Source organism: Ischnura elegans, chromosome 1 (genome assembly GCF_921293095.1).
Source record: "Ischnura elegans chromosome 1, ioIscEleg1.1, whole genome shotgun sequence".
Lineage (NCBI taxonomy): Eukaryota > Metazoa > Arthropoda > Insecta > Odonata > Coenagrionidae > Ischnura > Ischnura elegans.
Genome location: NC_060246.1, coordinates 90,046,597 through 90,178,954, shown reverse-complemented (window position 1 = coordinate 90,178,954; position 132,358 = coordinate 90,046,597). Strand labels below are relative to the sequence as shown.

Genomic DNA, 132,358 nt, shown 5'->3' with positions numbered 1-132,358 from the left:
ATGACGAGTTGGCATTAAAAGACTAATTCTTTTTTTAACGTAGTTTTTCTCATAAAATTTCCGAGTGATGGCATCTACCGTCGCCGCAAAAGAGAGAGAGAGAGTGCAGAATGATGAATTACAAGCATTTAAAAGGTGTACAAAAGGAAATGAGAGTATTCACTGACGCCCATTGGGAAATATAATCCCACGAGGGTGAGGGAGCATTCCAAGCGGGAGAGGTCTGAAGTGGTACTAAACGTTTAGCAAATGAGTGATGTAAAGTGTTTTGTTTCTTTTACGAAATAAAGTTTGTTTTGCTTCGAATAGACGAGAAAATCCATCAAAGGATGCCGATGGCTGCATTTAAATGGATATTTATAACGCTTAATTTGTTATTTGGCCCAATACTGGTGCAACTAATCTGTCTAAACGAAATTATGAATTTAATTCAGTAATATACCTAATTTTTTTTAACACCAAAGCCGTTTAAAATATAAGTACTCTGAATTAAAATTGAGGATATTTGGCAATTCTTGTCATCACGGGACTATTAAAACTAAAATCAAAAGTTTTAAGGGATAAAATATACTGAATAAATTACAATAACAGAATACAGTGAATAGAAATAAATGACCCCTCCTTATGAAATATAAATATTTTAGGTTATGCTGGTCACTTTTATGCCTCTTTTGGATGTGTATTCAAGCACAGTTGATAGGGAAATATTTGAGATTGAATTCGCTAAAAAATAAACGTTTAAACAATCTTCTTCTTCTTCTTCCTTCCAGGATTAGGCTACTAAGCCTGTTCCGGCTCCACATCACCATCTTTTCCTTAGTCTTCCTATACTTCTCTTGCCAAATGGTTGATATTCCATTGTTTGCTTTGGAATTCTTTCATTTGGCATTCGAAGTTAATGTTCCTTACATCTATGTTTGTAGTCTTTTAGTTTGTCAGTGACTGCTTGGACACCCAGTTCATCTCTTATTTGAGTGTTTCTTATTTTATCTAATATTGTGCAGCCTTTTACTGATCTTAAAAATTTCATTTCAGACGATTCTATCTGCCTTAATTCCTTCTTTTTTGGTACCCAACATTCTGATCCGTAGAGTACAGTAGGGACTGCCATCACTTTGTAAAATTTTATTTGTGTTTCTTTTCTTGTTTTGTTCTTTAGAGTTCTTCTAACAGTGCCACATATTCTCTGGAAAATGTTAACCTTATTTATAATATCTTTTTCCTCGTCATATGTTATGTCGCATCCTAAGTACTGGAAGTGCGACACTTGCTCCAGGACTTGATCCTCAATAACAATTTTTGTTCGTATCGGGTTGCTTCCTAAAAATGCCATAGTCTTTGTTTTGGTTTTTGAAATTCTCAGGTTGTATAGCTTGCTCAACTCGTGTAGTCTGTGTACTGCCATCTGGAGTTTGTCTTCTTTATCTTGTATTATAACCTGATCGTCAGCAAACAGCATTGTATTTAAGTATTAAGATGGTCCTATTTCTATGCCTGGTGATACATTATTCTCTTTCCACATTCTTAGAACGTCATCTATATATAGATTAAACAAGGTCGGGGATAGGCTGCAACCCTGTCTAACTCCTCGGTTAGTGATAATTTCTTGGGTGATCTGTTTCCCTGTGTCAATTACAATTCTGGTGTCTCTGTATAGACTTTGGGAAGCTTTTATCAGATGTCTAGGAAACCCTCTTTTCTGCATAACTGACCATAAAATTTCTCTATTTACACGATCGAATGCTTTTTCAAAATCTATGAATGCCAGATGCGTTTCCAGATTGAACTCTCTTCGTTTTTGAATGATTTGTTTTAAAGTAAAAACATCGTGAATGCAAGATCTTCCCTTCCTAAATCCAGCCTGTTCTTCTAATAAAATGGTATCAGAGATAGCTTGTAGTCTAGTATTTATTATTCTACTGTAAATTTTATATGCAGTATTTAGTAGTCTTATACCTCTGTAATTCTCTGGATTATTTCTTCTTCCTTTTTTAAACAATGAAACAACCTTGGCCACATTCCAATCCTTTGGGATTTCAAGCTTTTTCCAACACATGTTGTATAGATGGAGGATTCTTATTTGTAGGGATGTACGTCCATATTTTATCAGCTCTGATTCAATTCCATCTATGCTAGCAGCTTTCCTATTTTTTGTCTTATTCAGAGCATACTCTAGTTCTTTCAAGTCAATAGGGTCTACTCCTATTGTTTCCTCTGGAGTGTTGATCGTATCATCTAATGTTGGATAGTGTTCTATCCATTCTTCCTTCGCTATAACATTTAGTTGAGCAGTATTTTTATCTGCTTTGTTGAGCTGTTTCATCAGTTTATATGCTATTTCTTGCCCACCATGAATATCATCCTCTACTCCACTTATAAATCTATCCCATGATATCATATGTGCATTCTTCATTATTGCTTTCGTGCGGTTTCTGACCCTGTGATATTTATCTTTCGTTTCCTCTGTTTTTCTCTTTAAGTATTCTCTGTACGCTTTGTTTTTATTTTCGATGGCCTGTGCTATCTCTTCGTTCCAGATTTTTTAACCTCTTTTCCGTTTCTTTTTATTTCTGGTGCCCAAAACTTCATTAGCTATTTGTAAAATAGCTTTCTTAAGATTTTCCCATTCCTTATTGATGTCATGTTCTGGTTTTATCTGTTCGAGCAGTTGTGTAACCATGTGTTGGTACAGTTTTCGAATACTACTCTCCTTCAAAAGGTATGTTTTGAAGATTTTCTTTACTTGACATTGTTTCTTTTCCGTATTTTGCTTTTTCCACCTTGCCCATAGTTGTCTTTTTGCCTTAACAAGGAAATGTATATATTTCGGTGCATATATTAGCTCCTCTATATACATGTGTATCTGTTATCCTTGAGGCTAATTTTCGATTTACAATTATGTAATCAATTAGGGATCGGTGACCCCTGGCTGACTAGGTGAATTTATTGATATCTTTTTTCTTGAAAAATGTGTTTGTTACTTTTAATTCGTTGAAAGTTATAAATTCTCTTAATTTACTTCCATTTTGGTTCAGATGGTCTTCTCCATGTACTCTAATCAATTGTGGAATTGGCTCTTTCCCAATTCTAGCATTAAGATCACCAGCTATTATTAAGTAGTCCCTGTTATTTAACTTTCCTATTTCTTTTTGCAGTTGCTCATAGAAAATCTCCGTTTCTTCCTTTTTCCCATCTTCAGGTGCAATATCAGAGTAAAATATTCCGAGAAATACGAACAATCAATGATAGAAACCAAAATTTGGTTTGGGAATTGAGGATAGGGATCCTCATTTACAATTTTGTGTATTCGTAAATATTGAAAAATCACATCCTACATCTCGGCCCCCTGATTCGTGATAATATCCAGACGTGTATCTTTTCAATATTGACGCTTATAATAGATTACAAATCAGGGACCCTTCACAATAGTACACAGCATTTGGTGACGCTCTGAAATTCCACCCCTCTCCCAATCTTTGAGTCAGAAAACATTCGGTACTCGCTCCACAAGCGGAACATTCCCAATTGTGAAGGAGATACAGATTCTAGGCTTACAATCAAAAGCTATAATGTCCTACCCGAGTGAGCCCAAAAAATGTTGCATCTTTCCGTATCGAAAATGACCTCAAGAATATCACTCCGTTTCAAAGCATGGGAACTTTGATTTCTTTCTCAACTCATACAAGAAAAGAGAGAAAAATTACTTAGTTCTCATAAAATATCAGAGGTCTATACAACAGTGCTATTCAGAAAGCACTATTTTCATATTCGAAAAATGCATATATTCCCATTGAAAATGCATACTATCAGCCATTTTAGAGGTTTGACTTCAGCTCGGCTTCAAATGATCTATCTTATAACATATGGCGACAAGCATTTTGTTGTTTTAAGTTTAGTAGAAATATTATGGCCAAAATTGAAAGGATAATGGACTTTTATGGGCCGTATATCCCAAGTTGATTTTCAGTTACTTATCTTTAGATGGAAAGTTTAAGTTTCTTACTCACACACTTGTTGTTATATGCATGAAAATAATGCAATCACTTGTAAATAAATAAGCCAAAGAACTTGATGGTGGAAAATCCTCCCCGTGGAGATATTTGAAATAATTTCGGCCTTGAGGAGATATTGAGCAATGATAATATTTAGCCAATATGCACAGTAATTTTGAAGTTATCCACGAAAGCGTGATTTTCAAGCATTTTATATTTGTTCTTTGTCTGCGAAAAAATGGGAGAATAAGGATTTTTAAAGGTAAAATTCAAATATAGAGATATATAATGGTTTTGTAGTTATTAATTTTGCATTAATTTTAAAAATAAATTTGGATGTTTTAAAACAATATCTCACTAAAAAAGAGCTGTGTCACACGTGACTAAAATATATGGTGATTATATGCGCAACACTTGGGCATGAGCGGAAAATATTTCAGCTAAATTGCGGTAGTAGAATATAGTTGAAAATTTTAAAAACGAACTGAAGCACCACCACATTTTGCACAAAAAATGGAGTCGCCAAGGCATGCAGTGTATTAGCCACTCATTATGCTAGGCATATTCCTCCACAAAACATTGCTAAAAAATATGCTGTTGAATACACGAGAAAAAGGTATTTTTTCCTTAGCTAGAAAAATTGTTTCAGGCTAACTGGGTTAGAATTTGTGTTCTGTATTGTGAATAAAAACATGTGTGAAGGAATATTCAAGTTAATAATAATAATAATAGCAAAGCAAATAGCAGAGATAATAGATTACCGTTCTCAATGATATGATATGCAATTTGATTATGTGCACCTGGAACTATTTAGGTGGAATAATAAAATGCGAAATTACTGAATGCTTTTAGTATGGATTTCGTTTTGCAATTTCCCGCCCATTCTCCTAAAATTGGCCAGCATGATTCCTATGCTTCATTCGTAGTTTAGCTAGGCAAAAGAATGCGATAAAAATTTAATGGGATGCAATTCAACGGAACGTTTTGATTAATGGTGCCCACAGTAAATTATATCAAAACATAATTCATCCAATTTTTACACTTAGCCAGTGAAAAAGAATGAGGCGCAATCGCAAAAGTTTCTCCTTGAGAAGACACGAAGATATTATTAGTATGGAAGAAAACAAAAAAGAAGATATTTTTTGTCTCACTGTAAACGATCATGGCAAGAATAGATTTTTTTATCAAGCTCACACGCCCTGTTTTATTTTTCGAATCTTGCCTTCCAATTGGACCACTCAAATTGGTGTTTTGCTCATTTTGGACTAGATAAACAAGAAGAAAATATCATGCTCAGTCATCTGTTGACGTACCATCTCAAGGGCCTGGCCTACCTCTAAAAAAATAAAGAGTGAAAAAGTAACAATTTAAAGTTTTACTTCACTCGGAAAGCATGCCATATCAGTTCACTTCCTAGTTTCAGACGAAATTCGTGCGGGAGAATAGATTTCGGCCTGAGCACGAGGATGAAGTTTTTTCATTTCTCCGCAAGTTTCACCTACTTTTCACAATGGAGAAAACTCCGCACGAATATCCTATCCTCAATATTTTTCTTCTCTTTCGGTGCACACCATCTCTTTCTCTGTCGTCTCCTGGGCCTAGAGGAGGATTCAGCCCAGAAAAATGATAAATTGTTTTAATCATACATTTTTCTTTAATTTAATTGAATAGAATACGTCGAAAGAGTAACGTCATATTTTCACAAAAGAAACTCGTACTTAAATGAACGTTGACATCCTCGTAATTGGAAAACCTGACACACAATTATCTAACATACATGCTTCTTAGATATCTTATCCTAATTTTAATAGAGTAAGTGCCTATATTGGATTGGATTAAACTTGAAAAATCTTTGAGTGAAAAATGTCAGAATAAGTTTCAAAAGGTAGAAACTAAGAATATCAGTATAAGCTATTCAGACAGCATTAACTTTCGCTGATGTGGTAAAAAAAGATGTTGAGTTACTTTGCTATATTCTTCAGATAATAGCTATACGAGGGTAGCCTTTTATGTGCCGGGAATGAAGACAAATATAACAGGTACAATAACGAAATTTTTTACTTGTTTTTTAAAGTACTCTCCGCGACAGTAAATGCACTTTTGCATTCGATGGAACCAGTCGTTATAGCACTTATTCCATTCCGAAGTAAGGGTAGTCGAAATGACTGTTTTTTTAGGTGTCTGAAAGCGCTTTCTTCGTAGCATATTCTTTATTCTAGGGAATGTTAATGAATCATTGGGTCTCAAGTCCGGGCTGTATGGAGGGTGACCGAGAACATTGACGTTTTGCTTTTCCAAAAACGGCTTTGTGACTCAAGCGGTGTGTGAGCTTGCATTGCCGTGATGGAGCGTAATCGATCGTTACCATTAAGCATTAACTGTTAATTGATTTTCAAGAGCAATCGTAGTTAAATTCCTTGATTTTGCTACGAACAATGCGACCATTTTCTTGGAAACTGGGCAATGAATCATCACCACTTACGGTATTGTGAACGTGCTTTGATACTCCTGAATCGTTGCAGAGTTTTCGACACCATTTGACACTGGCTGCTTTCTGTTCTTCTGTGATGAGGTGCGGTATCCAGCGAGAAACCAAGTTTTAACACCTATTTCTTCGTATAAGATCTTTTGAACTGAGGACCATAAGATGTCCAATAATGCCTGAATCTCAAAGTATGTAACATGACAATATTCTATAACATTGTTACTTACAGCATCCACGTTTTCTTGAGTGACGGCGGTTTTTGGCTGCCCTTCACGCGGTTCCTCAATGATAGAGCAAACTCGCTGAAACTCTGCATACCAGCGATAAACAATCGTCTTTGATGGTGCTTTTTCACCGAAAACATTAATAAATTCTGCGACGCATTGAAGCTGGGTGAGGCTTCGTTGAAAAACAAAGTAGGTAGTCGAAAGAGAGAAAATTATCGTGCGGTACAGTGCACGACTTTGTTCCACCTCGTACCGAGACCTGGGAACTTTGTAATGCCACCGTCTTAATAGCATCGGACCGATCTTCGTAAAACTTTGCGCGGGCATTAGCCAACTCAAAAAGTCGTTCTTAAACATCATTTATAGTTGATAGGTATAAGGAACGTCCTATTCCCGACAATTACCATCGTAATTATTTTTATATAATGAATGGCAAAGTAAAATGTTGTAAAAGCTATGATCAGAGTAATAAAGCTCCTAATTTGTTCTGTTTCACTTACATATTAATAATTATTTATCTCGATATTTTTAGATGATCTCAGTTTTTGGTTGTAGCTCTTAATAACCGAGTAACTTGATTGTAATATGAAGCTGCTACAGCCGTTTTCCCATAAACTTTTTCACTCGCTAATATCACGTTTTACTCATACTTAGCCATCGCTAACCAAGGGCATATTTTCGCAATGAGCAAAAATTTCACGTCTGTAGCGGCCTCATCGGAATTCAAAATGCTAATTACGAAGGCATTAATCAAAACACTAAAACCCTCCATCCTCATGGTGGATATTACTTTTTGCCAGGGAAAGCAGTAACATCTTTAACGAGGAAGAGGAAAAGGTGGGTCCATAGTTTTGGTTTGTTATTATATTTCCGCATCCTTTCGCTCAAAGAAAAATCTTTCTGGCAGAGACAACACTCTTTCCCGTACCTTCCTGCCTCCCTTGCTTCCTTTCTTCTTACCTACTCTGGTCTTTTACGACCTTACATTCCCCCGTTATGAGTCGTCTCCCGTCCCTTAGCTTTACTCTCCCATCTTCTCCATTCCCTTTTCATTCCCTTTCATCCCTACATCTTCTCCCTCCTCTCCCTACGCATATTCTTTCATCTCCTCCTCATCTTCCCGCTCGCTCGTAAATCCATTTACGATCCTCTGCCCAAATCATCGCCTTGGGAATGAAAGACGTTTGCCTTTAACTCGTACATTATTCTTGTCATTCATTTTGCTCTCCTTCTCCCGCTATCTCCTTGAATAAGGCGGAGGAGATTTTCATTGTGAAAGATATTTTCAGGAGGTATCAGTAAGGAATTTTTTTCATTTTCCCGCATGTTGCCGTTGACCTACTGAGCATCCCAACCAGATTCTCTTTCTCGCAGAGGTTGGGGATTACCAGTAAAAACCTTATCCTCATGTGAGGACACTTATGGTGTTGAATACATGTACAGAACGCTTTCGTGTACACTTGTTAGAAAAGGTTTTACTTGAGGTCATCGTCCATATGCACTGTAAAAATCAGTGTAAAACTGGGCAGTTGAGAGGACTGATGAATTATTCCCTTATGATTGCAGTGAAAGGGCAGTTTGCCAATTCGCATCATGCTCTTACTGAATACAGAATAATAGCAAGGTATAAGGCAAAGGAGAATCATTTTCAGTGCGAAATTCTAAATATCCATTGAAGGTGACATAATGTGTCATTTGTGAAAGAAAGACACTGTGAGGCAAATAATGGGGACCTTTGATAAAAGAAGGACGTATTTGGACTTCAAACGGCTCCACATGTACCAGTGACTATGCCAAAAATAAAATGCCAAAATCTAGCCCTGTCAATATGCGAAATTGACAGTATAAAATTTTGTGAAAAATAAGGTTTCAAGTGTCAGAAATCTAATCTCAAACCCATGACAACTTTAATTGAGCCTGATCAATAATAATTCCATGAAGTTTTTCTTTATATCTTGTCAAAATGCTCTGCGGGCTCTCCTTTCTTAAAACCGTGATCCCTCAGTTACACTTTGACTTGTGTTTTTGACGATGTTGTGTTTTTTGCATTATTATTAATTAGATAAATATGAACTTTGAATTTTTAACCACAATGTTGCCCTAACCAACATCAAATAGCGTGATAGGGATTCCTTACCCTATATCGCGAGTAGGTCAAGAGGTAATCGATGCAATATCCTTGCCTCCACAACGGGATAAATGGTTAGAATAAATCAAGATGACTATTTGCCGCAAAGATAGCGGGCGGTGGTGCTCATTATTATGCAATAATTTCTAGCAACGTTGCATCCGCCATGATCCTAGGGGTATTAGGGAGGTTGCTTTTTCACGTTATGACGTCCGCGCGCGAAAGAAATCACCAAGTCCTCTGTTTGAGTTTAATCACTTCCATGCAATATAAACCTGATGGGGCGGATTATTTTCCAGAATTTCCCGCGACCACTTTTATTTCCCAGCCCAACTTCCCAATGCTCTTGTGGCGTCAGCTTTCAAAAGCATTTCCGACTGAAGATAAGGAACTTCAAGCGGTTTGCCATAGCTCCGAGTGGTGGCTCGTTGGACGTGAATATATACTTTTGCAGCCCACTGTGCCTGTACCATACTGAGATACCTTCTTTGATACAATTTTACATAAATAAAACACCTATATATTCACATCGAAGACGATACAACGCGTTTGTCCCGTTTGAGTGTATTTTCCTCCTGTGTGTTTCTGTATTTAGTGATAGTGACTCGCTAGTGTACTTCTATTTTGTGATACTCGTATCATTTTTGACTTTATTGTGCAAAATATGAATGAGATACTTATGATTTCAAATTTTCTCACTTCCTTGAATGATTCTGGTAAAATGAATAGGAAAAAAATTATATATGCGGCGGAATACTAGTGAAGAATTTATTTGTCTAATATCTACCTTTATTTATCAAAAAGTCGCACGGAATATAAAATTCACTGTAATGGACACATATCGTTGAATAGAATGGTGAGTCATACAAACGAGAGGATGATTTAGAGTAGCGAGAAGCTTTGCGTTTCTTCTCTGGAAAGCATGGGATTTGATCGACCCGAGGCGAGAATATTCCTTTGTACGCCATTGGTGACAGCGCTCATTTCCACGCGTCGAAGGCAGAGAAATGAATTCCGAGTAAAACCAACAGAGATAGTGGAGAGGGAGACGGCTAATAAAAGACAGGAGGAGTGAAAATGATAAAAAGAGAGGAGAAGCCGGAGAGCTTAATTGTATATGGATTTGTGAGTTTGAAAGAGAAGCCATTGGTATTCATGCATTGTGTTCGTAATTTCCACAGGAAAAATAAATAGAAACTGGAAACATATTCAAATTCAATATTACGGCGTGTTATTGGAAGAATTAAATTAAACAAACACAATCACAAAGGGAAAGACATAGGGACGTTTGTAATGCAATTTTATTCATCACGAAAGGGAAATTTGTCACCAACTCTGCGAAATACGTGCAAGCATTAGCAATAAAGAATACTCAGACAGAGGGCATATATTCTTCAAAGTTGTAATACACTTTGTCGGCCAGTATCACTTCCAACTGTGTTCAGGCAACGGATTTAAGAATTTTGAATGGATGAAAATTGAATACATTCAAAACAAAATGATATTCGGATTCAAATTAAATATTCACGAATTCTGAAAGTAACGGCACAGGTATCACCTCCTTGCATGAGACCAAGGAAATCATAAATATGCATCCACGTCCATTGTACCGTAAATCAATGTAATTCCCTACAGAAATTCCCTACTGCATTTTTGCTATGCAAATGTTACGCAATGCGTTTTTGTTTCAATTTTTTCAAAACATTTTCAAAAGCGTTTCAAATTTCAAAAACGCAGTCCTGCTGCTCACCTTGACTAAGAAGAGCTAAAAATAAAATGGTTTCCCTGTTCATAATTTCCCGTGGGACATTGCAAAAAAAACGATTCGTCCCTCTATCACACATACGATGAATATGAAATTTATATATTCATGCATAGTAAGCAAAAATTCAATGCTAGCGTATGCGTATGATAGTGTGCATTAAAAGGATTGAAATTTCATATCCTTTCTATGAATATTTCTCTTATTCCGCTATCCATTGCTTCCACCACGTAAACTGAACCTGAGATAAAATAAGATTCAATGTTTTCCGGCGTGTATTATGTGATTAAACTTCTCTCGGGAATCCCACCGGGTAAAAAAAAAAACATTTCTGCCGACGTTTTCGACTCGGGCCTCATCTTCAGGGCTGCTGAATGCCTTTATGTTTGCTTTAGGGCTTGCTTTGTCACATTGCTAAAATTAATGAATTGAATCTGATATGTCATTCCCAATGGTTCAAAATTGCGTATTTTTATCGTATAACATGATTGTAACATGGATATAACATGATGTGAATGTATTACATAATATAGGAGTAAATGTAAGGAAAAATATGGAGAAAGGGAGTTTTTGAGGATTTTTAAAGCCAGGTAAGAAAATGAAGGAGCTGCTGGAGTGATGAACACCATTAAAAAAGGATGCTCTAACCGACAGGAGGGTAAGGTTGGGAGGAGAGTTGCGTTGTGGACCAAAGAATAGCTTACCGTATGTAATTAATGTCGCAGCGGGCAGAGTAAAAAAATGAACGATCTAGAGGAAGGATGGGAATAGGTTTGTGTAATATTTCTAACCCTGCCGCGTGAATGGCGGTGAAATATACAAGAATTGCGATAAGAAAAAAATCCACTGGACCGGGAATAGAACCACGGACCTTTGGCTTTCCGGGCCAATGCGCGGGCTTGATAACCCTTGGATGGATCCTTGATGGACCGCGAGGGCCTAACACCTAGGACCATGAGCCTCGGTATAATTGCCATGGGAATTAAAGAACCTGGATAGCGTTTGCGCATTGGCCTAGAAAGCCAAAGATCCGTGGTTCGAATCCCGGTCCAGGGGAATTTTTTCTCATGGCAATTCTTGGGAATAGGTTGATGGTCTCCATATAAGAGCGAGTAAAAGTATGGAAAACTAGCATGGGCAAAGAGGATATGGACTGAAGGATTGCTATACTGTCAAGGTGGGTAGGGAAAACCATTTAATGAGATAAAGAGGAGGAGGTTAGTGTAAATGGACCATGTTTTGGTGGAAGAGAAACTGCCGTTGAACGAAATGGAACCTTCCATTTCATTGACCTTGGTGGAGCAATGTGGTAGGGCGTTGGGTATACTCATAATTGGTAGGCTAAAGACACGCTTTTTGGACGAGAAACGATTTATTTAAGCTCAAAACAGTTCATTTAAAGTATAAAGAGACATAACATCCAGATAAGGTCGGTCAGACTTAATTATGTCGTAAATCATCGGTCCCTCTCAAAGGTCAAAACATAGGTAAATGTCACTTAAGGAATTTTCACTTACGCCCTGTGCGAAACTTCCATTAAGGAAGAGAGATTTGCCTTGATCGGGATTTGATTCACGTAATTTATGCCAGGTAGATACACTTCATCTATTTGTACTGAGAAGACTTGGTAAAAGGCAAATTTCATACCTGGAATTATCAAAGATTACTGGTTCTCGCGGATGACTCCACTGGCTGGCACGCAATAATTTCCTTGAAAAATATTTGGCGTTCACTAAACACTATTCTACCACCATAGTTTTCCATTTCTAAACTGTAAGTAAAAATGTCATTGATTTGTGGAAAAAACATCCACGTAGGAGCACTTTCGCCTACCTTGTGTTCGGGTCAAGGTAACGCTTGGTCTGACGAGTCTTTTCTTACAAATCCAACACCATTAATTGCACTGCTAGTGGCGAGACAAAAGGAAAATTGAAAAAAAATCTCAAGCTTTAAACTCAGCAAGTGTCAAAAACTCCTTCATCAATGCAGTATAATTTAATATTTCACCTTTCATCACCGGCTATCACCGTTTCCTTTAATACCCTCGTGATGAATGGCTTAATTTGATACGACGCCACTGGGATGGTGCCTGGTTTTTTCCTCGTTGGCGTCCGATGCAAAAAGGAATATCCCGAACGTGCTACGCACGGAGTGCGATGAAAATCCAATTCTCTTTGCGGGAAGAGGTTGACGCTCCCGCCGGTGTTTAATTAAGGCGAAGGGAGAATGAGATTGATGCGTGGCGAATGATTGCCGGACCTCTTGAAGCCGGAGGAGGAGCGCACCTCAGCTCCGTATTTTAATGTTCGCGGTTCCTTTCATCTTTTCTTTCATCCTGACCCTGACGGATTCCCGATCCCTTTTTTGAAATTTCTGTTTCGCTCTTTTCATGCAAAGGTTGAGTTGAGACAACTACGGGCAATGCACTTATCGCACGAGTTTTTTATTACGAAATCAACCTCAATGCTGCTTCAACCACTGTTACCGACGTTAATGTTAATGGCGCGATATAGACTCAGTAGTGGCTGCCAAGGTAAATATCCACGAGAAGGATAAATGGACGGATTTGACTACCTCTCCTTTTAGGCCGCGGTGAGAGAGCCCTAAATCTCTTTGGTGATATGTGGTGTACTCGATTTTTAAATATTCTATTATTTTGATACATCTATGAAAATAATGCAAAAACTGGTAGTACACCTCCCGAAAATAATTCTAATTTTTATGCTTCGGTATAAGAATATGCCTGGACCAAATCATCTCTACAAAGGACATTTCAAATGTAGTCTCTCTCGAGCTCTTTTGTGCAAGGGATTAGAAGAGATGAGGAAACTGCGAACAATTCACGTTTCTCACACGTCTTTGATTGCGAAATCAACCGCAACACCTCTTCAACCACCGCTACCTTCGTTTACGCAATGTTGATGGCGCGATCCAGACCCAGGAGTGGCCACCGAGATAATTATCCAAGAGCAGGAAAAATGGATGGATTTGACTACCTCTCTTTCTCGAGCGCGGTGAGAGTCCTCTACCAAAACCCTTCGCTATCTCGCCCACACATCTCATCGCAAGTCTCTTTATGTCGGCCCATTGAGAGATTTCCATACATATTGCGCACGAGAGGAAGGTCAAAAGGGAGGGAAACTAATTTTGCGGGCTCGGAAAAAGACATAGAAGTGCTTCCCTGGAGATTAGGTAAATAAATGCCAGGGCACTCATCCGCCGTCGTTTACATGCTGAGACAAAGTAGTGCAAAGTAGGCAGCAGGTGAGGATTCCGCTAACCGAAAGACCGGGGGGTAAGGACACAAGATGAAACACCAAGGAAACTCAAATTGGGCCAACCATGTATTACGCGCACATAAAATTGATATTGCATTTGAAATATCCTTCCTGTAGATGATTTGATTCAGGGATATTGTATAAAGGAAACACAGAAAAGACAATTATTTTCTGGTAATATTTATGAATTTAAAAAAAGTTTTCACAAGTACCTAAAAATTTATATAATTTGATGTATATGAACACTTCAAAGTACATCACATATTAGAAATATGAGAGGCATTTCCTGTATCGCAATTACTACAGAAAATCAGTCGGAGAAACCTACGGGATATACTCCCTGAAACATAAAATAATGGATAAATAAATTCCACAGTAATACCGTGGCTCTGGAATTCGAGTGTAATCATAGTCCTCTAGATTGCCCGGTAGAAACTTCAAAGTAGAGTCATCGCTGCCCTCCTTTGTTAAGAATCATGAATGGCCGTCAGTGCTGATAGGTGTACTGGTGTGCATAGACGAGAAGGCGTGGGAAGCTTGTTTATCTTAAAATTTCCTTTCGATAAGTTAGGAGAATTTGACAGGTGCTCGGTACCAAATTGCTCCAAAAATAATATGAATGGTTTTCGGCTTTTTGTTTTCCCCTATTTCGGGAGAGGAGAGTTGAGTGGATGCAAGTTTACCAGAGGAAAGGGGATGAAAGAATACGGGATGCCGGTCCTTAAGTAAGGATAACAAATTAAAGAGCTTTATGTTTAGCAGCAACTATATCGAATATATATTTTCGAGGTAAGTTTTAAGTCCATTTCACCATGAAAGCAAACAAATATTAGTATAATTATTGCATTTTAAAATTTTTACTTTTTTAATTCTGTTACTTATTCCATACTTTTAACCTTCGCTTCTTATTTTATCTAAACTGTTAAGGACAAGTGTATTTCAATGTTGCCATTAATACTGCGAGTTTTTCATATTTTTAAGATTGTTTGTTGTCATGGTTTTTAAACTTTGATAATCTCTTTACATATTTCTGTAAGTTGTTTTATGATGCAAGAAGTAAGTTATATCCTAATGATTGACCTGAGTTAAGAACCTCGAAATGTGTCCACCTCTCGCTGAATGATCATAACGAACTGGGAATATTTCGTGGTATGGACATAAAAGATGCTTTTTATAATTATAAACGGAGATGTGTTTATGATTTACAGGTACATACAAAGCTCTATGAGTAAAATTAGAAGTACAGGGCACATTGAGTATGGGGTTCTGTAGCATTAATTACAAAGAATGGTACTATGTCTTGGTTTCTATTACGAAAGCTTACTTACAGGTAATGACAAGCATTTAATTGCACGTAACGAAAGCATTTTCCATGGTTTTGCATAGGTATTTGGAGGGCTCGAGCAGGTATATTATGATGGTATATTATGTTGTTTTGTGGTTGGAAATAGTCATGTAAGCATCAATCACTTACAGTCTCTTTTTGAATTCGATACATTTTTTTTTCACGTTATATTTATGAACATGGAATGTTAGTATTAATATGGTATTCGTGGTCACATTGAACTTCTGTAGTACCTCGTGATTTCATTGTTGAGAACACCCACACCTGGTTGGGTTTTTATAGCATGACATAACTTTCATTTTAAATTATGCAACTATTGATCTTTCCTCGCTTCCAGACTCATCACATATCGCATCATATTCAGCTGCATTGATGATTTTTTCAGGGTATCTGTGGTTGGTCGGAGAGCACTAGTAAATAATAATTGCTGCATTCTGTTTTTTTGTGCGTGTACGTTCTTCACTCTGTTATCACATACCCTTCTATCATTATAAATGTGAAATAATCACTTGTGTCTTGATGTGTTTGAAATACCATTGGTAGTTAATTATCCTGTGTCATATTGTGCGAGTGTGTTCCAGTACTGCAGTGTTACAGGCCCAGTTTTACTAACATGCATCCTCTCTTTCATTCTCGAATTGATCCTCCATGTAGGAATGAGATGTGAGCAATATTTATGATTGAGTTACAAATGAAATGAGCCTCAGTATTATTTTGAGGCATATGTGATTTCACATTCAATGTAAAAATTGAGCATACCTAGTTTTTTTTCATTCTCACCATTGCGATGGCTTAAAATTCTCTATAAATTTATGAATGCAGTAAAAATATACATACTATGTTTTCTCTTCTTTCATAAAATCATAGTGAATTTTTAAATATCGCACTTCACTTTTTTAAAGGCTCATCATGCATATGATATATGCCTCATACTTACAGGCATGCATATGATATATGCGTCCTCCATCCAATTCATCATGCATATTTGTGGTTTGGGAAAATTTATGGAATAATCTCATGTGTTCCTGAATGGCTCCAAAAATATGTAGGCTGTTATTGAAAATGTTGAGAATGAACACATACATACTTTTCTTAATTGCAATTAAGTTCTAACTAAATTATTACCTACTTTTATTAGTTGCAGTCACCTTTAGAGTCTATATTATTCTGTGCGGAGCAGTAACTGGAAATTTATAGAATGTTATTTTACTCCATCAGAAGTTACCATCGTGTTTTCTGTACTTATGTGACTTTGGATTTTGTTTACTTTGAAACCGACTCATCATGTTGATGCTGAATATCTTGATATAGGATGGGACATGTTGCAAAGAGAATTCTTACTCTGGTTAAAGATTATTTTTTCTCATAATATCAATTTGTTGACAAAAGTGTTTAATACACGAAGTTTCTCGTATTTTAGCTTCATAATTCAGTGAAAGTCCATTGAGAGTCCATTTTGTCATAATGAAAAGTAGTTGATCTCTCATATCTTATGTCTCTCCTCAGTGGTTGGTAATAATGTGATTTATGTGTTTCATATCTTCCTTACTCATTCCCTTGCTAACACGTAGTGATATGGGATGCTGGAAAATATTTTCTTGAACTGCACTCGGATACTCCAATCCGTCTCGTAGTTTTTAGCGGTTGGGATGCTTTCCTTCACTCCTTTCCTGTGGTAGCTTCGTGAAAATCCGTCTAAAGATTGGCCATATGATGTTCAATAGGTTCTCATATGTTCTGTTTTGTTAGTTTCAATTAGTGCAATTTTTTTCTAACGTAAAATCCTAATCTGAGGCATTCAAGACTATCGGTATATTAAGCAATTAGTTGATGACGCACTAGAATTCTCTGTTCAAAATCAATGGACCCGAGGATATTTCTTGCATTATTAGACGTGTCATGATGCAAAAAAGTATATCAAGGCAAAAGGTATGAGGGTGAGGAGATATAATGTAAATCACTTGCTGATTTAGCTCTTGATTAGTCGTACAGTCAGGTAACAGTAATTTATATCCGGAGCATAGCAATGGAACAAATAATAAGAGACACAAATAATACTTATATGGTTTGGAATTAAATACCAAAACGTTTATGCAAATATTTTTAATGTAACTCTTGCAGATATTTCTCCAAATTACCAATAAGGAACTCCCTCTACTCATCTTACGTGTACGTAATTGAGTCGCAGAACTTTTTACCAAAATAGCCGTCTATTTACCGAGCGAATCCATGTCTATGATGTAGGTGACTTCCTGATTTTGGCAATAATAACGTATATTAGTAAACAGGGATTCCTAAAAAAATTACCGAAGTACAGAAGTAGAAGAATGTATGGCACAATGGTTTAAATATCATTTAAATGATATAAATATCATTTAAACCATCGTGTCATACATGGAAAATAGTTTTGTACCTGTAGCCTATTGCCGTAAACTTATAATTAAATGGTGTAGGCAGTAAAGTGGACGATATAAATATTTAATGAAAACCAGAAGCAGTCAGTGATATAAATAATTGAATACAAAGTAGGCCACGCTGAATGGCAGACAGGATTCCTCTGATACCTAGAAAGAAGTGAAAAGTATATAAAGTATATATCTTACGAAATTTTACGTCCTCTGGAAGTGCAGGGAGGAGGGGATGTGCAATAGGTTAGAAAAATAGGTGAGAAAAGTTAGAATGTGGCAGACATAAGGAAAAACATCCTCTGGGCAAAGAAATGGAATTCCGACCAATAGTGGACAGTTCTACTAGCTAGAACTACTATTCTAGTGGAACGGATGCTAAATCCAACCAGCCCCGCCGTCATTTCACCGATTCAGTCATGGAAAAAATGAAGGGAAAATTGAACACATGGAATGGCCAACATAGTGCCTTATGTCAGCGAAGAAAAGGAATCTCGGCACATTGATGCCGGAGAATTTATGGAACCTCTCCCACCGTCCTTCCACCGTCTCAGCAAGGAAGGGACAATTCCCTTGATAATATACATATTATTCTACACTCCATACAGGTGAATAGCTCTGATTAATTGAAACTTGACGTCAAAAATCGTAAAGATTACCTCACCATTGCTTCCGGGTTCAAGTAGGCTCTCCGCCGAATGCTATGTATTTGCCTTAGACAGAAGAACGCCCTGAAGTTTCATGGAAGGACAACTCAATGTTTATTTAAATAATGAAATATGTCGAGGGCCACTGGGATGCATGGGGTAGGTGAAGTGCGTAATATCAGGCTTACCTTAGTTAAAGCGGCGCAGCAACGTCCTTGAGGGGTTGACATCGCCAAAATGACTGACTTGGCAACACCAAACAAGAAAACAGCGCCATCTCCAGCAGTTCGCAGTTTTTCAAGGCTAGGACGATTACCTTCACTGCCTTCCATTGGCAGCTACGTGCTGCTCCGTCTGAGAATCGATCATCTACTGTTCCTTCGGCATTCAAAAGTGTCCTATTTTGCTAGTTTTAATAAGTGAATTGTTTTACCAACTTTAAAAACCTCAAAGGAAAATAATATCACATTAAATAATGTCACTTGGACGGTGTGAAGCTGGTTCTACTGCAGTGAACATAAAGTCTCACAGTATGGATCACATCGCTGCCGTATCGGCAAAAGGTCACAAAATATGGAGGGGAAAGAAAAGGGGGAGGTTAAGGGCTGTAGGAGGCGGAGTTCTGACCTTGGTTGTCAGCTGTTGAATTGAAAGGACAACGCTGGGTCCGTTGAATCTTGGGGCTTACCCGCAACGAGTTCGAGTACCAAAAGATTTCTTGCGCACGGAAAGGCGACGGAAAGCGACCTCAGTCTTCATGCCTAGCACCAGACATGTATGCTGAGAGTCGACAACGTGAGGAGTGGATTCATATGCCAAACCTTTTAAAAGGACTTCGAAAAAACCATTTAGGTTTAGTTGTGGCACACACTTCAGAGAAATAGCCAGTGGAACCCAAATTGGATATATCGATTGGTTTTAAATAATTTCTGCGATTGCCGAATCATCAAACTGCGATTGTGAACATTGATTACGCAGCTAATGTAAGATTTTCAGGGTAAATATTCATTTAGAGAGGGGAAATCCTCCTGATCCTCATATACTATAATTTAGTCATTTATGTGGCACGTTACTTTTTTAAAGCTATCAACTTGTAATTTACAGGGGATGTAGATAAGAACTGGGTTAACATTTACCTGAATTTCAAACATAAATTATTTTAGGTGAGAAAATACTTGTAAGGTAAAAAATACTGAAGGTAAAATTTTTAAACCTTAGCTTGGCAGCTTAAGTTTCAAACATAATCGTATAAAGAGATTTCATCTCAAGAGTTTCCTAAATCTCAAATATGAAATTTTACCACAGTATTATGTCAGTTTGAAAATTTTTATGATCAGCAATATTGTGGAAAATTGAGAATGTCATTAAATGTGAACACATTGACAATCAATGTGGATTTTACCGACGGTCATGCCAATCGTTGGGTAGTCATGGCTTTTAAACCTTTATCTTTGAATATAGATGTCATATTTACGTAGATGTTTAAGTAAGTAGTATTATGATGTATGGAATGAGTTAAATCCCAATAATTGACCTGAATTATAGACCTCAAAATGTGCCGACCATGAACTGAATGGATCACGACGAACTGTAACTATTCCATAGTGTGGAAATAAAAATTTCTTTTTGTATTCATTAACCAAGCTTTATAGGATATACTGGGTTTAAGTATTTCAACATTCATCCAAGATTTTTCTTTTACGACCGCAATTTATTCTCTGACAGTCCTGAGAAATTCACACCACCACATCGGTCCCTCGCACCCAATTCCGCTCGACTCCCTGATGCCTAATTGGTTGCCAGCGGCACTCGTTTCGCCCTCGTTGACCACAGACAATCGCCCGCACACGGCTCCTTCAGAATCCACTTGATGTCGCCGCCAGAATCCGTCTGGTCAGTCTTGTAGTTGGCCCCGGGCCTATTTCCCCGCAAAACACCCTCAGACTCGCTCCCATGCCGAGCCTATCTCCGAATCTACGGTCCCGGACGGGCAGTTCTAATGACCTCCTTTCCACCGGCCCTTGAGTGGCCCCCTTGGGCGATGGGCCTCCGACCGCACGCCCAACGCACTCCACGCCCTCGCAGAAGAATGAATACTCGGGGTGGAGGAATTGAGCGGCGGTAGGGGGGGGGGGGGGGGGAGAGGAGTATGAATCGAGAAGTAGCTCACCCGGAATCAATTATCGAGTTGGCAGCTTAGCAACGGTAAGTGCGCGACGCGACATCCTCCATCGGCATCCTCTAAAATGCGTAATACTAAATACAGGAGCAGAGTTAGGACACTTCTCTTTCGCTCAGCCGATTGTATTTTTTTTCGTTGCGTGTTGCATGATTAATACTTCAATCGTCTTGAATTTTCATCGTATGCCCAGTAAACCTTTGTCAATAAGAGAATTTGTCTCGATTATGAAAATTTTATATTTGAGAAAATGCTTAAAAGCCAAAATTTAAAAATTAAGATTTCGGAAAGTGTTGGAAAAGTCTTTTCTATATAACCTGAAAATTGGAAGCGTACAATGGCGATTCACCAAGTTCCTTAAAGCTGTTCATGGTGTAAGGTTGAATATTTTTATAAACCCGTCAACTTAACTCTCAAATACTACCAACTGGACTACATAAAAATGAAAATGTACAGAAAGAATAAAAGTTCTTAGGCATTGTTATTGCAATCCTCTGATTTGTAAAATGAATATTGATGGATATTATCGCAGATGAAATTAACACGAAAGTGATCATATTTTTGGAATCGGATTTTAGTGATCGAATATTCTCAATCTGAGTGAAAATGATAAAAGCGTGCTTAGGGGGAATGAAAATAAGGAGGTAGAGGTAAGGAGTTTCTGAACAGACAGAGTGTGTTTAATATCGGGGAGAAGTTTGCGAGAAGGGAAAAGGACAAAAGTCACGAGAGAAAATGAGAGGAGAATTCCTGGAACAGTGTTTTGAAGTGGAGACAGGGAGTGGGAAGAAGAGCATCTTTGAGTCGCCAGGAAATAAAAGTGGAGAATGAGTGTTTGACGGCGAATATAAATGAGGGATGGAATTTAAAAGTCGGACAAAAGGGAGGTGAAAAAGAGGCTGGGGCAAATGGACACAAAGTTTTAGGCAAGTGCGGAAGGAGAAGTAAGGAAATATAAAAAAGAGACTAGGAAGAACAAGCGATGCTTTGTACAAGTGCCCTGAAAATGTTTGAAATGGGACTCAATGGGAGAAAGGAAGGACGAGAAAAAACAGTAGAATGATCTACGTGGGGATGAATGTGATGGAAATGTCCTTTGATGAAAAAAAGGAGTGTAGCGTATGTACTCACAAAAAAAAGAGACCAAGAATGAAAGAAAAAAGGAAATGTTTAGATTTCCTGGATGTTTACATCTCAGGTAGTTCCTAATCCCGGAATAAATGTTTTTGTCTTAATTGAACCAAAATCTCTGGTCCTCTGGTAAAAAAATTAAAGATAAAGATTTGAAGAAAAACATGCCGATACCACTTTATTTTTATTGTTGGCAACCGGTTATGGTTGGGTTACGACGGATAATTATCATCAGACACAATTTTTAACATGTGAACAGGTTAAAATTAACAGATTAATAATTGTGATAATTATGAATTGTGATTAAGAATTGTTATGAAGGTGATTTTAAAGTTAAATCCGGTTCGTCTTCTTTAAAATACAAGTAGTAAGTACTGGTAAAGGTTTTTTTCGATAATTATTGATGAAATACCACCAAGTAAAATTAATAGTCGTAATAAGTAGGGAAATATGTTAAAAAATGCATTGAATAGTGCATTACAGCGAGTTTATGCAATAAATTGAATATCAGTCATTTGATTGAAACAAATTCAAAAAGAACATTTACATATTATAATGGATTTAATTATTACAAAGTTGTAACATTTGTTTTGAAAAATATTTTTTTAACCAATTTATTTAAAAAAATCTTCCACGTCTTTAATGCCCTTTGGGAAATTTTGAAAAATAAATTTGAATAAACTTGGTGATTGCAGAAAACCACACCTCGATTTGTCATTTTATGAAGATGTGCGTAGTATGACATTCATTCTATAGCCTGAAATTCTTTTCCCAGTAACTGGGCAATAAAAATATAATATTGCTTATTGCCGAAAAACACTAAGTAAAGCTTCATAATCGATCAGATGCTTCGTCAGTTGTCTTAAATAAAATGTTAGGAGATATAGAAATTTACTGATTTAAGTACGGAAGAGAAACTATGTAGTATTAAAATCACATTTTACTATTTCACCATCCAAAAATGTCCTAATATGTTGGAAAAATGTATTTGAGATGGTAAATAAATAAAAATATCTATAAGACATGCACCAAAATACTCCTTAGTTCTTCCTAAAAATATTGTTTTAAATTACTGTTCCTAACCAAACTATGGACCTACGGTTCATAAAAATAGATAAAGATACCTCGAGGTAGAGTCCACAGAAATATTATGGGCATTTTAATTTTGTTAAAATTCACGCCTATTCTGGAGAAGACAATCCAAATCAGAATTTAAGAAGACAAGGATAAATGATAGAAGTCACATTTCACAGTATAATACGAGAAATTACAAACTAAAATGCCAGTAAAATGACACTGAAAATACCTTGGATAGAAGTACTTTCAAATTCATAATGGGGACGCTTATTTTTACACTTAATATATATATTTATTGTAGATAATTTCAATTTACATTCAAAAAGATAGAGATTGAATATAATTTTTTTTTAAATAATTTGAATGAAGTTCTCCTCCATTCACGTGATATCTGATACACAAATTTTTACCATTACCACAGTCCTCTACCTTCAGGTCATACTACGGATTTGGTCATAGAATATAATACATTTGGTTTGGTCAAGATGCAGAAAATATTCTCTCTCATTCCAGGAAAATGGACGTGTCCCTCCACGTAAGAAGTAAACATATTTCTCTTTACACTACCACAATCAAAAGATGTGATATCAATGCCTTAACCGTTATAAGTGTCGGGGCAAAGGGTATATTTGTCGCACAAATTATCACTCACCTTCACAGAAGGATATACCCAATGCTTCAGCCAATGAATTCTTTCTCTGTTTGTAGAACTCGTATTTACCTCTCCCTTCAAAAGATAGTTTTGTGATACCATCACATGTGCAAGGAGTGTCCATCTGCTCTTAAGCCAACATGTAGTATGGCCAGTATATAAGGTTAAACGTGGCGAAAAACAGAGGGAATCCTAGCCTGGACCACTCGTCGATTTTTCTTGCCAACATTTTGGAGTAGATGGGCACTTCCCGATACGGCGAGAGCTGCGGGAGGTGTGCTTCGTAGCATGGGACCATGCCGACCACTTCGACCATGCCAGCGGCACAGGCCACGGAAGGGTCCGACCCGACGCGCCGCATCTGCAAGGATTTCAAATTCAATGTGGAATGGGAAAGATATCTCAAAAGTTATAAGTAAAAGATAAAGACAATGATCAGAATATAAATTTAAGGATGTACGAAATTGACGATAGGCAATTGTTATGCAAAGAGTTTTTTTTATAGTCCATGCCAGTAATGCAACTATAGGGGGGATATGGGGATAAATCAGAAAATTATATAGTAATGTTTTCCCTCAGAATTACGAGTGAAATCCAAGTTTTAAGTGCCAAAATGGTGTAAAATGTATCTCCAGGTATGTCAGTATTCAAAACTCTTCCCGTTAACTGGGGGGAGAAGGGCTCGCCCCCCAAACCCCTCCATCTCCCCAAGGCATATTCCTCGTAAAGCCAGTGGTCCATGCATTGTATTGAGTAGTTTTAAGTATATCAGAAGACTAAGGAGAGAGAATAGCCCTTGTATGGTTTTTAAGATAGCTGAAATTAACGGTGGGGTCTTGTTATCTTTTCTGAAAACAGTTTTCTTTATAATTTACACCTTGCCTTGAATAGTGAAACATATTTTAGGATTACAGAAGAAAAGGAGTAATGCAAATAGTGACTACTTAGTACTATAAGAGGCGCCCTTCGTAGCCGTATCTACTAAAAGAATAGCACATTCGTTACGAAAAGGGAAAGATGTCTGGAATTAACATTAAAGCGATAATCAGCCTCGGTAATATTCACCTCACTCTTTGAAACTCATCTTAAACTCGCATGATTGTAGCTCTAACTTTAAATTCACCACTTAATATTAACAATATTCTCTGGTCGAAAAGTAAGAAGAAAATATCACATTTTAAAATTTATGAACACGATATTTAACATTGATTATAGATATAAGCCGTCATGATAAATATATAAACGGTATTAATAGTGTCATTAGGTTGTTATACGACGCCACGGTAATCCATTCAGAAGTATCCATTATCATTAAAAATTCTGCAAACTGTCATAAAAATCTAGCATCAATGAGAATTTTTAGAAAAAATTGGCACAAAAGTTGATCAATGCGGGAAAAATCTTGCTTTGAATAGTTGAAAAGCTTTTAGCAGTGACGCAGATAATATTGCAAAACGCTTTTATTCGCAACACGATTAGTTTTAGATTGTTTTCAAACCGTAAAAATGAGCACTTCCCGAGGCTTGCATAGTCCCTAGATTGCATGAAGGGATTTCGGATAATCCACCACTAATTTTTAGCACTTAGCTTTTCAAACCATAATTTCCACGAGAAACTCTTAGTGTTTCTTTTATCTTTTTAATTTCGGCGAGGAGGGGAGGCGTTGTATGTGCCCGTGCAGAATATTTTTTAGGGACGACTTCAACAAGTGTTTGCTTAGATGTCTGCATTTAAACCAAAAATTCATCCATTGCAAGTAGAAATTATACATAAAAGCATGCGGAAATACAAAGCTACTGTTTTTAAATCATTATGATAAGCAAATTCCATGTAGCCAAGTCTGAGACAAATGAATTCAGAGTTTATAGGATAAATCATACATTTACTGAAGGCAAGATAATATTCGGGAATTCACAGTACTGAATCAAATGCGATATTCGTATCTGAATACTTCACGGTTGGTATTTATGGGAGGTGGAGGTACCTTGGTGGAGGATGGCGGTGCATCCCCATTGACCGATGCGGGGGTGACGAGGCCTCCGGCGCCGGGTGCTGCCGCCGCCGTGGCCGCCGCAACCGCCTTGTAGTGCACATCAGGTAGTCTCCTCCACATGTAGTTGACTATGGTAAACTCAAGCAGGGCGCAGAAGACAAAAGCTGCGAATAAGTTGAAAGAAAAAAAATAAAGGTAACTTGATCGTTACAGTGAAGCAAACCAATTTATGGAATTTAATGAGGAGGATTAAACAAATGCACACAGTATGACTTTCATTGCACAAAATTAATTTCATCGTAAAATTAATTTTACAGCAAGGATGAAATTCACCGTGACAAAATGATATGGCTTGGGCAGAGTTGGAGCCTTGAACTTTCGAATTCCGATCAAATATGCATCCAGTTACACCACCGTGACGCTAAGAATTCTAGAGTTGGCGTTTGGACAAGAGTTTGGCCCGTCAATTCTACAATGTAGAATAAGAGACGGAAATCGTATTTACCAAGCCTCTATCGGAGAGAAATACCCTACTTTGTCTGTAAAATTTTCTCAGCATTTAAGTTGGTCCGAAGGCTTCCGCGGTGCGGTGGTGATGTAGGCTACATATTCCCGGTTTCACCGCGTCGTAGTTGTGTTGGAGACAACAGTTTCTCCTGCATTTCCTTTCTCAGTATTTCCTGCAAGTGCTCTAGACACCGTGTGAACCCGGGAAAAGTTTATGGGTGTCAGGTGCTGGGAGAAACCAGTAGTACAGTCCTACCTCAATCGTCTATTAAGGGCTGGCGTTTTCCAAAGTATGCATGTGTCAATTGACTTTTCCTCCGCAAATTTATTGAATAATTTCTCATCCGCGCGAGTGAATGCGTGAAAACTTATTTTCACATTCAGTTATCCCTCCACCAATAAGCTTTATTTGTCAATTGAAAGGGTAGACCTACAATCACACCAGCTATTTATTGAAATCTCTCTATTTCAACAACTGATACGATTAATCACAATTATTGAAATATCATTCTATCTTTTTATTCTTTCATCCCAAAATTCATCTTAAGCATTTCTTAACATTTTATAGTCCGATAATTTTCAATTTGGACGCACTTAAAGAGGCACGAGTAGTTAGGCACGTAAAGAGTTGCTTGGTATATGAATATAAAAATCATAACAAATTTATTTTGGTTGATATTTTCATCATTACTTTCATTTTCATGTTACGTGAAGCATCCTAAAGTGATGTAAAAAACCTTATTTTCTACCCGGAATTTTATATTATTTGGTTTCTCCGAAATCATATTAATTAATAATATTAATATTGCATGTTTCGAAGATCGATTTGGTATAGATAAATTCAAAATACGATATTGATTTAAAGCTATTCGTATTTAATAATGTCGTCAAGTACCCTCGGCTTCTACAAATATATCTCTAAAACCAAGCTACAGTCAAATCATAGAGAATACCCGAAGCATAGGAATCTGAGTCAATGAATTTTCTGATTGAAATTCTTGCAAAATGAAGAAAGGAACCCTGAAATCGGAGAAAAATTTCGGAGGCTCGACCTGGTATGACGGGTCAACATATACAAATATATGAAAGCAGGGCTCCATTCCACCGAGAAGACAATGGAATCGCGCACGTTAAAAATCGTCAGAAAAAATAATTCCCGCGCTCAGCATTGATTGAAAGTTCTCATCGAGGCGAAACGACAGCGAGACACTGCATGTGCTTGTTAGGTAGACACGGGAATGGAATGGGTAAGGCAGAAATTTTCGATAGCTGTATTTCATTGCTTTGGTTCCTTACGTAAGTTTCAATCACACATCCACCGCATATGGAGAGAACGCGGGGGAAAGTTTCGATTACGTTGTTCACGGGCCGAGTGAAAGGGATCAAGCGTGGGATGCGTTGCCTAGCAACAACCCACTTGATTACTTTCTTCCGAAAATTCCGATACCTTCGATACGCGGGTTTTCATTTCCACAGTGACTGATAGCTCTAATAGTTGAAGATGCAATATCCAAGCCCAGCCTTGAAAATCATCTTTCGGATTACTTTGGCCGCAGCTGTGGTTAAGCACGCATGTGAGCCTCCTTAAGTTTCGGATCCAAGCAAATATTGGAATTTATCATTAGTTCAACGTCATGCTATGCATAGTTACCTCATATAACTGATATTTTAAAGGTAAATCAATGCGTGCTTAACGATTTGAGAAGTAGGTAATTTAAACCACCAGAAATTGATCGAAAATATCGAACCCAACTGATAATTGTAATGGTGATGGTGAAGTAAGATAAAAACGTGCGAAAACCTGTTTTCATGAAACTAAGTGAATTTGCGGCATATAATTTGTTGCACATTAATGTATGTGGAAAACTAAATAGAGATTAATTTATCGGAAAATTTAACCAATATTATCAGTACCACTGGTGTAGTATATTCCTACTGACCTGAGCATGTTCCCATCCAGACATCAATAGCTTTAATGTAGCTGACTTGGGGTAGTCCACTTTGTATCCCTAGGGAGACATAAAAAAGTAAATATAAAAATACAATTGTGTAAACAGATTCCATTCATGTTTGAGTGAGTAAGAATAAAATGATATTAATTGAATTAAATCTGCAATTACTTCGAAATTGGTAATAAAAGATTCCATTGCTGTTTCATTGCCATAACATTTGGGATACTTTAGCACAGACATTAGTTCACTGAAGTTTAGTAGATGGATGTCACGCAGATTAAGTTTATTTCCAACAAAGTTTTAAGATCGCAAAAAAACTGCTCTCAAAGTGGTACGTTACTATTTACTCCATTTAAAATTTCTTAGAAGAGCTCATATTAATGAGTGTCTATCAATATTATCTAGCAATCATATTTTAATAGGCACAATAAAAGGCATAAAAAGGCACGATAATGGACACAAATGTCATATTAAATGAAACATATAATCATTCTACAACGATTTTTCAAAATTATTGAATGATTCCACATTCGGAAGGCCGAATAAGAAATCAATATAGTATAGCATACGTCGCACTATAGCCGAGACAAATCAAATATTCTTCATTCTATTATATATTAGGTAAATAAATTGATTTAAGGCACAATATATTTAAAATGCACAATTATAAGAGGCGTATAATAAAAGCTTCCTTCGTACCCGAAGATTGGGAAGAAACTGCCAGAAGTGTCGTAACGCCTAAGGTGGTGCGTCCGGGAACTGAATCGACGTCCATCCAGAAGGAAACCCAAGAGATAACCACGATTAACAGGGTCGGGAGGTAACTCTGCACCAGGTGGAATCCTACGGATCTGCTCAGATAAAACTCTGCCACCAAGCAACTGTAGTTTCCTACAATGACAAATGATGATATAACATGAAATTGTAAAATAAGAGTTACATATATACATTTTTATATTGCACAAGAAAAGATAGGTGTCAGAAAAACCTTAGGATCACTCATTGATAATAGTACCAATATACTCAGAGAGACACATCTCACTCACACACACCGATCATACGAGTTATGGACTCGGTCTCCCGTTCATTTATGTATTCGAATTTACAGTACACTGAAAAAATAATATATTCTGATTTATCATAATGTTTCAGGTATTTATCAGTCCCCTGTGACTATTAATTTTATGTACGGTTGACTTTCAAAGTTGATATTGAACAGAAAATAAATATCTTCGGTTTAGGGCAATGACCAAGCACCTTGCGTCATGTTCATAATTAATTGAACCAACACGTATATATGAGGGACACATTCAATTAATTATTCCAATTATCTTGGCAAAAATTTCACGATCTGTCGAAGATACTCATTAATATTCGCAATAATTAATCTGAGCACCCAGCGGTAGCAGCTGAAATAAATATTGCAATGCATATGGCTGCAGCGATGGACACTACATCCTTACAGGTATGATTAGAACGCGTGAGTTGTACCAAGAGTATTGTTTATAATGCAAAAAAACGACCGTGCTATAATATTAGCTATAAATGTACGAACATGCGACTCTGTATGTTTCGATAGGCACAGCGACAAAAAGATTCAAAGATCGATTACAGAGTGCTTGGGTCACAAAAATAAGTCCATTATTGTTTTAAATCAAACGCCTCAATTACGATTTCTCACCGCAACCTGGAAAGGGCACACAACGTTTTAGTGCGGAATAAATGAAGGCTTTAATGTATTCTTTGAAATTATAGCTTTAAATTTTCGTCAAAAGTTTGATTTTTCAATGAACTGCAAGAGAAAGGAACATTCACCTCAGCATTTATTATGGAATGGTATAATTATTTCGAATGCCAAAATTCGTTCATTTACGTGCAAAATAAATGCAGTAATATGACGCTATGGATTTGAAATTAAAGGGAAAAGCTTCTTAAAATTTTTAGCATTAATAAATTTATAATTTAAATTGCATTATTTTAAGAATGTATGAACAAAATTGCACCTAAGTTTATCAAAGATTTTATTTTCCAAATTTAATTTTCACTACGAATTTTAGTCTGCGTTCCTCAACATTGAAATTAAATTAATTTGGAGTCATTTGAGTACTTTTTGTCGCAGGTTTTGAATAGCCACATTTATTAGTTTTAAAAATGAATTAATTAAACTTAAGCTTAAAAAACGTAGTTTTGATGTGCTTAATTTTTATTTTTTTAATTTCGGACTACCAATGCATCATAAAATTCGCAAATTGAAAGGAAATAACGAAATACTATACAATAACTCTGAATAAACATACTGGCTAGCATTTTAGTTCAACTGATCAATAATGTCACATTGAAAAGAAGAATACAGAAATTCTTAATATTAAAGTCTTAATTATCTTGTTGGGCCATATTATTATCAGGTAAACCTGGAGACTGATACGACCAAATTTACATTTATTACCATGATAAACTCGCAGTTTATAAGATTAAAAACAGTCTGAATGGTAGGTCTTCATAAATAGCACAACATTAAACATGCTTAAAAGCAACGAGTTGGATCGGTAACACCACATCATAGACCCTTGGGGATAAAACTGATTACTTGAAGAGTACAAAAAACTGTTTCAAATGCAAATATATGAATACTAGGGATTTATGGCAAGGACCTTCTGTGGAAAGTTGCTGATGCAGAATGGCTTACCGATTTGAAATGATTCCTGACAGTCAGAGGCTACTATGTCCACAATTTCAAACTGTGGCATTCTGAGTCCCTTTCCCATGATCACTGGATTAGAGTTTTTCCATTCCAGCCGTAGCTCCTCAGTTGTCTTAGAAACTGAAATAAAAACGAAGAAAAAATAAGTCATGCTCTGCTGTATCGTGAACACAACGAAACATTACAAGGGATAGGAAATTTTTTCCCTATTTCTTGTTAATCTTATATAGGAAAGTCTTGATAGTGAACAAATCCATTGCAGCCAAAAATCTCCGAAAGGCAATTGGTCACAAATTGTGATTTAAGCTGATTGCTTTGCCATTTCAAATTGCTTTTAACAACCGCTACTCCAAGCTTTTATTCTTTTCCATCCCTATGACGTAGTACTTGGAGATTACCCATGCAAAAATGGAACACTCTGCGTGGCACTAAAATACTATGAAAGGTTAATTATTTGTTAGTTAGGTAAAGGTTGATGATGAAAGTTCACCTCATTAAAATCAACAAGGGTTATTTAAAATTCAAAGAACTCCTGCTCTAAATATTTAAGGGCCTTTTGCTGACAAGATAACAGGTGAATGTTACAGCATTAAATTTTAAATTTAATCGGGTCTTATACCCTCGTGCGTTTCTAAAAGGTTCAAGAGTTTTTGGATCAAGTGTCTCATGCTATTACTGGATCATTAGAATAAGCAATGTTGCCATACATTCCACATCAAAATTAACTACAACGTTATATCGGGCTGATTTAAAATTTAGCTGCGCAAAAAAGTTTTAAAAATCATTGCACTTACAGCTGGCTACTTCCATTGTGCAAATCTGGCTGTCCAAAGGAAATTTTGCCAGGTCCATCATGCAGGAAAATGTGAGCTTCAATCTGAAAAAAGAGATAAATTAGGCATTGAAGGAATATTATAAGGTGCATGCACATCTCCATAGAATAAATGCTTCATATACTGCTAGTTCACAATAAGAACTTGGTTAGAACGTACTAAAAACAAAAAAATATTTCATTGAACATCTGTCAAGCTCTGAACAAAATCAAAAGACAAGTTAAAATATGATGTCTGACTATACGTAAAAGTTCCCGCAAAGACCATAGAGAATATCCTATCTATTTTCCTTTTGCCTAAAAAGTACAAAAAATGGCAAATCAAAAAAGGCCTAACATTAAAAAGCCCTCTATTCTTAAAGGCCTCTTTGAACCCAAGGTTCAATTTGAAAACTCTACCAGATTTATTAGCCAATTATACCTACCGTGTTTTTTAGAAAGAAGAAAAAAATACAGATTAGTTCATGAAAAAACATATATTTTATGTTCTTTGGAATGGATTTTATAAAATAAAATGACCCTTCCACGGACTTTCCCATGACAAAGATGAGGAAAAACTTTATGCCCCTAACCTTTAAAGAACAAAGGAATTTTGGAGAAAAGCAAATTTGAGCGAAGAGAATTAAACAAAACGGCAAATGTAGCTACTAAGTTCTACTTATTGTTTGGTATTTGCAATATCTTTTGCTTTTTTCAATATGTTGAAGATTTTCTTCAGGAAGACTGTTTAAAAGAACGTATTTGAAGTTATTTCATCAATTTGAATGAAATAAGATATTGCACAAAGAATGTGCACAGTTAATTATGAGGAATTTTGGACCCTAGGAAAAGAGGACATAACATATATAGACCTTAAAGCTACAATAGGTCCCCGATCTCGTATATCCCTAAAGTCTGCAATGGAAAACTTAATTTAGGCAGCAAAATATCTAGAAGGTTTTGAAAATATTCAAAAGGATTTTAATTTTAAAATTTAATAACCAAAGTCACTATATTCTGAAAGAAAACGATATTTAGGAACGCAAACCTAGTCAATTATTTATTAAAATTAGACCAAAGATTCACGTAATAAAGCAATTTAAATAAGTTTAACTGATAGGCAACTCTGAAAAAATACTGCTGTCAAAAACATGTTTCCATTTTTCACTTCATATCCCATAATGTCTTATATTTTAGATATATGTGCGCATATGTTGCTAAAAGGCAAATAAACTGACAGTTTAGACGGTAGGATTTCTAGCAAAATTGGTTGTGGTCTTTTACAGTCTGTTCTGTCTGGACTGTTCCATTATTTGAAATTAACAAATTGGATCCAAGCATTGGGAGGATAGGGCAAAAAAATCATAATTTCTCCATTCTAATCTTTTTCATGGTTTTTACATTCCACGCATCGAAGCGTAACTCAAGAAACACAATGTTAACAGAAAAGTCCTCATTACGTATGAAATGTTTTCCTTATTTTACCCTCGTATCCAAGATTAGGTAAAAATGGGTATGTTGGCAACCAGGACGATCAAAAAATGAAGTGAGGTTATTATACTCTAGTTTTTATTTAAAAAAACAACTACCTCGATGTGATACGGCGTATAAATAATTGACAAATCCACTTAGGTTAAGCCAATGAAAGTAAGTAGCTGTTAGCTGTCTCACCTGAGCATGTACAATATTCCGCCGTCCGGATTTATTCTCACCAGGACATTGGGCACGGTAACGTACTGGAACTCGGCGTGCTTGGCATTCGGGAAGTACACCTCCGGCTTCCAGATTGCTTTGACCAAATTGGGGTCGTTCAAGTCCAGGGCCTCCGTGATCTCGGCGTGTTTAAGCCTCTCGTCCTGCCACTTCTGCCTCAGGTACAAGTCCACCTCATAATCCTGAGAACAATGAAATTGAAAAATTCTCTCTCCTAATTTCACCATGCCTCTAGCAAGGCTAATTCTCTTAAATACCTCAATAAATTTAGAAAGACCATGAAGTCAATAACTTGATATGATTATATCATATAAAAATCAAAAAATAAATGGGAGTAGCTTAATGGAGTCATTCTTTTTCGTATCATGTACTACGTGAGCCACAAACAGCAAGGAAATGGTAAGAATTGATTAAGCTGTTATGTTATGACATCAATTTTAAACAATATAGCAAAGCGAACCATGACAAAAATTCTTTATCCGTTAATACCGTGACGAAATTAACTTTGCAGAACTGGCCGATAAGTCCGCTACTCATTTCCACGCTATTTAATGCCTCTGAAGTCACAATTAGGCATAAATACATTTTCGTAGATTCAGCGATAGTAACTCGAAATCGGAGAAAATGTATTTCAATTACTCTCCATCATTTAAAGCGAAAAACGATTGATAAATAATGAGTGCAAGTGCTCCATTGTAATAGCATACGGAGAATTCGTTGCCAAAGAAGCATGGTGTTTATGAAAACGTATTAAATAATAAACTGAAACAGATGACACCAAAAAGCCACAACTTCCTTAAAAGAAATCGGAAAAAATGAGGTATTTAGAGGAATTTAAAGCTAACATAAATATTGAAATTTAGACTGTTAGTATCTAAATTTACCTCCAAATCACCTCCCTGGGCCATTCCAGAATGCAGATGGAAGAAAACAACATTGAGTCTTAACGTAGTCTTAATTCACTCATCAAGAGTAACTAAATTCACTTTTGACAGACGGATACACATCATATTGCATAATTTTCCTCCCTATAGCAACAAATATAAGATTCATGTAAAACATGTAACATTATTCACATTTATGTTTTTAAACTTTTTTCTCATTACAAATGGCATGGCAATATTATGATACAGTATTGTTTGCTTTCATACAAATATCAGCTCGAGGATATTTTATCAACACTCTAAAACATTAATATATATTACTACATGGCTGAAACACACAGTATTTTTAGAAATCTATGCTATTAACTTATAATCAGACCTAAAATTCAGGTATTAAAATTTAAATATAAAATGACTTCAGCACAATATCTACTAATCGATGTGATATACAGGCATTCAGTCAATCTATAACGTTTTGAAACCTGGATATTTAGCGTTACATAATAATTAAAAGGATGCAATGATATTTAAGATGCATAGCTTTTACCCTAAAATTACCTAAACGGATATTTAACAACTACTTGCATCATTTGAATGAATTGCAAGTCGTATGCTAAGATGGTATTCAGCAAGAGTGGAACCAAAATTGAGCGAATGCTATATAAAGCCAATACTAATGAAATAATGCTGATAATTTGAAGTCTGGATATTGTCTTGAATCTCAAGTAAATATCTCTAGAAAATTCTCTACTGTTTGAGTTGTTCAGACGTATAAATTTTTTCCGGAGGCCTTTTGTATGAATTGTATAATAACTATAGCCAATTTGAGAGTACCAAATGACAAGGAGTTGGAATATTTTCTTCTTCAAATTGATCCTTAAAATAAAAAATGAACAAGAATCTTGAGAATTCATTAAGAGTAACTCTAAGAAATGCGCGTATATCAATATAACAAAGTTGGGAGGGAGAAAAAAATAAAGGTTACAAACTCATTTATCATGACTAAAAAAATGAAGAAAATGTTGAGACTTCCCCTATAAATTCAGCTAACGATGAGATGTCGAATATTATATGCGAACACATTCTTGATGCATGTTAAAAAAATGTGAAGGATATAGAATGTAAAATAATTATCCTATTATAAACGTAGATTTATGTACACAGTTGAATAATCATGGATGTATTATGATCGCATATAGTGATCGCATCTTTTGCGAAGATGAACAAGAAAAATAAAGCATTTATCATGACTCAAATTACGATAAACGGTTGAAGGTCTGAGACAATTTAATTTTACATAAAGATAAATTGGAATTTAATAAAATTTGCAATTCTACAATTTTTGCATAGCGAGAGTGCGTTAGTGGCTGTGTTTTATTTTTACTTTATTATTAATAAAAAGAAATTTATCATTATTGACATAATTTTTCTGTACTTAGGACGTTTAGCCTCACAAGCCATTGCTAATTCGCACATACTACTATTTGCAGGTATAGTGAAGGAAACCTAACAACGGTTTTTTTTAAATTTATTTTCGGGGATAGATATGACATTGGTTCACCATTCATACTTACCATTTTTACGGGACTGATAGACCCAAAGCTGCGAATATACAGTTCACAGATGACAGTGGTGGCATTATCTGCAATAGAAAAAAAATATCAATCTCCGAGCAACTACGAGACATACTATGGGGCTATGAGATTTTTTTGCCATAAATAAATGCAATAATTTTTTACCAAGTCACTGAGTAATGACCACTGCAGATTATTTTAACATTATTAATTTCGTGAAGACGGTTTTAATTCCGCTACTGAAAAAGAAGAAAGCTGTGAAATGCGGAGATTATGGGACTATCAGCCTGATATCGCATGCGGCGAAAATGGTACTGAGGATATTGAACAGACGAATGGAGGCGAGGGCAAACAAATGTTTGGGTGAAAATCAGTTTGGTTTAAGAAAAGGGAAGTAAACTCGTGATGTAATAGCAATAATGAGGTCCCTCGTGGAGAGGAAACTAGAATATGACCAGGGCGTATATGCCAGATTCATGGATTTTGAAAAAGCGTTTGATAGGGTGAACTGGGTAAAGTTAAAGTAAATTAATGTAAAGTTAATGAATATACTCAAGAGAATACGTGCAAATTGGAAGGATAGACGACTGGTTCGTAATCTTTATATGGCCCAGACTGCGCAAGTGAGGGTAGCGGACGGAGAATCTGGGTGGGCAAGCATTGGCCGAGGTGTGAGGCAAGGCTGTCCTTTATCGCCGCTGATTTTTAAAGTATACTCTGAGGAGATGGTAAGAGAAGCGTGGGACGAGATGGAAGCTGGAGTGAAAGTGGGAGGAATGATGTTTAAGTTCGCGGATGATCAGCCGCTGATTAGCCAGTCAGCGAGGGGACTGCAGGCTCTAGTGGATGCGTTAGACGAGCGGTTCGAGGAGTATGGGATGAGGATTAATCACGAAGACTAAGGTAATGCGGTTTTGTAAAGCATCGCGAGCGAGGAATGTGAGACTCAAGATAAAAGTAGGTGGGGAAAAACTTGAGGTGGTAGAGCAATTCAACTATTTGGGCAGCAAATTAGAGGAAAACGCACACAGAAGAAAGGACATCAGAAAGCGAATTGCACTAGCAAAGGAGGCGTTCATGAACAGGAAGGAATTTCTGAGAGGACCGTTATATTATAGTTTGATGAAAAGGTCAGTGAAGAGTTTGATCTGGAGTGCAGCTCTCTACGGAGCGGAAACGTGGACACTGGGAAAAGAAGACGAGAGAAGATGGGAGGCATTCGAGATGTGGGTATGGAGAAGAATAGAGAAGGTGAAATGGACGGAGAGGAAAACGAACAACGAAGGATATGGTTGGCGAGGAGAGGCAGCTTTTAGATGAGTTAAGGAGGAGACAGAAGGTATGGATGGGAGGAGTACTTAGCGGGGAGGGGATGTTGAAAACTGTGTTAGAGGGTTGAATTTAGGGAAACGACGGAGGGGAAGGAAGTGACTAGGATTTTTAGATGGACTGAAAGGAAGTGCGCCTTACAGTGAATTGAAGAAGGCAGTGCTGAGAGGAAAGGGAGGCTCCCAGATCACTTCTTTATTACTCTATGGAAACCTACCTCAATCGATAGAATATAATAATAATAATAAATAATCTTTTCCAAAAATAATGATTTTGAAAGCGAAAATTGTGGTTATTAATTTCAAACAACTAATTAAAAACATAATTCCAAAGTTTAGGAAAAAACAACTAAGTAAAAAAAATATGCACCGTGAGCGAGTTAAAGACAATCTGACCGTATAGCTTCCAGGTTTGCGTCGCGTGCCTCTTCGGAAAAATGGGTGCTTTTAACCATTGTTCTAAATTGGCATTTTGGAAAATCTCAGTGGTATACTTCGCATGGGTATCTTGCTGTTTTCTGTACCCAAGGCCGTTCCGCTGTTATAAATTGAGTTAGCGCACGGAAGACCAAAACTCATGAATATAAATTTGCATATCATTAATCAATAACAAATAAATATATATAATATTTATAGAGTCTTTCGTAATAATCCACCAAATAGAATTGCTTGCTGATTACTGTAACTATGACGTTACTCTTATGCTTTTCCTTGACTATTAACCTCTTATAGTCAAATAAAGGCCAAATTATTATTTTAAGTGGATGTATATATCATATTTTAATGCGCAAGTATAGAGTCATGTGAAAAGAAAGTTTTTATCTTTATATGGAATACAATAGTTGAACCAGACTGGCGATCCAGACCATCTTTCCTTATCTCAGGTTCAACACTTTTTGTCGAACATAACCTTTGCGAGTGGGGTGGAGGAGTGAAATTGCTTGAAGTTGGTCATAACATAGCTTCTAGGCATTCATAGTTCGAACCCTGGCCAATATGACCTTATTTGGAATCATTCATGTTTGCCTTTCGCATGCAAAGAGGCTTTTAATCCCTTGTATTGCAGTGACGTTCCAAATACCAAATTCAATTCAAGCAATTAGCCAATACTGCGCGTCAGTTCGTCAAAATCATATAATTTATCCTAGAACATAATTGCCTGCTCACTCAAGTGGCAAAACCTAACTTTTCCTTACGAAATAAGGTATAAAAAAACAACATTCTCTAAACATTTATCTGAAGAAGGTACAACCAAGTTAGCTAGGCGGTTAAGTAATTCATCAAAAGATTCTCAGCATCGAAAATAAACCTGCTCACTTTGACTGGACATTCCTGATCCAAAGGCAAAGGTCTCTAGCAAAAACGCCTTTGAGTTAAGGACAGAGGTTTATGAATTTATTGTGGCATGGCCGAGGGCTGGGGAGCAGGAAGTGGCGACGAAGCCCTCTGGAAATCCTGGGTTATATGTTTCCCTTTTGCTGGTCATTTTTCTTTGGTCCCCACCGAAACTGCCACAGCGGACTTTGAATATTTCAATGGCATTCCAGATAAGGTGGATTTTGGAAATATTTTCCCAGCAAGGATCTCTTCTCTGGCGACGCAAATGTCATGGCTAAGTGAAAGGTCGGAGAAATTTAAATTAAATATTATTTCTGACTATGAACAGCAAGTGATGTTTGCCGAAATGAATCGATAAAACGTTTAATTTCTACAATTTAATATGGACTCAATCTGGTCAAATAATGAAATTTGTGACATTAATTAAAACTCATGCCCATTATGTGTTCCAAATGAAACATAGGCCAAAAAATTGGACTAGAATTCTATAAACAAGAGTATTCCGATTCAAATGCATAATCGTACCTGAAAAATGGCTTAATTAATAGCACACCTAGGTCAAAAGCATTGTGTTCATTGTTTTGGTGATTGGTGGGATGATAAAACTTCGGAATATGGGTGCAAAAGAGATCAATAAAGTATAATGGCCAAAAAAGAACGGATAAGTGCTAGGCAAGGTGGGTTAGGAGAGGCAACTTTGGGGGCAGGGGGTGACGAGGGTAGGGGGCGAAGGGAGAAAGAGGGTGGAGTGGGAGGTTTTCGGGCGAAGGGGATATGTTGGAGGGAATGAAAGAGAATCGGGAAAATGGAGAGAGGAGTGGTTAGGGAAGGAATGATTAGAAACGCAATAATGCTCGCAGTAGGTGGGAGAAAGAGTGTTAATTCAATGATAACACTATGCAACAAATTTGCATGCCATAAAACTTTAACGACAATTTTCTTCATGCGTTTTGACGTCCTTAATAAAAATATGGTACTCAAAACATTGCATCCCCTCAGTTTTTGCTAAAAAGTACATTCAATACAATGTCATGCATTAGTATCAAAATACATCTTGGTAGCTGTAAGTGCACAACGGGGTGAACACCAGAATATCGAGGAAATGGAACAATGATACCAGAAAATTTAGCATGTTCGGAAGGAGGACATTGGGACGGGACAGATGGTCTGGGTGGAGACCTATGAAGATGAAGATAGATGTTATAAACAGTGTTATAGGGAAGAACGTTGGGCAGGCAGGGATTGTGAGGAGGAGAAGAAGATTTGGGCGAAAAGGAAAGGGCCTAGGCATTTTCAGGACTGAAGTCGGAGGTTCAATGTGGGCGTGGGGACAGGTCGGGTGAAGTTGCAACATATTTTACGTTTTCTTACTTTTACCGGTAGAAAATCTCGAATTATGTGATAAAAAATGAAACGTGAAATGTAGAAAACCATATTTTGCTAAAGATTTTGAAGAAAGATTTTTCCAAAAAACTCACCGTACCCGAAAATACCTTATCACTTTCTCACACAATGAATCAAAACTACGATTGGTATGGTTAGCTCACCCCAAACTAATTCAAGGGTGTGTCAATTTTACATATTTAGGGTGGGGGAAGCCAGTTTATTTCACCTCACGCTTCTGGGATCATGCAGGAGACGTACTTAATCCAAAAATTCCTCAAAACTGTCTCACATAGAGAGAGGTTAGAGCTCATCCCGGACTACCTCATGGGCGGGACAATTTCACATATTCAGGATACGGAAAGCCTGTATATTTCTTCCCACGCTTCTAGGATTTTGTGCTTGGGGTATATGATGGCTTCAACCGGAATTAGAACGCGCACCTTCAAGTAGCAGGGCTCTCTGTCCACTAGGCCGCTATGGTCCCCAATTGCGACTTATACAAAACACTTGTTCTGTCACTTCTAATCTGACCTCGCTGACGCTTCTAACCACTCCATCATTCCCTCTCCAATTCATATTCTCTCTAAAAAAGAGCCTTTTGTTTTCCTCCGAGAACCACTCTACCTCCCAAAATAACAATGGACTGCAAGGTTTGAAAAAAAAATACCGCGTGGATGGCTGCGTTTTGCGAAAAAAATTGATTCACGCGAGAGTTGGTAAAAATCGTGAGAATAACAAAGTGGAGTATCTCCATGTATATTTTACACCTTCGTAAAGTTCATCAGGAATTTACCAAGCGTGAAACTTTTTTTTTGGTTGTGTTCGTAATGAGTGTCATTTCGAAAAAAAAATTATTGAGAAACAAAATAATTGCGGTGTAAATGTACCAAACATGACGACTCCAGTCGTTAATATTCCTTTTGAGCTAAAATCCCCTAAAGCCACATATTTTTTTTACCGTTATTAAAGCCATGAGTAATGTGTCAATGTACTTAGAAGATTTTCACACTTATACAACACATTTCGTAATTGCTTGCTGGCTACGCTCAAATATATGTGCATATGAGGATAGAAATCATTATCACTGGTCAACTATTCAAGAACCGAATTGGCGCAGATTTCCACTGAATTCTTCTACACGCTTATATTTTCACTCCTATGTATTCTTATCTTCATCGCTCTTTATTCTCTTCCTCTTCTTCATATTTATCAATAGATTATATTATTATTTTTATGAAAATCAAACTATTAGAGAACTGAAGACAAAGTTAAAAAAGTATCCAATGGAGAGAATGTAGAACTGACGCATTACAATTGCTCAGATGTGTATTATTGTGTCAAAATCTTTAAAGGTGATTTTATTTGAGGATAATATTTAAATGATATTTGCATCTAACGGTGGCTATATATTATATGTTGCCTCAGGGTAAACATATAATGAGTGCATTGAAAGGGTTAGGATTATCATGGAACCTGCTGATAAGCAAAATGCTTAGCAGGGGCTATACAATTAAAACAATTCCTATACAATGTATTTAAAATCATGTAAACAAATGTGGATTTTTTTGCAATTATGTTAAAATCTGTCATGAATGTTATCATGAAATGTATTATTCAAACAAATATCCTTGTAATAAACTTGTTATTATACTTGTTAAAAATTATTATTATTTCCACGATCCAGGTGTTATAAATGTTTTCCATACTTCCGTGCATGAATTTCTTTCTTTTATTGGAACCTTCTCTTTATGAAGTACACGTCTACGTCTAGGCGACTTCACTGATAATTTCTTTCTTGCTACATCCATCGTTCTATATTTTGCTTCAGAAATTTCATGTTTCGAACTCCAATTTTCTAATTTTTTATTTCATCATTTTAACTTTAGCGTTGAATTTTTCTCTTCTCATGTATTGTAATATCTTACTTATATTTGTGTCGATTTTCATGTGGTGCCTACTGATCATTCAACAATAATTTATCGGAATTTGCTTGAAATGGCTTTGGCTCTACTAGGATTGGAAAAAAAACATAGCTTATACTTTAATATCTCTATTACTTACTTTATTATATCCGTTATATTATCTAAAAGTTACCAGGGAATTTATCGCAACATTAGGTTACAGACAACAGAGTTATGATTACCACTTGAGGTGTTTAGGAAATTTAGGAAAATGGATTGAATATTAGTTAGTTACTTCGGTCATTTGCGTTAAGATTTCGGAGACTAAATCAAAACCTATCAACGAGTCAAACTGTCATCAGAATAACAGACTAAGTACTTCGAGGACCATCTTACTCTGAAAGCCCATGTCTCTCAGGAAGCGAAATTTCCGTCAAAATGATCCACGGAAGCGTTTTCAGCTCCTAATAACAACATCAAATTCTAGCAATAGCCATCTACACATAATCTAATCTCAAACTAATTACGAAGGGATTACCTTGAGACGAAAACTAACAATTCTATTGAGACTGTCATCCGTGCAAGAAAATGCATAACCTTGCTCCTTCAATGCCTTATTACTTTTCTCCATGAAGTGATGCGATAAAGAACCCCATTTAATCGTACATAACATCACCTTGCATCTCAATGTACATACCACTACACTCCATTCAGCAGATGAGTTTGTCAAAATCCAGATAGCTTAACATTTGATCCGAGAGTATTTAAAAAGTTCATTATTTGGGTTGCTTGCTAGGAAGACACATTTTTAGTTTATCTTCTTGGGGTCCAGGGCTCGAGTCCCTAAATACAAGGCGTGGAGTTTCCATAGGGAACATGATTTGATTTTGATGATAAGGGAACCTTTAAAAGTGCCAAGGTTCTTTCTATTTATACCTGAATACCCAACCCTAAGAGCGCAAAAGACCGCAGTTTACCGTAGCCTAGTTCAAATATCATTCCAGAAAGTAAATTTCCTTTTTGCCTCAAAGTGTTTTGTTATTAATTAAAGTATTACTTCTGTTCATATACATTCTCTAAGATTGACTCAAATTTGTGGGATTAATTACTTCCTAGCTTCCGCACATGTTCTCTCAAGTATTAAGTACTAAATAAAGTCGCTATGCTCGTATTTAAACTTCTCTACTACTTTCTTAAAACTTTTCTTAACAAGATGAAATAAATTAAATATACAGGAAACAAACTATTAATTTTGGAGGTAGCCAGACAACTCCTTTTTCCCAAAAAAATTCTGAATCACTACTATTTTTGTGCATCACACAATTTAATGAATTTGCATTCCCCGCTTTTTAATAGTTGAGTCCTTCGCTCTGATGCATGGGATTAATTGATAATTCTTTCATGGTTGTCCACCAGTTCTCTCATAGGCAATAAGCGGGAACCGTAGTTGTCATCTCCACTTGCGAAAGCGAACAATGACTTTAACACCTTCTTGGGGCATAACATCCTCATCTCATCTTCCTCTCCTATCCTCTTCTCGTCCAGCTCGATATGCAAACTGTCATCACCGCCATTCACTGCCAATAAAATTTTATGGGATGACGCGCCCCTTTTGCGGGAATCACCCGTGGAGAACCTCTCCGAGCCTAACCGCCAGAATGGAAAATGACTCTGAACACTACTAGGGCCATCTCTTGCCACGCACACCTCGTTAATGCCTCCATCACAACTGCTTTTCAATCCCTTCTCCTCCCTAACCCCTCCCCCTCCTTCGCGACCACCGGCGCCGAGTGTCGTAAAATACGCAGCTCGTGCCGTTACATTATGATCCTTCGCACGCCTTTGTGTTCCACACGAAATGGCTTCTGCAGTCTTCGAGACAACACGTGTCAAATATTGCCTGATGCGGAATTTTGTTTCCAGCTCGAGGTAATTTCTTCTGTCCCTATCATTCTATTTCCTTGCGTTCATCAGTTATAGAACAAGAATGAAACCACCACATGTCTTTTGAGAAGCTGTTGATGACATAGAAATGAGGTTGTCACTCGCGCTTGGTCATTACACGATGTTTTTGCATCTAGTGGTACCAATAATGTGAGATGGTGAAAAGATGATTTCAAGCAACGATGACCCGACCTCAGAAAGGGAAAAAGAACAATGACGCAATAAAGAGGCATGTGGAAGCACATTCAAAAATATTATCTGTATGTATCATCATTAGTTTCTGGAGCCGCATTACTGAGTCGATCGAGGCTTTAGAATATTTCAAAAGGCAATAGAAATGAGTCGAGAGGGAGAAGATTCACTGATTTGAGTAAAACGTTGTCACCGAAAAATATTTGATTTTGGTGCGGTTCACACTGGAGTTTGAATGCTTCAGAAAACTAAAAGCCTAATAAACAGTAAAAATCGTAATTGATATAACATACACTGAATAATCGCAAATATAACGCATGGAACTTCGTGAAAGATCGTTCTTCGCCTTTGTTTAATTAAAAACCAATAGGGAGAAGTAGGTTTCCATCCAGATGGGTGTTATTTGTGTGTTCGGGATGGATTTTACCAGGGAATATCTTATTACTTCATTAGTGGTTGAGTTCTTGGTTGCAAGCCGAAATTAATATGGAACAATTTCAGCACAATCCCCCAGGAATGGGTGGTTATGTCAAAACATTACCTTCCAATGGCATATCATCTGCGAATTTACTGCCTATTATATTCAAGAATTATGTTTTGGAGTGGAGTGGAAAAGCTTCTGACACAGTGCATGTATTTTGATATGTTTGCTAAGATATATTTTATGCAAGAAAATTATAGTCTGTTGCTGGGGATTAAAGTCATTTTTGGCAGAAAATAACCAAATCCCAGATGTAGATTATATTTGTGAATCAGCTTAATAGTGCTCAAATGCTGATTACTGTTGGAAAGTAATGACTGAACGATTTTAATTGATTATACGATATTATTTTCAGAAAAGAAAAACATTTTTTTTCTTAAATTCGCAAAAAATTATCAAGAAGCAAAGAATAATTCGCCTGTTGCAAACATTACTTAACAAAAATTATAATTTTTAGGATGAAAGGAAAGAATTGTCACACCATTTGTCTGTGTTTACGATGCTGTTTTTGAGAGAAAAATAAGGAAAAAGATTCCGAGTTCCAGAAACATCAATCACCATTCCAAATTATTAGCATGTTTATTAACACAAGCGCGTCTAACGCCCTACGTTAACAAACACGAAGAAAGAGGACAGCGCTAAGAATTAGGTTAGACGTCCTGGATTTAAAGAAACCAGAAGGTTACATTTTCACGATCCAGTGAGGAAGAATAAAATTCTCTCCAACGGGCGTTTAGAGTTCAGATTAAAGGAACTTCACGGCAATGCTATTCCGTACCCTAATGTGCATAAAAGCCTCGTTTAGGGAAAAAGAGGAAGCTAAGGGAACATTCAAATAGCGTCCAATACGTGATTTAATTACGTTTTGGAATCAATTTAATAGTGTTGGCCAGAAATCGTTCTCCTAACCAAGGCGTACCCAAATTATTGATCGATAAAAGTAAGTGTCGATCTTTTTTCAGATCGAAGGGAACATTTTTGGAAAATCTAAACTTTTAACTCGTCCCCATTACAATTCTACGGACGTACCACCACATGTAATCCTCATTGATTTAACGGTCTACCGCATTCAGTAATACTTGACCGTACGGATGACCCTGAATTGAACTTTTAAATGTGTTCACCCAAAAGCTCACAGTTTGCAGAGTGCTAAAATGGCTTTGTATCGTGCAAAAATCTTCTTCTTGTCCCAGCTGGTCTGAGAATGAACGCGGCGGTAAGTGTGTCGTTGCTTCCTTCTTGTCGCAACGCATGAGCAGAGTTGTGTAGAATGAATTTGACCATTGTCGCATCACGGTTATCATTGGATGAAGAATTGGATTCAAAGAACAAAAATTAATTTGTTAAGTGGTCATTCATTACTGGTAGGCGCATTCAAGTGGATGAGAGGGCTAATAAAATAAATTGCTAATTTTTTTCATACATTCCATTCACTTTCCGTGTTAAATATTTAATAGATAACAATGGACTTCTGCGTACTGTAAAATATTTGAATGGAATTTGATGACTGAAAGAAATACTGCTTCAAATCGTGTTAATTAGCATTACTACTATAGAAACATCCCCATATTTCTATAAAATGCTGTTAGAAAATCTTCATGCCAACTTATTGTGCAACTAAAATGTAAACAACTAATTCACACACACACAAGTTCCAAATATAAAAATGATTTGAAGCACCAGAAATAAGGAAAGAAGTGACTATCGCGCGGGTAAGATTATAATAGAGTGCCGACGTTTTGGGTACCGACTCGCTACCCATTCTCACGGCTACTGATAGAAAATTCGAAGTGACCGTTGAAGCCCAGTCGGTACCCGAAACGTCGGCGCTCTATTATAATCTTACCCGCGCGGTATCCCGAGAAGATTTTTCAAAAGTTGTTCGCCGGGAAAGTGTTAAATCATATATAAGTGACTATCATTCATTGCAAAAATATTACTAGAATGAACTGCAGAAATAAGAAATAAACGATCAATGGTACTTCTGGATAAGTATCGAAAGAAAATGCCAGTCTAAAAAGTCGGTAAATGAAATCAAAGAAGAAACTATAGTCATTTAATGCAGGCGAAAGCGGTTGGTACTTGTAACCATGGGCGAATTCAGGATTTTTTTCACGGGGTGGGGGACACAAGAGTCTGACAGATATTCCCATATTTGAGATTAAAAACAAAATGCAACAATTACCGTAGAAAATATTCTCTTTATTTTGATATAAAAGTATTTAACATTAATTTAAATAATTCTGGCTCCGTAATAGACAAAATAAAATGAACGTAACGATAACCGTATTAAATATGTTGTCTATTTTTTAAGCGTCACGTGCCCCCTTCTCCCCTCCTTCCCTAAATCCACCAATGCTTATCATTATTTTGATTTGTGTTTTTACTAGATGGGTTCCCAAAAGCCATCTCTCTGGCAACACTGGAATATCATGATGAGCTACACCACTACAGAGTAGATCACTCTAGAGGAAATTAAATTTTACAGCCAATTTTCCACCGATTCTGATTTTACTTCGCGACCGATTTAAATACATTTTTACTATCTTCAGTATTATCATACAAAATGCACTGAAATTGGTCATGAAAGTATTTGTGGAGATTTGCCATACATTTTCTAATGACTGATATGTTAGAATTCTACTATATGAATCTGAAACAACTGTCCATAGATCTTTTAACGCTAATCCCAACCTATTGATGCCTTCGAAAAGTTAAGAATTACCCAAAAACCACGCTTTTATGGCAGCAATGTTTGAAAAATTTAATAGATTTCCTAGGTCTTTGTGGTATTTGGAATTTTTATTTATTTGAGGTAGATACCTTTTGGTAAATGTACAAACCTCGCAACAAAGAATGGCAATACATATTCTTCAAGATATTTACAACGTGTCAAGTAACAGCAATCATAAAGAGGTATTTTAGTCGTGGGCGCATGCTATTTCATCCTTGTTATTGTTCGAGAAACCTTTTATGATAGCCAGAAGAATGATAAGCCACCTTATTTCAGCCTTAGCACCATAAAGCGCCTCCCGTGGGAATTAACCGTCTGTACCGCGAAAAGATATCCAAGGAGACAGTTTCTCGCAATGATCTCCGCGATAGGACTGTCGTTTTCCATAAATTCTCAAAGGAATTCCGGAAGAAACTCCAAATTCTCCTTGACAGGCATTCTCCTCCCCAAGAGATATTTCAAATTAAAAGCTGGATCTCCCACCCTCGTCTCCTTTTATCCAAGCGAGGGAATGTATGCTTATATTTCGCCTTTTCCCTGCTCAATCTTACCAAATGATGTAACTATTCATCATCTTCAACAACTATCACTCCAAAGAAATATTTGCAGCAGTAAAGGGTCTCCAGTTTCCTTTTATTTTGAAATGTCAGCCAGCTCCTTTACAGCCGAAGGTTTCCTTCCTTTTTTTTCGACCTTAACTTAAAAATTATCCAACTCAGACCTTTTCCTTGATTTTTTCTTTTAATCCTCTAAATAATTTTTCAGGAAACTAGTAGCTCTTTGAAAACATGCCACTCATTTCTTATGGCTGCAAAAAGACAGAAATAAACGTAAGACTATGCATGTATGCTGGTTTCGCATTTCTCACGGTTTAAATAATGTCTAGTCGTTCTTTTAACGAAATTAGTGTTTCATTGTGTCTATGATATGTAAAAACCAATTGCAATGAATGAGTGCATAGAATTATAGCTATTTTAGCATAATTAGCATTTTAGAGCATTGCAAGACAAAGTGGTACTATGGAAATCCAATAAATGCTACAATGGAGGGACTGGAATAAGAAATGAAATGGTTTTCGAGAAAAAGATAGTTAGAAGGATTTGGGGCCATAATGAAGGAATACAAGCTGTTCACGGAGGTAAAAATAGGATGTAAAAGTGAATCATTGTGGGAAGTATTACCAAAATAGAAGTCTGACGTCAATAAATAAGATTTTTTGCGGGAGTATGTCATATAAGTAATGGGCTAGGTAGCCAAGTGAAGTGTGTCATACTTTTCAGTTGTGAGTAATGAAAAAAGCTAAAGCTGGAGCTAAAAGTTGTAGCTAATCACACAAATTATTATGGTTTTTATCAGCAGAAGCAGAGGAATGAACAGAACAAAATTCTAGACTTAGAAAGTTATGCGTGTATAATTTTACCTTGCATGTTCCACCTCTATTCCTAAAACGCAGTGCTTCTTCCCTCTAATGTGGCAAAAGAACGTTAAACAAAGCATCTCTACCGTCTTCAACATTCTTAGCTTCGCCCCTCCCCTGTTACTACATTCAATGTAATCTGCAGCCAATTGGAAGCCTCACCGTCTCCACCAATCCTCCTCCTGTCCTCCTACTTCATGCCCAGAGGGTCGTAATCCGCCCTTAGTTATCCCAAATTGAACGACATGTTCTCTTCTAGACTGAGAAGAGATAAGAGGGAAACATTCCCATGATTTCGAGAGAGAGAGAAACCAACCTCCCAAGCACGCTCAATGATATTCGACCCCCGGGCTATCTATTAATAGTACACTATCCGGCTCACCTGCCTTCCAAACATGGGTTCTCAATCTTTGAATTTCGACATCTCATCGCTACATGACTTTCGAATCAAAGATGATGACCTAGCATGAGATTGAGGTATACAAGTATTCTAATCGCGTTTAGTTACTATATAACTATGTAATCCATTATGAATTGCATACGACATTATTCCAAACGTTAATAGTTACTACTGTGTCGCTGAAGGAGAATGATGTAGATCAATGGAGACCCAGAAAGTAATCATAATTCATGAGAGGATTGGTAAAATGTTTATGAAAATTATCAACGTCAACTTCACATTAGCATCAACTGCATTTTATTCTACAGTTACTTCAGTTTTGACTCTTTGAGGAATTAGACCACCAGCTTCACCAATTGTCTTGCTATAGGCAATTAGAAGAGAGGACTGCACTTTAGTTTTTACTGCTGAGGTCATTTTCGGTATTTAGAAGCAGATCGGTTAAAAAACCGGAGTCATCTTCAGCCTGCTCTAAACGCTAGCGTATCACAGCACACCAAATGAACGGAGAGCTGAACTTGAAGTTTCCTTGCTCACTATCCAAGAAAGAACCAGGATCCTTCAGGAAATGCATCGCTACTGTCATGGCCGGTGCTCTATGCAAGATCTAGAGATCGAAAACTAAGACTTTAGTAACATCACTTATCGGATTGCCTAAAGCTAAGGTCTTCCTTATCATTCGCCCCCGAGTACAGGAATCCTATACCAACCTTTGGTTCAATACCGTGAATGAAACATAAACATCGTTCAGTTAAGACTGCTTTCATTCCTTCTGATAATAAAACTGCTTCTGGTGATATAACTGCTTCTATTCTTGATAATAGAACTGCTTTCATTCCCTCAATATTTATCAGATAATTTTGAGCCACAAATGTATTATCCACTTCCTCAAGTAAGTTCCATATCTTCTGTGCTGGTAACATCAGCTATCACAACTGATTTAAAGTATGGGTTCAGCTGGTATTTCGGGAATACTTCAAAAGGAGTCCCAAAACAACATGAAAAATAACATTAAAGTACGAAATACTTTGATTTTTTTATGATTAATCAGCGTGACACTCATCGATGATAACCATAATTACTACGAAATAAAACTACGGATAATTAATTACCGAAAAAAAAACTTTAATTCACTTTACGTTCATCACCTGCCTAACTTTGTAAACTTTTGGGTAACTTCTCAGTTGGGCTCGACACAGTAGGCACAATGACATAATGCAAATCATCTTAATAATGTCGCGCCCCTCAAAACATCAAGTTCTGGCATCTTTATTTTGCTTAGCAGACATTTCATCTGAGCAACCCCACGCGTTTCTAACACATCCCACGCGAGATAAGAGAAATAATTCCTTACTCTAGCGCCGACACGAAGAATCTCAATTTGTTTTCCAGTTCTTTCGAACTTATGTTTTTTTTCAGACGCGAGTCAAACGCTTTACAGTGCTCGTTCTTTTCTTGATTTGATTTTTCTCTTATTCTTAACCCACCTCCCCCTACCCAATCTACCGATTCGCTCCGCATTTGTTATCGTTTCGAGAAACAAAGAAGCCTTCCCCTCTCCTTCCTTTTCCCCAAAATACAATTCGCCACCCCCAACCAAGGCGCCGCAGGCTTTAAGGAGAGCGAAAAAATCAATACCCATCGCGAAAGGATTAGCTTGTCCAACCTCACTCAACTTCCCAGTCTCAATCGTTCTCTCGATTCTCTACGCCTGTCTCAAGCAAGGCTGAAAACAACGCCTCGCTTCTTGATTGATGGGCCCTGTTGAGGGAGGTATTGGGTGACGACCTTATTTAGACAGTAGTTAATAATAATCCAAGCGTTCCAAAAGAGCGGCATTGTTAGATTTCAGATGTGGTGCACATTGTTTACATTGTATTTGAGATGGCATTTACCTCCGATAAATACAAGATGAACGGTGATCATTCTACCCCGATTTCATACCAAAAACCTTATCCTCCATTATTCACAAAAGCATAAAAAGATGGCCTAAAGTAAAAGAATTTAACGATATAATCATAGCGTTACCTCGAACCAATCTGTCAATTAACAGATGATGGTTACGCAAAATATTATATCCTTAAATATTCTCAAAAGCGAGATAAACTCTTCTCATACAATTACCATTGAAATCGTAGTGAGGGACTAATTAATGGTGTTCTTGTTTACCTAGTAATTATTATAGTATTAGCTGATAATAGTGCGCTTTTAAATTGTATTACAGGCATTACAATACCTAACTCAAAGCAATGACCTATATTACAACGAACTAAATACAAATTTGGGACGGCTACTCAATTGAAAATGAATTGAGAGCGACTGAAGTCAAATTTCAGGGAAATTATATTTCAGTAGGTCCAGTAGTATATATTGCAGGTAAATGTGAGGCGTAATAATGATTAATTTACTCGTGGAACTACTCATTTTGAATTTGATACTCGAATAAATGATAACGCATTAGTGACTTTTATTGAGAATTCCAAATACGAATCAACACGCGACGCCTAATAAAACAGCCAAATGATACCTTTCTTCCAATTGCGATGGAAATAAAGTAGGAATGTGTGATGTTGCGGAAACCTAATGATATCGAGTTCGTTATGATAAAACTCTTCGAAATGTTCACTAGTACGTTTTTGGAGTTAATCAACCGTTATTTCAACCATAAATTTTTGCATGAATACCATACGATAAAAAACATCTTAATCAAGGCAATTATTATCAGAATGCGATGTTTAGTGATGCGAGTGGCATATTTAAGAACTAAGGTGGACTTGACTGTGGATATTTCGATGCCGACACCAGGGCCGAAGGCCTTGGAGTTGCTCCATCAGGCTGGGGTTTTGCCTTCTAGGGAAACAACCACTTTGCCTCGGGTAACTGGGGTGATCCAGGCACTGGATAGCAGTAAACTGAGCATTACGCCATGTCAGTTAACGCGGTACCGCTCATGGAAATTTGATGATGAAATGATTTTGTCGTTATTTTTTCAGGATGATCCCACGTATTTGTCCTTCTACAGAGGATAAAGTAGTGCATTAGAGCAATAATATGTTTCTTTAATGAAAAAAAAACTGAAGGGGAATCTTGTTGAAGTTTAAATTCTAAGCCTTTAATTTAGTTACTTTGAAAAATAAGTAATAATTCTTAGAATTTAATCATCGAAACATTTTCCTTTTAAAAGAATAAGATGCAGTACTGCACCTTTGTACCAAATAAATTTTGGATGCTTAACTATGGAAGAAGGCACTAAAACTTCACGATGTATCCTAACTTCGGCGTTGTGTGACTTTCGTTCTAATTGTTGTAATCGTAAAATTCATATTCAAATAATTGATAATATGCACTACTCACAACGGCTACTAAATTTTCAAGTAGCGTTCAGCAAATTCGAGCTGAAAATGTTACTTTTTTTTTACGTATATTTGACGTGAAAGGACCTTGACGTAAAGTAAATTAGAGAGTTAACTTTTTTGGGCATCAGAAAATGGGCTCTTTAATATTTGGCACCGCAAAATAAGATAAAATGTGGCAAAACGAGGAATCTCAAACAGTCACTCCAACTCCACCACTACACCGTCATCACGAGCAGATATACGCTCAGGGCTGACCCTGCATCCGCGAGTGGTCGAAAATCGTTCAAATGCACGAAACCCGCGAGGACCCAATCAACCGACGACGTGGATCAACACCAATCATTACACACATCCTCTCCTCCCGACCTCACACAAATTTCCCCACAATCATTGAACGCTTTTGTGGCCGCAAAACTTCATTATCGGGGGATCGGGTTGGTATGGTGACTAGAGTGTTGGCTTCCCACCCCGTGGGCTCGGGTTCAAATCCCGGCGGTGGCAGAGAATTTTCGGAGACCGTCCGATCCCTGCTTGAGTTATGTGTGGAGAACATTTCTAGCGCAACACTCCGTCCGTCGGATGGGACGTAAAGCCGTGGTCCCTTTGGCGCCTTTCGTTAAGAGCAGGCTAATGCCGACGCCGGGTTTCTCTCCACCCTTCCTTACCTACCCTTCCCTCATGGCGCAAATGACCTAAGCTGTCGGTCGTCTCCTCCAAATACCATACCATAACTTCATTATCCCGCACCACAGCCATTTAAGCCATAAGGGGTATAAAAGGACACCCGTAGACAAATGCACCACGCACGTATACCGACACCGAAAACCCGAATGCATCGAACGAGGTGGTCGTGGGTGGGCGTGTCCGTCCTATCTATTATTCATCAGGCGACGCTTGGGACTCCTGTCGCACACTCTCCATCTTGGGACGCGAAAGGAGACGGTGACGTTGGGCATCGGACCGTAATGGAATTACCTCACTGCTCCCTTCCTTCCTGTCCACCAATTCCTCCGCATCATTCTTTCTCCTCCATCCCTTCCATTCTCTCTCCTCAGCGCCGAAACCCCGGATCGAATACCGACCTTGACGGTTTCCCGACGAAATGATCCTCTCCTTCCTCGTCCCTGCGATTCGGATTCCTATCCATGAGAGGCAAAGCACCTGCAGGAAGGAGAGCGAAGGAACGTCGCGAGAGGAAGCGAATGCCAATCTTTTCGCTTTGACGGCCTCCGAGGACATTGCTGCCGCCGATGATCCATGGGGGGGAATTGGGAAACATCTCGCCCTGAGGTCCGGACACCTCTTTCCGGTTTCAAGTCATCTCCCTTTCTCAGTTTGGATGATTCTAGTCTACAATCATAGGCATGTCCACGTTGGGTGCCGTGGGGTCTAAGCGCGTTCTTCAAGGGACGCAAAAGTATTCTTTAAAGCCAAAACAGTCCAATGTAAAATATAACCTTAAATCCTAAAAAGTGAAATAAGAAATGGGCGAAGATAAGAACTCTGTAGATACTAAAACCTATGATATCAGAAGAGACTTATTTTACATAAGAAGGACGAGAAGAATCATTTCATATAATTTACAGGAACAAGGCAAACGTGCATCGGTCCACAAGGGTGAAGAAGAGGTAAAAAATATTTCTTTTTCTGAGTCATTCAATTGATGGATATTTGATGAAAGAAATTAACTCAAAATGTCCCACTTGAAATGTGATTTAAATGCGCAACACTCAAAATTATCACCCTTAAATACAAAAGATCAATGTTTGACTATATCTCGCACTTTGATGTTCATTGTTCTCTTAACTATATTAAATATTAAAGATTCCATTCTTTGGTTTTAGGATTACTTTTTGACATAAAAATACGAGAGAGGAGCATCAGGTTTACTTTATAGATGTGCACTGACAGTAAAAATAAAGGGGAACGCATTTGGCGGCGTGCTCCGATCCACACCGAAAGTCTGTACGGCGCTTATTGGTCGCTAACAATTAAATTTGCCATTATTTTTTAATTTTTAACAATTTTTACATGGCATGCAATGGAAAAAATGATCACCATTAATTTTAAACTGATCAATTATGTAATTTTTCTATTAGAACATCCCTTAACATAATGAGAGGGATGGCTGTAGTCTTTAACCATTTTTTCATTTTTCACATGCGTGTGCGAATCATTCATTGACGTTTCCTGCCTCACCTACTTCTTAAAGCATTTCTTCCTTTATATAGATATGTTCCTTGGTTATCATATATAATATTTAGTAAGCCAAAAAAAGATATGACGCATTCGTGTTGCAAAAAAAAGCTTTTCCGCTCATGCTTGCAGAGAAAATACTCAAAATTAGGGCTAAGACCGTTTTTTTTGTGGGGAAAGAGGGATCTTGAGTGGAAGAAAATGCCAATCTATCCAATTTTACGGCGCAAAAGGTGACTATGGTACCTTTGCGAGGGTGGACTAAGAATCATTTCGTTCAAACATCCGTTCTTCTTCTACCTCCATCTCTCTCGATTTGCCCTTGAAAGAATTTTCATCCACAAGGGGCCATCTCATGCACGAATGAATAGTATGTTTACCAAAAATACAAATCAGGCATTTTTATTCAATTATATTCTTAAAAACGCCCCCTATAAGTTGAACTCACTCTTTTAGAGCTTTTTCATGGATGAGTTTTAATATAATTTAAAAAAATGAGATAAAATTCACTTTGGCACTTTTATATTTGATATATATTACTCTTCATTTCTTTCATTGGATCGTCTTACCTTTCCACCTTTTTCAGGTCTAATTAAATATACCGTATATGAAAAATACTACTGATTTTAAAAAATGTGGAAGACTAGATAGAAGGTTAAAATTACGTTCAAATCCTGAGCTCGGTAGTGTTTTGTTCCTTATTTTTGTGCTTTATGAAACATTGCTCGAAGATAAATTACATGAATCGTATGTAATTTGCAAAGCATTGCATGAAAAAATTCTTTGTACGGAATCACGTGCACAGTTGCAAAAACGTGTACACCAAGGATATAATTCACCAGTGAATTATCTAATTTGTCTTCTCTAACTTCTTCCACGTTGTTTCTCGAAATAATTTGCATCGGACTGCGGTTTGATCGTCATCATATCAGTATAAGACGGAAAGGAATAACTAATGTCCTTAGGTGGAAGAGATTTTAAAATAAACTCTTTCACTATAAAAGATTGCATAAAGGATTCCACGCGTGGATTCTATGTTACCCATTTGAATTTGAAGTAAATTTTATGATTATTGGCTCAAAGTTTTCATTTGGAGGAAAGAAATAGAGCAAGTGAAAAATACCAGACTGGCATTTTTTGCACTGAACCTTACAAATATAGCAAAGAAAATTTTTTTCTTCTTTTATTACACCTGCTAAGGTGATCTGACTCCTTAAGCAATCACCTATCTGAAGAAACTGTGAGTAAACGGAGGAAATCTAAATCTGAAACGTGTATAACATCAAACATTCCCTTTATACAAGGAGTGCGGTAACGGATTCAATGGCCCGAACGTGGTGCTTAGCGTTTGATATGCGGTGGGTCAGTCGTGAGTAGGTGTGAATAAATTCACAAAAAAAGACGGATCACGACCGAATCGTGACAAAATGGCGCGCAATGAAAGCAACAATGCAACACCTACAAACTTTTAATGAATGCTCCCTTTCCAATGCAATGTCACGTTTGGCGACGCAAATCCCTTTGTGCAACCTCCCGGCATGCGTAGGCAGCGATTTTCCGCGTTAAGTTTACCACGTCGTGACCTTGTTGCGATCGTCACCTATCGTCACTCATCACATAATGGGGAAATTGTTCCGTAAATTCTCCCAACTGCAGTACCGCTTTCTTAAATACAACAACATAAACTTTACCACAGCCAAAAGACAGCTCAAGATTTTTCTAATAAATGCTTGAGCAAAATTTGCCCATACTTTAACTTTCACAAAACCCAAGGCTGAGCATATTTCCGTCAGCTTTCATTACATTATCTGAGGTTTACTATTATTAAAAATGTTTGTTTAACCTACTTCCGGTTATTCAATATACTTCTTCATAAAACGACTGTATTTTGAATATATCGAGGGAGAAAAAGAGTTTCAGCTATTCCAAGCACTATTTTCATTTGTTCCACGAATAGTTTTGTCGGCTTTTAATACGTTATTTGAATTAAGGCATTATTAAAAATGAGTTATGCTTTGCTTTCCTCCTATTATTCAGTGTAATTGCCCATGAAAAGACTGTATTTTGAATATATCGAGGGAAATAGAGAATCTCAAGTCTTACAGGGACTATTGTAAGATGCTCCACTTTTTTCGAACGACGAATGATTTTCAAATCCTGTACGTCATTCTTCCGGGAATTGAAAATCCAATTAAAGACACGGAAAGCAATTTAGATGCCAAAAAAGCAAATACCTGGTGATAGAATTGTGGGATGAAGAGCTTACAGCTTATTATTTCCTAACGGATTGAAAAAAAACGAATCCTGCTCGTAGGAGGATTATCAAAATTTCGTCTTCGATAGTAGTACATATTTACAAGAACTCCGCCCTCCCAAAGTCAGGATATGACCTAGGAGAAAAAACACGTTTAAAATGATAAGAGCAGGAAAAAATAGTTTTCTAATGACATACACCTGGTTGGTCTCTCCTTCTTAGCATCCAGAGTGAACTAAATAAACAGCTTTGAACTGAAATGAATTACGTCAGTGCTAATGCGCTACAACTTAAAAATCCGTATGAGAAGCAAGGTACCAAAATTGCGTTTCGTTTCCTATTCCCATCTTCTCTATTCAACTAAGAATAATCTTTTTCCAAAGATTAAAAATTTTTCCTACTTCAAATTCGAAAATATTTCCCTCAAGCAATCATTTATAAGTCTCAAGATAGTGCAAATGAAGTAAAATTACAATCCGATTCCATAAAGAGGAATCGAAAAATACACGGAGAAAAAAATCATTCGCCTTGACCAGGATTTTGAACCCGGATCCCTCGATTTCAGCCAATAATGCTATCTACCCTGTGGATATACGTATATTGCGGGTGACTCCCGCTACAGTTATCACCGTGGCTACTGCGCGTATGCTCAAAACTATAGAAAGGATACCCTACCTTCATCAGCCGTATGTGCTCTAATCTCATGCAATTTAATGAAAGGGCGATATATTATGTGGCTGTCTCTAAGAAGACTAGGAAAGTGTAAGAGCGAGTTTCTAGAACAAATCGCAAAAAAATAAGCGAAGAGCTTAAACAAAAATTAACTCAATGACTCAGGAGAGTCAAAATTACTGGGCGCCATCTATCTTCAGTGGAAGTAACTGCAGACCGCCGCTCACGCTGTATTGTAATTGACTTCAGCAGGTTCTTAGCTCTTCCGACGCCTTCTTTGGAGTATAATGCTGAGATCTATATGGTAACTGTATTATTACATTATTTTCTATTTCTATTTATATATTATTTTCTATTTCGTGATAACTTCTTGCATGATTCACGGTTTGAATGAATAAAATACGGACTAAAAGCAAATGAAACAAATAACTACGGCATTGCGTGTTCCGAAAATTTTACACGTTAATACTTTTACCATCGATTTCAATAGATTACGCGTTAATTTTCCTATGAACACCGCCATTAACGAATGGCTTATGGAATCCCAAGATAAGCGACAATTTTTCAATGCGCTGATGGTTTCTGCGAGTTGGTCGTACGGAATCAAATGCGAAGCAATGATAAACACATTTGACGAGCTGGAGGAGGCATTAGGAGCTGCAAAAATACATACGCTCATTGGTCTCCACTCTGCGTTGTGCGGACCACTAACCAAACTTCTACCCAATGACCATTGCAAAGCACACTAAGCCTTTCCTCACTTCCTCCACCGTTCCGGTCTTTTCAAGGGGGAAGGTTTCGTCTAGGAATCCGAGTTCCAGAGTCAACGCGCATAAAATATACTCCATGGGGACACCAAAGGGAAAGAGTGGAGGCAAAAAAGAATTTTTCTCTCGCATCCTAACTTATCAGTCCCGGGAGAGGGTGGATAGTGACTTTGGAGTCAGATAATTCGATAAAAGGGGCTATAAGTTTTTCTGTATTTGGACTCGGCGTCGATCCACATGGCTTATCTTTGCCTGGCGATGGAACGCCTTGGTACTGCTAGCGTATGAAAAATGGACACAAAAAGTCTACGTTTATCGAATTTTGGACCTACCGAGGGAAAAGAAAAACCTACTTTCACGCAAAAAGACGTCTAGGATATCGCGAAGTTTCACATGAACAAAAATATTATGTCACAAAGAGATTAACGATGCCCAAAATGACGATATGCCTAGCATAGAAATAAAATTTTGAAATGCTAACAGTTTTTAAACAACGATAATATCTTAAAATGCAAGCAACAGTTTAAGAGAATGCTGCTCAATCAAAAATATAATAAGTAATTCATGTTAATAAAAATGTAAATAGAGATTGTGATGCAGAAAATTATACGCTTAATCCAGCCATAAATACCTACCACTTTAAATGTGTCTCATACTGCCTTAGGAGCATAAATTGTTGATTTGTAAAATGGATTAACTAGAGCCAAAATTAGGTTCTTTTCTTCCCCGAGATAAAAATTATGCCTACCAACCATATGATGCATTAGGAAGTTTTTTCCATAAATTTTAAGCTTGCTCATTTTACAATATCAGGCATAGCTCTGTGGAATCGCCGAATAAGAGGGAGTGAGAGTGCATTTCTTACTTTATTGCTACCGGTAACAGTTACGAAACAAAGTATTTTTTACCTTATTTTTGATATGATGGTATGATAATAGAAAATGATTGGAGTGTGGAAAAAACGGTCTATTAAAGTGGAAGGTATGAAGCGAAGTTTTTTTCATATATTACTCGTTAATAAGATTGATGCTTTGGTAAAATATTCCAAATTTTAACCAAATGTGTACGTAAACTGTTAGCTAAAAGTTTTCTTCTTCATTCACCTGAGTCATGTTAGTATTTTTTTTTAAATTCTTAGCATTGAATAAGGAAGTTTAGATCTGCGGTCCCAGTTGTGCACCGTGAAGATAATCTCCAACTGTCGTAACGTTACCGCTATTGGAGTTAACCTTTTAGTTTCTCAAATTCCATGTAGTTTCGTAAATGCCTGATTCTAAACAGCTGAAAGTAGACGTTAAGCTGGTAACTTCACTAGAAGATTATTGATAACACTTTAAATCGGTCCAGGTAGACATTTAAATATTATTGGCAACCAACAAAATGGAGAAAGATTTACTCACTGAATTGATTAGTGGGAGTGGCTCTTCTGTCGTAGTCTTTTCTAAGCAGTCCATCGAGGATCTGGAGGTGATCCATTTTGGCGCCACGGCTGAAAATTAAAATCGTATGACATTTAGTGCCTTGACTTCGAGAAAACATGCTGAGACCTTGGGCTGATTGCCAAAAGTTATCAAATTACATGACAGGGATTAAATTATAGAATAGAAATCACTTTATTTTCATATAAAAATCATTTACTCGATTACACATGTACACGATTTTATTTTATACATAAAGTATGCAAGATTGGTAAAAACATGGGTAAAAATTTCCATGGAACAAACAAAAAGCAATCGTCAGCGTCCAAAATCTGCACAGTGAATTGTGGTATCTCTTTATTTAATACGTCTAAAATAAAAAGATTCATTCATTTACTATGCTATTACACTTTTATATGGGACTACTGGCAATGCAACGAACATGGTTGATTCAAAATGGAATATTCCCACCCTGTTTGAGAGTATAGAAGCATCCCTTTGCATTTATACCAACTTCACTTCTATTTTACCACTTCTTTATAAAAGTGAAAATTTCTGAGGAATTTAACCATGAAATACAGTCGATTTATGTGCATGGGATGCATATCCAGAATTGTTGCTTCACATAATTTAATTTTGAAGAAAAAAATAATTCCTGTTCATCAAAATTTTTGTTTAATCTATCGACTCTCGATTTCATTCTGATGGTAGTTTAACAATTTTGTAGATAATATTTAAAAGGGCCAATGAATCAGATATTGAAGAAGATTGTGCATAAAAATAATCATAGTAAGACCAAGTGCTTATGCACAGAGCAGAGTAAAACTGTCCTCTACTGCACCTCTCTACTGCTATCCCAGTCACTTAACAAGCTGTAGGAATAGTTTTTAGGAAAAGAAGCTTAGGACATTTTTTCGTTGAGAAATACAAAGCGTGTGAGACCAAAAGTGCATCTGCGGAATAAAATAAAACGAGGTGATGGAAAAAGCAGAGGCATGGATACAATAACTGGTTGGTCTGTATGTCTTCGAAAACAGTTATAAAATACTCCTAAGGCATAAAAATAAACCCTCATTAGGTGCAATAATGAGCCAATGCAACCATGTACTAAATATTTTTATGGTGCGTCTGAAATTTACTATTGGAAAATTTAGCGACAAACTGAAGTCCCATTTTTGCCATTTCGGTTATTATTTCAATGCATACCTAAGTTATAAAAAATAAAATATCCGAGGATTAATGAAATGAAAGCGAAATAAAAATCGAGAATTCAGAATACGACGCAGCTTCCTTCATTAGAAATGGAATGCACTCATAATCTCCTTCTATTCATACAATGATCTTGATAGAAAAGAAAATACGAAATTAAAAAAAAAACTGATCATATCAAGAGCATAGTAAAGGAGTTATATATATCCATTAATCAGATGTAATAAACCATTTTTTAACGTTTGACCGTACTCACTCATTCATAGAAAACACAAAAGTATTATGTCATGTTCTTAACCTTGAGCGATTCCACGTTATCAACTACAAGAAACTTAGGTAAAATCTCAAACTAAATCTTAACTAAAATTTTGTTGTAATTTGGAAGTGCGTAACAGAAAAGAAATACTTATAATTTCCTCAGCACGGACCTGATATTTTCATAACATACGCGATGTATTCATAACAGTACATTCTCCGACTGTATGGCCTTTGGGGTGACTTCAATGATTACAGCAAAAATTTGACAAGAAGTACAACAAAATTAATGAAAATAAAAAGGTAAAAGAAAAATGTCTCACGTTTGAACAAAAATTAAATCAATTTACCCGTATAACACAGAATTTCTTCAAGATTATACGCTCATGAACCAAGTAGAGTAAAACCACGAGTGCCTCACCAACTCTACTAACATTCTAATCTCCATGCAATCTGTGTGACTTATATTATAATAATATCGGAATTTTTTTCGTTTTAATGAAGTGAGGATAAAATTAAATTGATAAATTACATAGATGAGATTTCTTTATTTATTCTTAAAGCTTATAGTGAGAAAGATGCTTAGGAACACTATTAAACACACAATCTTGCTATTATTAGGTGTGTGATGTCGAAAACACGCATCTATACAGAAGAAAAAACGCACAAAAGAGAAGAGAGAATCCATTGACGTAACAAAAAAAAACCGAATCTCGACTCCCTTCGCATCTCATGGTCGAATTTGGATTTTTTTCCCCTCACGAACTGTCTACAACGAACCTGCTATCGTATTCCCTTCACCTTGCGCACGATTCCAAATTCCCGATCACATTAAGAATACACCACATCAACAAGCCTCAGCCACCATCTCATCGGTGGCAGGAGCGGGAGGAGAGGACGGGAGGGGGAGGGCAAAAAAAGAAGGGAAAGCGATGGGAGAAGGGGGATGACCAGATTTTTTCCCGGCAGCGAGGTCTACACGCCGATAGACCGTTGTTTATCCAACACCATCGACATTGGGAGGCCGGAGGAGAATGTCTGGTCAGTCGGAAAGGGATGGACGAGAGAGAGAAAGGGTGGAGACGAAGAAGATGGATCGAAGGCAAGAGTGGAATGGGAGCGGCTGCGGAACGAGACACAGTGAGAAATCTAACAGACCCTCGGGAATAATTCGCCGCTAGAGGGCGCGCCCTTGTTGAGCAAAAGGGAATGGAAGACTCTTGTAGGTGAGTCTGCTCTCGGGGAAGTTTAACCGTCTTGAAACGTCGACGGAGACAAAGGGAAGACAGGTGAGAACAGCAGCCGGAAGGTTAATATTTCCCCGCGGTCTGCCCTTGCGCGCTTTACGAATTTAGCTGAGAGAGAGAGCGGGGCGTTCAGAGGCACAAAGTGAGCAGACCTCATTGTATCCCGTCAAGTTCTTTGGTGTAACTGCAGGATGACAAGGGCGGAATATACCACTCAAAGGGGCGAAGGAGTTTACAAGCGATAAAATTAGACTGAGATTAAAATGAATTCACCAGCGCTTCTTTAAAATTCAAATGCGGGGAACCAACGTAAAATACTTAGCCAAATCAAGAGTAAAATATATAAATCATGAGTCAGAAATCATACCAAACTTCATAACAAAATAGCATATATTAATTTGCCTGCGTTCAAAGCATAATTCCTCCGCGCAAGTTGTAGATGCATAGCGCAAGGCGTGATGATCTTAAGTAATTAGAGGACATGCGTTTTTCTTTGCCGTAATGTTCATTAATGTAGATGGCTACTAGACGTACATAGATGACAGAATATGATGGTGGAATATTCCGCTAAAATGGAAAAAGTCTATTAAAACACTAAAAAGTAGACCAAAAAAGTAACCACGAAGGCAGGCAAATTCAAAATTTCAAATTTATTTAGCTGTGAAAAAGCACCGATATTCTACAAACGATTGGGCAACCGTCGTTGTTCGTCTTCAAGCTCTTAGGTGTAAATATAATATGCTTTTTCAACGTTAATATTACACATATTTGATATTACGTACCAATGCATACCTTGGTTCTTAATAAAAATATTTTATTCGAATGCAAAACATCGTCACGTTTCAAGGCACAAAAGAGCCAACCTCATTGTTCGCCAGGCAGTTGCTACTGCGGGAATATAGGTGGAATTTTCCACTCAAAGTCATAAATTAGTTTACAAACGATAGAACTAGAATAGAGCCTATATCAACTGCATATAGAAGTTGGAGCAGAGGTGGAACACAGTGTGCAGGGGCAGTTCATGCGTCTGCGCAGAGTGGTCGTTCATAAGTTTGTGAAGAGGGGAACTACTAGAATTTAATGGAAGACCTCCCCTAAGAATACCGAGTCCGGGAAGCCTCGCAGCCCATTTCATCAATTTCAAATTGAGGCTCATTAAGCGCAGTTTACAGGCTGGTTATCCTTTGTATAGGAACAACCCATGTATCCACATTAAATTAATTTCATAATTTTAGTCTACGAATAAATGAGCTGGAAAGTCCAAGGAAAATATGGGCTAACTTCATAGTTAAAGTATGCTCAAATAATATAATTGTTGAAAGTACTTATTTAAAACAGCATGCTTGGTCAAATTTGGTACTTTTTTAAACTATTACAAATATAAAATCGTGTAATGAAATCGTTGGTTACAGAATAGCTTTAAAATAAATTTATTTAAATAATTAATATAAAACGATTTTCAGGTAAAAAGAGAGAGTGCATTGTGGTTCAATCAAAGTGTTATAACGACGCTATATTTACTTTTGAATGCAATAAACGGGACAATTAATAAAGTATTCACGCAAAAATAATTACGGTCAAAAATCAAAATATTTTAAAATAAATTAAGACTCATAAATAATGAAAAACCATTCTTCTTAAAATAAATCAGCAATGTAATAAAATTATCGACAACATTTTATGAAATAATTTCATTATTCTCTCATTATCATTTCGATAATCGATCTCTCGATAGTTTTCGATGATCCATCCCAAAGTTATAGCGTATGAATTAATTGAAGAGGTCATGAATAATCAAGAAGGGCTTTCAATTCAATTCAAAATTCAAGTAGATTTTTTATAAATTAAGTAAAATAACGACCAATTAGAATTTATTTTGACAGTATAAGCTACAAAATCTGTATCAGTAACCAATGCAATCACCTCTTTAGTTATTGAGATAAATTAAGGAAAGCGCTAACATTTCTAGGCAATGAAAAATTTCTTTCGATTCCTTTTCCTCAGTAGAACCCAAAATATGGTATAACTAAATTATTTCTCGGAGACCTTTGCGGTAAGCCGCTTAAAATTAATTTGACATATGGACCTAATGGGATAACTTCTTCGGAAACATTTTAGCAAGATGATTGACAGCTCAAGGTAACTCAAGGCAAGGCAAATGAGCTTAACTTTTATACTTTACCGCACAGTAAATTCAAGATCAAAAACTCAGAAGAACATAAAATTTATTAATCTACAACTTATCGGGCTGATTGAAAGATTTATGAGTATTAATGGCTTTAAGTATGCAACCATTTCCACTGAAAAAGGGAGAAATTACCATACATTATCCTTATTATGCACTTAAATATCCCAGTATGTTTATCACATCATGCAGTAACAGCAGTATGTTATTCACATGCTTGATGCTTGTGGGTAAGAAATGCTTTTATATTTCTTGCTTGGAAAAAATGATCGCTGCACGAAACTAAGCTTCAGAGAACAAAGTTAAATACACCAAACAATTAAGTTGTTCATGAAAAAATATTTGACTTTGCCAGTCAAACATTTTTTCATGGCGAACTTATCCTTTGGTGTATTTAACTTTGCATCCGTGCGCATGACTGCGTACAAAGTCACTTGTTCGCTTTGAAATTCTTTTCAGAAATTCTTCAATGCTTTGAAATTCAGAGAAAAAAGTTTGTCTCACTATTTCATTACATTTCACAAATATTTAATCAGAATTTTTAGCATGATATCTAGTATGGTTTTACTGTATGATAGGACTTGTGGCCTTTAATCCCTCGGCAACGAAATTGGCACTACAACGGAGAATGACCACACAAATTGATAGTACACGTCGTATACCTACTGAAAATGTAGCTAGCTTAACATGGGGTTGTAAATACAGAGCGTCAGCTACAGCACGCTATGGTTCATCGGTGAAATATCCGGGTGTCACCACTGTGTAGGCTTTAGTCTTTCATTGTGTCGCTCCTACGGGCTGCTAGAATTATATAATAAATTCCTGCATAGGTTAAATTTCCTCTCTAGTATTTTCTCATTAACTGTTTTTTTAAGGAAAGAGCGCATAAATCGGCATAGAACATAGTTTTCAATTGTGTACACGTGGGATGGAAACGAGGAACAAGAACGATGACGGCATCTTCATAGCGAATCGGGTCCTTTCATAGGAACGCCATGGGGAATGATGGGGCGTTATGCTGGGTCGGCGCGATTACGGACCATCAAGACCTTAAGCCTCCCATCTTCCTGTTAATGGAAATTCCCGCGGCGAAGCGCTGGATTCCAACCCACTAATTCATTAATCGTCCCCTTCCCACCGCCAAAAGCACGATGCTCCTTGCCTTGCCATGGACCAACGGCCCCAATACATATACGTTCCTCAACTCTCAACCAGCGATTGGTGGCCAACCCCCATCGCTTCGGACAGGGATAATCCATTTTCTCATTCTCCCACGTGCGGGCAGGAAAAATCACATGCAATTTTTTTCCAGATAGTAGCTTAACTAAGAGCAATGGAGTGATACATTGCTTTCCATCAGGGACTTCGCTTGAATCGTTTCAGATTAATTTCAACTCATCACCAAAGACTACTACTGCCCACTGATGAAATAATGAGATTCAGGAATTATTCCCTAGCAGAATCGATCCCGAATATTTCAATCACACCTCTCCCTCCCGGCCTCTGTAAGCTGGTCTGAGGCCACTACCGCTACTTATTTAATCATACGCCGGAGGGGGGCACGCATAGGGTCCCAAATTACTAGGAAACATACTGGCATATATTTTAGTACCTGGATGGGGCGAGAATAAAAGGATAGATTCTTGATGCATACAGGTACCCAGGTACGGCAGCGAATACCTTGCGGTAACTCATCGATACATGACCAGTCTAAGCACTAGAGTACCGAATGACCAATCTGGGATATTGAGTAAAACTTGGATAAGCGAATACCTTTATTTGACGGGTTTTCGAAACCAACAAGACAATAAAACCCTGATGAACGGACATATTTAGCAATTAGTATATTGACAAAACTATTTTAAATTCACAGACAATGACTTATATTACCTAAATGTATATACAATTTCCTAACCGGTGATTTGAATGAAAATCAATGCATTACTAGAGATTTAAATATTATTTTATTAAAACTACTGTAAAGTACACTCCAAAATAATTATTAACGGACATATTTTTTCAATGGTGCCGTCACAATTACATATGCATGTTCAATGGCTATTAGAAAAGTCCGGGGGAGCGTCTCCGATTCCCCAAGACATGTCTGGTATTCCTCGACCCGAAGGACCCGCGCCACATATTTAGCCTCCGGTCCTGTAGATCCCAATTCCGGCCGTGAGTCTTTCCAAAATCCAGGATGAAACGATATCTTTTAACTTTCTCGGTGCTGGCGTATTGTTTACAATGCATCGACTTTTGAATTATCTTCCACTTGGCTAAGTGAAATGCCGTTATTAAGACTAGTTCAGTGCTTCCTGACCAATGACAGCATCATGACAGAAGCATGATTAACATAAATCGCTAGTTTTGTTTGTTAACATCTATTTTACCAGAAAACGTGAAATTCAGACCAGAAATTACAGAATAATTACGTCCCGGGACAAAGGTGGTTAACTCATTGTCCACACTTTCCCTCCCTTTGCACAGTAAGTTTCAGAAGCTGAATCGACCTGGCTTTTTAGTGTTAATAGTCAGTATTCAAGAAACAAGACTTACATTAAATGCTCCTGAATACACAGAAACAACATGATTTCATATCGCTGACATAATGTGTAACGTTTTTGTATCCTCGACAACAATAAAACTCGTGTACCGCATTCGTGCTTCATCAGGTTAGCATTTTGTCACAATATATCCTACAGTTACTATTTATGCAAAATGTTTACCGTCATTTTGAGTATCCAGATTTTTCACTCATGATGGGGGAAACATGTATTAAAGGTATGCTACTTTCGTTTATTTCAATTTCATGAAGTTTAGTTAATAATTTCTAAAAAAAGCACCTCGAAAACTGTTTGAACTACGTCTTTGTCACAAATAAAGATAGATGCCACATTGATTACAGGTAAAAGAATGTTTTCTATTCTGAAAGTAGCACGTGACAAAAAATTGTCTGAGAACTAAGCTTGCATTACTGAGTAACCTACGACTTCCGTGGAATGATGAATTGAGAGGAGGACAAAAATGTTTTCAGCGAAAAAAAAACTACGGTGAATACAATTACCACCGCAGTACAGTGTTTTACATGGATAATGAATGGGGTTTAAGTGGTGTACGCCTAGTTAGCTTGTATTTTGCTATCAGGAGTGGAGGATACAATGGAGTTGATTTTTGGAAAGCTAACGACAATCATGGCATTGGACTGATTGCATCTCCGGGAAGTAGGCCATTCTAAATGCTTCACTATAGAATTATGTGCACTAACTTCATTGTAATTACGCACGACCTATAAATCACAATATCCGTTCATCATTAGAAGAATGCTATGTTCTCAATATTTCATTACCATGGTATTTAAGAGAGCGATTTGACCCCGTTAACCCATCGGTTTTTCGTTTTAAACATTTGTAAACATGACGTGGACAAAAGGAAACAGGAAATGATGGAGTGCGTAAAATTAGAACATGAGTTTAGGGCTATAAAAACACATATTTTTATTTATGTTTATAAAATTAACGTTTCACTGATGCACTCTATCGATGGCAAAAAGATGGAAAAATCTTCGTTAATATAAATAAAGTAAAGTGTACATTTTTAAATTTACTAGAGAAATGAATGAATTAAAAAAGTTTTACTACGAAATATGATTATATACATGATGGTCACAGAAATATGTGTGTCGATTACAAGAGAAAAATTCAATTATAAGAGACATAAATGAGAGATTGTTTGAAATTTTTGCAAAAAATAAATAAATAAAAATAGAATATTTTTCATTTATAAACAGTATCGCATATTGACGCCATTTTTCCGAATCATAAATAGAATTAGAAACATAGTTTGTTTATCTATCAGAAAACATTTTAGTTATCCATTGCCATTACAAATCATAATTTTAAGGCAATTCCAATGCTTCAGAGATCATAACAAAATAAATTGATTGCTCACCTCAATGATGAAAAATTCGTCAAACAGGACGATTTAATTCCAGCTGTGTGAATGGAGATAAATGCATGCTGCATTATATTCATTGCATATAAAACAGGTGAACAGAATTCAGATGAAGTCACGGGAACTTTGACTCTAGAAAAACATTCGAGAAGCCTTGAAATTGATAAGATTCATAATAATGGTAGAGTCACTCGATAAAAATTTGAAAAGGAAGTGATCGAGATACTGGGAATGTGAAAAAGAAATTTAGGTAGGAAAATAAACTCACGGAGGGGGCCCAGAGATACTATCCTCGAATTTTACATCAAATAGTTGGCGAGACGAGAAATGCGGGAATCCACAAGGTTAAGAAGAGAATTACGGTTCAAGTAATCAAAGTAGGTATAAGACTAAGGTAGTTCAAATACACCATCAGCAGCTACAAATTTGTTCATAGTGCTTTATTAGAGAAGTCGGGAAGAAGATCTTGCAAGAAAAACATGCGTAGTATTTGAAAGTTAAAGGAGGAACTGTAGAAGGACTTAAAATAAACAGGAGGCTAGAAAAAAACGGACTCATTTCGAAATTCCTTCGTTCTTTCTCTTTCGAAATTCTCATTGAATTAACTCTAGCATGAATCTGAAACGTGAGTTTAGCTGTTCTATTTACTTCGCTAACAACTTTGTTTAGGCAAAATAAATTTGAAAAGATCACAGGATTTGGTGTCATTATTTTAAGTGACTGAAACTGGTTTCGCATAAGGAAGTTGTAATGCCGGTATCACCGCAGTAATGCTTATATTCCTCAATTAAAGTAATTTAGTGGAAAATATAGTACATTTAAAAAAATCGGTTGAAGTCCGGTCCCATGGAAAACATTTTCATTACATAATTGTTCTTTTATTTGAAATATCTCGGAATCTATACTGAGAGAGATTTTATAGCATTTGCAATTCCTTGATTTGTCAGATTTTTTTTGCTTTGAGAAGCTTACGATTTTCAAAATTGATAAAATCCGAACATCTGTCATTAATTCAAGCATGTAAGCTCAAATATGAGGGTAAATTTGGCTGTCAAAACGTGGAGAGAAAGCTTCACAAGGGATTATATGAAAAAATGGTGAAAACAACTCGTAGCCATCTCATTTCATTTGCCATCATGATTGAGCAAAAATCATGCGTTCAATTATGTATTCGGTAAATTCATTCAAATTAATCAAAAAAAGGAAATTTGGCTACTGAAGGCTTATGAAATACCAGTGAAGCATTTATTTTTTATGTTCACATCCCAAGATGATTCCATTCATTGCCTCAAAAATCAAGCACTAGATGAGCATAAAAAGTAAAATAAGAAAACATAAGTGGTATAAGTAATTGTATGATATCCAGGAAAACTGAACATAAAAAGTGATTTTTTAACGAGAATACAGATGCTTAAAATCTCAAATTATTAATACTATGCCTGAACTTGGAGTTATCAATAAGCCTCTTACATGCTCTACAGTTGTATGGAATCCATTCCAATAGATAAGCCCGATGTAATAAAAATAAGAACTATGCTGGAAACGCAATCCATACAATAATGATGCTGCAGTTATTGATACGATATCACGAGCCTATATTGAATTCGTGGAAAAGGGCTACCAGCAAATTCATAGATTAGCTCAATGATTTGACAAGATTATCTCAATTTTAAAATATGCATGTCTCATACCAAATATTTCAGATTTAATAACTCCAGAAAACATGAAATTCAAGGTTTAAATGCACCAGGACGAGTCTCATTTAAAAATACAGGCTTGACTAAGGAAGTCGTGGCCAGTTCTTGTTGCCGCTAAATTAAAAATAAAAGATGTGACAGGAAACTGAACTGTTAGCCACTTTCATTAGTAATATATGTAGTGGAAATATACGTAAATGTTAAAACATTGGCTAATAGAACTAATTGAGACTTGCATCATATCAATATAAGATTAGGATTTGTGTCCGATGATGATACAACGCGGTAGCATAGAAAACGTTTTATAACAAAAACTTCAAGGAAACCAGGAAAGTAGAAGATTATCCTTCCATAAAAATTTTAATTTTATCACACAGCGAATGATAATTAATACGAAAAATCACCGAAAATACTAATGATATTTTTAATAACTCCAAGGCCGGTGAGCCACGAAATACAGGAAACATAGCTGCACCAAAATAATTAAGGAATTTTGACTTATTAGAGTTGACATTGCAAGCTTAAACTATTGTAGAGGCTTGGTTTCTGCCAGCATAGAGATCAACGCGTCAACCTACCACTTAATTAAAAATGTGAGAGCGAATTCCAGAAGAAAATTACTAACATACAGGTATATGAAGAAATGTTTTTCACCACGTCAAAAGTTCCTTTACGCAGATACCTGAATATCCATTCACCAAATGTTATATTAAGGCATACAAATTCAAATGATAACAGTTTAGCTGTTGTTAACTCTTTAAATTGATTTAATATTTGTTTTAATATGATAACACCAGCGTGTAGTATTCAAAGTTATAATAAACCTAAAATTATTAATTGAATTTAAAAAAAGAGAATGTCAACTCTGGAGTAAAGCGGAGCAAATACTGAGGGCAAACAACTTCAGAGTGGTGACGCAGAACCCAAGGATCAACTTGAGGCTGAGTGCCATGGATATTTTAATTAAAACAACTCGCTTTTCTCATTGGATCACCGCCTTTACCAAAGCGAAACATCCGTTTTCCGTATAAAGGCCTTTGTACGTTAAGACATCCTTTTGGTGAATGAGATCTACGCACTACAGAACAAAAAAAAATTAAGGCAAACTCAAATCTGAGAGGAGAGAGACTATTACCTTTCATTCGCATCCCCATACACAAACTAGCTTTACCAGCTCAGTGATTCAGCGATGTTGTTCCGAGACGAGTGAATGACGCGTTTCTCACGGCATGCTCCTCCTGATGCATGGGCGGAATGATATCGGGCTAAAATGACGCAGAGAAGGGCGGAAATACCAGACATAACGACGCACTATCAAGCCACCCCGGTGAGAGCTGGAGAGTCATTGCTCGCGATAACCTTCGCGAGGGGGGAAATGGCGAGAGGGTAGGTTGGAGGAATTAGTAGCGAGAGGGATGCGAGGAGGGCAAAGTCGTATCGAATAGGTGGATCGCGTAATGGAGGAGCCTTGAAGAACGAGCGGCAGCGTTGGGTGACGTGGAGTGACTCAGGGCGCCATTAGCTCCAGTAAAAGGATACGGGGGAGAGGGGGAGGAAGAGAGAGGGAAACCGGAGAATTTAATGCGCGAGTAACAGAGCTCAAACAACAAACAAGTTTGTTCAACAGGAGGACACTGACTTGGAGACAGTCAAGGTTTCATATAAACATATGAAATTACGTTTGCTTGAGTCAGTAGCAGCGAGAATTATTACTGCTTCCTTCTTGGTAGCCTGACTGCAGAAGTGGTTTGCGTTTAACCTTTGCGAATAGTAGGAAGTCTTATAGACACAATGGTGGATTAAAATTCATCAAATACAAAAAAATAAGGAGTGCAACCTAAAATTCATTACTATGCCTCACACTAAATGTCATCAGCTTTTTCTCATAGTTTAGACAACATTTCCATTATTCAGTTAATTATTTTAGGGCATTTTATGCATTGAAGCAAATGAGGGAAAATTGAACAAAATGCAAAAGTTCTTAGCAAATTGCCAATTGTCTCACAATAATAAGTACATAGAATTAAAGAAATGGATTAATTAAAGATATTTTTCGACATTCGCGGAGAATATTGTGGAAACATGATGGAAAATGCTGCAAGAAGAAGTGTAACATATGAGCAAAAAATCAAGTTCCTCCACTAGGGAACACGCGGCCTCTATGTTTTGGCTTTTCCGTCATATATTCATACACATAGTGACTGCATTATCTTTAATTTATCCGTAAAAAGTATTCCAGATATCGGATGTAGAGGTAAGAGCCGAATAAAAATAGCAATATGAGAATAAATCGTTGAAAACTTATTTTATGTACTCCTGTATGAAATCTCACCTATGCAATGAAGCGTACATTAAAAATAGCCGCTGGAAGATCTCATATCGTTAGTTCAAGAATTGGTACTTGATAAACTCAGAGAAGGGAGACAATGTAGATTTATGAAAGTGATCTCTTTCCACGTTTAATTACCATTCAAAATAAGATACATGATAGCAACGAGTAACAAACTAATGTCTTTTCATCAACTTAGCGTTCAGTTACCGCGATTATAGCGAAGTAAATAATCAGCTCGATTTCTCTTTCGGCTGGAGAAGGATGATTTATCGCCCCGATAAATGCGGTGGCTTAAGTTATTCCGATTTGATGGCTTCATAACTCACCGAGGAATTCTAGGATCCGACCAAATTTTTCTTGCAAGGAAAGCAGTTTCCCTTGTTCCATGAGATTACTGGGTGACTTGGGTGAATCTTAACCCTGAAGAGCCAGTAAATCGATTGAACAATTTGGGAGAGACCGCAGGTCTCAACTGATTGCTATGCCTTCATAAATCTCCCAATATATTTCATAAGTGTCGGTAGATAGCATATGAACATAGGATATGAAAACAAATTAAAATATAAGCAAACTGGACGAAGGTTCAGCAAGAATTAGGAAATTTTTCACTACATTTTGGCAATGTTAAGCTAGCAAAAATTGAAGTAAATCCTCAGGATAGAACGCAACCTTGGAGCTTTGCGGAATCAATACCTTTCCGTAATGCGTGAAGATGATTCAGAATAACTTTCTATTTCTTAAAAATCCAGTAATGGGAGGAAAAATTAAGCCTTCAAGCAGCATTAATTTATTAAAATTAGTAAGGATAATATTAGAAATTCTTTCACCAATATGTTAAGTAGCAGATTTTTGTCACTGATATAAAAAAATTAGGGAAGATCTTCGGTTTTTGCACACGCCATGGAACTAACTGACATTATGAAACCACACACCCCAGCTTGTGGACTTTATTTGAGTTGGGTATTTCATTTGAAGCAACTCAAACTTTTATAAATTCATCTTCCATAACATTGCCATCAAAGTATAACTTTCTTCAGATAAAAGCCTCTGAAAAGTACATTATCTTATTCACTTATTACCTAACCCAATATCCCCTATTTCCCTTCTCTTATGAGCACACATCGATATACCATCCGATAACTTCCAGAGAGCAAACAATTGGATTGAAGATCTACTTGCTTAATAATTGAGGACTATAGAAGACAATGGGAACAAGTTATATTTTTTTAATTTTGGAGATAAATACTGAAAAGAATTGGTAGGGTACACTCTATTGTTGTGGCAAGTTATACAAGTGAATAACTAATAAGTATATTTATATAGATTCTGTGATTCACTCGTATCCCTCTGCCACAATAATACTTTGTACACCGCCAGCGAAGTTCTGAACTTAAGGTATATTCAAAATCATAAAAGAATCACTATAACCCTTGGCTTTTAGAATCCTAAATTAAGATAAAAATTTAACGCTAATCTTATTCGTTATCAGAGCCGTTAATATAAATAATCATGCAATACGTTGCCTCAAAATTCCAGAGAAAATGATACTTGATAATGATGCCATCGCATTAATCACGGTGATATCACATTTTAAAAGCGTAAACAAAGATTTATCATATGACAGTGCAGCAGTGTTGCATCTCCAAACCATCGATTATAATGTAAATATTTGTAGATTTCAACTATTCACCCGCACTTCTTCAACCGAATCGGGTTCGTCTGGTGGGTATATCAATGGCTTCCCAGCCGGGTTAGGCCCGGGTTTTAATCCCGGGAGAGTTTTTTTTTCATAAAATGACTGATTCATGCTTGAAAGTTTTGTGGAGGGCACTTCAACTACATCACTCCGTCCGTCGAATGGGATATTTAGGCGTGATACCCTTGGCACCTATCCTATAGAGAAGGCTAATGCTGACACCGACTTCCTCTCCGCTCTTCTCTCAGTTCCCTTTCTTATTGGCGCATATGACCTCAGCTGTCGGTCATATCCTCCAAATACCTTACCATTCAACCAACTAAATTTCTATCATTATGAATACTTATTAATTGGGAAAAATAAAGGACCTTTTTGAATGATTCTCGAAAAGAATTATTTTGGAAATAGCACTAATCAATTAGAATTCACTACCATTTTTTATCATGGTTAAAATCATGAAAATCTGGCATCAACTTATCGAAACATGAAAGCAGACGTTGAGTTTTCCCTCATTTTCCGTGGAATGAAAATCCACTCTCCTAGTGGATAATAGTGGTCCATTTCCCTATCTTTCTCCGCGATTCTAAAAGTGGTGATGGTTTGCGAAAAAAGGGCCGCCTTCCTACCGCATGATTATTCCATTGAGAAAGTAATCCATTCAAAGACAGAGTTATCACTTCTTTGTCATTTTAAGCACGAAACTTTAATTCAAAGAATAGGTTGACTTAGGTTTTATATGGGAAATAAAAATGACCATTTAAGTCAAACGGTATTATCAAACTCAGCATTTTAATTTTATGCAGACTTAATTTTCACCTCCTACACTCTCCGAATAGCACCGGAGGACTGTCTTTTCCTCGGACAGCTTTCGTTTTCATGCTTTTGTCCCAATTTAGCACAATAAATTATGAACTTCTATTTCACTTGTTTTCACTTTGCAGAACACTGAATGCCGTTTTCGTGTTCACACTTTGTTAGATTAAATCTCACCATCTCTTTCTCTTCTAAAGCACTCCGATTCATTTCATTAAATACATTCCTCAACCCGTTATAAAATATCCTACCATCGCGACAACTCTTAAGCTTTCCCAGATTACGGTTTTTTTTCCTTATAAGGTCTAAAATGTAATCTCAATGCTTCAAAAAGAGATCAAGGAGTAAGGATGTCTTGTTAAAAAGATTTTCGGTGGGATAATATCCTCGCCTGGCAAAAAAGAGGTCGTGTGTTCGATTCCCACCTGAATAGTTTGCCCCTACCCAGGTCATAGATGTTAGTGAGCGTTTAGTTGTTAAGTTGTTGAAAACCTCGATGTAAAAGGCCGATGGTGATGAAAATATTGTGTTGTTTTCGGTGGTATGGTAAATAAAAGAAAACTCCCACTAATAAGAAACAATGAAGAAGAGCTTCAAATTTGCGAATTTATTTTGTAGCTGCCGCAGTCCTCTACACCGTTCAATTGGGATATTGCGTAAGAGACAGGCAACACTAACTAAAATGACATAAATTAATATCTGAGTGCAAACTTCAAGTCCACAATCAACTTGGTCACGACCTCATTAAGGGTTCCCTAATAATGCTAGGTACTCAAAATAAGAACGCATTATCATCATGTTTCCCATCGTCAGCAGCCTCGAGCATCGATGCAATGGCACGGATTTCATTACATCGTCCGTGGGTACTTGGAGCACACGGTCCCAAAGTGTCTCATATTCGTTTACTTGTTTGGAGGTGCTATGTAGTAGCCGAGGGATTTAGCGCGTCGTGGAGCCTTCTTGTTTGCCATGTCCATATAACCCAAGCGCCACCTACGACGGGCTATCTCGGAAAATCTCGCATCCACATCGCTTCTTCGATTACCCCCGACCGGCTCCCTTCTAAGGTCCGCCATCAACGTCAAGGTTTGCGTATCTTGCCCAAGTTAACTGCCTGCGAATCGATCAGTTTGGTCAGCGAGCCGCGCTGGACCATATTTTAACCATGTCTTTAGTAGTGGAGAGTTTGGCACATTTTTCCATTGCAATGAATTCCTGTTATTTGATGAAGGAGGTTCATCAGAATTTTTTTATGCATCCAGCACCTGCCGTGACCATATCACATAACTGATATCGTGCAATCCTATCTAAAATCCTTATATAATCTCTATAAGAATTATCAATGATGAAAAACGAGCCAGTATCACAGGACTTTTACATATTATGATTTTTGGATGACGAAGTAATTTGATAATAATCGAAACAGGTAATGATAAGTGATTTTAAGTCCTGAAACGTCGAAATAATATATTTTAATCACAATAAAAAACTAACAGTTTTACACTTGTTTTTTCAGTTGTTTATACAGTTTTTTCCATTACTTGATTGTTGAATAGTAAAACGAATGGTATGCGTATCAATGAAACGAAATACTATGCCAATTACGTAGGCATGGTTAGTAGCCTGTATTGCACTCCTCACTCGGTGAATCAACCCAATGGTTTGTTTTAGCCAACCCATTTGCAAATCAATTGTAAAATAGTGTCATTGTTAAAAAATTGTAAAACTAGGGGCAGCTAGGCCAGACCTTTTCTTGGACCGCCTTGACCGTCTTGAGTATATCGAGGATTTTTATTTGGGTGTGTCCGAAGTTCTTATCCGGGATTTAGCCCCGGGAACCTTCAAATAGCTGCCAATTGCTCCACCAACCATGCCAATATGCTCCCTACCGTATAAATATTTGTTACACTATCAATTTTACCCATATTAAATGACGAAGTTATCTTTTACTTTGACTCCATCTGGCTGCATAAAATGACGGGATTTTCGTGCATATAGAGTTTGAGAACCAATGGTTAACTCACCATGCTCAAGGGCCTTCGGGGTTATTGCTGTCTTCCGCAAGTATACCCGTGCACGTGCCTGGGCATTGCGATGTCCTTTTTGTGACATAGAATGTTACGGAAGATCAGCCCGGTGACCCAATTACTTGATGGTCAATGTCAAAGGAAATATCGATTGCACACTAACTCAAAAGGCAACTACTGCATGCCAAAGAACATAGATGAGATAGTAAGTCATTGGGAAGTTAGAAAACTATTCCATCTGTAAGCCTCACGGCCAATGATACAGACTTCACGTTTTCCTTCATTGTGAGGAATGTAATTCGTTTTTGTAAATACGATTGGCATAGTTGTAAACAAAAGGAGCGGCTAATTATACTGGCATCATAAAAAACGTTATATAATTTCCTGGAACATCATTGCATAACTTATTAAGAATGCCATTTAATAAGCCTATATTTCTCTCTTCCGGCACTCATTTACAAAAGTCGTAACGTAAACATAGTAATTACGGCTACCGCTTATTAAATTAGATCACAACAGTAACCATCTGCAATTAAGAGGAGTATGAAGTATAAAGAATGTAACTAGAGGGACAATTTTCTCCAATAAAAATGAAGAGAGCAATTTATTCATGGCTTTATGCTACGAAATCTACTTCTCAGCCAAGGTCGTGTACCAAGCGCCTCATACGGCGCGTGTAGTTCTAAAAAAGGAATGGATATAACCTACAATGCTCACCGTCTACGCCCTAGTTCTTAAAACGAGGTGACGAACGAGATGGATTCTAATGTGACTCACGGATGCCGTGAAACATTAATAAGACATCAGGATGAATAATAGATCCAGAAAAGTCGTATAACCAAACAAGTTCAAGGCCACCTAAAGGGAATCTTTTATGTCCATTACAACGAAAACTAGAAATGAAGCACTGGAAAATTTAATTTGAAGCAGAAAAATGATAGTAGCTGTTTGGTTCCCCAGTCTCTCCTTATTAAATTCTAAAGTAAAATTTATTACTCTATTCTATTTCCCTTGGGAAAAAAATTGTTATCTGTTAGGCTTTATATTTTATTAGATACAGAGCAACGTTACACAAGAGATATTTTACGTCTAATGAAGTAATTTATTACCATTGGATGAGAAGGAATTTGGAGAACTAACAGCTATAATTGAAGCAAAACTTGATTTGAAAGAGGAGATAGCAAATTGAATCACAAGGATTTTTACGAATAATCCCTATAAAGACGTCAAAGTATGAGATGAATGAAAAATGAAATTAATGTTAAGAGAAAAGCAACAAATCGAAACTTAATTCAGTAAACAGTTTCAAAACGCATCGTTGGCCATTTCAATGATCAAAAGGTAATTGAAAATAAGTAAACATAATTCCTTAGAAGCTATTTCAGATGTTACAAATTATTTGAATTTCAGAGTATTTACACCAAAAAACCACGACCGCGGCTGAAACTCATCCACTTTCTTAACTATACGGTATTTGAGAATGTAATTCCGGGGTATTGTGTTATATAAAAATATAATTATATGTAAGCAAGCCATTGGGAAATTGAAAAAAATACATATGCCCAGAAGATCGCTAGTTTCTTCTGCCTATGAAAATTGAGTTGGCCTGAAATCCTAATTGTCTTTTGTTTCAAGTCAACCAATGACATGGTAGGATTTATTTTAAAAGAATTCTTATGATTTGCGTTCAAACTATACAAAAATTTAAAAAAAATAGCTAATTCATTGAACCATGCCGCAGGAGGAACGCTTAAAGAACTGTAACAATGATGCAGAAAAAATTATTTTCTCTCGATTTGGGTGAAAGGAATTTTATGAATGTTTAATGAAGTGGCAGGCTGGGAATGGGGTCTTTGCGAGTAAAACAAACGTCAGATGTACGCCCAAAGCACATTCCGCACAGCTACGCGACCTGTTCTGAGCAAACACTAACAAAAGGGGTTGCTAGGCAGCGAGATATAAACAGATATTAGCACACGACACACGAGTCGTGCTAGAGGTTGAGGGGGAAGAAGAAAACTGAATGCATATTAACGAACTAAAATAAGAGTTCGAGTAAAAGACGAAAAAGATCAGTTACAAAACGCTGCCTATGAATGAACATTTCCAAGAAAAGGACATCTGAGATGGTGAAAGTAAGGAAATTGAGTTGGAGGAAAAAAAAATCGGAGGATAATCAAGGATAAACGCACCTAGATGAGAGAAGATGGACAAAAATAAAAGATGAAATAGGAAAGAGTAAAGTGGAAGCGAGCATAAGATGTTACGGGGAAGAAACCGCTCCATCCCAAGGAGGAAGACAGAGGAAACCACCGGCATCCTTACAAGCAAACCATAATTGGGGCATCGGTGTGGGGAGGGTGGAGGGACTCCGGGGCGTAAGTTGAAGCGGGAGTTGCATTTCCAAGACTGGAGACGCGTACGGGGAGTGGAGACGGCCATCAAAATTTAAAACGCACCCTCTACCAGATTAAAGAAATGGGAAATAACTGAAGGTGGCCGGGAAGGCAAGATAATGAGGAAGCCTCTTCGTGGGGACCGAGATAAGTAAGACGGAAGGATATTGACGGCGATGTGCCTTTGTCTTCAGGGAGTAGAGTCACAAATGTGTCCTAAGCTTGGAAAATGTACAGCGCTTTTATGAAATTTACCTTATTTTTTTCTTCACTTCATCCTTAATATAAAAGATGTAATCTTGAGGTTTAGGCCTTTGTATAAAAAACTTTTTCCGACGAATCGGATTTTGTTAAGTATTAATGTTTTATGTATGATAATATGAGAAGTATAATAAATGCAAAAACTAATCGTATGTGTCGCGGACAGAAATTGGTTTTAGAATACAAGAATAATTGTTTCGGATACCTAATTTCTTTTCTAGAAAAGCTTCGATTTTTTGCGGGTTCATTCGGAGAAAAAATAAGATTTCACCCTAATAATCATCTTTTATGCATAAAAAAGCAGTTCTGTGCGCTTGGTAAACATAGAATTTATAAAAATCAAGCTTATGGTTTTGATAACATAGAAATTATAGGTACGGAGAGTAAGTCATGAAAGTATGATTTAAAGAAATGTCTTTTTATGCATGCAAACACAAAATTTTGTGGTGAAAGAGGTGACGTAGATGGAAATGGACGGATGACACATGTGCAAAATGTACTGTGATTCAATCAATAAATGTGATATAAATATCAATATATTAAGGTACTACAGCAACTAACAACTACATAATAGGTGTTTCAAATACATTTTCTTAATTTATCTTTTAAATTTTGTCTATGAGTAAATATACATTTTGGATTTTTGCACAGTATAATAAATTTTTAATACTGGAACAGCATTCTAATTAGTTGTTTACCTCTCATCTGTTCATATAAAAAGCCTTGATATTGGAAAATAAATTTTCGAGATGTCGGATAATATGTTTTTTACGTAAAGATGTGAACCATAAGATTTCATTTTCAATAAAAATTTAATCTGCCACGAGATAATTCATATTGAAGGCCATTGTAAATATTACACTTGGCATTGGGATAGAGCAATGGGCTCCGAAATTTATGGGAAATGCGTTGGCAACTATTCATGAGTAAAAAATAGATTTCCTAAAAGTATTAAAAATTCTGAAATGTGTACAATACTTGTATCTATGAATCAAATTTAACAAACCGCTCATTTGAATTTGGGTAATTCAAATATGGATCAAATCAATATATCAATCTTTTAAGAGTCTCGCAGCAATTATAACAGGGTTTATAGCAATCGAATGGGTTTATAATAGTTAAAATTAATTCTTTGCTTTTATGTGAAACGTTTGATGGTTTACAAACAAGTTCCGAGAGGTTTAAGAAAGTAAGGTGCATTATGGGAAATATGTGAATAACACCCTAAATTAAATTTTTGCATAACATTCTGAAATATAAAACTTATGTAGGTACACCATGAAATTACTGAGAGATTTTCAAGTTTCTGAACACATAATTATGTCATTTAAAATACGTTGGTTTCAAAACATCCACCATCTTCAGTTTCCATTGAAATATTCCATGCTCTTCATTTCCTATGAATCTGTTCACATGCTTATACGTATATGCTATAATGTCCAAAATTATACTAAACTGACACATTAGATTAAAACATCCCATTCAGATACAATCATGGCATTTCCATCGCTATTGGTTGTTACCAATTTTTCTTAAGAAGCAAATAGAATACAAAATGTATGCCCGCAGTTAGTACACATCTTGGCCTGTTTCAAACATTAAAATTGCATTAGCGTTTCCGTTGATGACGTTACATTAATCTGACCTCCCTATCACATTTGAAAATTTACACCACAGATACCTAGTTGTAGTACCACCTAGTAGTTACTCGTGGGAGGCATTGCAGCTGAATAGGGTAGTTTCCTTCATCAAAGAAAACGAAAGGCATTGATTGCGATTCGTTACCCACCATTAGTGTATTCATAATACACAAATTATTTGGTTTTTGAAATACCGGTTTAGACGAATGGCAAGGGTCAAATTTTATCCTCATTTGAAAAAGGCCAGATTGGCGCCCATGCGATTCCACTCCGCATGACGTCACAGGGACCTAGTTTCTACACGAGAGGATAGGAGTTATGCATCGTCTGAGGTTACCAATGCAAGCATGAGGCACAGAGCTCAGGGAAACATGTCTTAATAATCACCTATTAAAACTGGCTAATGTCGGAAAGTTTTCTTCGTTTGATAAGGTATTAATAAACCTTTTTTAAGCCAAGCGCTACCGTTCAGGAAGGTACTCAGCTATCCGCTAGCATCCTGCGACGTATCAGAGCTAAGCCTCGCCTCAAGGTCACCTCACCGGGCGGGAGGGGGAACCAGAAATACGACGTACGGAGATATTTCCCGACATTCATACTTAAGCGTCTCGTTTTCGCGCGCTTGAAAATTTTCACTTTTCATTTAATCGCGAAAAATAGATGTTGTCATTTAAAAATCTAAAAGCGCGAAATACGTACTCACGGAGTAATAATCTTTCGATTAAGGCAATAAAAAAAAAATAGGAAACCACCCTATTGAAGAAGGGAAACAATGATGTCTCTCAGTGAACGAGATAAGTGATACGGGGAATCTGACTGCCTCATATCCTTGTCTGGGAAAAGGGGCCCTAACGGGAGGCGAAACTGCAAGGGAGAAAGGGAAGGGAATCTACTGCAAGCCAATTTTACCCAAAGCTGCACCACAACCACTTCGAACCCACGGCCCAGAAAATAGTAACGAGAGTGGAAAGGAAGTCGATAGCCATTTTCCCGAGGTTTGCCGGCCCGTGCGGGTTGCGGAAGCCAAACTAGATCGATTGACGGGGCCAGACCCCCAACCCCCACCCTGACTAAAACGCCTGCGGGCTCATAAATTGAAGATTTGAGCGCGGGGATTTATCGTCAGTGAGAGGAGGGAGGTCTCCTTTGAATTATTCCGTCGTCTAGCGCAAAAGGGGTTGGAGAAGAGAAAGACCGGAGGTGTACCATTCCGAGATCGTAAACTGAAGAGCTAGAGGGAGGTTTATCGCGGGCGGCTGTAAACTATTTATTTTTCGTCCGACATAGACCCTGCTCGAAACGGTAAGCGATCTCGGTACGGAAACCACGGATGATCTCATTTATTTGCCAACCTCAGTTTACCCCTCTCTCTTTCTACTTCTAAAAACTGAACAATTTACCGCTTGATGCAGTTCCGCGAAACTCAGAGTGAATTGAGAGACTCTGAGGTTACTTCTCAAATGTATGATAGTGATGCGAACGTAATTTCTCATTGAGAATCCATCGCGACAAAGTACCCAGGAAAATGGTGACTAGACTGCAGTGATATTTTGAGACTTAAGCATCTAATTAAAATGACTATATATTTCTCAAATAAGCATTGAATAGCCTTATTACAAAAGCATCAATTAGTCATTCGCCGTTTGAAATGCTTTACTTTAGCCACACAAGGATTATTATTTGCCCAAAATTCCCATTATCCTAGATGTTAACTCATCCTTCGTGGCATAACTAATGAGTTTTATGTAGCTCATCAATATGAAATTTATCATATGCCACTATAAGTTATCAGTTCAAGCTAACTTTAGCAATATTATATAAAATCAATTTTATCAGTCGAAAACATGTTATTCACCCGGGTTTCCATACTTATTTTATTTCAACATTTATAACAGAACGGGAACCCAATAGATGTCACTATACCCGGGTAGGTTATTTGTAATAGTTTGTGTGGACTAAAAACAAGTTATTTTAATTATGAATTAAATCGATAGTCAATGTTAAGCGGACCAAAAGCTTTTCTCAATCTCTGAGTGAACCGAACGAAAGCTTACTTTTAAAATCATAAATATATTATATTGACGCGCATCTAATACCCAATATGAAAGGGTGATTTATAAATTATATTAAAAAATTATTGGCCCAAATTCACATGTCGTTAGTATAGTAAGCGACGTAAGCCACTCAAATTTTAACTGATCAGTTTGCAATCAATCCCAAGTTATAGGAGTAAATTGACATTATCACTTATAGTACATAGATATAGTACCCATGGATTGGCGCCGTATTGCAATAAAATCTCATAAAGTACAATTGACACGAAGACAGAAGTTGCTGTATCTCTTCTTGAGTATCATAGTAGTTATGACTTTTCTGGTTAGATGTGGGAAAATACTACGTTTTTCTCAACTTTACCTTTAAAAATTTTGGCGCTGTTAAAGGTGCAACAAAGTAAAACGCCGTTTGCTAGCACTTCCTATATACGTCACATTTTAGTAGTTAAAATTAAGGCGCATTTTGGAGTTACTATAAGTAATGTATTGTATATTTAAAAAAATAAACTCACGCCAAATCACCGGGGAAATGCGGCAGCGAAGAATATAATGAGCGCAAAAATAAAATAGGAAAAGTTGGCTGGATTCAAGAATGACTCCATCATTGAAACACAAATCTACTTGGTCAGCAATACGTGCGCCATTTCAAAAATGCAAGGACGTCCTGTTTTACATATCATGGCATCCCTTCCTCGCGTTAGCTGCGACCTCAATTCGGGCGCAAGAGAGTAAACGGGGTTCCTCGTTTCGGATTAATGTGGAGAAGTGAAGGGACCGTTGAGAGGGAGAGATGGTCCCTGAGGGTCCAACAGAGGGCCGAGGCACACGGGAATGGTGCCCCCGAACGACAAAAGCGTCGGGCCACAGAGCTCCCGCTACACGCCACTAGCCGTAATGGTCCGCGTCTTAATTCACAAATTCAGTCATCGCAATGACCTCAATCACGTCCTACATTAGAGGGGAGAGTGCGAAGAAACGGGATTGGACCGTCTAGTTTCTCTCGTTTCGCGGGCCAAGTCTAACGGTCCTTTTCGGCCATTTTCACTGGATGGGATCCAATCGCAAAATTCAGCGTAAAAAAGAAATTTTTGAGGATAGGTAAGAAGTAAAAGGGAGAAATCTCTAGGACCAGGATGCTGTAGTGAAATTATGATAAAAATTGTTTTTTTTTAAGCCTTTTTAATTCTCCAAAAATCTCCTTCCCGTGCGAAAAATAATTACTAGAATTGTTTGCGATTAAAACTTTTGGAATAGGACGTATTGGAGTGATAAAATATGCATCGTTCAACCCTATTTTTGGGAAGCTATATCTAGACCTGACTAGTGGTCCATAATAAATAACACAAAGAGTCAAAGCTGACAGGACAAATAAATGATAATTATTTAAATATGCCAATGCGTAATAGAGAACAGAAAGAAATCAATCAATTATCTCTTAATAATTCCCATAATTTTTACAGCTTAAAGATTCAACTACCAGGGATGGTATTCAATTTTTCATTCAAATTTTTATATTATGAGCAATTCCTTAGAAGCTTGATACATCGCAATTTTAAAGCATGCAGTTCAAGGTCTGATGCTTTCCCGAAAAAAAAATATTAGTAAAGATCTCTCGGGTATCATAACGGGTGAGTTTTTTCGTATCTCAGATGTTTCGACGAGCGACACGCTCATCGCCTTCAGGGAACCCTGAATCCACATGCCATTCCGTCCACAACTGCTGCTATATACAATTTTCCCCTGCTTTGAGCGGTGTTTTATTTCAGCGGCTCATAATTGATCGGCCGTCAACTCTCGCGTTCCCACGTTCTACTGATGCTGTAACCTTATAGTACTTTTTATATAGTATTGCTGCGTCTCGGAATATGAATAGCTTCAATTACTACTAAATCCCCCTAAAGTGTGTGATCCATAGAGAAGTTTCGTTTCCTTCCAGTAAATCATGCGGTTCTCGTTGAAGATGTGCATAGACACGCCAGATTTCTCAAGTTATCTAATTTGGAGGTGTCTACGTCCTTTATTAGTTTTTCTGTCGATCTCACCAATGCATGACCGGCCGCATATGCAGGTTTTGAGGCATTGAAGTCCGAGGTGTATCATCAAAACATCAGTAATATCCTGAATGTCTCAGCATTCAGGGATTTGCCTCAATGCCCCACGGATGCTGTAACCCGGAAAACAATCGACCTGATGAAGAAAAGCGGACTCTCCGAGGAAACAGTGTAGAACCGACGACCGCAAGCACCGGGACCCTTCGAGGAATTGCGGACTACCCTAAATACACAAAGCATGCTTGAGACTGATTTAGGTCCATCTCTAAGGCCGATTGGGAGTAAAATAATCTCATACACGTACAGCCTAACCAAACATATGATGGGTATCAGTGACGTCATGGCAAAATTAGCAGTGCCGGAACGCACTTGCCTTAACTTTTTTAGAATTGTAACAGTACTCTGTGTTTTTTATTGCTAGTTATTATTTACATTTTATTAATAAGAAATTGTTTTGGTTACGAATCTACATATTAGAAATTATGAGGCAAGAAAAATTGATAAAAGTGTTATTTGACAATTATGTCTTTTGTTAATCAGTGCCGGAGCGACGTTCCGACGCATTCAGGCACCATGACATCACGTACAACCTAACCAGACATGATGGGAATTTTGCAACTTCTCGTGGGTCGCTCTTAGCATCATGTGAAAAATTCAGCGGAGTTGGTCAGGATTCATCAGGGCATTCAAGAGGTATTTAAGTCGTCTTAGATATTGTGTTACTTTTCATTCGCGTTTCGCTTGATGATGCAATTTAATTCCTAGAAAGTACATTCGACGGCAAATCAAATAATTTTTTTCCGCCACGTTCTGATCTTATTTTCAATATGACGTGAGATTCTACAAGCTGACAGAATCCATAGTGATAACGTGTGGATTCCTACTGATCAGGAACGCTGAAACTTTAAGTATCAGATGAAATGTTTTAGAATTTTGCAATACAAAAGACGCTTCTAGTGAAAATTACACTTAAGTTGACGCCAACCAAGGCTTGCATAAGTTCTAAGCATTGATCATGAGAGATGTTGCTGGTAAAGTTACAGTCAGTTTTTGTCTACTTTTGAATAAATACTCTAACAGAAGTTTCTTTTTCATAAATAAACAGTTACCATAGATTATTCAATCTCCTGAATAAGAGCCATGACATGCCAGCGAATATTAATCAAATTCAATTACCTGGGACGTAAACAAGCAATAATTAATAATACGGGGTTGGTTATAAATGCTTTTAGTAATTTAGACAAAATTTAAAAATGCTGGATCAGCGGTATGCGTGCTCTGTCATTTTACAATCGGGAAATGACAGTTTAATTTATAAAACAAATACAACCATGATTCGAGTTATAAGTTGATATAAGATTCATCGAGACGAGGAAAGGCATGAGCACCCAAGACTGTGCCAAAGCTGACAAATTTCGAAAAGTTATCCGCCACGAAAAAATTGAGAAACTCAGCCGCTCACGATGTTTCCACTTGACGACGTGTCGTTCCCTCATCCCACTTGACGCTTCACACTTTTCTTATCCTACTTTAAACCTTACTCAAGACACGGATCTTTACTCCCTTGTTTCCTGCTATAATCAGCGACAATACAACCCCAGACACAACTCCCAGCTGTCTTCTTCCCTCTCACACCAAAACGCGTGGCTGGAAATGCTTCATAAAATCTCTTAGCCATGCTCAAAATCAGCTAATTTCACACCTATAGATTGTTCAACTACCGAACAAGCGAAGCTACTTCGCGCAAAACTTTTACAACTTTCCTTGACACGATTGAGCAACACCATCCCATTTGAAAGTAAGTCATTGTGAGAAGAGAGGATTAATTTTCTTCATTCACATAACTCAGAATATTTACCAAATTCTATGATATCGCCTTTTATATGGTATTAGTGACAATTTTTTGAACAGAATAATAAAAGAGGCAGGGGAAAAATTAGTTTACCAGCATTTAAAAATAATGCCAACGACTGATTCTTCTGTGAGACCTTACAGGAAAAGGGAACGATTGTTTTCTGGTACATGAATGCGGAAGTAAAGTGAGTTTTCATTAGCTTATAGACTATATACTCGAGACATGAAGACAAAGGAGAGGCTGCCAAGATCTATGAAAACTTTATTAAAAATTAAGGGAAAATCGGGAGAAGTTGTCAGCTGAAGAAATACATTCAAAGCATTTAGAGAATATTGAAAATAAAAGAAAGTGTACAATTTTGAACGTTAAATTATGCGAATTATTCGTCAATAACCATTCTAAGACAAGAACAGCGAATAAGAATAGGTATAGATTAATTTAGCACTAATAAACCAAATATGATAGGTACCCAGAGAATTTTTTCAAAATATAGTGATTAGAATACATTATATAAGAATCAAGTGATCACGAAAGTTAAAGGATGCCCTGAAACATTTGTGCGGACAGTTTTCGAAAAAGATTTTTTATATAATTTAACAGTAAAATGAATTACTTGGAGTGCAGTAATCGCTCGGTATGGTGAAAATTAATTCTAATATGCTAAACGTGCACCACCCTAAAATGCGTTTTTTTTGTTCACATAATTTGTATGCGTAATGTATTCGACCATAGATGAGCGAAGTGATTAAAATGGTAATAAAAGGAGACAAATACGTATGCTCTTCACATTTTGCCAACTCAAGTTCCTCATTAAGTCAAGCGACGGACGTTTTACACTTGGGCATTATTATTACCATCATCATCATGGGGGATGATCACATATCGCATCACATTTACCCGATGTAATCGTTAAACCGGCAGAAAAAAATCACCGCATCCCCGCAGCTTTGTAGCTTGCTTCTCGTCTTTGTTTTTTTTTTTTAAATACGCGAAGCGGATCAAAGGATTAAGGTTTTATTATGTAGGGGACAGCCCCTCCAAGGCACACACAGGGTATGGGGGGTAGGAGGATATGATGGAAACCACCCATCCGCTTTAAGTCTCATCAGTGCCACCACTCATTTTCGAATTATGCGAGGATTGATTCCCTTCCCATCACACAACACATGCTCGAATTAAATAAAAAAAAGAACGTGACAATTAACTGTGCCGAAGCCCTACTTTTTCCCCTCCAGCCTCCACAGTCGATATTATAAGAGGAGACAACCACTCGGTCGCAAATTCCATTAACTGAAAGTCGTAAACCAAACTCCGTAATTGTATTAAAAATGTTATTGACGAATAATTTAACGTTCGAAATTGTGCAATTTATTTTTACTTCAATAAGTTTTGAGTACTTTGACTAGATTAATTGAGCTGAGACCTACTCATGATTTTCTTTCAATTTTCCATAAAGGGCTTCTGAGTCTTCGTCTCCTCTCTTTCGTCTTGATGTCTCAAATATTTACAGTCTATAAGTAAAAAAAATTTTCCCCTCTTTCTGAAAACTCATTCAAAAGTACCCGTTGGTGGAATTATTTTTATACACTGATCAACTATTTTTCTCCATTAGGTTTTCGATTTTACCTGTTCAAGGAACTGTGGTGAATGCCATATGAAATGCGTTGCGATAGAATTTTTTAAAGTAAACAATGACCGAGATCAAGTAGGAATGTCTTCGGCGCATTGTTGCATTCTCTCTTAATATCTACCCCAATTTCCGCTCTATTCTTTTGTCATAAAATTCAAAATCTCAATCCTCGGCTTCTTTTTCCATCACCTTCGTGGAATTGTTAGACCTCTCATTTTCGAAACATGCGAGCTTTGATTTACTTCCCATCACAGAACATATGGTCGTATAAAATAAAAAAGAACCGGACAACAATGGTTGTGCTGAAGCCCTATGGTGGTGCCGGGGCAAAGTCCCTGACTGCTAACATAACGGTCGCGGGTTCGAATCCCGCCTGGGTGGTATGACTACCATCCAGGGCATGGATGAATGTGATTGTTAAGCAAGATAATTGTAAGAGAGGACCAACTAGTCCTAAATTCGCTTGTGAAATAAAGACGACATTATTATTATTTTTTCTCCAGCCTCGTAAGTCAAGAATATGGAAGAAGAAAACAACTCGCTCACACAAACTGATCGAAATCATATAGGAATGTCCTCGGTGCCTCGTTCATCTCTCTAGTTATTTACACCCCTACCACCGCTCTCTTTTTACGTCACAGACATCGAAATCTCAATCTTCGGCTTCTTTCTATCCATCCTCGTCGCATTGTTGGAGCAAACCTCGCCAGCTTCACCCCTTCCATCCGAAAACTCTTTTGCGGGGTATTTTTTTTGTAGATCGGCCCATCCTTCGAGAAAGATAAAAGCAAAATAATTAAAAAAAGGACGAATAAAAATCCCTCCTTTCTTCCGCTACCACTCCTCCATTGATCCTCCCATACCACTGACAGCCCCAAATGTCTCAAAGAAGTAGGACGGAAGGAAACAAAAAACAAGGGAGATAATTGTCTTAAAGACTCTTCATCCCCTTCTTCTGGACTATTTTCTCCGTCGGTGCACCATTTGATTAAAAAAACAGCAAATATTTCTTATCTCCATCAGATTTTCGCGCTAAAAGAGGAAATCTTTTTAATTTTCTTTTACAGCAAAGATAATTTTGAAACATTGTAATAAATGTTGCATTGACACTCACTGGAAATAACATCGTCTGGTTTTAAATTTTGTCAATTTTTAATGTAAGCAATAACCGCATTAATTACTTTGGTGAAAATTCGTGTATTGTTAAAGCGCATATATTTCTAGCTACGATTTTTAGCCATTATAGAAAGTAACCTCGCTAATCTCTCGATCTTTTCCGTGATTCCTCTTGAAACCAACTAGCAACATTTTCGCTTCCTCTACATCATTTTCGTTTACACCTCTCAAAATTTCCAAAAGGAACGGTTAGCGTGTGTTGTCATTGATAATCTCTATTCTTTGCACTAATGTGAAAATTCTACGTCATGCCTCAAGCATCTTTTTTCTCAGTTTGTTTTTAACGATTACTCCCCTCTAATACATTATGATGAAGCATATCATTGCTTATAAAGGCAAATGAGAAGAAATATTCCCCCAATAAATTTTCCTCGCCATTTTTTCCTCCCCTAGCTTCTTTGAAGTCGCCTTCTTAAATCGCTGTGCAGAGCAAGATGATGTATCTTACGTACTATTGTGTCATTTTCACGGTAATATACCTGAATACAATAAAATTTTAACATCATTCTTTGGTCAGCTTATTTGACCAAAATATATTTTGAGAATAATTTACATAATCAAATTAATAAGTTGTATTGGCGATAAAATTGGATCCAATGTAAAACCTTGGAAGATCTGACTATGATCTAGGTTCTAGCACGACATATACACAATTTTTGCTCATTGTAGAGGAGTGCTAGAAGAAAGCATATACATGTAGCACATATTATAAAAAAATCCTTTGGGCACCAAGATTGAAGATTCAAGGAGAATTCATGAAACTAAAATTACTTTCAGGCTCATAAAATAAATCAACCAATTAAAATCCGCATCTTCTACATAACTGCAGCATTTTTTGCGTCACTCTAAGTAAATTCATCATCACTTCTCACAAAACTTCTCCATTGCCTTTTTAAAAACTCATCTCAAAAGGTACATGAAATCAGAATTGTCATAAAAATATCCAAATTTCACCGTTAATTTGAAACTTTGATAGCATGCACTCATCTGTAATCCTGTGTATATGATCGGGACATTACTGTTAAAATTGGACACGACTCTGAACGAGAGTATTTAAAAAAAAAGACATTGATATATGATTTTGGTACAAAAATATCACCAAAAAAGTAAAATTAAGCCATGAAAAAAAGAATTTTCTCAAAGTATTTAACATATTTTTGCATTAAGGCAACTTTGGTCGCATAATCCATCAACAGTAATGCATCTGTTGCTTTCGACTCATACCATCCATCTGTCCTCAGCAACGTTTACACTCATAGGTACTTACTGGGCTTCGGACTTGGATATTGCTTTACAAGTTGTATAATGCACTACGCTATAATGCTAATGCTATAATACGCAAACTATGCTAGTGAAATGCGCTATAACAGCGCTGATAGTCAATGAAAGGTACAAATTGAGCGGCTATTGGCCGATAAGTAAAATGAGCTCGAGCAATATTAATTCAATTTAACGCTCATCCATGGCAAGGGTCGTTTCCCAAATACTGCCTGCCAAAGATTATGGCAACAACAGTCGGACGATTAGGGTAATAATCCCCCACCAAGCTTATCCCGAACCTAGTAACGCAAACCTCTAACGACTAGACGAGAATTGGGATTAAAAACAAGGCATATCGTTTGTAAACTAGTTCAGAAAGGACTCGGTTTAATCATTATTCCATTAAAATAAATAGATCGCTTGAAATTGAAACATGAACCTTCAATTGCAGTAATAAAATAAATTATTTTTGTTGATACTGATCATTAGTAGTAATAATTATAATAAAGTTAATTTTAAGTTAATATTAGTATGTACGTAATATAAATAATTAGTATAAAATATTTCAGTTAATATTGTCTGCAATTAGTCCACATTTATATTGTCGCCTACTTAATGGATTAATATCACGCAGAAGCAACCTATGTGATCATTCAATATCCAGTTGATATCAGGGACGTAAAAAGGTAATTACTTGAACACCATCGTACGTGTACAAGTTTCATAGAAGCACATAATTGGCTATATTAAAACCATGATTTCAAAATTAAGGAAGCATTTTTGATATTCACTTACGTATTTGATTGTTGAAAGACTGATCTCAAACTGTATTGCAGTTGAACAATATTGGAGTGCTCTCTATCTTTAATTGGAAGATGTGATACGTATGAATGATACGGTCATCAAACTCTGACAAATGACAAACTGACCATACCAATAATCAGCGAACTAGGTGCGCTATTTCATCAAATTAAAAGATTTAAATACGATCTGAACCTGTGACACAAAACAGGGATAAAAACCAAATTACCCATAAAAAGGTGGCTGGAAAGCCTAATAATGCCAATGAAGCAATAGAAAGAAGATTTTTATTTATCAACAATGATAATAATAAATGGGTAAAAAATGCATTCGATGGTGCAATCGCGGCGACTTTTAGCAAATTTTGGATTTGACAAATCTCAATCAGCTACCAGCGTGCTTTTCTTAAATAAAACTGTTCGCTGACAGCAGAATTCAATGATGGTGGCGATCGGAGGCAACACCTACGACGATCGAGGGCACGCTGGCTTCCTCGCTGTTGATCTCTATGGATTAAATTTGCAAATAATGACTAAAAATTGAGATTAAATCGTTCGTAATAGATAAACAAAAATTGTACTCCATTTTTGATAAATTACAAAATAAAGATTGAACAATGACTGTTCTAGACTGAGTGAATGATGGGAGTGTAACGAGGTATTTTAGAGCACGCTAGACCTTGGTGTCATGACCTTGACCATTTGCCGTAGTCGGCGGCGCAGTTGTGCAAAGGTTACACTATTCATCGAAGGATATACCTCAACCTCTATTCATTACTTCCCTTCATATCCTTATACATTTTTCTCACACACGTTTGAGGCGCTGATTACCAACAGAGAGAGGCTCGTAATAAATTCGCCACGATGACGTTAATGATAATAAAATAAACTCTCTACGCACTTCACATCGTAGACTTTGAGGCGCCGCCGCGCTGATCTTCCAAGCTCTACCAAGAAATCCTCCATCGGCCAAACAGCCTCCCTTTCTCTTTTCTCTCTCCATCCCAATAACTCTCCCGCCCACCAATGAGGGAGGCAGAGTGTCTGCTTTGCCCATTACTCGGCGGGCAGTCGGCCACCGAGGCTTGAGGCGAAGAGGAGTGGAAGACGTATGGAGGGATAAAAACTCACTGTTGCGTGGCGATGCAGAGACGAAGGAAAGACCCTGTTAATGGAGAGTAAAGGAGCGGTAGGAAGGGCGCAACACAAAAAGATTGGAAGCTTAGAGGATAGGCCCCAAGGAGGGAGACGTTCTCTCCTTCTTAGCTGGTAACATTGATTGAGCCCGGCTTTGTAGTTGTTCATATGGGTGTTGCCCGGATAAAGCTAATTGAAGTCGTGTAATCGTGACAGACAATAGGTCAAGGTTTAGATAAATTGCTGCCGCGGCAGTAATTCCGGCCCTCATGGTGCTCATTTTGGACCGTTTTGATTTCGAACAGGACTCTTGTGGCGAATGGAAAGAATAACAAAGTTATAACAATACAAAACACGGCATTTAAAGCAATAAAATTTTGATTAAGCTATTAGAAACTCTACCCTAATATTGTTAACCGAATGGAAATTGGCCATAAAAAAGAGGAAATTGATAAATAACGCACTTTACTATCTAATGAGCTGATGCAAGTGTCAACAGTACCTTCTGGAGAGCAACTTCATTTTTAATATATCGAATTAAAGAAATAACACGTTTTTTCCGTGATTCGTAAATCGGATATAAATAACAGCGTAAAGTACAGGGATCAAATGAATTAAACGGATATGAATGAATGTATCAAAGTCAAGTGGATGGTAATCCAATTTCTATAGAAGGTAGACAGCAAGTTTCCATAGTGATATATCTTACACGAGATTTTTCCAAAATAGGGCCACTATAAATGTACTACCGTAAAACATTAAAAATTCATTTCGCTCGGATAAAAATTAAATCATATTCCAATCTTACAATAAAGAGTATGAAAAAACCTTCGAAGGATATATCGGAACAGCAAACAGATATAATAAATAACAGCAAAAGAAGGACTTAATGGCAAGGCGTTCCTCTTTCTAATAACCATTGTTGTTTTATAGCTATGCTTTGTCTAACACCTCCAGTATGAACCTATATAGTCCTATTTGTTGGCAAATAAAAATTCATTATTCCGAAAATGATGGTATTAGTTGAAACTCGACGATACTTCATGATGTTTGCTTATAGATGCTTAAATCGTGATTTAATGAGGTGTGAGTAGGGTTCGATTCATTGGAGGCAATTCAACGCCGTTCCTCATAAAATTCTACCCTTTGAAGAGCTAGGAGGCGTCAACCGTTCTATGCTCGCGAACGGATAGAGAACCATGTACTGCCTACACCTGTGGATCGAACCAAGTTAGCTCCCACTGCAAACTCGGAAATTCCTTCCTCGCCCACCCTCCAAGAACCCCTCCCCTCTGGCGCCCACCAACACTCACCCACCCTTGCCCTATCTCCCTACCTCCCCCGAAACATCCGAGGGCCTCCCAACCCCCGAAGCACGGATATCCTCGCTTTACTCCTCGGGACCAATTTCATACGCCCTTCCCACCCCAATCTCTCAGCCAACCCGAATTCCCTTCCGCCCTGGCTACTTAGGACATCCTGGGACTCCTGGATTTCCGAGCATCCGCAGGACTCCCTAACCCAGACGTGGGCTTTGAAGGATACACTTCAGTCCAGAGCCAAAGCAAGGCGATCCCATCTTCTCTCCACCTCGTCCTCTGACGTATCTCGGGCCACTCCACTTTCAACAACCCACCCTACTCCCTCGCTCTCTCTCCAGGCTAACCAGGTTTTACACTCCTGGTTCCATCTCTCCATCAGGAAACACTCCTTTTTTTCTCTCCGCTCCATTAACTTGTGCGTGGAGTCATTGTGCGTCCGGTAGTGAGTGGCAACACACTTCAGTGCCATAGCGCCATCTGTTCTCATTTTGGAGACATCCTCATCACTGCCCTGTGATGGAGAGTGCCCCTAGAGGTACGCGAAGAGTGGTAATACACCTGAAATTGCTTTTATTAGCAGGTCGTGAAATTGGAAGCTCTTTGTAGACACTTAAATTTGTGTTTACTCAGGCTGCGTCTTCTAGGTCATCCTATTTTGTTAAAGGATGTGAAATTTTTTCCAAAAATTTGGTTCCAACCGGAATGTTAATGTGACGAGGTGAAAATTGGCCATATTTTTCTGCTGTTTCCTAGTACCGTCAGTCTTAAGAGTTCCCAAGAAAATCAGGTAAGAGAGTGGATGAGGAATGCAATTGGTAGATAGGGCAAAGATAGGTTACTAACTCCGTAAGTGTCCTCAAGTGCAATGGTTGAGAACGTAGAAACTTTGGCAACGATAATTAGACAAACAGACATCCAGCTAGAAAACGAATTATTCAGAAAATAATATTTTTATCTGAATATTCCTTCAAGAATTTAATTCATTGAAGACTTCAATGTTACTGGAACGAAAAAGTGAAAAAAAGAGAATTTAAATGAGCTGCAATAAAGGGCCCCGAGAATTTCATAGTTTCGGCTCAGTTGACGGGGATAGCAATTGTGAGTAAGCATACAGCGCCTAAAGCAGCTATGGGCTTCAAAAAATGACCGTCAAATAATTCCTAAGGACAATTGTAAAAAAATCCTTAAATCGAAATAATTTTGTGGATAATGAAGGGACTGTATTCATTTGCTTTTTCTATCTCCGCGTAACAAAAGATTTGAGCAATTGACGCTCTCGCAAAGGCTCTCAGGAAAAACCTTGGTATAATACGCAAGCAAATAACTCTCTTGAGAAAAGTCATCAAATCCGTATAATTTTAGGAGAAATGATAAAAATGAATAATTAATATCAAACATTAATCAAGCCTTGCGAGAAATTCTACACCGGAGAATGGCTATGCCACTTCTTTGATTTTTAAAAATTGATTTAGTATAAAAAAAATAAATATCAGCATTTTCACTTACTAAAAAAATTAATACTGTTTCTCGCACTAATTTATCAAAAAAATAATACATTTTAAGAATTAATAACCTGTGGAATATGATTATTGCCTTAAGTAATTACCTAAAAGGGGAAGTAGAGAACTTCATTTTTAATGCTATATTTTACAGGCAGAACAGTATTTGAAGGCCAAAAATTTCCCTAAAATCTAACACGAATAGTGTTTAGAAAAAAATTACATCGTTGATACATGAAGTAAGTTTACAAATCATGTTACAACTGAGAACGCAGCCTGAGAAATACAGACAATCCCTTTTAGGAATGGAAATATCGGGCGGTGATTTTAGAAGTTAAGTAAAAAAAATCACACCGCCTAAGATAGGTCATGTGAAATAAAAAATCACTCTGCTTACAATGGAATAGTAACAACTAATATCAAAATCCTACTTCTAATGAGGCATTTATCATTAAGATATTACATAATAAACGCGTTACTTCAAAAATCGATTCTTAATCAACGGTTAGCGAGAGCCTAGGAAGTCATGGAAAATAGCCTGTATAAAAACGTTTGATATTATTTGACTATTGTCACATGATCGATTAATATGAGTCCTAGGATTGTCTAATGTCTTCTGTCAAAAATAGAATTCACCCAAAAATTAGCATTTTTGCTGGTTGAACGTCTATTTCGTGGCGCATTTTCATTTCTCATACTTTCAATGGCATCAAGTTTACAAGTTTTCTTAATAACGCTATTCATTGGGCACTTAATTCCATCAAAAGTTCCTCAACAGCTGTAAAAAAGTATTATGCTTCTTAGGGACATTGCTAGAAAAGACTTCCAACGACCACATGGCAAGAAATCGGAATTTGTTTTTCCATTATAAAAGAGGACACTTAGAATCATTTTCTTCGGACTTCAGTGTTATAGCGACCGGAGGCTATCAAAAAATTTTTTCTAAGGTTGGCAAATCCTTTGATTGCTTGCTCCTGGAGCAAGCAACACAAATGGTCTACAAAACTTTCTCATTTTTCCACAACTACTGGAAAAGAGCATAATTTCAAAACAGTTTTCAGAGAGTGCACTCCACATTGATGCCTACGTTGCCACGGATGCTGAACTTTCAATTTAAGTTGTTTACAACTTTTCCGTGAGTCATAAAAAAATCCATATTAAAATTTAAAGATATAGCACAATAAAAGACTAATACAGAAAATTTTGATTCTTCCATAATTGGAGATCCTGGAGCATATTTCAATCGGTATCAAAAAAAAGTTCCGAAACTTCACATAATTCTCTGAAATAACATTTACTGCTTGTTATTATTATTCTTTATATGCTTTGAATGTCTATGTCCTCCGTATATGCCTAATATATTTATTGGAATTAAAACCTTTTTCTACATAGCATATCAAAAATTATCGTGGCAAAAATTTCATTTCCAATATTTCGAAAAGATGGATTCAACATATTCATATATTGTCAACTAAAATGGAGTTCAATGACAAAAAAACAGGACTACTCAAGAAAAAAATAGAATTAAAAGATATCTCATTTCATCGTCTGTTTACTTCCTTTCCGTTAGCATGAATACGCATATTTTAATATTATCATCCCTCATTAACGCATAAAATAGTACCTTTTTGGTGTACAAACACAATAACAGCATCGATCTCAGGCTCATTAGACTTCAGAACTACTCCTGAGAAGGTTTAAAAGGATCTACTTTAAGACACAACTTTTTGCTCTGACATGTATTCATGGTTTACAGAATGAAAGGAGATTTTCTAAAAGATATTTTTAACACAAACCATTGAAGAGTGTTAAACTTATATCAACGGCCACAAAGAGGGTTCACTGGTATTCGAAGAGGGTTCAAATGAAATATTTTAATAATAATAAGAAACTCTTGCCGCTTCATTTCACGCCAACTAATGAAAGCTCCCATTTTCTCAGGAATATTTTCCATTGAAAAAAGTTCACATCCAGCCGACCAATTCTGTGGGCAGTGAACATCTCACGCTCGTTAATTCATGCTCGATACTCGAGTTCTCCTCACTTTCAGATAATTATAGTACTCTTTATCTGATAATTTTTATACTATCACCTTTGCATTTACTCACACTTTAAACTACCCGACGGGTAAAATTTTCCCTCAATTATATGCTCCTTTGAGAGGCAAACGGTTGGAAACGGAACATAAAATGTAGCGAAAAAAGACATTAAAAGGCCACACAAGTCATTCTCGAATTCAAATGCACGGGAGATAAAATCAGATATAGAAAATGAAGAAAACTATCCCACTTTGGCACTTCTTAATATATGTACCACATATCATTCGCTCGCATCGCATGAGCGTTTAGCTTATATTTATTCGTTCAATTTATCGTTCAGACAAAGTGGGCATCAAGTCATGGGTATCATGAAAGTAATAAGCTCCATTATACAGCAATATCTGTATTTGGGTTCCTTTCGTTGGCATTACTTTTGAAGGGCACAATCCATAGCTAATCGTCTCACACTGCACAGAATATCCCTTAGGATGGCAGGCGAGCATTATTCACATGCAACGTAATATTTAACACAGCGCATCCATGAATTTTACTCAGCCATTTTATATTTAGAAACCTCAACTATATAACAAACCATAAAACCAACTATAAAACAAACTCTAACCAAATATTTACCCTTTGAACGCTAATTATCACCGTGGAGCAAATAAAATAAAACCACTCAGTATACAATGCATCCTATGGTATTATATCTAGTTTCCCTCTCTCTACATTGTACAGGAGGGCTTTAAAACTTGATACCAAGAAAACAAAATGGATTGATTAGATACCGTAGTTCTACAGTTAAGTTTTGGAAGGAGGTAAATTTTAATCAATCAGTCATTCGTCAAAAAGAAATTATTAGAGATGGATATGTAGGCACCATCAGCAAGATCTCAAGTCAAGATATAATTGCTCATATGACAGTGAACAGTGGTCTTCTTTACACTCGTATCCGTGATATGAGTCAGAGCAAAATATGAAATGTAAGAACACCAACGGTCACTCGTGTTGGTCCAAAAATTGTCCAAAGTTTTGTACTTTTTTATATCTATTTACTTCCTCTGCATGCAAAAATTTAAGACCAAAATTAGAAATTATGTACCTCTTTCGTATTTATATTCACCACTAAGTAGAAAAGATTTGGGCTTAGAGCTGACCGCTGGAATAATGCAACGGACACTGAAAGGTTTCTTGTCAGACCAGCACTAGTTCTTATCCTGCAACATAGTCCATCATGCTTGCCATTGCGGGTCAAGCATGTTTCTCGTGCACTCTATTTTCGTTCATGTTCCCCCTTATAATATTCCTTGGAACAACGTCATGAGCATTTCCAAGTCTACAACCCCTAATTGGCCATCACGATTGCACGCTTAAATCGCATAGTAGCGTACAACAGTGGGTTACAAAATAAATGGGAATATTATAAAAGATGTTTTAACGTCAGCCGTTTGAATATTTCCTCCTTCATTGTCCTCACATTTCTTCAACAAATGTATCAGAAATAATAACACGTCTCTAATTTTGGGTCTTGCATGAATCCGAATTGGTTTTTCGATTTAGGAGTTCTATTTCTTTTCATGGCCTCCGCCAAAGTTTATTGAATGAACGACAAATGATAATCCTCACATTATATTTCTCTGATCATACTTATTTTTCACATAAAAATCTTTCTTTGTGAGGGAAAAAAGAGTTATAATTATTATTGTATGATGAGAAAAGGTGAGGAAGGGCCAGAGAATATTTTCGAGCTATCCGAGATGAGCCGTCTTCACTTCCATCTCGCTGCAGACCCCACATCAACCAGGGCGATTCACACACATCAAAGGGTTGCACGGTCTGCTAGACAGCAGGCGGCACCGTTTGTTTGATTACAACGTAATTTCACAGAGGAACTCAATGGCTTCATCGCGCTCCTCCTTCATTATCATTCCCGAGAAATCCTCTCCGCACGGAGGCTAGTGAACTGTTTTTAACAGACTTCACCCATTTCCCTTTCTCTCTCTATCCTTTGATTTTCCTTTCGTCTATCCATTTATACGCCTAAATGATCACAGAACATAAAGGCACACGTGAAGATCATTCTCTCCTACGTCACACATTGCGAGAGACATGACAGTGGCTCCCTTCCTCAAGGCTGAACTGCGGCGGCCGAATGCTGAGCAGAATTGAGTATCCGAGCGGAAATTCGTGGTCAGAACAAGAGATCAGTTTTAAAGCGACAAACAGAAGTCAAACTTCATATTTGATTTTTTTTGTAGACGTCACATAAAAGAAAATTTCAGATGTTAATGTAAATGAGAATCTATGAATGAGAACAATTGTGATTATCAGTACCGCACAAGTGGTATTATTTAAATCCTCGTAATGATTCCAAAATCTTTAAATCATTTCTGGAAAAGTAAATTTACCATTTCTTTAGGCGTTTATTGTGATTTCAAGGTGCAATACAATGAAAATAATAGACTCACTTCTTTTGAATGACTTCACAAAATTTACGCCTACTTAATGAGGACTCGTTGTTGCCGATTGTGATATACTTTTAAACATAGAAAGAACCGATAATACGTAATTTTGGTATTTCTGCAATAGAAAAGTAGGTGGTATTAGCTATTTCAAAGTAATGAGATAATGGCTGAATGAGGAAATACTTTTTTGTTGCAACTTATCTCTCTATTTAGTACCGCCTAATTTTTTTTGACGAAGAGGGATTTCGAGTGCATAGTAAAGTAACTGTAACCTGATTAAATAACCCAATTTTTACGAAGGTTGGTGTAATCAAAGAAATGCTAACTGACGAGCAGCCCCTACGACTTAAAAGAGTAGCGCACCAAATAAAAAATACCCTGCCAAAATAAACGTAGCCAGAGGTACGGTTGGGTGGACTGACTTAAAATCTACGTACAGTGGGAAATTCAAATATACAAGTAAACAAATTTTGAGTACGATTCTCTGCTGAGGTGAGGCATGGAAAATGACAGCCGCGCAGAAATCAAGGGTAGAGCAAATGTGGATCAAATTGATCGATCGAGTAAGCTATGAAGGTGTCCAATGAAGAGCAGAAGTAAAGTCTCATGAAAAACTTGAGAAGAAGACGGAACAACCTTATAGGTCTTATCTTGAGACATGATGGGCTGACGAAGACAATCGTCGAGGGATAAGTAGATGGCAATAACGGAAAAGGAAGACCTCGAATGAAATCTATTTAACTGATAAAGAGGGACGTGAAAAAAAAATACGTAGGTGTTAAAACATTAGCTGGTAGGAGATTGAGTGGACAGCATTTGACCAATCTTAGGATTATGTTCTACAATATTTTGAACGACCTCGCAAAATTTCGAAGTTTTTTGGACGCGTTCACGGCATGTGACTAGTGATAATGATGGGAGGTACGGGAAAAATGAAGGATGACACTTTTGGAACTACACGTGACCGCTTGATAACAGGTGAGCCCGTAAACTACACCTGCTTATTTACAGGGAAAACTGCCCCTCCACACTTGCCTCAACTTTGTCACTTAGCGGTGTTCTTCGCTTGAAAATCCCCCTATCCTTGGCTCATTCTTCAGGCTCGTCTCACCGGTCCAATTAAAAACAAAAGAAAAAGACGATTTCAGGACTCTCAGAACTTAAGACGCCCGAGTGAAGTGGCCACAAGATAGACGGCTGGGCGGTGGTTAGCTGTGAACAAGCCGTTGGCTTATTCTGATGAAGCGTCCTCCTCTCCACTCGAGCCTGATCCTACAAGGGTGGGCAGGCACTATGCCTTCGGGAAGATTGAGAAGATTCAAGAAGACCAACCGGAATTAATCAAGGGCCCTTCTCCGGGAAAAGAACCTTGTTCTCCATGAATATAAAGGCTGGGGTGTCGAAAAAAGTTGAAAAAGTCCTCTCACTTTTTTCGATGAGCAAATCATTTCTCGGTACACTCTTTTAATCAAAGCTCCTTTAAGCACACCGAGTGATTTTTGAATAAGTTAAAAAGGCGAATTTGCAATTATTGGAAAAAGTGTATCTGTAACGTGATAAACAGAAAACTGCAACGCTGAGATGAATCTTACAATAGTGATTAACTATAGTGTGATTTATCTCTAGACACCTCAAACCACTATTGTCCACAGAAAAATGGAACGGTTCTGCAAAGCTGTAACTAATAGCTGTGATTTAAGTTTTTCACTGAGAATCATCTCCAAGTAATTGCTACAGGTGATAAGATGATAAATATTTGAAAATATCAGTACTGTTAGTAAAGGGTGATATAAAAAGGCAAAACAAACAAATTCGTTGTAATCCATCACGCTAGTGTTTACTTTGTTAAGAGAAACGCTGATCTCCGTGTAAGTAATTCTACAATTTATTTTTTACATCGCTTCCACACAGAATAACGCATCAAAATTTGCAACAGTACACAAGTATAGTACATAACTGACCCAATTTCTTTGCTGAATTTGCACATTAAAATCAAGTTTAAGATAAAGATTAGGATTGAAAATAAAGGTGAGGTCTTTTATTTATTACGCTACTCATACCGGTATTTCCCGAGTTTCCTGAGGGTATTATTACCAGTATTCAAGAGAATATGTTCAAGATTAAGGTCTAAAATCGCATAAAATGGAATGAAATTTTGTATATGTTTTTTTAAAACAGATTTGACTGGCTAATTACCCATTTTCTATTGCTATAATTAGAGTATTTGTCCTCTTCACGTAAAGTTTCTATGATGTAGATATTCCTATTACTCAATACAGGATGAATTTGGTACAATTTTGTATGATTTATGTCTCTATCTTTTTCATTTTTTATTAAAAAGTAGAATAGGATGTAATTAGGGAAGAAAAAGATGCCTAATCAAATAGAATTGACAATCCTCAACACACAAAATAAAAGGCGATTTTTTATTCTTAATGGTAATGGTATGAAAGCAGGAAAAAAAGATAATCATTGGGAATATTGGCTTATTTGTTAACTAATGATTTTTTTTAAACAGAAAAAGCCTCGCCAGTATTAAGCCAGTAGTAAGACCTGCGGTGAAGAGCATAATCTAAATAAATATCTCCTCGGTGGTCATATGGATGAAAACCGTCAATGCTTAGCTGACCTTTTTTTTAAGAGATTCTTTTCGAAATTCAATGAATTAGAGCAAGTTAAACAATCCTTTTGTCCTGATAAAAGAGGAGCAGAGTGCTTAAGGGGAAACGGGAACCTTTTTATTAGATCTTGAATATTAAGTGGATTGCGCGATAGTTAGGGAGAAACGAGAGAACTTGTACTTCGTATAGGACCTCGAGATATAAATACGATCCACGTTAGCGAAAAGTTTCAATAGTAGCTGTAATTTAATTCATCGATCAAGCGAATTCCAATAAAACGAAAAAAAACATGGGAAATATTTCATCCCTGCCGTGAATTTGGAATTTCCGATACATAAGAGGAACTTCGGCTGATTTGAATAGATTACTAGAGCTATATGCTTCAATATTTTCAGAATACACTATTGTGGAAATATAATGTAAATTACATTTTTCCAAGGAAAATTTAACTGGCGTATCCTTAAAATACCAAATATACCTCCTCACTACATTAAAAAATGATCCCCAAGTAAAATTGTGCTAATTCTAAAACTACAGTTACCTATACTTAAGTAACTTTGGCTAATATAAATTAGCTTTTCCCAGTTCACTCTAAAAATGCTTTTTCAAAACCTACGATACAGACATTGGTTAAATTTTAGGTTCCTATTCGATAGCATATTGGAACTCGGGTTTACTTTCATAGTCTGAAACTACACTAATCGTCGCCTACTAGAATGCTGTCGCCTCCATTCGTTGGTTTAGTTCTCTCTCCAGTAATCCCCACTGCTTTACATTAACTGCAAAGCAGTGCTAAATATTCGCTTGTATTACTTCAAGCATCAAACAATGGTAAATTTATACCGATGTCGCTGGAGAGAAGCATTACTTTCCCCGACTCATACGAGAGGATATAGAAATAGCGAAAACATCCATCCATCCAGGGAGGACAGCTATTTGCTCTCAAAAGCCTGGAAGAGACCAATCGGAACGCTCCTAGAAAAAACCAAGGCTTACATAAGACGGGAAAAAACCTGAAACAAACACTTCGAACCTGAAGACGCCAGCTGCAACGCTGGCGAAACTGTCGTCATGAAGATGAGTCAATGCGGAGTTCAACCCGCAAACCCTTCCTACGCATGCTGCACCACTCCGCGAAAGTCTCCATCAACAAAAAAAATTTATAATAGTCGTTTTCATAAAATTGAAGTTTTATTGCCCTTCCTTTATCTTGTTTTTCAGTAATAAATAAGTCAGGCTGATATACCGTTCTATTGCAGTGGTTTGGTTTTCAATATTAATTACGTACCATTCAGGCATTAAAATCTGCACAATGCAGTCACATTACATCATAACCGAAGCTTTTAAACACATGTTTTCATAGCACGCATATGTCATATTATGCCCTTTCATCACGGAATACCTCATTTTGTAACAATTTCACGCAGTTAATTAAATAGATATGTGAAACGTAATTCTTGTTTAGTTTAAATTACTGCCGTAAAGTTCAACTTCATTGCATGTTTATTGCCACTCACATAAAATACGGTCCCAATGTACACATCATGAAAAACGGGAGCACCTCAACAGCATTCCAAATGCGGAATGAGAGATAAATCTAATATGATGAAAAAAGGTGAAATAAAGTAACAACGCAGAAAGAAAAAATATAAGTAATTCACGCACAGAAAATGTATGAAACGAATGCTTTACGAAACAGAGCAATTATACTTCTGGTATAGAATTTAGTTCTCTCCCGGCGAACTAATTTTATTCGCGTTTTCCACCAATTCTATTTGATACGTCAACGTCCTAAGGACGGCAGGGGAATTAGCCATTGAAATGTCGGTCGCAGAAGACATGATACGGTGAAGAACCTGTAAAGAATCCATCTGTTTTTTACCACTGATAGAAGTAAATATTTGTCGATGTAAGAATATGGGGAATTGACATCAAACGGAAGCAAGAAAGAGGCTTTTTAGAAAAAGGCCAAATATTAACACCCAAGAGTTAATGAAAATGAAAAAGCAGGAGCAATTTCCACAATTTTACCATCATAATCATTTCCACAATTGTGGAAATTGCTCCTGCTTTTTCATTTTCATTATGTCACGTTTCCACTCCATCTCACCTGAAACCTCAGACTATACCCAAGAGTTACTTGGCGTGAAAAATTGGATAATTTATATAGCGAATTTATGGTAATATTCGCTATTGAAGCATCATCTTAGAAAAGATAAAGACATGACACTATTATGCATTTCATTTTTTTAAGACTTGATCTGGAATGAAGTAGATAGCATTCGCCAAAGATATCTGGATAGAACGAATGACAAAGGTAGTTTACGGAAAACTCTCATAGACGCCATTGCACGACTTATTAAAAACGTGATGAGGCATAGTGACCGTTATGGCGGAATATATGGACGGAAACATTCAAGATTACAAATACGAATTCAGATCATAGAACGAATGCCAGTAGCATGAACAATAATGAAATGTGAATGGAGTCAAGAGAAATGCGGAAAGAGGTAAGAGTCCAACAAAACATCATAAAGATTTCAACTCATTATAATACAATATTATGTGTGTTATTACAAAAATTACTGTGCTTCAAAATTCTGTTCTGGTTTTACTCCAGTTCTGTTTTAAGGTAGCAAAAAATTTGATCTTTGAATATATCTCGTGGAGAATAACGATGTGCTTTATCAACTTAGGATGGCTTACTGCTAGAAGGTCTAATATTTTATTTTTCCCCGTTGGATTTCCAACTACTTGGGAGAATGAGTGATTGGAAAGTGCGTTGAATAATACATCGTTGATTTTTCTACTCCATTTAATTGGTTTTACATCGTTAGAATCCTAATTGGTAGATGTGACTTTGAAATGGGACAAGGATTATTAAAATTTTACTGTATCTCAAACTAAACGAGGAAATTGATTTTCTAAATGGTAAATAATAATCTTGCCAGTGTTTGGAGGTCTAAAAAGAGGGAAAAAAACATTCCTTTTTCTTTGCAGTTAACTGTACAAATTTCTATTTTGTCGCATCTGTAGTTGATTCACCTGATTTCTTATCCCGGCGGAAAAGCTGTGCTGTCCCTCACATCATCTGAAAATTAGCTCTTTGTTCCAATGACCGCGCTTGCGTCCTGAAATACATCCTCGATTACAGCGCGTTTGTTTTTAACGCTTCGTCAATATTTAAGGCGAAGTAAACGTCATATTTTGTATCTCCACTCCTTTGAACTATTTTCATGACGTAAGGTGTTATTGATGTAAAAGTTATGAGATTGTCTAAGAATTTAGGCACATTACAAAAGGCACTTTTTAAGATTTCTCCGTAGTTTTCTGAGACGAAAATAGAAAAATTATAGTTTCATAACAAATTTTGACATGGATCTAGGGTATAAACCGCCGATACTATAAGTTTAAGAAGGTACGAACATTAAAAAAAGGCAGAATAAAGCCGATCTAGAGAAGGTGATCTACCCATTTAAGCTTCTCGTGGAAAGCGAAAGGGTCCGGGCGGAAGGTATGTGTGCTACCGCCGGAGATCGGACGTAGCCTCGCACACAAACCCTCCCCGTCGTCGCGGGGTATAATTTTCCGAGCTAACATTAGCGGTGGGATTTAGGCGAGCACAGGTGCGCCGCGATAGCAGTTTGCGCGCGCTCTTGCAAAGGAGCGATTGCCCGTGATAGGCCCTCATAATGGTCAACTCCTCTCCGCGCGGATGAGGGATTTCGACTAAAAGGCAGAGCCGTGCGCACACAACCACGCGGAGGCGCGGTGGTTTTTAACATCGTCCGTGCGGCGCGCTCCCGTCAATTGTTTAGCGGGGAAAAGTGGATTACGAGGAGTGCTCAATATTGCCGTTGTGTGAGCATCTCCATTTGGATAGCTCTCCACGCGCTTTCAGCACCCGCATTACGACTGATACTCTCATGAGATGGGAACAAGTTTCAATGATCAGAACTGAAGCAATTTCATTCTCATGGTGGGGGAGCCCCATTCCTTTGGGTAATTTGAAACGCTGAATGTCACATTTAGGTAATTGGAAGCTAGGTGAGCAGTTACACATGTTTATTTACGCAAAAATATATCGTTTTTACCTTCGAAATCATAGCTCAGAAGGTTGATCAAATTATTTTTAACTGAAATTGAAATTGAAAGCTTGTCATCGTCCATTACGTTTTTTCTTCGAAACAATTTTTTACAATAAAAGAGTTAGATCTGGAAGTTTTAGAAATTTCAATATCTACAAAACACGGGTTTTCATAATTATCATTCCGCTGGATAAATTCCTTAATATTTTGGAAGTAACCGTTGAAACCGCTCCTCTGGGTGGTTATTCGGAAGGAAATGTCACGAAAAACAATATTTTTACTCCCTTATTCATTTATTACGATACTTCATTTAGTACTTATTCATCCCATATCCACCTAATTTTCCTCACGTTGATTAATTATGAATCCTTGATTTAAGGGATTCTGGACCGTTCAAAACGCAAGTAGTCATTTAAAAAATGAATCTGAAAATATGTATTCCATCTTGAAGTGTTGCCAAGCAATAAGGGCTGTTGTCTTAGTGTGACTGTTAAAAAAAGTGGTACAAAAAGTGAACAAAAATGTCAATTTATAGGATAGCTGTTTACATAACATTTAAATGAATAAAATGAACCTTCCAACGATTGACTGCCAACATAGTGAATTAATTTTAACAATAGTGTGAACAGATTTAACAGAAAGTTATAAGATTGACTGGATGAATGGTAGAGACTGGATATGTGAATGAAATAAAAGTTACATGCATTCTTGGCATAGCATCTTAGGCATATAAATCTTAATATATGATTTTATTTGGGATTTTACTTATAGATGATTATTAAACCTTGTTTGGAAGCAAAGTGATATGCATTATTCATTGAAAATTTACTTTAGGTTGAGGATAATACGCATTTTTACTTCAAACAATGCTTAAATTTCGTTTCAGACAAAGTGAGAAACGTTTTAACTACTCCCGATATTTACTTTTGATAATTATTTGGGATTTGTTATGCTTAACATACTCAAGTCACAATTCTCGCATCCATGCACCTTGATAATATACCCATATCGAATTTTCGCTGACAACTCTTAAAAATATTTCTAAAATTAACGGAAATTTCAGGAATTCCTCCCAATACGTCGAATATAGATCTTCGGAAAGCATTTTCTTAATAAGTACCGAATATTTCAACCAGGTCCCATCAAGTGGATAACGATAAAATTTCAATAATTTATCAGCAGTTTTGGCGTATAGAAAATTATCCGTAATGACTTGGAAAACACATAAAATACGATATGCACAAAATGAGATCCTTTGAGTAGAATATGCAAAACTCCCACATACCCCGCCTTTTGAGGTATACAGTACACTATGAATCATATGATAGAGGGTTCTGTTCGCAACGCTTCCCCTTATACTCTTGAAAGAAACGGAAGAAAGAAATGGAGATACTCTCTTTGCAAGATGCAAACCGAAATGGGACTTTTGAGCGTATGAATCCTCGTAGAAAGGCGCCCCGAGGAAAATCATCTCCTCATACGTCCGAAGAATGTTAGATAAAAGCTTTCCAGGGATTGCCGCTCATGGGTGCTGGTGAAATGTAGGACAAGACGCATGAATTGTGTTGGCCGATGGACGCTAAGGGCCAAACTCCAAGTAAGAACCGGGAAAGGCATAAAAAATAATCCTCTACGCTGGATTCTACGGTTATAAACGACGCGAAATACCTCATATCTTCCGTCGTTTATTTTTAAATCCACGTGCAGATAGCGCAAAGAGTAAAGTATTCACTACTATGTGATTCAATTTTAATAAATTACATCGGTTTTTAATGCATTACCAACACGTGTTGAGCATACTGTGGTTTAAAATATGATCGAATAAAGGAAGCAAGTATAATTGAGTAACGCTAAATCTAATGATAGTTAATTTCACCCACGTTAAATTGTAATCATAGAGAAATAATCACAAATAAAATAAAATATCTTCATAAATTTATTGCATTCACATCATACCAATTCTAGACTTGGTTTCAGTATCTTGAGCCTTTCTTCAGATCAAGTAATAATTTACTGAGAGGCAAAGGACATATAATTCTATACGGGGACTAAATAATCAGATGATGCGAAACTAGTACCAAGAATAAACTTAAGTTAATTTGGGTTTATAATTTTTCTCGAAACATTACCCGGTATCAGGATTTTATAACCGAAAAACAATTAGGTCCAAAAGTGTTCTTTAAATATATAAGTTAATATAAATTAATATATAAAAATTAATTTTATATAAATTTTCGATGCGAAAATCTGGCGATGTAGTGTTACAAGTAACGTTCTAATCACATGCTGTAATTATGATAGAAAATACATAATATACATCTAATATGGCCCATTACATACTTTCCGAAGAGAGATCGGAATTTTATATTTCATAATTCACTTTCATGCCAAAAACTAGTTGCTTACATACTATTCTGAAACAATCACTTTGAATTGAAAAAAGTAAATGGATTGGAAACAAAATAGTTGATGCATGACATGCCGAATGACGCCTCTCGATATCATTACGACACATTTCAGAACAGGTAAGTGTTTGTTTTTTTGACGTGAACTTGTGCTCCTGCTGTAAGACTGGTTGTAGGTGTAAATGAATTAAAAGATTACAACTGTGTTTGATTAAAACCTCATTCTTACAAAAGATGTATTACCTGAAAGAATATCGCATAAGAAGTATTGTTACCGAGTACACGAATAAAATGTTTTGGTCGTCAAGCAATGGAGACAAAGCATTAGCGATAAAGAAGTAAACATGTGAGAATGCAACTGAAATTACAAATATCAACAATGAGATATCCTAAGTGATAGCGATTCTGGTAAGATATCTTACTAATGTAAGAATTATTTTTTTAGTTAATTCTCAATAAAATAACAAGAGGTACACTGCTATAAATTTATGATTATGAATTCACGAAAGACCTGGAATTTACCCGCGCACATACGTACTCCAACAACATTTGAGAATATTCACTTTATCAGATAATTTTAGGCACCAGTCAGTAGGAACGTATTTATGCAAAAACTAATACCTGACCAGAGCCAATTTTTAGCATAGTTTTCACATTTTAGATATAGTTTCATGACTATTTGAGAGAAATAAGTATCAGGTGCATGAATGACTTCGATGTTCTGGGTAAATTTGTAAGCCGCATTAAATCTGCGTCAAGCAACACATGAATTCAAGAGGATAACTGAGAGATATGCTGCTTCTGAATACAGCAAGCAATTCCTCAGAATTTACGGGTGCAAGGTCAATCAAACTTTGTGTTCACTAGTAGATGAAACAAGTCAAAATTTCCATTACATTCATGACACACAACCATAGGATAAGGAGGTGAGAGTTCAAACGGATACTGAACTCCTAATTCGAAATGACGTTTTTGTCCCACGTTATCTCAACGTGTCTGTTTATGCGGCAGCCACATATTTGCATTATATATTCTCTCATACTGCATTAAGAACCAAAATTCCTGGTTTATTAGCACGTTTAGTGGGAAGTATAGTTTGTGAAAACAAATATGATTTCAAAAAAGAAGCTGAGGGAGGGAAACAAGGGAAAATTAATTTAACTACATTCTACAGGGGACGGGGGCGTGTAAAAGAGACAAAAACTCGTGAAGTATACTCGAGTTAAGTTTTTTTTAACAAGGAAAAGCGTTATGAAATAATATGTTGTGTTGAAAGCATTTGAAAAGAAATTGAAGCAGAAAAGAGACGATTGAAACGCGTTAAGTGCTAGTGGGTAGTAATGAAATGCAGTCATAACAGCTTCTAGAGTTCATATGCTGAAGTTTATCAATGGTAGCTCCTTAGATTCAATGAATTAAATGGAAAATTTGTATATACAACCGTGAAAACACAAGTATCCGTCAGCACAGGAATGGGTGTTTTCAGAAATAAAAAATGGTGGTAAATATACTAAAAAATGTGTTCTGAATAGAAAAGATATGGGAAAAAAATAAATAAGTAATGTCATACCTGAAGACTTAAACTACCCGGAATAATTTTTTAGTCCTTTAAGTAGAAATTACTGCAAGTTAAGATATACATGTACAAGATATATTCTGTCTGTTGCAGTCAATTTTTCACGTTTTTATAATATTCGTAGCTCTATGGATTTAATATTCTATTCTCTCAGTCTGAAATACCAATTTATTCAGTAACGCTAATCTCAATCTTAGAAATTAGTAAACAATATAAAGTATTCTATTAGCTTACTCAAATTCAAGTAATGGATCCTTATTGCATCGCTGACGTAATCAATGAATTTATAACTTTTACTTTTTAACTATGTGTCACTGTCATGTGAAAGATGCTCACTACGTTGATGAAATTTCAATAGATTTACTGTTGCTGAAATATTTATATTTCTATTGATTCCGCTTTGGTTTTAGTATCAGGTTCGTTTTTGCCAATTATAAGCATACCAAAGGCAGCCATGGTAGTAAAACGGACTCCATTTTTCGGTAGAAGTTGTGGTAAACAATGAATCATCACAAATCTATGAGTCATGAGTAATTGAAAAGACACGTATTTTGTGGCTAAACCCAATTTCCTAGACTTACAATGATGAGAGGTGAGCAAATTATTTTTGTGTACGTATGCGCAATCTGAACGGATAAACATGAGCAACATGGGATTCAATCAATAAATTCCTCCATACTCCATTCCATTCTAAATCAATCTTCAAACACAATGAATAAGTCATAATTTCTGTTAGCATAAGAGGACTAAAAACTCCGCCTGCAAGTCTAAAGCGGCAAAATTGTTTACGAACGAAATCTTTGCCTCAAAATCCAACGAAAACATATGTCTGACATTTCAGATCTCTTCTCACGCTCGCATCCAATTAGTAAGAGCGAGTTCTTGTGGCAACTGATGGGGTAAATTACCATTTTAATGAACCATGACGAGGATCGACAGGGAGTAGGAAGGTCTCCAGAGAGTGAGAGAGACGGGATGAAGAAGTGAAGGACTCGAGGAAAACGATCGGAGGATAAAAGAAAGAGCTCCTAGGACATTGTCAAAGTTTATGAAGGAAGAGAGAGAGAGAGAGAGAATGGAGCAAGTTGGAGGACACAATAATGTTAGCGGAGTACCAGGGTATGGTCATGTTAGGGCCTTGGTAGGGTAGCACTGAAGCCGGAAGAGACGTGAAAGAAGACACGGTAGGGTACACACAACGGGGCTGAGCTTTCGACGTGGTCATCGCGAAGACAAGGTGTCCCGCTCGGATGCATCCGATGCCAATCTTCTCCATTTCATTTCCCCACCCCACTAATCTTTCCTCCCATTACCACCTACCACTCCCGGTCCATTCCCTCCTCTCTCCCTCTTCGCCGTGTCGAAAGGGCTGTGTATGCTCTGCGTCCACTCTATGTGGGTTAATGGATGGATTGAAGTGTCGTTTGAAGGACGCCCGCACACATTTTTTTGTTTTGTTTCGGGACTTTTCATAAACGGTCAGCCTGTGGGTAGCAGAATGGTGGATGGAGGAATGCCTAAAAGGTTTTGATAGAGTGGAAAAACAAAGTGGACCCGATGGGGGCGTATTGACAAACGCCGACGTGGGACATGGTAGATTGTCGAGGAGATACAAAAAGGAAGGCAGTCATGTGGCTGTAAAGGAATTCTCACTTCCCAACTTCCTCAAAAGCAAGCTATTCTATGCTTAATCCTAGATCATACCAGCTTTTGTCCGTCAAGGAATAATAGTACACAGAAAACATGTAACAGTTGATGTAATAATAAAGGGAGGATAACATTTACGTAATGAAACTAGCGAATCGTTAACAGTGAAAGGAAGATTATCCAATCTTTTTTCTATCGCAATTCACGTGTAATAATTGATGTAATAATAAGAGAGGATACTATTTTTGCAATGAAATGAGCGTTACATAAATGCCAATAAGCTGTGTTTTTCGTGAAAGGATGGTTGTAGAAAGAGGGCAATGGACAAGGAAGAGAGAAGTCGACAATAGTCGTAGTTCCTCTTTTATGTTCTTAATAAAGTGCTTCCCGGTAAACAGTATATGAGAATTTTAAAGAGTGAATGTCGACGAGTGAGGTACTTCCTGGAGCAAAAATTTCGAAATTATATCCAATTATCCCGACTTACCCGAGCTATATTACTCGAGTACAGAATGAATTTGATGAGCTAATTTGCCGACATGTAGAGCTACGCTTGTTTGACGTGCCATGAAAGACATTAAGGCAATTACTTGAGTCAGCGGAGGATATAATGAATTCTAGGATTTATATCATTAATACGCTGATAGAGAAGTCCAGCTTCATGAGCTGCATTCTTAGATACAGGTTTAACCTGTCTCATTAGGATATCTTAATTTTAGAAGACTAACACAACCTAACACTCGAATAAACCGACAAATAAATTCCAAAATCTACTAAAGCAACACATTATTGTAGAATTTACGAAATGCTAAGGTTTTTTCCATTCCAGAAAGATGATCACAGCTCTGATTAAAGGCTGCCAATATCCAAGAAGTCCCGAAATAGGTGATTAATTGAAATGTGGTTAATGCATGTATTTTATAATAGCGAGATAAACGAAGCAATGGAATATTTAACTTAGGCAGTGGTAATCATGAAAATGATAAATATTTGCATTTATTGAGAGTCACATATCAACTCGAGATCGGCGGGAAAATCAGTGTCCTGTCATCGGTCTTCTGTGGTACATACGAATGATCGCCAGAGTATTAATTCTTACTGTGATGGTAAATCATTTCCCGGAGTTTAGATATGATATAAGAAGGGGAATATTATATCAACTATTTTAACGTTTACTATTTTGGAAACTGCTATAACGGCCTTTGTTAGCTTGCTTTATCATAAGAAACGTAAACCGTTGCATTATTTTAAGTATCGCTCCCGAATGCAACGAGTAGATTCATTGTACATGAATCAAGTTTATTAAAATTGATTCAGAGATATTTTGAACATTGCATACATATTATCTAAATTTTAATAAATATATTTACCTTTAAGAGAGCTCTTAGCTGAAGTAAACATGAAAGGTGTATAAAATGCTGGACCGTGTTTGTGTTTTCACCAAGAATAAGTGAAGGTAATAGCTGAACCCAAACATGTGGAAGCGATTCAACCTCAGGATGTAAATTAATATGAATATTATAATGCTAGTATGGCCATTGAGTGAACATAAAATAAGGTCTATAATAATCTGTTGTTGACGATAAATTACGAAAAATAATTAAATTGTGAATGGATAAAGTGAAGAAAATTAATCGTAAATAATAGAGCAATTATTTTTAGAATGAAGACTTGGAATCGATAAATACGAATGACTTAATACATACTTATACCACCTCTTTACGCAAAATTGGAAAAATGTGTTTATTCAACGAAGAATTTGTTTTACCATTTCGCTAGGATCCAAATACACTAGAAAACTAAGATGAAATTTAAAGTTGGTTCCAAATGTTGAGAAACGATGGAACATTGAGTATAAATATCATTAGAGATTTTATCGCGGGTATTAGCATGGGCTGAACATAAAATAAGCTTTGTGATAAACTATTTTTTCAGTTAACAAAGATTAATAATTAAAAGAGGGGAAATGATGGTAAAACAAATGGTAAATAGTAATGAATGAAGACTTGAATGTAGATCAGCGGAACACTTACTATGCCACATCATGCAACAACACATTCCAACATTAAATCAGTGGATTGTTTATGAATGATATTTATGAATATAAATTGTCCAGGTATAAATTCGAAATTTACCTTCTGTTAAATAAATTTACCGTAAATAGAGTTCTAAGAAAACGTAAATATGAGTTGTGTATAAAATGTAGGACCTTGTATTCACGAAGAAAGTGGAGAAATGATACTTTGATACTTCCGAATTATCGAAGAATGTAAGCCGACTTACTCGATAAAATATCGCGAAATGTATAATTGGCTACTTGTAATGAGAGAGATTGAATATTAACTTTCTAGGGTCTACCTTGTGTTAAATATATCAAGCGTAAAGAGAGATCTAAATATGAAATGTGTGTAAAATGTAGGATTGTGTGTTTACGAAGAATATGAAAAAACGATACTTTGGTACTTCCGAAAAAACGAAGAATTCAAGCGATCGATTCGCAAGAATTTTGTGAAATGCATACTTTGTAATTGTAATAAGAGGAATTGGATATTTACTTTCTATTGTCCATTGTATTGCTCTTCTGTAAAGTATAGTCACCGCAAAGAGAGTTCTTAGCTAAAGTAAATATGAAATGTATATAAAATGTAGGACCGTGTTTTTACGAAGAATCTGGCAAAACGATACTTTGATACTTCCTAACTAACGAAGAATATAAGTTACCAATTTGCTAGAATTTTGCGACATATTTAATTGGTAAATAACTTTCTATCGGAGGTATAGTTTGCAAATTTGCATTGCTTCGATATGATTGGCAACATGGTTTTATTTCACTCACTTCGAGGACATAATATGTGTATAAAGTATAGTACCGCGCGCTCACGAACATTGTGACGAAACGATACATCTGAGTTAACGAAGAAATCAAGCGACCAATCCTCTAGAAGTTCTTGACATTTTTGCTATGAAAGGACTTTAAGTATACCGTGACTAGCCATGGTAAAAACGTATGATATGGTATTTGGAGGAGGCGACCGACAGCTGAGGTCGTTTGCGCCATGAGGGAAGGGTATGGAAGGAAGGGTGGAGAGAAACCCGTCGTCGGCATTAGCCTGCTCTTAACGAAAGACGCCAAAGGGACCGCGGCTTAGCGTCCCATCCGACGGACGGAGTGCTGCGCTTGAAATGTCCTCCGCAAAACACTCAAGCAGAGATTGGGCAGAGTCTGAAAATTCTCTGACACTGCCAGGATTTGAACCCGAGTCCGTCGGGTGGGAAGCCAACACTCTAGCCACCACACCAACCCAATCTCCGGTAAAAACGTTACGGAGTCACCCGCAATGCACAAATTGCGAAAATTCCACAGAGAAAACAATCATTCACCTGTGAATGATTCTTTCCCTATGGAATTTTCACACAATATTCCATGAAATGGGTTATATCTCATGTAGGCATTACCACGGATTGACTGACAACATGCTTTTCTCACTCACCTCGAGGAGGCCGATGCACCCAGTAGCCCATAGAGCAGCAATAGGCCGAGAGGGAGGCGCCAGTGCCAAGTGCCGCTCTGGAGGACTGCCATGGAGGACGCCCCTCCGGCTGTTGCCTTTTTCGCCACCAGCGAAGAATGGGAGCGGCAGATCCCCATGTCGATGCGCGACTCCGCGCCAATCATTCAGCACTCTTCAACTAACGTGGACGGACAGCGGCGGTGCTGGTTGTTTTGAAGCAGGTCAGCCGTGAAACGGCAAACTTCATGCCTCATTAATGAATTAAAGCTGCATATCACATTAAAGTCTTCCGTTCAAGGGGATCTTCTTTGTGTCCACCCAGCCTTTCGATGCACGCATGGGAGTGAAACACGCAGGTTAACAAGAGGGTGGAGAAAAGTTCCAGAATTTTGTTTCGGTGCGTATGCAACTTAATTAGCACACATTGTATGCGTGTTGCATAACCAGGAGGATGTGTGCATGAAATAATCTCTGGTGATAGATGTGAAATTGTGTTTTCCTAGCTTTCAACAGTCACGGGATGGTAAATATATTTCAACAGTAGATAAAATTTAGCATACACAACACTATATTACTACCTATATCATCTTTAGTAAAATATAAAATATTCTGCTTCAATCTAGGTTTTGCGAAATTGGGAAAGGTCTATCAACGATCAAACATTATGCATCTCATGGATATCTAAACATAAAAAGTAGCCACCACGTGGCTCTGATTCCCTTTTTGTGCTACCGTCAGCATGTCTCCTTTTGAATAATGAGAGATTGGACACATGACGCCGATCATCCCAGCATTCAGTGATTAGAGATCCACCGGAAAGCTATGTCCTGTCAGTCCACAACTATCCATCGCTGCATTGCAAGCCGAGTAGAAATGTTAAGTTTGTTCTTAAAAATAATGCATGGTGTAACTGTCGATTTATTTGTACTTAATTCTCGCGGGAGACATCGTGTCTGAGTGGCGACCCGAACAATCCACGAGTCACGCCGCAGATGCTGCGGCTTCTGTTCCCTCTTCAGTGAAGCGACACCGCGTCTTCTTCCGACTCCAGCGGCGGGTGATCTCAGCTGGTGAGGCAATAGTGGACCCGAACTGTATAACTCAACAGGACGAAATATGGAAATACTATGAATTTCTGGGAAGACCGAACGGCAAAATCCCCTTCGCGGATATGGAGCGGGCAATTCCCGGCGCGGAACGGGCCGTCGGGAGAGTTGATTCGATGGATGCGGGAGATGCAGGCCTGCTCCGTGTTGCCTTGGAGACGGGAGCGAGCGATCTGAGCAGGGAGACCCCGCCCTCGCGATGTGCCACACTCCACTGGGGGGAATTTCGTGGGAGGGGAAGGGAGAGAGGTGGAGGGGAGGAAGTGGAGGGGGTGCGGATTTTATAGGTGGGAAGGGAGGAGAGGGGGATACACGTGGGAGGAGGGGAGGAGGGTAGTGGTGTGGGGCTGGGAAAGATTTCTCTAAGTTAGAGAAAGGGGTAGGGTGTGTTTGGGTGGTGTTGGCGGGGGAAGGGCCGGCGGGGTAGGGGTAGTTTGGCGGCGCGGGCATCTCTGTTTTGGCAGTTGTCGGACGGGCGCACGTTTTTCGCAGCCGGGAATGAAGGGGTGCGGAGTGTGCCCCGTGATGAGCGGAGGGAACACTCTTACTGCGAGCGGCCAAGGGCGCAGCGGTCCCAAATCGAAAAAAATGCTCGCCAAAGGTCATGTTTTCGAATCGGATGTTTTGGGTGATAAATTAAGTTTTTACTAGATTTTATCAACGAAATACGATAATAAGTTGGTATTTTGGTTGATGTTAGCGATCACAGTCTCCTGGAAAATATGCAGTAGTAATAGTAGAAGTAATAATAGTAGGTGAACTGCTGCAAGATAATAATTAGAGATTGGAATGCTGTAGTCAGAGAAGGCAGGGAAGGGAGAGAAGTAGGAAACTTTGGATTGGGTAAAAGGAACGAAAGAGGAGAAAAATTAATAGAGTTTTCCCGGGAGAATAAGTTAGTTATAGCAAATACCTTTTTTGAAGATCATAAGAGAAGGAGATACCCATGAATATCGCCGGTAAATAAACGGCATTATCAAGTTGACTATATACTAGTGGAGGAAAGATATAAGAATGTAGTGAAGAAAGTAAAAGGCCTGCCAGGAGCAGTTTAGACAATATATTTACTACATGCATGACTATTCACTATTTTTTGCATATTTACAAAATAGACTGTTACCTACAAGTATAAAAATAAGCCTAGCGTAAAATTATGTTTAATACCGACTTAACTATATTTACTATTTTATGATATCGTTTTTACCCAAATTTGCAAATAAAGTTACGTTATCCTTGGGCATTTATCGTTTTCCTTTGGCATCAATAAGAGGAAGATAGCCAATGCAAGGCAGTAGTCAAGGTTAATCTTGCTACTCCGTTAGTAGCATTGATTTTACTGTAACAATGAAATATAATGCCGAGGGTGGGGGAGGGTTGACGCGTGGGAAGGCGCCATGGCATCACATTTTTCGGAATATTTCTCAATTTTGTTTAACATCCTGCATCATCTACCTTATGTTTCCCTCATTCATGAACCATTTTTCTCCGTTTTAAATCAGTTTTCGTCAATAAATGGTTTCCAACTGGGCTTAATTATCTGCATGTGCCGAAGTTTTCCTCAAAATTGGATAAGAACTCAAGGGAAAGGAAATAAATATGGAAGGAAAGTACTTAATCGTGGAAGAAGCAATCTACAAAAACTTAAATAGCTCAAAGGAGAATGATTTAAAAAAATCCTACTCCATCCCGTCCTTCCGGGAGACGGGTTAGCCACGTGCCGCATTGCATCTCTGTCGCCTACGTAACGGCCTCTTCAACCGTATGCAGGGAGAATGGCTGTTGAAAAGCATTAAGCTATGATACAGCTTTATTGCATTTAACAGGAACACTGATCTCTACGCACTAACGGTGATTTGTTCTTCACCTAGCGAGAAGGAAGTAAGCCTTCTCGAAAGCCTTAAACTGAAATTCAAAACAAGATACAACAATTACCGTAGAAAATATTCTCTTTATTTTGGATAAAAGTTGTTAATATTAAATTAAATGATCGAGGCTCCATAATAAACAAAATATAACGAACTTAATGATAGTCGTATTCAAATCCTTGTCTATTTTTTAAGCCCCCGTACCCCCTCCCTTAAATCGGCCTTTGTCTACGCTACCACAGTTTCTTAATTCCAACAGAAATTCAACCCAGGTTCATCTCACTATAAGGCAGACCCTCGAGGACCATCAAGGAAGACAACACAATGGAGAGGCGTTTAAATAAGCCAAAATTACTGAAAGAGCTCATAACCGCACGAAATGTGCCATTTTTAAACTGCACTGGTTGTACCGGCAGTTTATTTAAGCAAGAAGTATATACAAGTGTATAATCTAAAGAACATCCTCAAAAAAATACGGTTAATAAATACAATTATTTGAAATGATTAAAACCATCACTGATATACTTAAACAGTAGATATTCTATCCTTAAATGAAATGCTCGTTTCGTTTCGAAACAAAATAAAAACATTATCCCTAATACGTAAGTTTGATACCCTGTCCTTTTAATGTTTTGCCTATGCTTATAATAAGATCATATAAAATTTAAACATATCCTTTTCAAGTCTTGTTTCGTTTAAGAAAACTTTGATTCATTTCAGAACAAGCATCAGTTAAATGGCTTAACCGGTTGAATTGCAAGTTTATTTCAAAATATTGAAACCTAACTGTAAACATCATTTATTTGATCCAAGATTATATCAACAATTCATCGCTGTTAAAGTTAGTGACCTGGTTCATTACAAAGGTTCGCAACATCAGCCCTGAACTATAGCAGGATTGGTTTATGATTCGGGTATTGATCGATTGTGCTGAATCTTTTAGCTTACTCTTCATCAATATTGTGGCACTCTTATCGATGAAACATTTACACCGGCTTAAGTGAAATCATTCGGTATTCAGTCACAAAAAAATATATTTTCCATACAATATAGCATATCTAATCATCTATGCTTTCCAAAATTATCTAATTCATAATTTATTTTGATATGGGAAGTCTGTTATGCTTGAAAAGGTATTTCCGGTCAGACAAATAGCCATAAATGATAAACCTTAGGGCTTAAATCAACTCCTGCAAGAAAATCAGGCAGGTTTGTCGGAACACCGGTACCGAAACAGATCACCATAAAAACTACCCTTCATAAGTTATTTCTTGAAGGATCCATTAAAAAATAAAAGTTAAAGTACTTCTATACAGCACTGTAGCTATTAAAATCCTTACAAATGCTCATATCAACTAGATAATATCAATATACACATTCATGCTGACGCTTTAGGCCATTTTTCGTAGTACCTTTATTTAATCCTTGTTTAATTGCGTTTTAAATCCGAATATTATATTATTCTGAGTATTATACCATATTTACCATAAAAGTGGTCTGTATGATTGAAAAAGTGATATTGAAATAAAAAATTCAGCTTTTGAATTTCTATTAATATATTTTCGACAGAAAAAAATATTTTTTTCAAAATATTTCGCGAAATCCGGTAATCAAACGAGGTATAACATTTCGGAACATGCTGTTCTACTGATACCTTGTGGCAGGGTTGACTAGCTATTATTCCTTTGGAAGTGTCTTTTAGTAAATATTCATAGTCAGCTATATTTCAATTAGCTTATTTTTTCATTAAATTTCGAATAAAAAATAATGTTAAGTCGATATATTGTGAATCTTTTACAGAATTTGATCCATATTACCTTTTCTGTCAGATTTATTTCACAAATCAGATAGAAGGCTGAAACTCCATACGCATCGCATGATCACTAAAAAGAGCTCTATGTACAGATGGGAATACATTTGAAACCGGACGATATGGGAAGGGTTTCGCTTCATTCTGCGACACAAAAACAAGTCTGCCCATGGATTGAACATCATTGACCTGCTGTTAAAACCGGTAGAGTTAAGATCCATCTTATTTTCCCTTCAGCTTTGAAAGCGATCCTCTATGCTATGCAAAAAATTAAAACAACTAAATGTTCAGAAATACGTATATATATAAAAAATGTTGCATCTAATTTCGATACCCTTAAACCGAAATAAGTGTTTTTTTTTCCTTACATTAAGTTGCATTTTTTACATTCACTTCATACTTTCATACTATTAAATAAACTGTTTGTTTATTAATTAAAAAATAAGAAAAATCTATTCCTACGTGTTTGTAGGATGTTTTTGATCCGCTGTAGTCGAATATGCAGTCATTTTTTACACAACCCTCGAAATTTCCTTCTAAGGGCTTAAACTATTACAAAAGACTGAAAATCCATATATATCACATGATCACTAAATAATGTTCTATGTACGTGAAGGAATAGATTTAAGATGGGAAGATTCGCTCCACTCTTCGAAACAAAAACAAGGCTGCCTATTCGTTGAACGTCATTGACCAACTGACGAATTTTCGTTCGCCCTAGGAAGTTCAAGAAGACTGGATGACTCAGGGGCCTCAACGGTGATTTTTTCCCGTCTCTTTTTATAGCTTTCATTGGAGTAATTGGGTCAGGCTCTAGGCTTAATTTCTATCAAGCGGCTGCCTGAGCTTAGATGGAGCATTATCCGAAGAAAGATGATATCTGGAAAATACCGCACACAGAGTACCGGCTTTCCAGTTCAAGGTCGTTGATCTGAATGCCGAAGAGAAGGAAAACCATTCAATGGTTTGCTGCTGATCCCTTATTAAACTGCAAAGGGAGGAGAGCTCCGAGTGCCTTAGACAATCCATCGCATTGGTACTAATAGGTACGGACAGCCATTGCGCCGCAAGTCATTCATAATTACGGTTATATTTCAGCCAAGTATAAAAGAGCACTGATGTCTATATCCATTACTCTCTACTCAAACTTTCACGCATTCTATTATCTCATCTGTATTTGATAGCATTCCGTTACTTCATATGAAGAAGGATAGTAACTTTTTCCAGATGTGGATAGTAAATTTAAATCTTAAATCATTTTCTATGGCATATAATGCAGACCGATTATATGGTACACATCCTATCAATCGCGGGCATGTTTTCATGACGGGAAACGAATTACACTTATATAGAAAATTATATATATATTAAATTGCATTGGCAAAATGCCGTTTAGCGAAAGATGGAGCTGAAATAATTATTAATAACTGTCAAATAATAAAACATTGAATCAGCCAATAGTAATGCAGTATCAGATGTACCATGGATACTATTGCTGAGGAAAATTAAAAAAAAGGGTAAATCGCTCTGCAATATATATTCCTTCTAGTGATAATCGAATTTACTGAATAATTTGAAGCAGGGTCATGGAATGATAGGTAAGTAATACATGTTAGTTTTGAGTATTCCACTGCCACATTATTTATTATCATTTGAAAAACATTTAAATGCATGTTACCACTCTAGACATAATTACCGAAAGTATTCTTCAACCATTCTATGTTCAGTAGATAAAATATTTGGCCTATTCATTTTATTACGAATCAACCGAATTACAGACTAAAGCAATTGAAATCGTGTAGGCAAATGTTTAAATAAAATAATTTAGTTTCTCGTGGTCAATAAAGCAAAATTTTGGGTTAAATAGTAGAAATGAATTCAAAAATTGAAATTTAATGACGTTTGACCATTTATTCAATCACCAATCATTAAAATACAGAATGCGCTAGGAAAAAAATTAAAAATATAATAACGGATAACAATAAATTTGCTGTATTGAAAAAAGGAAACCCCTAATGTCTTACGAAATGCGTGAAAGACAAGATGGCTCAGTGAGTATCGAGATTTCAAAAACAAAGGACCACTTTAGGCCACTTTGTACTAAACGTGCAAGAATTTACCATGTGAAATTCTAGAAGTCAAGAAATAAGACCTTGGTACATCGTTGAAGCAGCAACTAAGTATGGCAGAACCAGGAGCATCATATTATGGAAGGTATTATTTTCAGCAACAGTGGAAAGTTTTGAGATATCACCCTCACTACTTAGACTGTCACAGACCTTGCTCTTGATCTAAAGTATTAGTAACAGGAACAGTTAAAAAGAATAATAAAAGTAATAGTAAATAGACCTTAGAATAATAATAGGAATAGGATTTGTTAAATCCTTCCACACTTACAGAACACAACTGATATTAAGTCATCGGCCGTCGAAGGAAAGTTTTATCGGCCTCTTTGATGTTTTCGAATAATAAATATTTGTATTGATCATCATTTCATTAGGAAATCGCAAGAAAACTGACACATCATTTATCCCATTTGAGTAACAATAAAAAGAATATGAGCTAACAAGGATCGTTCAATGATTAAAAATTCTGTTCTACGGAAAATTGACTAATAGCGAAAGGATGGGCATGCGATTTTAAAACGTAATTTTTTTCCAGAGGATGATTTTCGTGAACCGATCACCGCCTTTTTCCAAGAAATTCATAAGTTCAAGGTGAGGAAACTAATTATTACCCTGGGTGACAAAAGTGCAAATCACTTTAAGGGCGTATATATCAGTGTTCTCGTTGGATGTAAAGAAAATGTGGTATATCTTAATACTTTGCGATATCGGTTTTCCCCGCATGCGGCGCAGTTCTGGCTCCAGAAATTTAGGAATATATGAAACTGAAACCACAACGAAATGAAATAAATTTTTTTCCATTTATAATAAAACATTCACACCCTCCGTGTGTCCGTGTAGGGACATTGCTGCTCCATAGACCTACATGCTAGGAATGACTAGCAATCCTTCTTTTATTTTTCCGAGGCGCAAGATATCCAGAGAATAAACGGCACTGGTCAAAGTAGCATTCCAAAGACTAAAAAAATGATATTTTCAGAGTGACATTGTTTCTATCGAGCGGGGCCAGTGTTATTGCTATGAGTCAAATACAGGGGTGAACTCTCTTGACGTGAAATCAGCATGTGACCTCCTACCCTTTAGAGGTCCCCGGACCAGCTTAACGCTTCGACATATTCTCTGAACATGCTCCACGCGTGGTGTCCTTGGGCTTACGTTCACTGCATGACTTTTAATCGGCAGAGGGTAGCTGCGTACATGCGCTCCTGTTTTCCGCCTCCGACTAACAAAGGAGAAATATTTTTCAGCCTGACAGATACCCCAGATTCCAGTGGATGTGATTAAAGTACAGAGATATATCGCCTACTATTCCTGCCCAACATGATTGGATCCGGCGTGGATGCAACCAGCACCAGCTACATGTGACTTGTTGTGACAAAGCTATAAAGACCACTCCCTAATGACCACAGACAGTGATATCTTTCCTAGATTCTTTCCAAAATACACTACCATTCATTGAAGGTGAAGTAAATACGAATGCATTGCCAAAATAAAAATGATCTAATAATCCTTTTTCGCAAATTTCCTATCTTCTATGGACCTCAGACCAAGATTGCGGAAGGTGACGCATTCTAAACGTTAAAATAAATATTCCATGCGGTAGACATAAGAAAGCTACACGTTAATTAACTAACAACATTGCCCAATTTATCATTTGTACTCACCAGAAATAAAAATTAATTTTTATCAAATGATTACTCTAACTTGTCGAGAGAAAAATTACGATGAATACATCTCGACCAAAGTTATTGAGTAATATTTAATTACCCATATCGAAAGAAACTTTTCTCGAACGATTTTTAGTGGCACAGAATTTCATGAGAATGATCAAAATTCTATAATTTAAAAAATAGCATTCCAGGTACAAACATTTAAACGAAATTGGTGGTGGAAGAAGCTTCCGTTCGCACCAAATAAATTCTATACCCAGCTCAAATTATGCAAAAAAACTTATGAGCCAGGGAATTTTTCCTTGTCTTGAAGAAACAAAATAATTTTCTGGCATATCTCATACAAAGAGCAGCGTATTTCGTAATTTTTCTCTCAATGAAATACTCATGCATATAATTTTGCCAGGTACAAACTTCCCGTGCGATGTGAAGTTTTACCTCAGCTGACATAACGGTCACAGTGTCATAAAGGTCACTCTGCATTCATCTCTGTTCGATCACTTCGTCGGGTGGACGCTGTCCTTGCTGCAGGGATCAGTTGCTACTGTCAGTCACCTTAGCAAGTTTTTGTGGTGGAGACAGCAAGTTTCTTCCTGGCCTTTTGAGCTTCAATAAAATTTTTTGCTCTTCACGCGGTTTTATCCCATGGAAATTTTAGACTCTGCTGTACCACAGCTCACCTGACATTTGGATGGGTAAGACGATTTCAATTTTTTACAGTCTTTTTTTGTGATTCGCCTCACATTTTTTGAGACTCTGTCAAATGACCTTTTCTTGTAGGTAATGGTTCAGTTTTTAAAAAATCTGATCGTTAGTAGTTTTTTTATCCCGTCAGAAAAAACCATGATCCCATGAAACGGTTGAAGGATAAAACTTTTTTTCCGTATTTCATCAATTCTACCATTTTTTTATATTTTTATGCTCATCTGTGGCAACCATGTCACCACTAAATCACATTCAAATAACTAACGTTGTTTTGAGAACATTGCTTTTACATCTTTTAACAATATTTTACGTCACTTACAAATTTTCATTGAATTAAGAAGTAGGCCATTCATCATAGCCCTCTGCTACCTACCTATCACCGCATTGCTCACTTCTCAAATACAATTCATCCATCTTTGTATCAAGGCGAATTAATCCAAATCATATCTGTCATATTTGGTAGTTTTCAGCATATATCGTTCTCGATATCCAATGTATCGACTCTGAACTGCCTATTCCTTTTCTTTCAAAGATGTATAAAAAAATGGTTTTAATTTGGCAACTCTCATAGGAATCCTTGTGCTTACATTTTCTTGTAAAAAAAAAGTTCGGACTTTGCCGTTATGATGCAAAACCTATTGAATGCTGCTTCGTGAAAAACAAATAATCCACAACGATTTTCCCCGACCGGTTTCAACGCTAGTGCGTCATTTTCATGGGTACATTCTACAATGGAAAATGAAAATGTCGCCTTATATTTGAAACCGTTCGAGGAAAATAAATTGACGTGGAATATTAATAATTGTATTATATTCTCACACGATATGTTCCACCGATCGGAGCCGTCAGCAGATGACATGTAATTGCATGAATTTTGATTAAGGAAAGACGTGAGAGAATACTATTCAGCCACATTTTGTAGTAGCGGAAGCAAAATTAATGACTATTTAATTAATGATTAAGTGATATTTTCATGTTATCTAACAGCGCTATCCGTAAAGCAAATTCAGTTGAAACGACACGACTAAATAATTTTTAAATCAATTTTGTTATAAGATAACTGCTTGGGAGTAATATTACCTCAAGAGAAGGGATCTCCTCTCGCACGAGTTGTGATGGCACTGGAGAGATGAATACGATTGAGTAGGCAGATGAAAAACCCGATTTCCATTCATCGACACATCGGAAGGACATAATTGCTTCGGACTGAATTCCAATTCACACATTGGTGCCAAACTATCTCCACTCGCAAGCATCAATTCCTCAGTAACCTAACCCCTGGAAAATATCCAATTCTACTTTTGAAGGCACGATCTCCATGAAAATTTGATACAGAACGTACCCATGGAGAAATGTTCGTCATTTCAAAGAAGACTGCGGCCTCCACGAGGTATCCACTCGGGGTCATTAATTGCCTATTTCTCACGTCAGAATAGCGATAAAATAGCCATGGTTAAGCAATAATTGACGTTTTTATGAAGAAATGGATCCAATTGATGCCAATATTGCAATATCTAAGCCTTATTCACGACATAAGCTGTACCTTGTGAAACAATTAAGCCCTATGCTATCACATCACAGAGATAACAGGCGTGAAAAATAATATTCGCTTGGTTGTACCTATGCATCGAATTTGTCAAGAGAATCAACTATAGGTAAATGAGTTGAGAAGTCTGCATTATGGCGTCATCGGTAGTAAAACTGATTTAACGGTAGTTAAACACGCCAGATGGATCATTAAGTCGAGTTATGTGGTGAATTTGGGCATCTAGTGTCATTAAAACTCGCTGTATGATATCTCAGGAAAACATTTTTTGTGCGTTCTATTCTGATGATTGCCATGACTAAAATGTAAATTTTGAGGCGAAATATCGTGTTGACGATAAAATAATCCTACCGACACGTGAATTACACTAAAGTATTGAATAGTATTGAAAATTGGATCGAAAATTGAATCGAAAAGTATTAGTAACGTATTGAATTGTAAGCTCCATGGAGTTTTAAAATTCATTTTACACTGATATCTTATTTAATATTTGTAAATATAATATGGAATCGATACTTCTTAATTAGAGTCACTTCTCCCGAAAGAGGTTTTAACATAGGAATTGTGATGTGATTCCATCAGGAAATAACCTCTTTTTAAAAATCTAGCAAAATATTTATACTGTATCACATATGTCGATAAAATCCTGACAGGAAACAGCAAATGAAGAAATGAACTCCCATCTGCTAAATCAAACTAAACAAAATCAAGATAACGAGAAGCGTTTCATTTCTCGATTCGACGTACGAAGAAGAACAAAATCACTACTCTAGTATATTAAAATTCATTTGTAAAACAGTGACGATATTGGCGAATGTTTTTCGGGTTCATTCCACGTTGACTCATATTTTGCGGACGAGAAAAATATTCACCAACCAACTCACCGCGGAAGCCTCCGTAATAGTGAAAATATTATTTAACAGGCAGAGTGAGATTTTAGAAAGTGCAGTTTTCAAACAAAAAAGGAAAGTCTTCATGTTTTACTAAAATCATATGATCCCCTGGGGTTAGTTACGTAGTATTCGTTTGAATTGGGGACAAATATAATTAAAAAAAATGGGCATTTGATATATTAACAGTAACAAAGTTAAAATCGCCTGTTAAAAATATTTTATTTAAAATATTATTAAATCTCAGTGGCTTTACATATGCCAGGAGTGTAGGTAGTCAGCAAAACTCCCATGATAAAAATATGTGAAAAATGGACGTAATAGTATGCCTAAAATCGTGTATATAATAGCCAAAAAATAAAAGGGTAGCCTTGAAAATTCAATTGTCGTAGTGACACATGCTTTCAGCTGATAAGCTTTATTCCATTCCAAATTTATAATTAGAGCGGATAAACTGGGAAGAGTAAAGCCGAAACGTACGGTAAAACAGTTTTTTATGTAAAGAGAAAATCCAATAGCAACAGCGCACGTATTCATTAGTATTGAAACATACATATTATAATGGAAAAAGATGCCATGTGTATTCAGTATCATGGTATCATAGATTTATTTAATGATGAATGCATTATCAAATTACTAATACGTGAGGCCTGACTATTTCAAATTATTCAAACAAACAACTAAACTAACGTGAAGCTACAATGTCACTGAAGATAAAAAAATAAAACGTTATTTTTCCACAATATATGGAGATAAACTGACGGGTACTTTCCACGTTCATCAATATTGAGTTAATTAATTTGGCAATAGAAAAAGCATAAGTTTTTCATTATGATAAATAATACTGCATTTTAATCTGCATACACAATATTGCGTTATTTGAAATTCATGCTGAAAGGATAAACTTGGAAGAAATAATCTACACCCTTGACGATGCGGTCAAGTTGCTATTAGGTCCATTGAGTCAAATTAGGTAATATTTATCAAATAAATTTTAATTATCTGTACTCCTGCATCAACTGGAGGGTTTGATCATCTACAGCAAATATTCTTGGAAAGAACATTAAAGAGAGAGAGAATATCGATGGTAAAAAAACGATGTCTCATAATTTTGTTTGTGGAGTATGGAACCAAACTTTAAGCACTATGAGCTAGGGAACAAAACTGAAGCCTCATATCAACAGAAATAAAATATAGTTTTTCAGTCGGTGGTATCAAAATAACTTAGAAAAAATGGCCGCGACACCTTCTTCGTTCACGACAGGCCTTGAAGCCCCCGGCCGTCATCTGTAAAACCGCTGATCCTCTCAAATATTAACCTTGAAATCATAGTGACCCTATTTTAAGCCATAAGCCAAAAAAAAAAATTTACCTACAACTGGATGTTTCAAGGTGATGAGAAGTGTTTCTTTTTAAACTGATTTCTTTTCCTTGCTTGTGAGTCTCGTTTTTTCGATCATATTCGGTCTTGCAAATTATGGTACATTATATAATGTTCCTGAAATTTACAGAAACACAGATGTTTACAGAAACGTATTGGTTAAAACCGATAAATAATATAGGTGTACGAATATTTAGTTTGTTTTTAGTCTTCTTCTTCAGATCCATGAAAAAATAAACATCGTACCTGGAACGCCCTCCGCAAATGAGGAAATAGCATATTTGTTCACAATTATAAACGCCTGATCCATGACTGAAACTGAATAATTCCGATAAACGTAAATAATGACATATACCATATACTATATCGTATCCTGAAGATTTTAGGCTATAATATTGCTTGTTCTCTCTGGGTGCCAGTTTATTCCGAAGTGAGGCGAAACAGAACGTTGAAAACAATCCACTCATGTGTCACATTCAGACGTAAAGAAGACCCTTCAGGACCTCTCAGTTTCCCACGACCCTCGCAATGGACCGATGCATGTAGATCCGTTCTGCACATGCGTGACGCCCTAGCTCAGCCGTAAGATCTCCCAAGGGTCTGCAACAATGAACTCCCAGAGGAAGCACAAGTGAAGCATGGGTGGGATATTGAGCCAACCCAGCTTGCTTCACTTGAATGAGCAATATAAACACAATGGATAAAGGAAAAGGGGAAGAGAAGTCTAAGCAGCTGAGAAATTCTGAGAGAGCGAGAACCAAGACCTTACTTAACCCCTGCGTCAATTATTTGCGCATATTAGCCCCCGTGCGCCCTGCTTATTGTGGCCAAAGGTCGGAGGTGAACCGTAATACAATGGAACCCAACTCCCACGTTACTCAAACAATGTTCATTTCTATGTTCTTTGAAACACTCTTAAAGTAGGTAGGCGTAGAAAGATTTGAGCGGAAGCCTTTAACAGCTCTAACTTCGAATACATCTGAAGAGTGAGCATTAACTTTGGTTTTAAGAGTGGATTTGATCCAGAAGTATATTCGTCATTCATTTTCATTCATTCATTCGTATTCATTTAAAATAGATGCATTGCAAGATTTCTTTTGATTTTGTGAGGTTCAGCACACAGCATATTGGTTGAAGGGCATTTGTTATGCATTGAGCTGTCCCGTTTTTGGCGATAACATGTTTAACTATATTATAATTTCTGATTTCAGTCAAAGTCGAATACTTAGGTATTATCTTATTGATATCAATCATTGATTAGTTAATTAGACTAGTTGCTTTCAACAAGTTATGTTTCATAATAACGATTAGAATCCATGCATTTGAACCAAATTTAATTGAAATTATCAAAAGGTTAGAGTACAAATCAGACAGAGACAATCAAAAGAAGAAATAATTAATCCTCTTCCACGTGTGATTTTAATGTCCACATCTGTATCACCTTAGTACTCAGGGTAAATCTAAATTCCCAGGACACGCTACGTTAGCATAACAGGAATATTTTCCTCTTAAAATTATCCGAAATGCTGTCACATATTTACAAGGCTACGGAAATGAGATAACGAATCGTGGTTCATTTCAAAGTATATAAAATGAACTCTTTCAAAAAAGACGTGTAGGATGGATAAATAAAATAAATATTATTTTTTCCTGCTTATATGTATATTAATAATCATGAAATAATCTATGACATTACATAAATCTTTACAATAAATGCCCACGCCTCTGTCAAATCAAATCAAAAGTCAAAGACTCAGGAATAATTTAGATTAATCCTCTAAATAAAACCTACCTTCTAAAATATAGATTTTCCAGTTACAAAAAGTGCAACTATAAATGTTTTTCAAGTCTAACATGTCCCATTCCTCTAAACATTTATTAACAATGATTGGCTGAAATTTGAATTTTAATGGATTAATTTATATCTAATCCCCTGATAGGTCTTACGTTTGAAGAAGTCAACCCTTCAATGAAGTTGGTTGTAATTTAGTTACCAAAATCTGATATTATGTTTAGGCAAATAAAATAACAATAAAAAATGAAATATCACGTCTAATTAGCCCTCAGCGTGAGCAATTAAGCTAAAACCGGAAAGTTATTAAGAACGTATGGAATTTCACCCATTGTTTAGACGATATCAAATGAAAATCGAGATGCTTCAGGAAATTAGTTGCTTTCTTTGAATTTCTATGGTAGAAATACATTCTGTGTCTTTCATTTTGGTAAAAAATATAAAAATTTATAAAACTACACAATGGATAAATTATGAGTGAATTTAGTTTTTCACTGTCATTTCCAAGAATAGAGTTAAAGACTCTCTGTATGCCATAAAATCATGCTATGTTACAACCATAAGAAAATCAGAGTTCATTCTCCTGCACCTTTGGAAATGATGCCTGGTGAAATGAAGTTGATGCATAAAGAAAAAATGATGCGCATTTTTAAATGCTAATTAATGAAAAAATAACTATGATTAAATAATATTTTTAAAATAACACAGAAACGTAATTTAAGGGGTTGATATTTTTGTTTATATTTTCCATCTGAAGCCACAAATACGATGTGAAGGGGAAACCGACTTAAAGATGAAAGCCAAGATAAAAAGACAGTGGTTGAGATGAGGGGAGAAAGAAAAGGAAAGAGCACATTTGGGGATGTACCTCAGGGAGAGACGCCGTAACATAAAATACCCGGTCTTTGAAGGAATTAACAATTTATCAAGTCTCTAACATTTAATTTCAGCCTCGTCCCTTGTGAATGTTTTAATCTTTCAGATCCTTTTTTGTACTCCTTAAGCTTTCTTATTCCCTAAGCCCTCGTCCCTCATTATGTTCAATCATTACACTCGAACTGCGCCTTGGAAAAGAGGAATTTCCTCGAGGCCATTTTGATTGTTTCCCGGGAATAATAGCGTATTTCAAGTAGAAATATAAAAATCTCTGGACCGTTATCAAAAGATGGAAAGTATCATAAACGAGCTGAAAAGAGAGTGAATGATTAAACTAAAATTGTTTACAGCAGCAGAGAAATATCATCCACTCTACAAGCAAAATTTGAAAGTTCCTTCCCGACTTCTTCTTGCTTAGTATTAATTTTAAGTCTTAGCACGGAAGTGAATGTGGCATTTGGACTTAAAGCAGTGACGTAGATACGAAGAAATGAGCATTAAATTCTCGTAAACTAAGT

General features: G+C 36.9%; 1 protein-coding gene across 2 annotated transcripts; it reads right to left on the bottom strand.

The window, feature by feature from the left end:
* Positions 1-23,146: 23,146 nt before the first annotated feature.
* LOC124165632 (glycine receptor subunit alpha-3-like) lies at positions 23,147-117,372 on the bottom strand. Of its 2 annotated transcripts, XM_046543106.1 has the most exons (11): positions 116,053-117,372; positions 59,210-59,298; positions 35,444-35,511; positions 33,870-33,884; positions 32,944-33,167; positions 31,256-31,338; positions 30,447-30,581; positions 28,460-28,651; positions 27,749-27,817; positions 25,293-25,465; positions 23,147-23,669 (listed from the first exon to the last, which is right to left on the bottom strand). In XM_046543106.1, the coding sequence occupies exons 1-11, from the start codon at positions 116,235-116,237 to the stop codon at positions 23,439-23,441; spliced, it is 1,464 nt and encodes a 487-aa protein (XP_046399062.1). In that variant the 5' UTR covers positions 116,238-117,372; the 3' UTR covers positions 23,147-23,438. The 2 variants fall into 2 exon arrangements, with proteins under 2 accessions (XP_046399062.1, XP_046399071.1); XM_046543115.1 differs by lacking the exon at positions 33,870-33,884.
* Positions 117,373-132,358: the final 14,986 nt, after the last annotated feature.

Bases quoted from the DNA above. Each gene is read 5' to 3' on its own strand.
- LOC124165632 (XM_046543106.1), bottom strand. From the start codon at position 116,237: ATGATTGGCGCGGAGTCGCGCATCGACATGGGGATCTGCCGCTCCCAT. The intron at 30,582-31,255 runs GTAAGTGCAATG...TTTTTATTTCAG, and splicing joins CACAATGGAAGTAGCCAGCT to TTTCTAAGACAACTGAGGAG. The intron at 23,670-25,292 runs GTACCTCCACCT...AAATCCTTGCAG, and splicing joins CACCGCCATCCTCCACCAAG to ATGCGGCGCGTCGGGTCGGA.